This window comes from Perognathus longimembris, chromosome 9, assembly GCF_023159225.1.
Source record: "Perognathus longimembris pacificus isolate PPM17 chromosome 9, ASM2315922v1, whole genome shotgun sequence".
Classification (NCBI taxonomy): Eukaryota; Metazoa; Chordata; class Mammalia; order Rodentia; family Heteromyidae; genus Perognathus; species Perognathus longimembris.
Window position 1 is genome coordinate 202126 of NC_063169.1, and position 109004 is coordinate 311129.

Consider the following 109004-nt stretch of genomic DNA (forward strand, 5'->3'; position numbering starts at 1 on the left):
CCTCAGGCTTCACTTGGTTTGACATTTTCCAGAAATCTCATTGAACTGGCCAGAGCCTAACTCTGAACTCTTGCTAAAATTCCAAATTGATGATGCTTAAGGAATATTTTCTAACCCAAACCACCAGAAAATTTCCAAATAAGCTTCTGATCCCAGGCCATTCATGAGTCTGGGCAGCTTTGGCTCCAAAAAGAACAAATTTCTAACCCTTCTCCCAAAGGAACATCTGTCCAGAACAGATTAATAAAGCAACTTTGTTCCTTGCATTTTCCCAGCCTGTGATGAGGATGAGTGAGTTAACATGCTAACAAGTAGTTGTTCTTGGTACTGTTTGCCCTGCCTCGAGACAGTGGATGAGGTAGGCTGACATGCCATCTCTTTTCAGGATTCCCAATTAGTGCAAACTCAAATGGAGAGAACGAACTCTGTCCCAAGATTAGGGTTGGCCAAGATGATTTGCCAGGTAAGTAGCAATGTATCCTTTTAGAAATGTCTTCCTTCCAAACTGGCTGTGTTCTTTGGTTTGGGAAAGTTGTGGCAAGGAATAAGGCCAGTGCCATTTCTGACCTTTGGTTCTCTGTTCCCTTTCTGTAGGGTTTGACCTGATTTCTCAGTTCCAGGTGGACAAAGCAGCCTCGAGGAGAGCTGTCCAGAGGGTGGTGGGCTCAACAGCCTTACAAGTGGCTTACAAGCTGGGAAATGATGTAGACTTCAGGATCCCAACCAGGTATATAAAAAAATATATACCTTGTCGAATTAGCTTCCTCAAATGTGTTGTAAGATTTGGGCAGCTGGATACTACTAGAGAATTTCCTTATATTTTACATTTCTTGAATCACGGTTCTATTTAATGATGAGGGAATTTACTTACTTATCGATGCCTAGTGCTTGAATACTGCCCTTCATGTTTCCAGTATATACTTCTCATCCCAGGAAAAGAAGTTCATCACTAAGACTATTATACATTGATTCAGGACATGTTCTTAGTTCGTTGCTTTCTGGTTTTTTTTTTTTAAGGATATTTTGTCTGGTTTTGACTGAAAGGACGCTGTGTGGAAAAAGCCAGAGTTGAGGCATCCAGGAGCCACTGTGTGGTTAGGAAGCACACAAGGGCGCTGTTCAATGCCCAAGTGCTGAAATAGAAGCAGATGCCCAGGGATCAGCTCCTGGTAGGCTCCACACAAGAAAACTGGGGTGGTTATAACAGGAACAAAAGCAGTGATAATACTAAAGGTCATAACAAATCTGCTTCATTGGTGTGCTTTTCTGGAACTAAGCTTTAAGCTCTTTAATTCACAACTGAGATCCATGAGTATCTGTGTAAATGCTGAGTTGTACCATTGTTATAAAAATGTTTCAGCAATTTAGTTTTTCAAGATGAATAAGGCTAGGCACCAAGAACTCAAGCCTGTAATCCTAGATACTTGGTAAGCTGAGATCTGAACATCAGGGTTCAAAGTCAAACTGGGCAGGAAAGTCTGTGAGACCCAGCCTGTGAGTTCAAACCCCAGCACTGGCATAAAAAAAAGATGGATAAGAAAATCAGGCTTTCCATTTAAGGGACTCTGTGAAAATTATAGTATCATTTATAGACACAGATCATTTATATATAGAGATCATTTTTTTTGCCAGTCCTGGGACTTGAACTCAGGGCCTGAGCACTGTCCCTGGCTTCTTTTTGCTCAAGGCTAGCACTCTGCCTCTTGAGCCACAGTGCCACTTCTGGCTTTTCTCTATATGTGGTGCTGAGGAATCGAACCCAGGGCTTCATGTATACGAGGCGGGGACTTTACCACTAGACCATATTCCCAGCCCTATATAGATAATTTATAGACATATCTCTTTTTAAATTATATATACTCTTTAGTTTACTGGTAGATATAAAGAACAGATTTATAAGAACAGATTTGAAAAAGACAGTGGGTTGACATTTCTACAAATGAGATTTGTGAGACTTTTAAATGGTTTTAGGTCTATAGAAATGAACACATAATTTATTAATATAAGCACATTACCACATTGGCATTCTATCCTAGTCTAGTTTGAAAGATAATTGATTTGATATCTATGTATATAAAACAACCTGATAGTCACATATATGACTGTACATATTATTTTAATATGTGTGGAGAGGAAGATACACATAGATACCTTTTGTTTCACAATGTATTATAAATGAACTATTCCTTTAGAAGCCCATTCCACCTTCCATTATTTTTAAGTTGACATTTACTAAGTTGAAGATAACTGGAAACATGCTTTCTTTCCAACATCAACTCTGCTGAGAAGGGAAGGTTCGATGAAACTAACTTTAGAATGTCTTTAATTAAGAGTCACTTGAGCATGTCATTGTGACTTCCTGAGTCAAAACAAATAGATTTTTTAAAATAAATGATTTTAATTCTATAGCTTTTCTCCCTATACCCATAGACAAACATGGGTAACATATATCAATGTTGTTTTGGTTAATGAATTTTAATGAAAATGTCAACATTGTTACCTTTATATGTACAACAGAGGAAAACACTCAAAGGCAAATTAATAGCAAATACTGCTTCTGAGTTACTACTAACAATACAGAGGAATCAACAGAAATTACACTGACATAATAGCTAAAATGTTTGCATGTTGTAGCCAATACATGGACTGGCTCTCTGGAAGCCAGTCATCACTTCCCTATTACAGAATATGAAATATGAGAATATGAACATATGAGATTTAAAATCTTAACACATGACACAGGAGACCAGGGAGGGCTGTCCTTTCCCAATAAAGAAGAGTAACACTTGCCACGTTCTCGAACGTGGACGAACGCCAGGACACAGCTCACTTAATGACAAATGATGGACATGAACACCCAGGACAACATGGCAGACCAAGGGGAAGAGCTGGCGGAAGGGGGTGGGATCCCTGAGCTACTTCTCATGCCTCTATACTTCTATATCAATGTTTTAAGCCCATAAAAATAAAAATAATACTTAAGGAAGATATCAAGAAATGTTAACATTTATTTTTATTTACAAAAACCTCATGCCTTGATAATAATTACCTTGGAGGAAAGAGAGAGAGAGAGAGAGAGAGAGAGAGAGAGAGAGAGAGAGAGAAAGTTGGATGCTGGTGACTCACTGTGACCCTAGCTACTCAGAAGGCTGAGATCTGAAGATTGTGGTTTGAAGCCAGCCTGGGCATGAAAGTCTGGAGACTCTTGTTTCCAATTAACCAGCAAGAAGTCAGTAGAGCTGTGGCTCCCATGGTAGACCTCCAGCTTTGAGCATAGAAGCTCTGGGACCACATCCATGTCTTGCAGTCAAACCCCAGGACCAGCACAAATAGAATAATAAGAGAAAATCACCCTTCACTGAGATAGTCATTCCTGTGTCTTCCCAAAAAGGGAGCTATAGACAAAGAGTTTGATCTGAAGGAAGGTTATTTGGAACTCTGAGTCCTAGCTCATAATTGTTCAAAGAAATGATAAATTTTATCATCTACCAAACAAAATTCATTGACACCTAGTTTACCAACCATTTCTTCGTTGTTTAGGAATTTTTTTAAGCTTAGAAGGAAGGTAGAAAGTCATGATTTCAGTCCTTGCAAGATGACATTTCTGAGTTTTAAAGTTCAGTGTTCCTAAATAATAAGTAAATAAATGTAATAAACATACAAAGCTCAGTGCTCAGCCCTCAGTCGTTGGCCTCAAAGATGATTCAGGTAGCTATCCATGACATTCTAGAGATGCCTGAGCCACCAGTGATTTTCTGCTGCATTTTCAACAAGTAAGAGAAGCAGCAATGACACAATATTGGTTGGTGGCTTGGCTTAAAATATAACTGTGCTGGAGTAGACGAGTAAGAACTGGCCATCTTCAATTTGTCAAACACCTGGGGACCAGTATCCAGCTGCTACTAAAGCTCATACTTTCCTGGGAAAGGCAAACATTTCCAGCCTGAAGATTGTGAGTAAAGTCTTCACAGTTGCAAACGGTAACTCAAACGCTTATGTGGGATGAGAATACAATTGTGGGGGAGAATATCAGAGGACATAAAAATAATCCTAATATGCTATACACAATTCAAAACAGTAAAAGGTACCTTGACTAAAAAGTTTCAACCAGTAGACCTAATATGGTCCCAAAGTGATTCCTTCGCTCATCGTGAAAGAAATACTGCCAAGAACTTTGCAAGAATGTTGTTTTTGGCTGGGGGAAAATTGCTGAACAGTAGCTCTTTGGATAGTATAAGTAGTAATACTGTTGGGATTATGTGGCAGTGGAGAAGAGAGGGTCTTAAAAATGTGTATTTTAAGATAGATCATTAAGGAACATTGACTGATTGAATTTCTGGGCAGGTCTTTATGAACAGGAAAGCACAAATACTGCATAGTTTTCCACACTGTAGCCTTTCTCCAGGTCTAGAATCTAAAAAGGGGTGAAAGGGAAAAATGGTAAATATGTATAAATACAGGACAAGACTTACATTGACTTTCAAATTTTACTCAGGCATTTATATCCTCGTGGACTGCCTGAAGAATACTCCTTTTTAACAACATTCCGGATGACTGGGAGCACACTTGGAAAGAACTGGAATATTTGGCAGATACAGGACCCCAAGGGGAGGGAGCAAGTTGGAGTGAAGATCAACGGGCAGACAAAATCAGTTGTGTTCTCATACAAGGGACTGGACGGAAGCCTCCAGACAGCAGCCTTTTCAGGATTGCCTTCCTTATTTGATGCCCAGTGGCACAAGATCATGATTGGGGTGGAAAGGACCAGTGCCACTCTGTTCATGGACTGTGTCAGGATTGAATCCTTGCCCATAAAGCCAAGAGGCCAAATAGATGTGGACGGCTTTGCTGTGCTGGGGAAACTTGCTGACCACCCCCAGGCATCTGTTCCAGTGAGTACAAGTTCATGCCATGGCATACCAAATCCAGTGAGTACAGGTCCACACGATGGCCAACCAAATCCAGTGAGCACAGAGCCACATGATGGCCAACCAAATCCTGTGAGTACAGGTCCATGTAATGGCTGACCGAATCCAGTGAGTACAGGTCCATGCCATTGTAGACCACATCTAGTGAGTTCAAGTCAATGCAAAACTTAGCAAAACAAATAGGAATCAGTAGTCATGTTAAGAGTAGAGTGCTGGTGATAAAGTTGCTCAAGTGTGTTATCTAATGGGCACTATGTTGGCTGTTACTTCAGGAATTAAGTGTTGATGTCCTATAGGAAAGAACTGGGAAATGACAGATCGTGACAGACATAAATTTCTCCATGCTTATGATGCTCAGTGTTTCTCCAGATAATAGAGAACCATCTTAGGCTGAGAAGGATGGATTTTGCTAGAACATTTCATTCTTTATTTAATAATTTATAAAATGTTTTCTTCTTCTATCATTGTTTACAAGTTTTAAACTGATACTAGATGGGGAGTGTCTGGTGTGTGTGTGTGTGTCTTGGGGTTTGAACTCAGGGCCTGGGCACTGTCCCTAAGCCATTTTGCTCAAGGGTAGCTCTCTACCACTTGAGCCACAGTTCCACTTCTGGCTTTATGGTGGTTCAATGGGAATACGAGTCCCATAGACTTTCCTACCTGGGCTAGGTTTGAACTGAGATCCTCAGTCTCAACATTTTGAGTAGCTAGGATTACAGGTGTGAGACATCAACACCCAACAAGGGAGTATCTAACTGTTTTCTGGAATGTTCCTTTCCTGCTTGGCTCATATTGCAACTTCAAAAAGGTTGACCAAATTAAATTGTCATATATTTTTTGTCAATGGTATTCAAAGAGAAGAACTCCAGGTATAAAAACAAGAAATGCGTGGAGATTAGTATTTTAGCTGTGTAATGAAAAGGGACTTTAACCCAAAGCACTCTGACATTCTTCCTTCAAAATAATTAGTATGAAAATTGGAATTCCTATTGTGTGCCCCAAAAGATTTTTGTGTAGTGGATTATTAGTGTACTGGTGGTGTCTGTGAGCCCAGGTATGCTCCCAGACTCTTGAGCTGGTAGCCCTATTGGCCACCCGATCTGTGCTCACAGGTGAACTGCACCTCATTTCCCCATTATTCAGTGCCACAGTGGCATTTTGCATATTTAAACAAGTGTGCCAACTTTTCCAGAGGGGGTAATAGTTTTTGAAGAAAACAGCTTGATGAAGTACTTCACTTTTGCAAAATTAACTTCAGCAAGTGATATTTAAACAAAGGAGGATATAGTTTCCTTTTTTTTTTTTTTTTTGGCCAGTCCTTGGGCTTGGACTCAGGGCCTGAGCACTGTCCCTGGCTTCTTTGTGCTCAAGGCTAGCACTCTGCCACTTGAGCCACAGCGCCACTTCTGGCCGTTTTCTGTATATGTGGTACTGGGGAATTGAACCCAGGGCCTCATATATACGAGGCAAGCACTCTTGCCACTAGGCCACATCCCCAACCCCTATAGTTTCCTGTTTGATCATATAATTAATGCTTCGTAGGACAATTCAGTTCTGAATAATTTTCAGAACCAAATCTCACCCACACACAATGCATGTCTGGATCAGAGATGTCAAGGACTTGGTGAATAACATTGGGGAATTTTTTTTTTTTTACTTTGAGGATAAATACATCTCTCTCTTATTTAAATGGTTATTTTTCCTTTTATCTTATTTTTATGTATTTTTTTGTTTATGTGGTACTAAGGAATCAAACCCAGGGCCTCAGGCATGCAAGGCAAGCACTCTACCAAGCCACATTCCCTGCCCTGTACATCTCTTCTTTTTTTTTTTTGGCCAGTCCTGGGCTTTGGACTCAGGGCCTAAGCACTGTCCCTGGCTTCTTTTTTGCTCAAGGCTAGCACTCTGCCACTTGAGCCACAGTGCTGCTCCTGGCCATTTTCTGTATATGTGGTGCTGGGGAATTGAACCCTGGACCTCATGTATACGAGGCGAGCACTCTTACCACTAGGCCATATTCCCAGCCCCTGTACATCTCTTCTTATCCTGACAAAATTCTATTCTAGTCATTTAGGTAATAGGAAAGAGAACTATAATTTTCTTTGCTATGTATTACTTTTATATACTTGAATACGAATCTGTAAAATGACACCTCTAAATTTTTAGAGGAACACTAGTAACACTAGTAATTTTGCTTCTGGATTTCTTCAATAAGCATAGAAAATAGGGAAAGGAATGAAATCTTATAGAAGTGTTTTAGTCTAGCTCTGAAGTTTTCTAGCAGGCTGTATAAACAAGCATGCACACATTAATTTGTATTTCTTATTTTATATTCACATTATTTTTTATTGTACTAGAGTTTGAACTCTGGGCCTGATGATGCTTGCTAGGCTGGTGCTTTTATGCTGAGCCATGCTTCCAATGCAGTTTTTTTTTGTCAGTGGTAGGGCTTAAACTCATGGGGCCTGGGTGCTATCTCAGAGCTTTTGAGCTCAAGGTAGAGTGGCAGGCTGGCATGCTCTAGGCTTTGTTCAGCCCGAGAAAAACATGACAAAGAAAAACACAACAAAGACTGGGGATGTGACTGGAAAATACTCTGGAGGTCCTGAGTTCAAAACCCACACGCCTACAAACAAATGCAGTATATGTCTTCAAGCTTCTTTTTCTTCCTATTTTTTCTTGTCATGAAGGCTGTTTTACTTAGATTTAGCAATTCTTCCCTTGCTCTGTTTCTTCCCTGTTGTGCAAGCAGTTGTGCCTGCATGCCCACACGCACACGCACACACACACACACATCAAAACTGCTAAAACTGGAAGCAGTTATCAGGACATATTTAAATTTTGTGTCTAACAATAATACAATTTGCAAAATCTAATTGTAACTCTTTTTTTCACTCAGATGCCTCTTTCCTTTAGCCTCTTTTTTTAGGCCACTCTGTAGATGTCTTCTTTCTTTTATTATTCTATTACTTTTTTGTGCCAGTACTGGGACTTGAACTCAGGGCCTCCTGTGTGCGTTTCCTTGGTTTCTGGCTCAAGCCTGCCACTCTACCAGTTGAGCCACACCTCCACTTCTGGCTTTTTGCTAACTGGAGATAGGAGTCTCACTGATCTGTCTGCCCTGGCTGGTTTCAAAGTGTAATCCTCAGATCTCGGTCTCCTGAGTAGCTAGGTTTACAGGTGTGAGCCACTGGCGGCGGGCTGAGCCTCATGTTAATAGAGTCACAGCCATGAACATCTTGGTTCACAGGGAACGGAGCCAATTCACTCTGGTTTTCAGCAGAGCGAGTCCCACTTGGGCATCTCCTTGGGTGTCTTAAATAACCTGCTTGTCTTCTCCAAGAACCTAACTGACTGCTCCCTTCCTCCAGTTTGAGCTGCAGTGGATGCTGATCCACTGCGACCCCCGGAGACCCCAGAGGGAGACGTGCCAGGAGCTGCAGGGCAGCGCCAAGGTGAGGGCCCCTCCCCCTCCCCTCCCTTTCCCTCCCCTGCCGCGACCTCTCTCCCTCCCCCTCCCCTTCCTCTCTCCCTCCCCTCCCCCTCCTCTCCCTCTCCCCTCCTCTCCTCCTCCTCTCTCCCCCTCCTCTCACTTCCTCTCCCCTCCCCCCTCCATTACCCTTCCCCTCCCCCGCTCCCCTCCCCCTCCTCTCTCCCCTCCCCCCTCCATTCCCCTTCCCCTCCCACTTCTCTCCTCTCCCCCGCTCCCCTTCCCCTCTCCCTCCCCCTCCCCTCCTCTCCCTTCCCCCCTCCATTCCCCACCCCCTCCCCTCCCCTGTTCCCCCTCCCCTTCCCCTCCCCCTCCTCTCCCCTTCCCCTCCTCTCACCTACCCATCCTCTCTTCCACTCCCCTCCCCCTCCTCCCCCTCCACTCCCCCTTCCCTTCCCCCTTCCCCACCTTCTCCTCTCCCCTTCCCCTCCTCTTCCCCTCCATTCCCCCTCCCCCCTCCCCTCCCGCTTCCTCTCTCCCTCCCCCTTTCCCACCCCTTCCTCTCTCTCCCTTCCTCTCCCCCTCCATCCCCCTCCTCTCCTCCTCCCCCTCCCCTCCCCCTCCCCTCCCCCTCCCCTCCCCCTCCATTCCCCCCTCCCCCTCCTCTCCCCCTCCATTCCCCTCCCCCTCCATTCCCCCTCCCCCTCCTCTTCCCCTCCCCTCCTCTCCCCCTCCATTCCCCTCCCCCCTCCATTCCCCCTCCCCTCCCCTCCCCAGTCCCTCCGGGTTTTCTGCAGTCCCTGCATCCGGGCAGGGGTGTCCGTCCTGGGCGGGGTGCCCCTCCCTGGCCCCCAGTCTCTGGGAGGCCCGGGCCGGGCGGGCGGGGAAAGGGTTAAGGGGCGCCGCCACTCCGTCCGCCCCGCCGTCCCCGCGGGTCCCCGCGGCTCCTCCAATCCCAGGACCCCTTCTTAGACGACGGCGCCGGTGCGGGCCGGGCCGCTCAGACCCGCGGGGCCGGGGCCGGAGCTGCGGGGACCGCGCGCGGGGGAGCCGGCACCGACGGACGGGGCGGATGGCGCGGCCCGCGGGGGCGCGCGGGGCGCTGGGGCTGCTGCTCTCCGCGCTCTGCCTGGGCGCCGCTCAAGTAAGTGGGGCCCTTTCTGTCCTCCCGTCCGCAGCCCGGCCCGACCACGGACGAGGTGAGCGCGGCCGCCGGAACCCGCCCGGACCCAGCCGCGGGGCGTCCCGCGTCCGCCGGAGCCGGTCTGGGCCCCCGGGGTGCCGGCCGGTCCGCGCCCTCGCGGCCCCTCCCGTCCTGGGCAGGACCCTCGCCCACCGGGGCTCAGCCCGGATGCCCGGGGCCCGGGGCCGGGTCCTGACAGCGCCGGGCCGGGCCCTGAGGTGGCGGCGACCGGCCCTCCCGCCCCCTCCTCCCCTCCGGCCGGCGGTCAGGGGGCCAGCGGGCGGCAGGTGGAATTCGGGCCGCCCGCGCCGCCGCCTCCAGCCTGGGTGGCCCGGCCTGCAGCCCGCGGTGGCTCTCCCGGAGCCCCGCAGCCCTGCCTCCCGTCAGAATCCAGCAACTTTCCGGAAGGCTGGAGGCCTCCTTGGTGGTGCGGGGAGGAGGGGGGAGGAACCGGGAGAGCAGGTGGGCAGAGGTGGGGGTCGGGGGTAGGCAGGAGTGGGGAGCAGTCAGGGGAGCAGGGGGGCAGGGGTGGAGGGATGGGGGCAGGCAGGGGTGGGGGGTAGGCAGGGGTGGGGAGCAGTTAGGGGAGCAGGGGTGGAGGGATGGGGTAGGCAGAGGTGGAGGTTGGCAGGGGTGGGGAGCAGTCGGGGGGCAGGGGTGGAGGGATGGGGATAGGTAGGGGATGGATGTAGGCAGGGGTGGGGAGCAGGGGGGCAGGGGTGGAGGGATGGGGATAGGTAGGGGTGGGGGGTAGGCAGGGGTGGGGAGCAGGAGGGTGGGAGTGAGGGTGGGGCAAGCCTAGCTGAGGAGGTTGGAGTTCCCCAACAAAGACCCCATTGTAACCTGTCCGGTCTTGGGAGTTTAGTAAAACAAAGTTTTCATTGATGAAAGAAGCTTTTTCCCCCCTTCTCTCTCACTTTTAAATTCCCAAGCAGAAAATAAAAAGCCCACCCATTTCCTAAGCCAGAAGTCCGGTGCTGTTTCAGAAACCAGATTCCAGGGTGCCCTCATAGGTTGGCTGTCTGCCCCGGCTGGCTGTCAGGCTGGCGTCTGAAAAAACCACAAAGAGCCCTTGAGAGCTGCCCCTGCAGGTAGACCTGAAATGAGGCCGGGCTCTGGGGCCAGGCTCTGCTGCCGACCTGCCCCTTCCCATTCTATAGGACCAAGGATTTATGTAAGAATCCAGTGTCTCCATTCTTGTCTATGCAATGCCTGCCAAGTCCTGCAAAATCACTGTCCTGCAGTTTCTGATTAAATCAAGGTGTCCAATGTTCCCCATCTCCTTTTCTAAATCCCTTTTGGGGGATACCAGGCATCAGACCCTCTTTTCCTCAACCCCTTCTTCTTTTCAGTGAGGCCTGTGCCCCTCCTCTTGTTTCATGGGCAGCTCTGATATAACCCCACAGTTTTCCTCATTCAAAATGAGGAGGTGCCCGAACCCATGTCAACTTGGAAAGACATTTATTGTGCTGGCTTTCAAAATTCTAGGGTGCTGGGACGGTGACTGCCCCAGTGGGCAGGGGGCCAGACTCAGGGGCTGGCCCCGTGGTCCACTGACCCTGTGTGCTGTTTTTACCAGAGAGGTCCTTTGGGAGAACAAGGCCCGCCTGGCCCCCCAGGGCCCCCTGGAGTCCCAGGCATCGATGGCATTGATGTGAGTGTCTGTGTGTTTTCCCTATGTTCCCTGTTCCTACCCTTCCTTCACTTGTTTGGGTGCGATGGGCTTTTAGAGGGAGTCAGGTGTCCCCTTCCTTCCCTCTCCACTAGGTTAGGAGTGGAAGGGAATGGAAAGTTCATGGTTGGATCCTGCAGCTTGTAGATTTTCAGAGGAGATGACCCTTGTCCCTGCCATCCACTGGCCATGTCTCCCTCTGTGGATTTTCAGAGAAAAGATGGACCCTTACCCTTGTTTCTGCCACCTAACTGGTCAGTTCCCTCCATCTTCTGCCCCTTACCCCATATTGGTCTCTTAGCTGTACAGAGGGCAGATCTGAGATGAGGTAGCAACCCACTCACAAATGCTCTTGTTTTCTCTCGTATGCCTCCAGGGTGACCGAGGCCCAAAGGGTCCCCCAGGCCCTCCGGTGAGTTGAAAGCACAGCAGTGCCCCACTTCCTTTGGTTTAACATGTTTTGCAGACACATGTGCCCAAAGAGTCTCAACTTTGTCTCTTTTTCTCTCCCTGCCTCCCTGACACAGGGTCCTGCTGGAGAGCCTGGGAAGCCAGGAGCACCGGGCTCACCGGGCACGCCAGGCGCGGATGTGAGTAGGAGTGCTGAGGCACCTTGCCTAGCCAGGGGTGTGTGTGTGTGTGTGTGTGTGTGTGTGTGTGTGTGTGTGTGTATTTAATTTATGCAGAATCTTTCTGTGTAGTCCAAGCTGTCTAGGAACATTCTCCCCACATGTCGTCCACAGTGCTTCGATGACAGGTGTGCACTTGCCAAGTCCTCATGTTCAGAGTCCCTCAGGAGCTTGGTGCCTTTGTAGCTTCCTTCACAGACTCTTTGCCTCATACCACATTTTCATCTCAGACATCAAAAGGCTGTCCCTGATTTTACATTACACTTCTTCACTTCAATGGAAAATTTGGATAATAAACAAATGAAAAGTGCTTTTAATTTTATAAAAGTACAACTTAAAACCAATTGCAAATATTTTTTCCTTGTCCATACTTACAGTTCCACAATGCAAAGCAAGCCACATTTCTGTTTTTTTCTTTTCTTTTTCTTTTTTTTTTTTGTCAGTCATGGGGCTTGAACTCTGGGCCTGGGCACTGTTCCTGAGCTCTTCAGCTCAAGCAAGGCTAGAGTTCTACTACTTTAAGCCACAGTGCCATGTTCACAAACCACATTTCAAATATTAAAAATTGTAAAAGAGTAAGATTTCTCAGATCAACGGTCTGACCTTGATTGATTCCCTGGGAGAAAGAGAGGAGGGCATTGACACCGTTTCTGGGTACAGAGGAGGGAAGAAAAAGAAAAGAAAGAGGAAGGAGAGGAAGGAGAGAGAGGTGGGGGAGGAGGAGGAGGAGGAGGAGGAGAAAGAGGAGGAGGAGGAGGAGTGGAAGAAGAAGAAGAAGAAGAAGAAGAAGAAGAAGAAGAAGAAGAAGAAGAAGAAGAAGAAGAAGAAGGCCACCCAGGCATGTCCTAGGATGCCAGTCACGTCATATATCTAAGACAGAAATTATTGGAATTGGTTTAGAGCTTTTTTTTTGGCCAGTCCTGGGGCTTGGACTCAGGGGATGAGCACTGTCCCTGGCTTCTTCTTGCTCAAGGCTAGCACTCTGCCACTTGAGCCACAGCGCCACTTCTGGCCATTTTCTGTATATGTGGTGCTGGGGAATCGAACCTAGGGCCTCATGTATACAAGGCAAGCACTCTTGCCACTAGGCCATATCCCCAGCCCCTAGAGCTTTTGTTTTGGAAGTATTTCCACAAATATTATTTCCTTTAGACTTAAAATAAGCTGCAAGGACTATTGGTCTAGTCTTATTTTCCACATATAAAAGAAACTGAAACATATAAGAATAGTGGGTTACTCAGGAACCCCAAATTATTGGGTTACTCAGGGACCCAAAATTATTGACTGGCTACGGTAGAAAACTAAAACCTATTCTGTAAATTTTTTGTTCAGTCTTTCCAGGCCTGCCTCATGCAGATAAAGTTGGGGTTCTTAATAGATGAACAATTGGAAAAAACAGAAAGTGATGATAATGATTTTTATATTAATAATGTTATTGATGTCAGTGGTTATTAACAATAATTTATAAATGACATTTTATCATTGTCTGTAGCTACTAGTATGTTTTATAGACTACAACTTTTGGGTTGAAGAACCCAAGACTTCTGGAACTTAAAAATTCCTTCCTCTGCTCTTCAGTTGATTTGGCATTTAAATTTTTATTTTTACTGTAATTAAGAATAGACATTTTGGGGCTGGGAATATGGCCTAGTGGCAAGAGTGCTTGCCTCGTATACACAAAGCCCTGGGTTCGATTCCTCAGCACCACATATATAGAAAAAGCCAGAAATGGCGCTGTGGCTCAAGTGGCAGAGTACTAGCCTTGAGCAAAAAGAAGCCAGAGACAGTGCTCAGGCCCTGAGTCCAAGCCCAAGGACTGACAAAAAAAAAAAAAAAGAATAGAAATTTTGAGAATAATGAAATAGAAACTAGACCACAGATTCTTGGGTTTATGTTGGCTATGAGGAAACCAAGAAAGCTGACAAGCTTCCAAAATACTTCCTTAGGGGTGAACTTAAAGACCTTAAACCTACAATTTCTTTGTCTTCTGTTATTTGGTTCATTGCAAAGCTTGTGTTTGGGTAATGCTAATAAACAGCCTTCTGGCAGAGAAGGGTAGTGCTGAGGTTTTGTGTCTGAATGGGGATGACCAGAGCCTCACAGTTAGCACAGCCTGCCAGAGCTACACAGCTACTCAGGAGCAGTCAGAGTCAGATCCCAAAAGGCGGGTGCTAAGGAAAGACAGTGTAACACCTCCAATCTCTCCACACACCTAAAGGGCCAACTATGTTCATGCTATTCAGTGTTGTGTTCTGAGTGTGCTATGTGCTGGGCTGCGTGCTAGAACTGACACAGGCATGGAGTCCATGTCCTTTGTGGAGATGCCTTTCTCTTTCACAGAGTTGATGCCACTCTGCCATCCAACACCATAATTCATCTTCAGCCTCGACTCACCACATCCAATGGAGGATTTAATGTCTGGACACAGCCTTCAGGCGGTCCAGCCATTACTTGGCTCTGCCTTCTTAGAATGCAGAGGAAATTCTACCAGACAGAGTGGCTATTGCCTTTTATTGTTACTGGTCAACCACGTTGAGAAGATGAGCTACTTGCAAGCAGAACATAGACTGGGATGGATGTTGGAGGGTAAATAGCTGAGTTAGAGAGCAGGAGGGTTTTGACATTTGTGCACCACCGGGCAGTGAGGCCTACCTCTGCCCTGTGTGACTTCTTTGTTGAAATGTGGAGATGAATGTCACACCCCCAGAGCTCTGCACCTGCATTCAGGCATGCTCCCAGATTACAGAGCTGGAGGTAGGCCAGAGAAAATTAAAATCAAAGACAGCTTGTTGAAGATTCTTTTGTATGTGTGTTTAATTTTTTTTGTCTTCAGCAAATTTCCAGTAGCTATCATTTTAAAGTACTTTGCTGATTTATTTGATCCACTCTGTGGAGTTGTTAGAGAAATTGATGTAGAGAAATGCAAAACTGATGGACCATAAATAATAGATTTAGGGATTCGGACACCATAATTGTTATACTGCTTTGTTTCCAAGCAGACACAGGACAGCTCGGGATTACTGAACCTCCTGACAAAGGATAGTTACCAGAAATTTACGAATATGTTATAACTTTTAAACAGAAAATAAGTAGCAAGTGGATCCTATGTCAAACATTACTTTTGAGTAAGAACATGGAGAAGTAATATTTTATAAATATTTGCATTATACATGCCACAACCTTCCGGCAGATAATCAACAAAATGGACAAATTCTGCCCAGCAGTCTGCCTAGGTATGCAATGGTAGTTCTAATATCAGATCTTGCTTTGTCAGGGATTAACAGGACCCGATGGATCTCCTGGCTCTGTTGGACCTCGGGGCCAAAAAGTAAGTGAGCCATGGCTGTTAATTGTGAGTTGTGATGAAATGCTGAAGGACCCTTTTATTGTAGTGTTTGCAAGCAAACTAAAATAATTCAAAATAAAGTAAACAAGTCAACTAAGCTACTGAAAGTCAGCTAAAATACTTTCCCAACTAAGTTTGCATCTAAAAATACTAGAATGAAGAGTTTTAATGATTTCAATGTATGTGCAGCCTACCTGTGAATATGTTTATGCTACAAAAGCCAAGTACAATGAGGCTCCCTTTGTTTTTAGGGAGAGCCTGGTATTCCTGGATCTCGAGGATTTCCCGTAAGTAATTGTAACACCACAGAAGTAAAAGCCTTCTCTCTTCTATCTTCTAACATTCTGACACTGTAAACAACAATTAATGCAGAGTTCTACATAAGACATACAAAAGAGCTTTATGACTTATCCAGTGTGGTCAATATTCCTATTATGAGTAGAAAGTCAGAGATATTTGAATGTATAGTATGAAGTGCATATTTATATTTGCAAGTAGTACTTCTCTGTAAATGACATCCTCTCTACTTCATTGCCAGAAAACATCCCTGCATAAAATCAGCAGGCTGAGTACCAATGGGCAGACCATTCTTCACACCATTCTTCACAATGTGATTTATCACAAATGTAGTTTCATGTAGTGAGATGCTGTCACCTGTCTCTCAGGCTAGCCTTTTCCACTACCACCCAGTCCTACAGATTTACATTGTGTTGTCTGTGCATGCTAGTGGTACATTTCCTTTCTAACTTTCCTCTTTATTTCTTTGTTGTTGTTTTTTTTTGGTTTTTTTTTTTGCCAGTCCTGGGGCTTGGACTCAAGGCCTGAGCACTGTCCCTGGCTTCTTTTTTTGCTCAAGGCTAGCACTCTACCACTTGAGCCACAGCATCACTTCTGGCCTTTTCTATATATGTGGTGCTAAGGAATCGAACCTAGGGCTTCATGTGTATGAGGCAAGCATTCTTGCCACTAGGCCATATTCCTAGCCCCTCCTCTTTATTTCTCTTTTGGTGTTGTATTCATCTGTGTTTTCTTCCCAGTGTGTACTATTTACATTGTCATATTTCGGCATCTGTCAACTTTTACACTGGTTGCCTATTTTCAGAAGTGAAATATTCTGACCTTTCATGTTGTTTTATTCAGATATCAACATTGTAGAGAGGTCTCTTAAATATTTAATGAAATATGTCCAACATCCAAGTCTCTAATAATGAAATAGATTATTAATTACTTTATTATACTCAGCCATTACAGTTGGTTTTCAAATTTATCTATGTGTTTCAAAAGATTCAAACATAAGTAATATTTAAAAGAACACTTTGAAAATTCTGGCTTACTATGAAAAGTCACTGCTCAGGTGAATATCTTTTCTTGTTTTGTTTGCCTAAATGACTAGAAAGAATAATGCCACTACCACAGGCCATGTGTGTTTCTTCAGATATGGATATTGTAGTAAAGCAACACTGGAATGAAAGCTAGCAGGAAGATGATACCAAATAGCAGTGAATAAATGCTATTTTAGCCAATGTAGGCAGGAGAAGAATAACAAGAAATCCCGAGGGGAAATTAAAAATGGAACTCCAAAGGAGAGAACTCAGCAAGTGTTCAGTTTTCCACCTAGCAAGCCTATTCTGAGAGTCTATAACAGACCAGGCTCTGTGCAAGTGGTTGGGGCTCAGAAATGAATAGAATGTGGCTTCAGTCCTTGATTAGATGTAGCCTGGTATTGATAAAGTTCTAGGAAGTGTAAAGGAGAGGGAGGAAGGATGACTAACTTTAAAATAGAATTTAACTTGGGGTGGATTGAGGGTAGAGAATGATGAAGGGATGCTATTGATTGAGATGCATTGCACTCAAAAATGGACATGGAACTGAAACCACTTTGTACAACTACTTAAAGGTAATACAAATAATAATAACAATGAGTGTAATAATAATAATATCCAAACAATAATAGGCTGGGTGATGGTGGCTTACACCTGTAATTCTAGCTACTCAGGAGGCTGAAATCTGAGTTTGTGGTTCAAAAATAGCACAGGCAGAAAAGTCTCTGAGGCTCTTATCTCCAATTAATCAGCAAAAAGCTGAAAGTAGAGCTGTGGCTCAAGTGGTAGAATGCCAGCCATGAGTGAAAAAAGTTAAGGGATAGTATCCAGTCCCTGAGTTCAAGCCCCAGTAGTGGCACTAAATAAATAAAAAATAAGTTTAACATAGTCAAATTAGGATCGCATTGTAGGTGACTTCAGGATTGCAGCAGTTCGTTTTTAATATCTACTCGATTTTTAAAACAATATTTCTAGATTCTGTGTCTAGAAATATAGTCCTACCTGTCAAATGGGAAGAGTATGTTTTTTATCCTTTTCTCTGCTTTTCTGTGGTATTATTATTTAGGATTATTTTGGCATATTTAGGAGATTTCTACACACCCTTTATTACAAACTGTAAAACTTTCAAATATAGGATTTTTTTGGCACAGCACTATACATTAATAAAGATTTATAACAGTTTGGTTGTGATGTTCCTCTGAGAAGGACTGTAGACCCTCTGAGGATCAGTGGCTTCTTTGCTTTGGTTTTCTTTAAAAACAAAAACAAATGAACACAAAGCCTTTGGCATAGATTGAGGGCCAGGGACAAGCTGTTCCCTTTTCTTTCTCCAATGTTCTCTTAAGATGAGTGTGGTATGTTTAGTGCTAGGGACTTATGGTTTACTCCGAATAGTGTCTGCGTTGTACCTGTACTTGAGTGTAATCCACTTGTCATGAACATTTTTTCTTACTCTTTCAGGGCCGAGGTATTCCTGGACCTCCGGTATGTATCACTTCATCATTCCAAAAACATCATTTGTTCTGGAAAAGTGGCCTACTTCTCAGATCTGGTCTGACTTTATATTATCACTCCCACTGGTGAAGTGCATAGGGTTTTACCCAAGTGATCTTAGGTGGCTACTAATGACAATCCCCTCTTCTGCTAAATAAAATATTTACAACTGTAGAAGATCTCTGCTCTATTTTGTCATTAGAGTTTGCTCACATGTTACTGCTTTATGGGAAATCTGGCACAGATTCATAATTCTGCCTCTGCTGTTTATCATAGATGTAGCATTCAGGCTGCGAGTCACCTATTGCTTTGGTTGCAGGGTCCTCCCGGGACATCGGGCCTCCCCGGAGAGCTTGGCCGCCCAGGACCTAGTGTGAGTACCCACTGCATTTTGGTAGGTCTTTGCTGATTTGATAGCACATATTACCATCAAGGGCTAATCACCCTTACTCCATGCACCTACCTGAAGATCTGAAGATGACACCAGGTGAATTTTATTCCAGCTCAGCATATTGATGAGGATTGGGGTGAAAATGCTACTGAGTGAATTTAATGTTTTGGGTGTTTGTTTGTTTTTTGCCAGTTTTCAGGTAGACTTTTTTTTCCCAAGTAAGAAGTATACCCCTTCACTAGCGCCACAGCTCAGACTGGGGCCCAGTGACTCTGCATTCGATCTGCCACACAATATAACAAGTAGCCTATTTATTTTCATGTATAGTTATGTTAAGATTATTAAAATTTAACCAGAACCTAAACATGAGAGCTAAGCTTCACAGTGTACTTTTCTGGTAAAAGGGCTTTGTGGAGATATTCTGCAAACATCTAAATTGTTGACGTACTGATGTTATGAGAAGAGAGATAATTGAAAACTCATTTAAGAGTGCCATATTACATACTCTGTTTTTGTTGTTGTTTTGACCACATTGGGATTGAACTCAGGATGTTATGCTTGCTGGGTGCTCTACCTCTTGAACCACGCACCCAAACCAGCACCTTTCTTGCTTTGCTACATGAGCTTTTGATTTGCAAATTCACTTACCAAGTAAATGAATATGAGCTGATTGTACATTTAAAATAATTATAAGATGCTTTTCACTTTATGGCATAACAGCAAGAAGGAAAATATATAAACTGGAGTCATATTGCTAATGAGAGTAAACATTAAATGTTCAGAGTAAGCTCACTTTTTTTTTTTTTTTTTTGGTACTAGTACTGAGGCTTGAATTCAAGGCGTGGATGCTGTACTGTAGCTTTTTTGTTCAAGGCTGGCACTCAGCCATTTGAACCACAGCTCCATTCCTACCTTTTTGTGGGTTTCACAGACTTCCCTGCCCAGACTGGCTTCACATCATGATTCTCAGATCTCAGCCTCCTGAGTAGCTAGGGTTACAGGTGTGAGCCCCTTGCACCTGGCATGGAGTCTATTTTTATCTGAACAGCATATTTGAATTTAGCCTTCTTTGCATTTATTTCCACCACAAGAATCAAGTGACAGACCAAGTGAGGGACTAGATGAGCATCAGCTACAAGACTCAGGCCTTGCAGAGGCCAGCTGCCCCATCTCAGCTTCAGCTTGGCTGGCAATAGCAGTGTGGGATCCTCTAGTTCCTTGCCAATCAACTAGGGAAGAACAAAGGAATTGCAGTTTATTTTCAGAGCAGATTAATCATCATATAGAAAAGAAAAGTGGCTTTACTTTTCCCCCTGCATCTCCCTTAGTTGTTTTTTTTTTAATATTTTGTTGATCTTAGAACTCCTCTGTCATTGGGTTTTGTTGAACTAAATTGGACTTTGATGGCAGGTTTTATGCATGGCTGAGCTCTGTAGGGTTTCGAGTAATACCATTTTTTCATGCCTTGTTGATTTATTGTTTTGTGTTTGATCATTGTAAACCCACTCTACCACAATTTTCTAATGGTTTTAGGGTGACCCTGGGAAGAGAGGACCACCAGGCCCCCCCGGCCCTCCAGGACCCAGCGTAAGTTATTGCATCTTGACTTTCTCTTTGCCTCTGAGTGTGGTGATTGAAGAACTGTAAGAACCCAAAATGGAAGTGCATATTAACTGAGCTGTTGTCCCGCAGTTCTGAAGTAGCTACCAAGTATTTCATGCAATCAGAGCATGGTTCCTTTTAGGGGCAGAAAAGCAAAGGGAACACAATAAATGAAAAAGTGATTTTCATAGAGCAAGTCTCACTCATTGCCTTTGAAGTCTTTTGGCCCATGAGACTTCTTAAATGCTCATATAAAGGAAGAATTTTTGAATGAACTAGGTTTTGAATGAATTAGGGTTTTATACTAACAAATTCAAAATATAGGAATTGGAATATGGAATCTATATTTCTATTTGGACCTGTGTTTTTCTACTCTGCCTCTTGTTTCATCTCCCTGAAGAAGTCATCGACCGCAGTTTGGTAGTCTCTAGCATATGAGCATGTTGTATGCTGCCATTCCTCCCTTGTATTTTTGTGAAACAGATGTATTTATTATGGTATTGCTCAGGGGATTTATATTAATAGGATTGAATTAATTATTTATAGTCTTAACTTTAGTATTCTATTTTCCTTAGGGAACAATTGGGTTTCATGATGGAGATCCACTGGTAAGATATTTTTCTTTGAAGAAAATATAGTTTTAGTTCGATGGCCACATAGCTGTCAGATGAACTGCCATTAAAATGTTCTGTGCTGGGGGCTGGGGATATTGCTTAGTGGCAACAGTGCTTGTCTCATATACATGAAGCCCTGGGTTCAATTCCCCAGCACTACATATACAGAAAACGGCCAGAAGTGGCACTGTGGCTCAAGTGGCAGAGTGCTAGACTTGAGAGAAAAAAAAAATCCAGGGACAGTGCTCAGGCCTGGAGTCCAAGCCCCAGGACTGGCCAACAACAACAACAACAAAATTCTGTGCTTCTGTGTTTTACTTTTCCTCAAATGTCAGAAAAAAATTTGTGGCACAAGGACTTCACTGGACTTCAGATTTACTGTCAGGCTATAGCAGATTTTCATTATAGAAGTGTTCTGTTCTTCCGTAAACTTCATGCCTAAGATGTGATTTTCATTAAAGCACCCAGTTTTGGAGATGATTTATGTGCAGACCACTTGTGCAATGATGATGGCTGCCATAATATGTGTCATTTTTACCATTTGGTAAGGAAAACAGAGGGAGATGGATAAGACTCATGGTATGATGGTTGTAGTAAACTTTTTTGGGGGGGGGATGCTAGTACTGGGGCTTGAACTCAGGGCCTAGGCACTAAAAGCTGATCCTCTACCAACTGAGCCACAGCTTTGCTTCTGGGTTTTTGGTGGTTAATTGGAAATAAGAGTCTCATGGCCTTCCTGCCTGGGCTGGCTTTGAACCTCAGTTTCTCAGACCTCAGCCTCCGGAGTAACTACGATTACAGGAGAGAGACACCAACATACAGCTAACATTTCATATCTTTAATCATTAGATCTAAGATGAATATGGCAAAATGTTAATAGTTATTAAATCTAGATGGTTAACAAGGAGCATATTTGCTGTGTTGTCAACATTTTTTTTCCTGTCAACTAGAATATTTGAGCATAAAAGTAAAATTTTATAAAGGAAAAGGATATTTTCAATTATATTAATATCAATATTACATTGTGGAATCCTTCAGAAAAATCTACCTTGTTGTAAAGTATGACTCTAGATTATCCCCCCTACCCCCTCTCTCTGCGGCAGTGTCCCAATTCCTGCCCACCAGGTCGTTCTGGATATCCAGGCCTACCAGGCATGAGGGTAAGAGAACAATCTCATTATTTTATCTTTTACAGTAATTGTCCATAGGAAATGGAGCCTTTACTTCAAACACCAGCCTTCTTGTACAGAGTCAGGTCTGAGTTTACTTAGTCTTAGTGCAGATTCAATCCAGAAATTCAGGCTGCTCTTCTGGACAGGTGCCCTAAAGACCCAAGTGCTTCATTATAATTGTGTCTTTAGTTCAGGGAAGAAATGCCATTAAAATATACTGGATTAGCTGGCGCTGGTGGCCTAGGTCTGTAGTTCTCAGGTGGCTGAAATTTGAAGATCATGGTTCAGAGCCAGTCCTGGAAGGAAAGTCTGAGACTATTACCTACAATTAACCATCAAAAATCTGGAAGTGAGGCTGTAGTTCAAGTGGTAGAGTGCTAGCCTTGAGTGAAAAAGCTGAGACACAGTGCCCAATCCCAAGTATAATCCCATTACTAGCATGAGCAGATGGGCACACACATAGACAGATTGAGACTCTTGAACACAAAATCAAGGGCCAGAAGTTGGCCTCATATGGATAACAGCCATGTGAGTATAGAGAGGACAGTTTGTACCTCGTCTATTAGAGACTCATTAGGTTTGAAAAGTAGAAAAACTATACAGAGGACTGGGAATATGGCCTAGTGGTAGAGTGCTTGCTTCGTATATATGAAGCCCTGGGTTTGATTCCTCAGCACCACATATATATAGAAAAAGCCAGAAGGGGCTCTGTGGCTCAAGTAGTAGAGTGCTAGCCTTGAGCAAAAAGAAGCCTGGGACAGTGCTCAGACCCTGAGTTCAAGCACCAGGACTAGCAAAAACAAAACAAAACAACAACAACAAAAAAACTATACAGAATAAGCAGAAAAAAGAGACTTTCCTATATTTTTCTCACACTTTGCATTCCTACATCAAAATATTTCATAACGTCAAAAGAATAAATGCCAAATGCTGGAGATAAATGGTTTTCTTTCTGTCGTCTCTGAATCTTAGTTGCAGTTGAATGAAAATAACTGCTTGTAAGATGACACCTCCCCTTATGGTACTGGTGCCTAGGCCAAGCAACTACTTTGACAGGAAAGATTAACCCTAAATTCAGCACTGGGCACAGGAAGAGGTGCAAAGCTGTGCATCTGGGAGTCCCAATTCTAACCCAGATTTTCCTTCACCTTCAGAAAGGAGCCTGGAATGGAGGAGGGTTTGAGAGCAGTTCCCTTGGGGCTGTGGCTCCTGGAAAGCTATGGGCGCAGAAAATTCTGTGTTCTTAACCGAGCTTTGGGGGAGGGGGGTGTGGAGCAAGCCTGGGAAACAGGAAACTGAGGAGGAACAGGCAGACACCCACAGATCATGTTGCTGAACTGATTAATGGAGCAATAGCAGTCTAGAATGAGGGTTTTCAACTAATGCAGGTGTTTATTATATACAACATTCATGTAATACAGGTGATGATCATAGGCCATTTAAGGCAGCAGGGTGACACAGTGTGTATGTGTGTGTTAATACTCAGGGCCTTGCATGCTCTTGCTTCTCTTATTTTGCGCAAGGCTGACACCCTACCAAATTGAGCCATGGCTCTATTTCTGGACTTTTTTTTGTTGTTGTTGCTGCTGGTCATGGGGCTAGAACTCAGGGCCTGTGTGCTACCCCTGAGCTGCTTCCACTCAAGGGTAGCATTCTACCACTTGAGCCACAGTGCCACTTCCAGCCTTTTCTGAGTATTTATTAGAGTTAAGAGTCTCACAGACTTTGAACCACCATCCTCAAATCTTAGCCTCCTAAGTGGCTAGGATTACAGATGTGAGCCACTAGTGCCTGGCTGACTTTTTTTTTTTAAGTTTTTAAAAATTGCTGTTATGAAGGTGTTGTACAAGAGGGGTTATAGTTATTTAAGTCTGGTAAAGAGTAAATTTCTTTTTGGACAATGTCACCCTTTCCATCCCTCTCTGCCAGTTTTTCCCTCTGGTCCCTACCCACAAGTTGTATAGTTCATTTTCTACATAGTGTCTAGTGAACACCAATGCTGCATTTGCTCATCCTTTGTCCTTCCATTTTTGTGACCCCCCCCCAAGACAAAAATGAGCAAGATAAAAAGAAAAGAAAAACAATAAAGAAAAATACTTCTTGTTTCCATTTCCTGGAGTTCATTTTGATAAATATTATAATGTATGACCAGAGACACAGACATTGTGCCTTTGTGTTCCTCTCCTAAGAGCATCTACCTGTGGGCTCACTGTGTGTGAATGGCTACAGTCCTGTATAATTTATCATGTCCTGGTGTATTTTAAGTCTAGCTTCCACATGAGAGAAAACATGAGCCATATGTGTCCTGAGCTTGGGTTACCTCATTAACATGATTTGTTCTAGGACCACTATTTCCCTGCAAATGATATAATGTTATTCTTTTTAATGGCTTTGTAAAATTGTATATAGGTACACCATCTTTTTATCCACTCATCTATTGTAGGGTATCTGGGCTGCACTTTTGGCTTTTTGCTGGTTAATTGTAGATAAGAGTCTTGGATTTGTCTTCCCAGGCTGGCTTTAAACCAAGATCCTCAGATTTCAGCCTCCTGAGTAGGTAGGATGACAGGCTGGTCATTGGCCCAGAATTAGTGGAGTAGAATCATTTTATGAATCTTCAGACTACTTTGGTGCCAAGCCTCATACAATTTTATTTATTGAATTTTTTTGCATGTTTAGGGCTATAAAGGGGCCAAGGGAGAAATTGGAGAACCAGGAAGACAAGGACACAAGGTAAGGAAAAAGTAAATGTTAAATTGTGATTAGGAAGTTCTAGTCACTGAAATTATAACTATAAGAATTATTATAGGAAGTAATGAAGTATGATCTTTAATATTTTATTCTTCTCTGTCAAATAATGCTTGTTGTGTTGTCTTTTTCCTTGTGGTGATGGACTACTTCGTCGTCGTCCTCCTCCTCCTCCTCCTCCTCCTCCTCCTCCTCCTCCTCCTCCTCCTCCTCCTCCTCCTCCTCCTCCTCCTCCTCCCCCTCCTCCTCCTCCTCCCCCTCTTCCCCCTCCTCCCCCCTTAGCTTCCTTTTGCTCAAGGCTAGCACTCTACCACTTGAGCCACGGCTCCACTTCTGTTTTTTTCCTTTGGAAAGAAGAGGTGGATAGGCAATTTATGAATGTCATCAATCATTAGTATCCTTTAAACTTATTACCTAAAATTAATCTGTTGAATAATACCACATAATCAAGATAAATTGCCTAATTTTCTGTACACTATTACAGTTTGGACTTTATTTTAAAATTCTTTTGTTACCTAGTCTGTGAATAATTGAGACATTTTATTTATCTGGAAGGTAGCACTGGGTTTCTGATGTTAAGTTGGAAAAACATTTTGTGCTTTGGACATTTCTCCACATACCTGTTCCTCCATTCAATCTTAAAATGTGTAATTTTGAAGATACAACAAATATTTAACAAGTCCTGATGTGTTTGCCATTCTAAGCATTGGGAACACGGGTATGAAGAATGTGTGTCTGACCACAGGGGCTGGACACATTAAATATGACACATTTCTTTCTTTATATTTCACAATTTTTTTAATTTTTATTACCAAACTGATGTACAGAGAGGTTACAATTTCATATGTTAGGGATTGGATACATTTCTTGTACTGTTTGTTACCTCGTCCCTCATTCCCCCCTCCTCCCTCCCCTTTTCCCTTCTCCCCCCCCCCCCCATGAGTTGTTCAGTTCATTTACACCAAACAGTTTTGCATGTATTGCTTTTGTCTGAGCTAACCACACTAGACAAGTGTGGAATGACCCTGGGTTACATGTACTTGTGAAGAGCTTGGCGCAGAGCAAGCGAACAGTGGTTTTCTTTCACTTCTTGGCCTCTGCATCCCTTTCGCCCTTTTTTGCCACCAAGCCTGCTTCACTCTCCCCTGAACCCTAGTTTTCACTGCCAGTGCAGGAATGTCATCAGGACACGTCCAAATCTGGGATTGTCTTCAGTAGGAAACTTACTTTCGGGAGTTGGGATGGCCAGATTTTTTTTTCATTTAATTTAACAATTGGACATTTCTTCCAATTATTTCACATTTTGTGTCGTTTCAAACTTTAGGTGGTACCTTTGGGATGGGAGTTACGTAGTCAGGATGGAGCGGGTCACTGAGAAATGAGCCCTGGAGAGCTCACAGGAGAATAAGCTTGGGCGGTAGCAGATGATGTAGCAGAGCCTGGAGGCTGGAAGTTTGCACTAGGAGTCTAATTTTGCCCTGAATTTATTTTAGAAATGGACTGAGGAAGATTTTAGACTTGCTTATGAAGGGAGAAATGAACATGAAACTTGGATAATTAAAATAGAGTGTTGGCAACATTATAGTCCAGTATTTATTCATTCAAACATCTGTTGGTAAAAATGATAATGAATTGCTTGTTCCAAATCTGTCATTTTAAATTTGTGATCATTGAGTAGGTTTGTGCTTTTCACAAAGGTGAATGGTGGGATTCGAGTGGCTTTTATTTATTAGCATTCTTCTTGGGATTATCTGAGATTCAACAATTAATATGGATTACCCACAGAAATGAAGTAAGAGAGTGTAGTAGGATAATTCAGGAATGGCAAGTGAATGTAAGTGATATGTAGAGAAACTGGCCTCTCTCTCTATTCCTCGGTTTTGTCTTTTAGGGTGAAGAAGGTGACCAAGGAGAACTGGGAGAAGTTGGAGCTCAAGGCCCTCCAGTAAAGTGCTTTTAAAAATGTTATCTACAATATACAAATGTGTGAAAAATGACCCAGAATATTTTCAAGACAGCATTTGAAATAATAGTCTGAACATGGTATTTTCTATTTTCTCACCAACATGTCTTTGGGAGATAATTTTTTCAAAATAAGAAAAAGTCCCCATTATACACTGGAGCATTTTTTAAAAAAGCAATAAACCTCCATATAACTGATACATTTAATTAGTAGCTTCTAGAGCCAGGCAAATGGAAAGCAATACTGAGCACAGAGGGTGGTGTATTTTTTGTTTGTCAAAGTGCTATTCATGAAATAATGGAAACAATGTACACCCTACCTGGAGTAGGTAGACTAGCACCAGGTTACTGTGGCTTAGTCCAGGGCATAAGCATTATAGCTAGCACAGTGGCAGTTGCTCCTAATCATGTCGTGTGTGTGTGTGTGTGTGTGTGTGTGTGTGTGTGTGTGTGTGTGTGTGTACTGAGGCTTGAACTCAGGGTACCTCTCTCTTGCCCACCTTTTCGCTCAAGGCTGGTGCTCTACCACTTTGAACCATGCTTCTACATCCAGCTTTTTTGCTGGTTAATTAGAGATAAGTCTCATGAATCTCTTCCCAGGCTGTCTCCATACCATGGTCCTCAGATCTCAGCCTTTGAGTAGTTAGGAATACAGGCGTTAGCCTCTGATCTGACAGAGCCATGTCTTTTCATGAAGAATGAGTTTCTTGTGCTGCAGCATGGTGCTGCTTATACTGCGCATCCACACAGGACTAACTTTTTACAGGGTTCAGAGAGACGGGCAGATTGGCACTTATCAGGAGTTTAAGGGAAATGAGCCAGAGATGTCTCTGCATGTAGCAGACATAAGAAGCTGGAGGAGGCCAGGAGGTTTCTGCCAGGCCTGAAGGCTTTGCTAAGAGTTGGATGCTTATTTCACACATTGGTGGGGGGCAGGGTAAAGCAAAAGATGCATGATTTTTTATGGTGTGGAAGTGTGAACTGAAGGTGTGAAGTTTGCTCAGTTTGCCTGCTTGGCTGGTTTTCTCCCACTTAAGCCTTGCCTCCAGCCCAGCATTTTGCTGGTTATTCTGTGAATGGAGTCTCACAGACTTTTCAACCCTGGTTGGCTTCAAACCAGAGTCCTCCAGGTCTCAGCCTTCTGAGTTGCTAGGATCGCATGCATGAACCACCAGTGTTCCAGCTCTGAACATTTCTTTTTATAGGTTTTGACGCTGGTAATTGTGCCAACTCAGTTGGCATAAGGTTTGGGTAAGCCTACTGAATTTTACAAAAGGAAAATTTGCCACTAGAATTCTTGGATTGTTTTTCTTTATTAGCCAGAAAATTTTGTCTTAAGAATGGCACTATTTCTTAGTGTAATCATTTTCTTTTACATTTCAGGGAGCTCAGGGTTTGAGAGGCATCACTGGCATTGTTGGAGACAAAGGAGAAAAAGTAAGATGGTGATGATAATGTTGTGATGTCGGGCTTTCTATCTCCTGTGTAACCCCTATCGCCCTCATGCACGAGCTGCCTGACCTGCAGGTAGTAAGGCTGGAGTGAGGGTTACATGCAAACCTTGAACGGTGTGTGACCGCGAAGACGCCCTTCCTCCCCTTTGACTCACTAAGAACAAAGGCGCGAGACACATAGGCTACTTGGGGGAAAGCTTCTTGGATTTCCATTTAATAAAGGGAAGGGCAAATACATTTATAGCAGTAATGACCGTAGGAAGGGGAGGGACTAACTGCATACTGACGATAGGCTGACAAGCCGCCCATCATAGTGATGTCACAGAACTTCTTCTATGGGTGGAGATCACGGCCCACAGAACCGCCCTCTTGGGCTCGGCTTGGCGCCATTATGAGACATGTGCTCCAAGACAGGAGGTGGGGCTGGATTGCTACCTCTTCCGGGGGAGGTTCCAGACCCAGGGAGAAGGTAGGAGTGGCTAACAGCCAAGCAGCCCCAGGGCGGGAGAAGGGGCCTGCCTCTTAAAAGTATAGCCAGACCCCAACATTGTGATAGCAGGTTTACTAAGTATTTTAAGATTAAGATTATGCCACTTAAAATAATCTCTCTCCCTCCCTTCTCTCCTTTTGTTTGTTCACTCATTCATTCATTCTTTTTTGTTTTCTGAGGTGGCTGGGTTGGGGGGCAGTATGCAGCTATCAAAGCCATTTCCACAATGCAAAGTTAGCTCCTCTAATTCAAGATGAATGATAAATACAAGTTGTCAGGTCTTACAAGTCCCTTCTCCTCCAATGACCGTGCAAGGCCTCTGCTCGGCTCTAGCTTTCAGGATCAATCAGTTCCAAGGATCTGTGGTCCTGTGCTCCTCTCCTGATTTGCCTTTGGCTCTGTGTTTGACCTGCCATCAAAATCTTTCTAAGTTTCAATTCTTACAACAGACAGAGTTCTCCTGGACCCCTGTGGGACAGCGCTCTGCTGCTCTCACTGCCTTCCTTTTATTTCTCAGCTAGGCTGAGAAATATCATATGAGATTTTATTAACTTTGTTGATGTTTATTCACTTTAAAAGGGGGTTACATTTTGTCAGAGAACATATTGAGAAAATATTCAACACACTGTTTTTGTTTTGAAATCACATTTGATTGTTATAATGGAAATAAAGAGATGATAAAATAGTCAATCAGAGACTGTTTCCATGTCACCAGCTGATTAAAGCTCAGGAGAGTCCCCGCCATCACTCTGTGGGGCAACTACTGCACATGCATACACGTAGCCTAGGCCAGTGCAGGGGGTGGAGGGGCTCCCCGTGCTTTTCTGGATGACTTGGTTAACTTCTCACACTAGATCCTGGGTAGACCCAGAGTCCTGGAATTCCTTCCCACAGCATGGTCGGAGCACCCCATGGGTGTAGGGCGAGCCCTCACCACTGGCGAGTCCCACAGCCGCCTGCAGACCCCAGAGGAGGGAAAGCCAAGCCCCAAGAAGCACTAGTGAATCGGCACCAGCGTTCTTAGATTGTGTAGTTGAGATGCAGTGTGAACATAAAATATTCAGAATGGTGTCAGAGAGTTTATGTGGGAGACATGAGCAGATATAAACTAGTTTTCATGTCTGATTAGATATGCCCAGGGGCTCACTGATGAATATAATCTCTATTCTTCTTCTTCTCTGGCAATCTCATTTCTTGAAGAAAATGGCTCTGTTTTTTAACATACATGACTGATCTCATTTAACATACATGACTGATCTCATTATACAAATATGACTAATGTCAGTTCTACTTCTTTGTTTTGTTCTTTGCAGGGTGCTCGGGGCTTGGATGGGGAGCCTGGACCACAGGGACTTCCTGGGGCACCGGTAAGTGAGGGTCTTTATTCACATTTTTACAGCAATAGGTTATTTTAATACGTATATTTGTGTGAGTGCACAAATAACACATATGTGTGAATAATTAAAAATGGAAGCACAACCCAAAGTTCTTATATTTATTCAAAAATTATAATCTTCCTTTGGTCACAGAGATACATTCTTTCAATGTGATTGTGTGTGTGTGTGTGCGCGCACACACGCGTGCCAGTCCCGGGGCTTGATCTTGGGGCCCAGGCACTGTCCCTGAGCTTCTTTTGCTGGTGCTCTGCCTCTTGAGCCATAGCTCCACTTCCAGCTTTTCAGTGGTTAATTAGAAATAAGAGACTCATGGCTCTTCCTCCCAGGCTGGAACTACAATCCTTTGATCTCAGCCACCTAAGTAGCTAGGATTACAGGAGTGAGCTACTGGCACCTAGTTCCAATTTGATATTTTTATAGAGTAAGAATTATTTAAATATTTATCCTAAGTATTTAAGTACTTCACTTTAATGTTTCTATTTCCTAGATAGTCCTTTTGCTCAGATGTCAGGCATGACACACAGTCATTGGCTATTCTAATGTTCTACTACCATGGTTATTTCATACTTTGATGATCATATGTACATATGCCAATATACTAGACTGCCACAAGCCTTTTTTTGTTGTTGTTTTTGCCAGTCCTGGGGCTTTGGACTTAAGGCCTGAGCACTGCCCCTGGCTTCTTTTTGCTCAAGGAAGCACTCTACTTCTTGAGCCACAGAGACACTTCCAGCTTTTTCTGTTTATGTGGTGCTGTCCTCAGCACACCCAGGGCTTCATGTACACTAGGTAAGCACTCTACCGCTAAGCCACATTCCCAGCCTTGCTGCAAGCCTTTTTCAGAAGTAAATAGACAAAACACTGATTCATCAGAAATCACACAGAAAAAGTAGAAAAGATAAAAACAGAATTTCTCACTATCAAGGTCCTGTGGCCCATGTGACAGAGGGAATATAACTCTGATAAATCACAAAATCAAGTGCTTAGATCTGGACAGCCATGGCTCACACTTATATTCCTAGTTACTCAGGAGCTCGAGACCTGAAGATGGTCATTCAGAGCCAGCTGCAGAGACAAGCCCTTAAAACTCTTAGCTCCAATTAACCTGCAAAAAACATGGCTCAAGTGTTAGAGTGCTAGCTACGAGTAGAAAATATAAAGTGATAGTGTGAAGCCCAGAGGTCAAGCTCACTACACACACACACACACACACACACATGCTCACACACACACACACACACACACATACACACACACAATGGAGGGCTAGAGCATATGAATCAGGTTGTCCATGCAAGAGGACTTTAGAAGAAGGTTGGTTAGAGAGCCCTTCTGGGTTGGAAGGCAGATGGGGACAAATTGGACACATGGGCTTCATAAAGTGTCATACACATGCCACCCCTCCCCAGAGCCAGGGACTTCCTGGAGCTGAGACTGAAGAGACTAGGGAGAACTATGTTGTGGAGGAGAATGTGTAATGTCAACTGAGCACTTTGAATTGATACAGCCAAGGATTGGGGTAGTCAAGCCATTCAGAAAAGTTGCGACCAAGTAGGCTCATCCTTTCTGCAAGGTCTACTTTGCCGGTGGGGGCATCCCTTCTGCGAGGCTGCTCTTAAATCAGATGTAACAGGAGCTGAGTAACTTGGATAGAAATCATTATTACTGGGGATTAAATAACTGATGATGAATTGGAAACTTGCTCACAGTAGCAGTCTGAGGGATTAGCTTGTATGCAGATGCAGTATACTGGATGCTGGCTGGACATATGGAACTTAATTCATCCATATACCACAGAAGGGTCATGCATTTCCAATGAAAACACAATACATAAAAACCTCCACAATCTTGATGACAATACCAACCTTCTTTTGTCTGCTGGTCCTGGGACTTGAACTCAGGGCCTGGGTGCTGTCCCTGAGTTTTTTCACTGAGGGCTGACCTAGAGCCAGCTGGAGCTTCTGGAGGCACAGCTCCACTTCCAGCTTTTTGGTGGTGAATTGGAGGTAAGAGTCTCATGGTCTTTTCTGTCTGGGCCAACCACCATCCTCAGCTGTCAGCCTTCTGAGTAGCTAGGATGACAGGTGTGAGCCACTGGCACTGGGCTGGCAATGTCAAGTTTTAAGGCTTTAACTATTATAAAAAGAGTTCTGTGATCAATTGAAGCCAATGACAGAGCAATGGTTGAATAATAGGAGAGGTGTTTTCTAATTTTGAAAAGTCACCAGTCAATAACTTTGGCTTATATTAACAAAATCGTGTTTTCAAACAGGGTGACCAAGGGCAGCAGGGACCTCCAGGCGAAGCCGGACCCAAGGGAGACAGGGTGAGCAGTTGTGCTAAAGCATAGTCCTGGTAGGATCGTCTCAAGACCTGTCCTGCACATCCTAGTCTTGTTTGTTCTCTCCTCTGCCTGCAGGGAGGACAAGGCCCCAGAGGACTGCCTGGACTCCCAGGGCCCAAAGGAGATGCGGTAGGTTCTGACCATGGTGACCGGCATGGCTTTGTAATTATTACTGGCTCGGAATCAACCTTCAGCAAAGACAGTAGGGAAGAATAATGCTTGTATTTCTAAGACCCTGTGCTCCTTTGTGTGACTTTAGGGCTTGCCGGGTGTGGATGGCCGAGATGGGATTCCTGGAATGCCAGGAACAAAGGTGGGTGACCCAGTGACTTCGGGTGACTGTGTAACTTTGGTTGATTGTGTTACCTCAGGTGGCTGTGTGACTTCAGGGGGCCATGTGACTGGTTGGCTGTGTCACTTGGGGGTGACTTTGGTTGGCTGTGTCTCTTCAGGTGGCTGTGAGACTTTGGGGATAAAGGGAGCCATCTCTGTCCTGGCCAGCAGAAGGCAGCATTTCCATTCCAGGCGGTTTATTTGTTTAGCCTTTTAGTTTTTAATTCAAGTGTCAAACACAGATTTTTCATTTGGTTGCTTTTAGGAACTCAGTAAAATGGCGCTATTGATGAAAGTAGGCTGAAGGACATTGTGTGTTTAATTAAATTTATGTCCTGTGTCCTGGCGCGCGCGCACACACACACACACACACACACCTTAAATTCAGTAACATTTTACAAGTGCACATAAGGTCAGCTGTTGGAAAAGTCTGTCTACTTAAAAGTGCTGTACTCCTGAAAGAAAGACAGAAGTTGATGTGGTTAACTGATGTGGTAAAGGATGTTTCTCAGATGCATGCATGAGCTGAGGATGTGATGCTGTTTCCCAGGGTGAGCCGGGAAAGCCAGGGCCTCCGGGGGACGCAGGCATGCAAGGGCTGCCGGTGAGTGCTGGGCTGTTCATCTGCTTACCACAGGCTTCACACTGAATTCAGAGGAGAGACGTGTGACTATAGGTGGTAATTTTTTAGGACAATGTGGTACTTTACTTTTAGTTTATAATCTTGTATTTTTTGTTCAAAAAGTGTGAATTTCTCTAATACTCTAAACAAAGGCATAAATTTTGTGTTTGGGGTCTCCTCATATGTTTGGTCTTGCATGTGAGATTATAGATTCTCTGAAGTATGAAACTTCTCTGAAGGACTGATGTTTTTAGCATGTATGTGGCTAAAATCTCATATGGGCTTCACTGCGTGTATTCTTGACTCTTTGAAGGCAAACATTTCAAATGAGCAAATTTGGTAATAACAAGGATTGGCTGCTGCTATGACATGCACTTTTGGGGGGTTGTGGCATTGGGGCTTGAACACGGGGCCTCACACTCTTGCTCCACTTTTTTGTTCATGGTTGCTGCTCTACCAGTTGAGCTATGCTTCCCATTCTGGCTTTTTGCTGGTTAATAGAAGGTAAGATTCTCAAGGACTCATCTGCATGTGCTGGCTTCAAACCAAGATTTCAGATCTCAGCCTTCAGGAGTTGGGATTACAAGTGTGAGCCACTGATGGCTCGCTGGCACCTGGACTTCTTATGCCATCAGAGGCAGTGTGGAGTGCTGGTACCAGATCCTGAGTCTGGTATCCTTCTGCCATTGTCTGCTTCCACTCCAAAGCCCCTCAAGTTCATCACTCCTTTTGTCCTCTATTCCTGAGCCATAGAATATCTGTATAACATTCTTCTGCCTGCAAGAGCTGCTGCCGCCCTGAGCACAGCAGTAGACTGTAGCATGGAAACTCATCTTTCATGGGTGACTTTGGCTTATACATAGGGTTTACTTTAGGGTGTTCACCCATACCAAGACAGATAACAGACAACAATGCTCTGTGCACTGTGGGCAGTTGACTCATGAGGGGTTTAGGAAGAGGTGCCTCCTCCCTGACACCAAGCATTTGCGCTGCCACGGCTCTCTGAGCTCTCGCAGCCAGTGGGGCGAGCACCTTAGGGAGGTCACTAAGACCAGATTCTGTGTGCACTTTTTCAGGGTGTACCTGGAATTCCTGGTGCAAAGGGTGTTGCTGGTGAAAAGGTAAATTTAACTAATATTTATTCCTTTAAGAACACATTTTATGAAATTTAGTATCTCCATCCTATCTTTTATTTTATATTTAACCCCCCCCCCGAAAAATACCAAAGTAAAGGTTTTACAATTTCAAATGCTAATCTTTTCCTACTTGAAAATGAAACTTCCTACATGAGAATGTTAACCTTTGCCAGAATAAAGTGAGGGAGACATTATGCCATATTACCTTATAATATTATTCAGATGATTTAGCTTTATCTGAAGAGATGGTACATATTTTGTCCATATCCACCAGTACTTGGTATTTTACATAGCATTGCAAAGCAAGAAAATAAAAACATTAGGTGAAAAAATAAAAGAGAGAAAAAGCAACTTTGCTTTTGAATAGGGTAGGTAGAATGTAGTTGTGCAAAGCTGGCACTAGTGGTGCATGTGGATTGGCACTCAGGCACACACCCTGAGCCTGCTGGTCCCCACGGAGGCCTGTGAGGAGGCGGCAGCTTCTCCTGGAGCATGCCTTTCCTTTATTTTTTATTTTTTATTAACTGTATTTTTTTGTGTTTTCTTTTTTGGTACTGGGGATCGAACCCAGGACGTTGCACTTGCTAGGCAAGCGCTTTGCCACTGAGCTACATCCCAGCCCTCCTTTATTTTTTTGTTGGTTATGGGGCTTGAACTCTGGGCAGGGCACTGTCCCCGAGCTCTTCATCTCAAGGCTAGCACTCTACCACTTGAGTCACAGCTCCACTTTCAGTTTTCTGGTGGTTAATTGGATATAAGAGTCTCATGGACTTTCCTGCCTGGGCTGGCTTTGAACCCTGTTCATCAGATCTCAGCCTCTTGAGTAACCCAGTAGCACACCCCTTTGTTTCCTCATGCCGACTTGGTTTTTTTCTTAACAGTATCAATAAGAGTAAAAGGCTCAGAGGGAGTCAGAAGTGTAAGTGGTAAAAGAGAGATCAACATAACCAATACTATGAAGGAAGAAAAACCTCAAGTTAAAAGAGTGTGTGTGTGTGTGTGTGTGTGTGTGTGTGTGTGTGTGTGTGTGTGCGCGCACTTTCCTGGGCTTGAACTTAGGACCTGGGTGCTGTCTCTGAGCTTTTGTTTTGCTCAAGGTTAAGCCACAGCTCTACTTTTGTTTTTTTTGTGGTTAACTTGGTGGATAATTGGACTTTCCTGCCCAGGATGACTTTGAACCACAATCCTAAGATCTCAGCCTGCTGAGTAGCTAGGATTACAGGCATGAGCCACCAGTGCCCAACTAGGGACTCCTTTAAATGAAGATATTTTTAATTGATTTATTTATTGTCAAAGTGAGGTACAGAGGGGTTACAGTTTCATACATAAGGCAGTGAGTACATTTATTATCCAACTTGTTACCTCCTCCCTCATTTGTCTCCCACCTTCCCCTCTCTCCACCCCTCCCGCCATGAGTTGTACAGTTGGATTACAGCATATAATTTTGTAAATATTGCTCTTGCGTTGGTTCTTTTTTATGCTTTGTCTCTCCTAAATGAAGATATTTTACCCTTTTACCCTTAATATACTTCTTGGACAATACCTATAGGATGTGGAAGCAATCATTAAGAAAGAATTCTACAAAAAATAAAAAAGGAAGACAAAAAATAATAAAAAGAAAGAAAACACACACTTGCACACACAAAAAAGACAGGGGTTTTATGTTCTCCCAGTTTACCCATGGGGTAGATGATTCAGGTTCCATGGTTCAGGCCTGGCTGGGTGTTTAAGTCTGCCCAGGGTCTATAGTGCTCTGAGTTTTTGTTCACCTGTAGGGAAGCCCAGGAGCTCCAGGGAAACCTGGCCTGTTGGGGAATTCTGGAAAACCGGTAAGCCACCCTCTGCCCTTCCCATCAGGGGATGTTACCCAGGGACGCTGACTGACATTTCCTTTACTCTTGTTCTTGGACCAGGGCCAACAGGGGCCTGCAGGAGAGGAGGGGCCCAGAGGACCCCGGGGGCTTCCTGTGAGTATTTTGTACCCCAAACACCTGCTTACCACCCGTTGATTCCTGTAGTCCTTCCTGAAGCGCCTGCTTAGTGCCATTCATTGTGGACTCTTGAAGGCCTGCTGGTGTTTGTGCAGATCAACACCAAGCAGGACTGCGGTTTAGATATATGGAATTCCTCTTTACAGAGAAAGGAGACAGAAATGAGGTGTTTAAAAAAGGAATAATGACTTTCTGCTCTTATTTCAGGTTGAAAAAAATCTTTTCATCTGATTAAAAGGATTTTTGTGGGCTGGGGATATAGCCTAGTGGCAAGAGTGCCTGCCTCGGATACACGAGGCCCTAGGTTCGATTCCCCAGCACCACATATACAGAAAACGGCCAGAAGCGGCGCTGTGGCTCAAGTGGCAGAGTGCTAGCCTTGAGCGGGAAGAAGTCAGGGACAGTGCTCAGGCCCTGAGTCCAAGGCCCAGGACTGGCAAAAAAAAAAAAAAAAAAAAGGATTTTTGTGCCAGTACTGGGGCTTGACTCAGGGCCTTGCATTCTTACTTGGCTTTTTTTGCCCAAGGCTGGAACTCTACCACCAGAGTCACAACCTCTACTTTTTACTGGTTAATTAGAGATAAGAGTCTCATGGACTTTTTCCTGCTCAGTCTGACTTTGAACCCCTATCCTCAGATCTCAGCCCCCTGAGTAGCTCAGATTTGAGCCAGCATCACCTTGTTTGACTTCTTAAACAGGGATGATTGGACAGCTGGATACGGTTTGCCAGTGATGTGTGTAGAAATACAGAGCATCCAAACAAAAAAGCCCCAAAGGGCCTTGTACTGTGTATGTCCTTACTTTTTCCACTTTCTTTCTTTCTTTCTTTTCTTCCTTTCTTCCTTTCTTCCTTCCTTCTTTTCTTTCTTTCTTTCTTTCTTTCTTCTTTCTTTCTTTCTTTCTTTCTTTCTTTCTTTCTTTCTTTCCTTCTTCCTTCCTTCCTTCCTTCCTTCCTTCCTTCCTTCCTTCCTTCCTTCCTTCCTTCCTTCCTTCCTTCCTTCCTTCCTTCTTGCTCTCTCCTTCCTTCTTTCCTTCCTCTTTCCTTTTTCTTTTCAACTAGTCCTAGGACTTGAGCTCTGGGCCTAGGCACTGTTCCTGAGTTTCTTTTGCCTCAAGTCTCATGCTCTACCACTTGATCCACAGTGCCACTTCTGGCTTTTTTGAGTAGGTTTTGTTTGTTTTTGTTTTTGTCTGTTGTGGGGCTTGAACTCTGGGCCTGGGTGCTGTCCCTGAGCTCTTCAGCTCAAGGCTAGCACTCTACCACTTGAGCCATAGCACCACTTCTGGTTTTCTGGTGGTTAATTGGAGATAAGTGACTCACAGACTTTCCTGCTCAGGCTGGCTTTGAACCACGATCATTAGATCTCAGCCTCCTGAGTAGCTATTTTTTTGCATAGTTTATTAGAGATACACATCTCATGGAATTTCCTGCCTGGGTTGGCTACGAATTGCAATCCTCAGATCTTAGCCTCTTGAGTATGCAGGATTACAGGCATGAGATGCCTAGCTGACCTTACATTTTTGATAGCAGATTTTTGTCTTTACTCTGGTTCCTTTTCATTCTGTTGTTATTGGTCAGGATAGGATTTACAGATATGTAAAGAATAATCTTTATGTCCCAGCTGAACATGGGTTTAGCGTCCCAGCTGAACATGGGTTTAGCATCACAGCTGCTGCAGCTGTTGGAACATCCAAGTTGATTGGTCATTTAACAAGTTTGTTGTGGTCACTGCCATTGATATATATGTAGATATATGCATATATATATATAATATATTACATGTGACTATTAGCTAATTATCTCAGTGTTCAGCTTAGCTGAACATGTTTGACATAAAACAAGCTTTTATCAGACTGCCTAAGACTCTATGCAGTTCTTAAAACCAAAGCTGATGAATGCATGTGTCTTTCTCAAGAGACTTTTTAAAAATCAGTTTAGGATTTCAAAAACTTGCTGACTCAGATTTCAATTTAAAAAAGTAAAATTGAGCCATAAAATAAAATAAATGTTGTGCTTGGTGTATCTTCATAATGAATTACATGTCTCACACCAACTTAATCCTTTAAGACCTATTTAGAGCAAGAATAAGCAAAGCAAAATTTAATTTCTTTTTTAAAAATAATAATTACTTATTTATTGTCAAAGTGATGTACAGAGGGTTTACAGTTTTATACATTAGGCCATGGGTACATTTCTTGTACTATTTGTTACCTCCTCCCTCATTCCCCCTTCCCCCTCCCCCTCTTCATCTCCCCCCACGAGTTGTTCAGTTGGTTTACACCAAATGGTTTTTTGCGAGTATTGCTTTGGAGTCGTTTGTCTTTTTATCCTTTGTTTCTCGATTTTGATATTCCCTTTCACTTCCCTAGTTCTAATACCAGTATATACAGTATCCAGGGCACTCAGATGAGATACAGTGATAGCGAGGGGACAACCACAGGAAGGGGATACGTCTAATTTCATCAGTTTTTACAGCAAAGTTGCTGAAGTTCACAGGCAAACATCTCTGTGTGCTTCTTTCTTGCTCTTTTGGGATTAGAGGTCATTTGCCAGGCATTGCTTTAAGATGTTGTCTAGGGCTGAGCATTGACTCTATGCTCTCAATCTTGTCCAGAGTCCCAAGCCTGTCTTGGCACTGCAGAGTCCAGAGCAGAGCTGCATTCTGTATAGACGATGCTGGAAAGGTCCAGAAGAGGACTTCCTTCCATGTCAGATGACTCTGCCCACAGTTGAAGGGAGAATATTTTGATGGTCTTTTTATGTAAATAAATAAAAATATAGGTTGAATGTTATTTATTTACAGACTACATAATTATTTGATTCAAGCCAAATATCGAATTGACAGTTGTGTGTGTGGTTTCACAGGGCAGCAGAGGAGAAATGGGACCGATGGGGGCTCCAGGCCTACCTGGCAAACTGGTAAGTAAGAGTCCAGTCCGCTTTCTGAAAAACATCTTTAAGAGTTTTTTTAAGAGTAATTTCTTAAGAAGAAGTATGAGCCAGGCACTAGTGCTTGATGCCTATAATCCCAGCTATTTAGGAGGCTGAGATATGAAGACCAAGATTTGAAGCCAGCCTCAGCAGAGAAGTCTCCAATTACCACCAAAAAGCTAGAAAAGAATTTGCGGCTCATGTGGCAGAGTGCCAGCCTTGAGTGAAAAAGCTCAGGGACAGCACCCTTGCCCACAGTTCAAGTCTCAATACCAGCCCTAAATAAATAAACAAATAACAAGCATGAGAGAAAAGTAATTAACAAAAGGCTGTTTAATCAGTGACCTTTTATTTTGGCTGCTATATCAGTGTGTGAAAATGTGAATGTGGAGTTTCACAATTGTGCCTAGTGTGCCCTGAGGGTGTATGAACTGCATGACATGTGGAGCACGTGTGGTTAGCTGTGGGACACTGATGCACATGTCTGGCTGTGTTCTCTCTGCATTGGGGAGACCTTGACTCTGGGAACTCTGTGTGTTTTCCAGGGGCCCCTGGGCCGCCCAGGCCTCCCTGGCTTGCCTGGACCCTCTGGCCTGCCTGGAATGAAAGGTGACCGGGTAAGACACCAGCACCATAGGCATTTATGAGGGGGGGGGGGGTTGTTGCCTACCCAGACCAAGCTTGCTTTGAGCCCAGCGAAGATGTTTTCTAGGGTGTGTCAGAGAAGTACCCCCAGAATGGTGTGCGCAAGCTCCAAGAGTAGATCAAGAAGCAGGTGGCTCATGCCTGTGATCCTAGTTACTCTGGAGGCTCAGACTGAGGATCTCAGTTTGAAGTCAGCCCAGACAGACAAATTCAAGACACTCTTATCTCTAATTAACCATCAAAAAGCCAGAAGTGGAGCTGTATCCCAGTGGTAGAGACCAGCCTTGAGAAGAAAAAGCTAAGGGACAACTCCCAGGCCCTGAGTTCAAGCCCCAAGTACTGGTACATAAAAAAAAGAAGTAACATATCTATTGACTTACCAGAAAAAAAGTCCAAGTTAGAATTTCAGCTGCGGTCTATTGAGTTCTAAATTGTGCCTGTATCCAGAGGATCCCCAAGTCTCCAGAGCCTCTGAGGATCCTGTGGTGTCCCCCAGTTCTCATGGAATCATGGGGAGGGGGCTTCCTGCCAGCCCAGTCATGGGGGCTGAATAAACAGGAAGCACTTCAAAATACTGAAAAGGTGCGTTTCCTGCTCTGTCTGCACAGGGTGTAGTCGGTGAGCCTGGTCCAAAGGGAGAACAGGTGAGCACAAAGCATGACAGGAGCCTTCTTCCTTCCTCCCCCCTCCCTCCTTTCTTTAACCCTTCCCTTTTTCTTCCCCTCCCTCCCTCCTTTCTTTAACCCTTCCCTTTTTCTTCCCCTCCCTCCCTTTCTCTCCCTCCCTCTCTTTCTTCTTTATTATCTTTACATAGCTGTACAAAGGGGTTGCTGTTCAAAAACTCGGTGAGTGCAGTGCATCTGGATCAGTGTCCCCTCTTCCATTGTTTCTTCCCCATCTCTCCCAGCCTCCTCCCTCCCCCCTCAGGTGACCAGGCTCCAGTTTCTCATACCTGCACCAAATACCACCAGTGCATTCTCCTACCCTCCTCTCCTTCCCCTCCCCTCCTCCGGGCACCCCCTCCCCCCAATCCCCACCCCTGACAACCTGCACTCCCTTCCTGGTGTTCATTTTGTAATTGAAGCAAATGAAACTCCCACTTGCCTCCTACTTTAATGATACAACGTACTGCCCTTCCTTAATTTTTGACTCCTTTTCTGGCTGTCAGAGTCCTCTTTCAGGCTTGCCAAATTGCACAACTGCTGTCTATGCTCACTACTTTAAATAACAGTATTAAACTCCATTTGTGAACAGCTGAATGCCAGCTTCACCTCATGGCCCCTTTCTGGCCTCCACCCTTAGTTTGGCCTGGCCTCCTACATTGAGATGTCACGGAGGGCATTTATTTCTGTACACACTTGGGACTAATGGGGGCACTTCGGGCGCTAATCACTGTTGACTAGGTAAAGTTGACCCAAGGGATGAAGATGGAAAAGCGTGACACTTTCCTGTAATTTTTAGGGAACCTCTGGTGAGGAGGGTGATGCAGGACAAAGAGGTGACCTGGTAAGTTTTTTTTTTCCCTTTCTTTCTTAAAACATGGTAAAGCTTTATCAATTTTGAGTTAGAAACACGCACACACACCCATAAACCTGTATAAACATATAAATGTGTGTGCGTATCATACACTTATATTTACTTCATCACCTTCTTTAAAGTTAATCCTCTAAGACTCCCAAGATTACAGGCAAGATGTAGGAAACCAGAGAGGAGCTCCCATCAATATAGACCTGTCTCGAGAGGCCCCCAGCCACAGCCGTGTCTTGAGGGGCCCCCATTCACAGACCTGGCCCGAGGGGCCCCTATCCCTAGACCTAGCTCAAGGAACCTCCATCCTTAGACCTGGCTCGAGGGGCCCCCATCCACAGACCTTGCCTGAGAGGCACCCATCAACAGACCTGGCTTGAGGGCCCCCCATCACAGACCTGGCCCGAGGGGTCTCCACCCCTCGACATGGCTCGAGGAACCTTCATCCCTAGACCTGGCTCGAGGAGCCTCTATCCCCAGACCTGGCTGGAGGGGCCCCATCCCCAGATCTGTCCCAAGGGGCTCTCATCCCTAGACGTGTCCCAAGGGGCTCCCATCCCTAGACCTGGCTTGAGGGGCACCATCCACAGACCTGGTTAGAGGAGCCCCCATCCCTAGACCTGGCTTGATACTTGAGTGACATCCCTCAGAGATGGCGAGCCACCTCTGGCCTCCACCAGGACATCCACAGTGGCTCTCAGACACCGCATGACATGCAGAGCAGAGACCAGAGCATGGCACCAGTCAGTTCTGGGGTTTTGGTTTGGTTCAAACCCTCCCAAGAAGTCACCTCCATCTGCACAGGACCACAATCAGAGCTCCAGTAATGGAGAGAGAGACAGGAGTTCTCCTCATCTGAGCAGCACATGTGAGAGTTTAGATACAAGGAAGCAGGACCTCACAGCAGGGTTTAGATACAACCTAGCATGACCTCAGGTGAGAGTTTAGATACAAAGTAGCATGGCCTCATTCTGAAACTTATGTCTTGCTCTTGTGGGATTGGGATGAGCGATTGTTCATGAAATAGCTTTGGGAAATTTTAGTGCAGGACAAAATTCTGTTTATGTGTTAGTCAGATGTTCGAGATTTAGAATAAATGTAGATAGAACAGATGAACTGAACAGGTGGATGCTAATAGTGAAGTAAATTTATGAGGATTATTCTGTATTTTTCTTAAAGTTATTCATTATTTAAGCTACTGTTTTGTGATAGAGATCTCATATGCCTGCACTTGAGCTAAATTGGTCTAGAATTAAAGATGGGACCATTAAATTTTTTTTTTTCAAAGCTTTAAAGCATGCACATTTTGTTTAGACTTTTTGGTAATGAATTTAAAATAATTAATGTTAAAATTAAGTTTTAATAATAGGTGTAGCTGTCTATTAGTTACAGGATGAAATGTTTCACCTAAACATTTCAAGTCCTGATGACTGATGTTTCAGGTCCAGATGGAACTTTGGGCAGTTATGATCCAGCCCTGTGTGTGTTGCCAGAGACTGGGGCTGAGCCAGCTCATTCTGGGACACAGACTCAAGTAGCAGAACTGGAACTAGAATCCAGATGTTGAGCCTAATATATTTCTGCAGTGCCAGAGTTTATGGTTTTCTGTGTTCCAATAGTATAATACCTCTTTTAATGTTTTGGGAAACTACTGAATGTGAGTATATTGCTCTACTATAATCTTGTTTTACTAATTTAGGGAGACATGGGATTACCTGGCTCAAAGGGATCAGTAAGTATAATCAGCAATTTTTTTTCAAATTTTTATTATCAAACTTATGTACAGAGAGGTTACAGTTTCATACGTTAGGTATTGGATACATTTCTTGTACTGTTTGTTACCTTGTCCCTCATACCCCCCTCCCTCCTCCCCCTTTCCCTTTCCCCCCATGGGGTGTTCAGTTTAATCAGCAATTTTTAAATAAAAATTTTAAATTGTAATTTAAAAAGTAAGGAATATCCAGATGCCAGTGGCTCATGCCTGTAGTCCTTGCTACACAGGAGGTTGAGATCTAAGGATTGCAGTTGAAGACAGCCTAGGCAGAAAAGTCCCACGAGACTCTTATCTCCAAGAAACGAAAATGCTGGCAGTGCTGCTGTGGCTCAAGTGTTAGAGCACTAGACTTGAGAGGCTCAGGGACAGTGCCCAGGCCCAGCCTGAGTTCAAGCCCCAGGACTGGAAAAAAACCCAAAAAGTAAGAAAAAATTAAATAAAAAAGTAAGGATATTAGCCAATGCAGTGGCTCCAGCTTGCAACCCTACCTACTTGAGGGATTGGAGTGTGAGGCCAGCCCAGTCAAACAATAAGTTGAGAGACTCCATCCGTCTCCGTGGCTGTGCACGATGGAACCTGCCAGTCATCTCACTACTGATGGCATGGGGGAGATTGGTGTCATGTGCACACCTGTCATCTCCAGTGACGTGGAGAGGAGAAGGGCCTCACAACCGGCCCAGGTCTCAAGTGAGCCCTTGCTGTGAACACGTGGAAAAGGCCCTGGCCATGTGAGCTGTGGCTCTAGAGATAGAGCACGTGCTGAGCATGCACGAAGCCCTGAATTCAGTCCTGGGTGCTGCCAGTCATGATGATAGATAGCACCCACCACCATCATCATCAATGAAACTGCACAGTGGGAAAGGCTCTGTGTTAAGAAGTCACTCCATAAAATTTAACTCTTGGAGGGTTTAGCTTCAAGGAAATAAATGCCTAAATTTACCCTTTAAGTAATGAGTTAACCCAGTACAAAACAATCCACAGCAATACAAATGGATCTACCTCCTCTTGTTCCCAGGGTTTCACTACGTAGCCTGGTTTAGCCTGGAACTTACCATGTATCCCAGGCTGGCCACGAACTTGGCTCTTCCTGCCTTGGTCTCCCTAGTGTTAGGATCACAGGCATGCGCCATCAAGGGGTTTGTTGCACTGTGTAAATGACTCTATGAATACCACATTCTAGGCTCTATTCTGCTCACTGAATGGGTCATTTTTAAAGAACTGACGGGTTTTGCTTTGGTCATACAATTAAATTTTATTGGCAGTTAGAGTATTGTAAAATATTCTAGTAAGTTTCTTAATGTCATGTGTCCCAGTCAAGGAAGCTGGTGACATAAGCATAAGAACATGTGAGAGTTAGAACAGAACATGGTCGGCATGCTTTATTTCATCATCTTATAGAAACTAAGCTATGCCCTTACAGGTTAGATCAAATCCTATTCATAGGCAACCTGAAGTGAGGCGCCTGTGTGAAAGAAATGCACAGCAACATTGTGAGGAACTAAGAAACTACAAGGCTACAAGGGGGCAGTGCTACTGCCACTGGCTCCCGGCGAAGCCCACCCTCCCCCCACCTCTTATTCCGGGCATGCTCTCCATTTCTCAGCTGCCAGCATGGTGGCCAGTATCTCCTGAGTTATTAGCAAACCCTTCTTCACTCAAAACACTTCAAGAGTAACAAGGAGCACAAAACAATCAGACTCAGCAAGGCATACAGAGCCCTTTTCTGTGTGTATGTCAGTACTGAGGCTTGAACTCTGGTTTGGACGCTGGCCTTTGGCTTTTTCACTCAAGACAAGCATTCCACCACTTGAACCACAGCTCCACTTCTGGCTTTTTGGTGGTTAATTGGAGATAAGAGCTTTGTGGACTTTGCTGTGTGATCTGAGTTTGAACCAAGATCCTTATATCTCAGCCTCCTGAGTAGCTGGGATTCCAGGTGTGAGCCACTGGTGGGCAGCTCGGCAAAGTATTTTAAATGCAACATTTTAGATGTGGTATTTTAAATGCATTCATTTAGTTTATGTTAATGTCTGGTATCTTCAAATCAACCAAAACAATAGAAAGCTAAATAACTTACACCTTTTGAAATAGGTTTGTTTTTATTTGTTGCACTAGTGATGCATTTTTTTGTGGACACAGAATTCTAAGAAGCCTTATGAAAACCTGAGCAGTGGCACCCAGGCTTAGCTCAGTGGTGAAGCCTGTGTCTGGCCTGTGCAAGACTCTGGTTCTGCACCAGCACCAAATGCAACAAAAAGGAAACCAAAACAATCCCAGGCACTGGGCAAATCTTAGAGAGTAGCTTTAGGTATGAAGAAGCGATCTAAAACAGCATAATCCAAAAGAAGATTTTGAAATGACAGTAATCATACACATTTTTACAACTTTACTATAACCAGAATTCTCAGGGAAGCTGGCGAGTTGTTCGGGTATACACATGCTCCCCCTGGGTAGCCTCTGACCAGCCAGGGTGGGCCTGGGAAAGCCAGGAGTTTGTGCTGGTGCTGAGCAGAGACTTACAGCACCTGGCCTGCTTGTGCCTGCACTCTTTGTCCCAGGTTGGTAGCCCTGGGGAGCCCGGCCTGAGGGGGCCAGAAGGAAGTCGGGGGCTTCCGGGAGTGGAAGGACCAAGAGGACCACCTGGACCCCGGGGTGTGCAGGGAGAGCAGGGTGCCACTGGCCTGCCAGGCATCCAGGGCCCACCGGTGAGTGAATGGTCCTGCAGTGGGCACTCCTGTACAGTCCTGCAGTGGGCACACCTCGATGGGCAGTCCTGCGGTGGACAGTCCTGTGGTGGGCAGTCCTGCGGTGGACAGTCCTGTGGTGGGCAGTCCTGCGGTGGACAGTCCTGTGGTGGGCAGTCCTGCGGTGAGAAGTCCTGCGGTGGGCAGTCCTGTGGTGGACAGTCCTGCGGTGAGCAGTCCTGCGGTGAGAAGTCCTGCGGTGGGCAGTCCTGTGGTGGGCAGTCCTGCGGTGGGCAGTCCTGTGGTGGACAGTCCTGCGGTGAGCAGTCCTGCGGTGGGCAGGTGGGCAGTCCTGTAGTTGGCAGTCCTGCAGTGGGCAGTCCTGCGGTGGGCAGGTGGGCAGTCCTGTGGTGGGCAGTCCTGCAGTGGGCAGGTGGGCAGTCCTGCGGTGGGCAGTCCTGCGGTGGACAGGTGGGCAGTCGTGTAGTTGGCAGTCCTGCAGTGGGCAGTCCTGCAGTGGGCAGTCCTGCAGTGGGCAGTCCTGCGGTGGACAGGTGGGCAGTCCTGCGGTGGACAGGTGGGCAGTCGTGTAGTTGGCAGTCGTGTAGTTGGCAGTCCTGCAGTGGGCAGTCCTGCAGTGGGCAGTCCTGCAGTGGGCAGTCCTGCGGTGGACAGGTGGGCAGTCCTGCGGTGGGCAGTCCTGCAGTGGGCAGTCCTGCGGTGGACAGGTGGGCAGTCCTGCGGTGGACAGGTGGGCAGTCGTGTAGTTGGCAGTCGTGTAGTTGGCAGTCCTGCAGTGGGCAGTCCTGCAGTGGGCAGTCCTGCAGTGGGCAGTCCTGCGGTGGACAGGTGGGCAGTCCTGCGGTGGGCAGTCCTGCAGTGGGCAGTCCTGCGGTTCCGGGGGAGATGCCCCACAGCAGGCACACCCTCTGCAGCAGTGGGCTGTGTTGAAATCTTGCCCCCTGGTTCCTTTGTGGCGTCTGCTTCAAGTTACAATGTCTGCACTTCCCGGGGTGAACTGCTTTTTCATTCCTGTGCAGGGGAGAGCTCCAACAGACCAGCACATCAAGCAGGTCTGCATGCGGGTTATGCAGGGTGAGTAAACCACGTCCATGGGACCCCACCAACACTGACTCTTGCTGCTTAAGACTTAACCCTTGCAGTATTCAAGGCAAGTAAAAGGGTCTCTTTGTCTGCTTTCAAAGTGAGGGGATTTGAGTAATAGTGGTGTGTGCACGTGTGCTCATGTGGGCATGTGTGCAGGTGTGTGCACACTAGTATGAGGATTTGAGCTCCAGGCCAGGTACTATCCAAAAGCATTTCCACTCAACCCTGGTGCTTTCCACTTAGCCACACTCCCACTTCCAACTTTTAGCTGGTTACTTGGAGATAAGAGTCTCATAGACTTTCCTGCCAGGCAGTATTTGAACTCTGATCCTCACATCCCAGCCTCCTGAGAAGCTAGGATGACGGGCATAAGCCTTTGACACCTAGCTGGTTTTGAGTAATATTAATGATAATGTTTTACCCAACTATTATCATTCACAGTAGTTTATAGCTTTTCTGAGTTAGCCTTTCTTTATCTTGTTGTTTTTTTTTTGTCAAAGTGTGAGGGCTGCACACACACACACACACACACACACACACACACACACACACACACACCCCACTCGATTTGAATTACTGCTGCGTTGCTGACTCTCCTGGGTCATTTCCTGTCTTTCAGAGCATTTTGCAGAGATGGCTGCCAGTCTGAAGCGCCCTGACATGGGTGTCTCAGGACTCCCTGGGAGGCCGGGTCCCCCAGGGCCCCCCGGCCCTCCTGGAGAGAATGGCTTCCCAGGTCAGATGGGGATCCGGGGCCTCCCAGGAGTCAAAGGTCCCCCTGGGGCTCTGGGTCTGAGAGGACCTAAAGGTAAGCAATTTGCCCAGGTGGGAACCAGGGCTACACCCTGAATTTTTTTTTTTTAATATCGAATATCGTGGTGCTCCAATTAGGAACAAAATCGTGGTGTGAGTGGTCAGGGCAGGCAGGCTGCCTGTGTGGATCCGTGAAGGGGCAAAGGGGCCACAGGTACAACGGGCTGGCCGCACCTCTGCTGGAACCATTTATTTAATTACTTTTGTTGGCATGTACAGAACTGCATGTGAAAAAATGAACTTTAATTGGGGCTTCTTGTAAGACTGGCACAATTTCAAAGCTTCAGGGGTGGGACAAATTGGAGAGAGAGGAGGGGGAGGTCCCATCCCTCTCTTTTGTCTGGCCATTGTCTCCTATTTCAGAAACACTGCCTGGGGGTACTCTGAGTCCCTCACTCCCTCCACAGCCTGTTTCTAAGAAGCCTGCTGCCAAAGGTGGGGTCTCTTGTACCTGGCCTGTGGATAGTCGCTAGGCCTTCCCGAGTCCCGAAGCCAAGTACTGCCCTAGAGAAAATACTGGTTCCGTTTCTTACTCTCCATAACACTGTAGGGGCAATTCTGCTTTAAAACAAAATGTGCCAGTTCTTGGATTCAGTGCTTGGATACTGTCCCTGAGCTTGTGTGCTCAAGGTTGGTACTGTACCATGTGAGCCATAGCTCCGCTTCCAGCTTTTTGATGGTTAATTGGATATGAGTGCCATGGACTTCTCTGTTGGGGCTGTCTTTGAACTGTGATCCTCAGTCTCAGCCTCCTGGGTAACTGCGGTTACCACCATGAGCCACTGGTGCCCAGCTACTCTTTGTATTTTGAGTAATAAATAAAGGCAAACTTCAACTTAAAGTTACAGAATAATTTTCCCAGTTCCTTCTGCTTCTTAAGTATTTGATCCATTTGTCATTCCTTGATCATGGTGGAGGCACAGTGGAACGGCTCTAACTTCTCTTCCAGTTCACTTCCACTGTTTCCCACCCATTTGTTCAGGAATTGCCCAGATCCCCACCCTTATCAGAACACAGTTCTACCTGGATCTGCTCTCTTTCTGCTCTACTGGTCTTTGGGCTCATGGACAACAATTGTTCTCATAGCTAGCAGGCTGCAGGATTTGCTCCCTCTATTGCTGCTCTTTGGAAGGGGGCACATATGTAGCTATTCTGACTTAAGTGTTTTTCTAAGCAAACTTTACAATCACCTCTGCTTGGGGACTTTTTGGGTGTGGGACATGGAGTCTTGATGGACATTTAAATTAGGAAAGATTGACAATCTTTAATAAAGATGTCATTCCATATAAAAGCATTTATAATCTTTTTTGTATCAATTAGAAAAGTTCACTTTCTTGTTGCACTTGTGTATTTCCAATCAAGCTTATTTCTAGCTATTTAATATTTTAATTTCTATTGCTTGTGGTATCTTTTTTACATTATGTCTTATAACTGCAGTTTGGAACCCTGGTACTTTACTCAAATTTTTGTTGTTTCTAGTAGCATTGAATTTGATTTTATAATTTTAAAATATACATTCATATCATCTGAAAATAAGACTGGCTGCATGGGCATGTGCACCCGTGTGTGTGTGCACACACACGTGCACATGCGCAGGCATCGGGCTTGAACTCAAAGCCTTGCTTGGCTTTTCTGCTCAAGGCTGGCACTCTACCATGTGAACCACACATTCACTCTGACTTTTTGCTGGTTAACTGGAGATAAGAGTCATAAAGATTTGTCTGCAAATCTTTGGCTTCAAACCTTGATCCTCAAATCTCAGCCTCCTGAGAAGCTGGAATTACAGCTTGAGCCAGCGTGCCTGGCTCTCAGGGTGGTTTTACCTCCTCAAAGTATGGATGTGGTAAAGCAGTCCCAGGGAACAGTAACCATCCTCACTACTCTGAATGTCCTGCCTACTTGCTGTGCTTCCTGTAAAGCTTTAGGCTAGCTTTTGGGTTGAGATTAATCTGTTTTGTCATAAGGAGTAAGTAGCCTTCCATTCTTATTTTATTGGGTACCAATAATGCATTATATCCATTTTGTGAAATGCTGTGTCTATGGCTGCAGTCCTTTGATATGTTTTCCTCTTTAGCTGTGTTAATATGATGAACTGAATTTTTACCTTGCTGCATTTTACTGCAATCTAGTTTGCTGCCACCTCCTGCTCGAAGTTTAAAATGCAGAACTATGATTTAAAGAGATATACAAAAATAACATTTCTTTTATGAAATACAGGTGACTTGGGAGAAAAAGGGGAGCGTGGCGCTCCTGGACGAGGTCCCAAAGGACTACCGGGAGCTACTGGTCTCCCAGGTGAGTGTTTGGGTGGTGTGAAGGGGGGTGGGAGTTACTGGTCTCCCAGGGGTGTGGTGTGGAAGGGGTAGGAGTTTATGGTCTCCCAGGTGAGTGTTTGGGTGGTGTGGAGGGGGTGGGAGTTATTGGTCTCCCAGGTGGGTGGAGTGGAAGGGGTAGGAGTTACTGGTCTCCCAGGTGGGTGGGTGGGTGGCACAGGGATGGGGACAAAAAGGGCAGCTCACTTGAACATATCAGTGATTATAATTGCTCACATAGATCTTTTGTTTTGAATAACCAACCCCAATGAAGAGTTAAGTGGTCTGTAAGTCATAGGTGTACCTGTTGTGTGAAAATAGGTATTAAATTTTGAATTAATTTCTTAAATGGATGCTTTAAGAAGCATAGTGTCAGCTTACTCCTGCAATCCTAGCTGCTCAGTCATCAGAAGTCATAGTTTGAAGTCAGCCTGAGTAGAAAAGTCTCTCATCTCCAATTAACCACCCACCAGTAGTGGAGCTGTGGCTCCTGTGGTGGAGCTTTTGAACCAGGATCTGAGCCTCCCGAGTAGCCACAATTGCAGTAACACTCAAGTAAGTGTCCAGACAGGCCTGACCTCCATCGGTGCTACACGGCTGCCCCCTGGCGTTCATCTAGAGAATGACATGGCTATTCATATTTTTAGAATCTGAAATGTTTTCAATGGGTCCTTGAAATGTAAAAACAAAACTGTGTAATCATTAGGCAGTTAGTGTAGCTAATGTATATACATATATGTCATATATTGATATATATAATAGGACAAGGCCTCTACAAAAGACATGTAACGAGACCACTAAAATGGGGAAAAATGAAAACCTCTGAGAAAACAAAGAAAAGTAATTAAGACTAAAGAACATATAATTGAGCGTGTAGGTTTGTTTTCAGCTGTTGTGATGCAAGACAGAGATCCATCATAATTTATAATCTCAGCATAAAGAACTTCTCAGTGGAAAACAGACCTTTGCAGTAATAGGCTAAAACACAAAGCAGGCGCTGGTGGCTCACGCTGTATTCCCAGCTTCCCAGGCAGCTGAGACCTGAGGATAAGATCTGAGGGTGGAGGTTCAAAGACAAGCAGGCATAAAGGTCTGAGACTCTTATCTCCAATTAAGTAGCACAAAGCTGCCAACCAGGAAATGGCGGTGCTGTGTGGAGTGCAGAGGTACTGAGCTCTACTTTTGGTAGATTAAGTGCATGTTCTCATTTAACTGAATTTTCAGCATATCCATTGTAAGCTGAGAAGTAGTTTGCTCCACTGACTGGATACAAAGACTCTTTCATCATGTACTGAACAAAGGAATATTTGTAAAATATTCTTTATTCATCGAGCTGTGTTTAATACCTACAGTTCGTGGCTAGTCACATCTGGGTACTCAGTAGACACAGCTGTTCTTCAGTAAAAGGTTTCATGTTGCACAGCACAGTTTACTAGTGGAAATGTGGGGTGCAAACATCCAGCTCTCCTTCAGTTGTACATTTCTCTGAAACCCAGTCCAGTCAGGAGATTCTCCCCCTGCTTTCATCATCATCCACCATTTCTGAAAGCATGGAGTAAACCCCTGACCCCATGGCGGTGGCTGTGCTGGCTTGGAGCTATGAGCTTTCCCTGCTCACATAGGCAACCTTTTGTGTTTCAGGTGACCCAGGCACTGCTAGCTATGGGAGAAATGGCCGGGATGGTGAGCCAGGGCCCCCAGGCGTGGCAGGGATTCCTGGGGTGCCCGGGCCTCCAGGACCACCTGGGCCTGCAGGATTCTGTGAGCCAGCTTCCTGCACCCTGCAGGCTGGCCAACGAGCATTTAGCAAAGGGCCTGATCAGTGAGAGGCTGGGTGCTGCCCATGTAAACCACAGCTGGTGGAGAAAGATGGCTGGAAACTGGGCAAAGACCACCACAGAGACAGGACCCTGACTTGGCAATCAGATTTGGAACAATGGTGCTATTCAGTAAACCCCATCCCTTCCCCTTGGAGAGAAAACAAGTGTTGTCACTGAAAATAATACATGTGAGTGAATGTATATCCTTCTTCTCAAGGCCTGGAACTTGAGTGTGCTCTTCACATGTGATGCATCCAGGCCACTGCCAATAAACAGAAACAACTGGTTTACCTCAATTGCTGTAGTTGTGTTAATCTATACTCCAGAGCTTGTCCTCAGATTACTGACCAAGGTACACAGAGTATTACTAAGCTGGTCATGAGGAAAGCCCACTACAATCAGTAGACTTGGTGCTTTATGTCCCACCCATGTGCTTGGTGGGCATACTCTGGAATTGCTTTTCCTTATATCCTCTACTGTTTTCCATTTTCAGAAGGAATTTTGGTTGATTTGTATGTATTGTGCACTAAATCCACCAACACTTTGAGTTCTTCTATATTAAAGATGGAAGTATAACACCCTGGACCTGAGATTATTTAGTTTAACAACTTGAAGTAACATCACTGGTTGTATCAAAGAAGCAATAAATATAATTTCTTAATCTCTTGCATGTTTTTTATAATCATGTTCAGCCTCATGTATTTAGATATATTAAATGTTTTAATGATTTGTTTTTGTATAGGTATATGTTTGTAATATTAGTGATTTGTTCTAAGAAATTCTGTAGAGGGGATTACTTGTGATGGATTTTGTGTGTATGCGTGTGCATGTGACAGGTTGTGTGTGTACATGAGCATGTGTAGGGCTGTTCATTCTGGTGTTTTTTTTGCCAGTCCTGGGCCTTGGACTCAGGGCCTGAGCACCGTCCCTGGCTTCTTCCCACTCAAGGCTAGCACTCTGCCACCTGAGCCACAGTGCCCCCTCTGGCCGTTTTCCATATATGTGGTGCTGGGGAATCAAACTGAGAGCTTCATGTGTAGGAGGCAAGCGCTCTTGCCACTAGGCCATATTCCCAGCCCTGTTCATTCTGTTTTAATGGCCCCCACATCTCCGCAGCCTGTGGGAGGAAGGGAGCTGAGGAGATCTCAAGGTCCCGACCTGGAGGTCTCAGTAAGCATCCACAGTGCAGGCAGCTCAGAGACCCTGCTGACCTGAGGGTGCGTGTCTGTCCTCAGTGGTAGATGTGTGGCCTTGGTGGATTTACATGGCTGCATTAGCTTGGAATCTCTAAGGCGAGTCCCAGGGCAGCAAATTCAATCTGCTCGTGTTTTACTGGGAACCTTTTTCATCTGTGGTCCCGGAGATAAAGGTCTGCATTGTTCCTTTGTTGCATCTGTATGTTTGGCGTCAGGACAAGGCTATCTTTGTGAAGAGAGTTTTCCACTGCCCCCTTCTTCTCTGTTCCCGCACAGTTAAAATGAAGGGTGGCCAGGCAGGGCCAGGCAGTGTTTCTTCCTGGATTGCGAGTGCTCAGGGCAGGGGTGATGGGAGGTTCTCCCCTTTGGCAGGCACTGCCCAATAAGGATGAAATGGAGGAGTCTGTGCCTGGGTCTGAGTTAAATTTCTCTCAGCTGAAGTGCTGGCAGAAGGGAGGGCAGAACAACTGCCAGTGGCCTTCATAGGCTGTGAGCCATGGGAGGACATGGCTATAGCTAGGGTCACAGTGACACGCAGTGACTGCTGGAAAGACCTCCGTGCTCTGTGGTAGGTGGGCACAGAGGAACACAGAGCTGGCTCCAAGCATGGAGACAGGATCACAGACCCTGGCTCTGTGATGGGGGGACAGGTGACCACAGACCCTGGCTCTGTGATGGGGGACAGGTGACCACAGACCCTGGCTCTGTGATGGGGGGACAGGTGACCACAGACCCTGGCTCTGTGATGGGGGGACAGGTGACCACAGGCCTGGGCTCTGGATAGGGACAGGGGACCACAGGCCTGGGCTCTGGATAGGGACAGGGGACCACAGGCCTGGGCTCTGGATAGGGGCAGGGGACCACAGGCCTGGGCTCTGGATAGGGGCAGGGGATCACAGGCCTGGGCTCTGGATAGGGGCAGGGGACCACTGGCCTGGGCTCTGGATAGGGGCAGGGGACCACAGGCCTGGGCTCTGGATAGGGGCAGGGGATCACAGGCTTGGGCTCTGGATAGGGGCAGGGGACCACAGGCCTGGGCTCTGGATAGGGGCAGGGGATCACAGGCCTGGGCTCTGGATAGGGGCAGGGGACCACTGGCCTGGGCTCTGGATAGGGGCAGGGGACCACAGGCTTGGGCTCTGGATAGGGGCAGGAGACCACAGGCCTGGGCTCTGTGATGGGGGCAGGAGACCACAGGCTTGGACTCTGTGGATAGGGGCAGGGGACCACAGGCCTGGGCTCTTGATGGGGGCAGGGGACCACAGGCTTGGGCTCTGGATAGGGGCAGGGGACCACAGGCTTGGGCTCTGGATAGGGGCAGGGAACCACAGGCCTGGGCTCTGTGATGGGGACAGGTGACCACAGGCCTGGGCTCTGTAATGGGGGCAGGGGACCACAGGCCTGGGCTCTGGATAGGGGCAGGAGACCACAGGCCTGGGCTCTGTAATGGGGGCAGGGGACCACAGGCCTGGGCTCTGTAATGGGGGCAGGAGACCACAGGCCTGGGCTCTGGATAGAGGCAGGGGACCACAGGCTTGGGCTCTGGATAGGGGCAGGGAACCACAGGCCTGGGCTCTGTGATGGGGACAGGTGACCACAGGCCTGGGCTCTGTAATGGGGGCAGGGGACCACAGGCCTGGGCTCTGGATAGGGGCAGGAGACCACAGGCCTGGGCTCTGTAATGGGGGCAGGGGACCACAGGCCTGGGCTCTGTAATGGGGACAGGGGACCACAGGCCTGGGCTCTGTGGATAGGGGCAGGGGACCACAGGCCTGGGCTCTGTGGATGGTGGAGGGACAGGGGACCACAGACAACTTTCTCTGCTGTGTTGTTGTTGGGGGTTTTTAGCCTCCCGGGCTCTCCTGTCCTGCAGGAGAGACGGGAAAACACGCCCCACCCAGACGAGCCAAGAAGAGGAAAAGAGGGCTGACAGACTGCCACCCAGTCCCCCTCTCCACGAAGGACACACAGACAGCCTGGGAGCCAGTCAGCGCTGGCTGTTTAATGGCGGCAATGAACTATTCTTTTACATGGGTGGGAGGACAGCGGAAGGGGAGGGGTACATGCACCTATGTAGAGGCTGTGATTTGATGCCTGAGCTGTCCATCAGGGTGGAGCTCCCAGGGACCTCCCTAAGGGGCGGCCCACATCTAGGAGGACTGGGTCTGGGTTTACCACCAGCGGCCATCTTGGCTCACACAGGGTCTGGGGCTGGGAAAAGAGGCGGGGCCGCTAGAACAGCCTCTTAATGATGCCAGGCATCCGGCGGGGGGGCCCCACATGTTGTCTGTGCACACATCAACCCCTTCCGTTTAAAATAGAATTCAAATTTCTCAAGTCAAGGGAGAAAGTCCTAATACTTTGTGCTATCAATTTTTTCTTGTGTTCATTTTCTATATGCTTTAAAACTCTAGTCTGGTTGTTGGTTAAACCAATCATTCTGTAGTTTTCATCTGAATTTCATTCATACTTCTCTAATGTGTGTTCGTTACTTTGAATTGTGCTCAAGGAAAAAGGCTGCCAGTGCCCACTGGGCTCCGTCAGTACTGCTTTACATGGGCCAGAAGCTTGCACACTCCCCTGTGTGAAGAGAGCTTCAACAGGCTTTATAAAGGTCACATACTTTCTCATGAACTGTGATAATATCAATCAGAAAGTGATAAGAAGTAATATTTTCTAATTCAATATATAACCTAAAAAGTAAGAAAAGTGAGGGAAAGGGTGGGTTTGGAGGAGCAGGTGATAATGTTGAAACAGGCAACATTGATCAAGATGCACCGTATTCACAAACTGCTATGTTAAATAGCAACTCATTTGTACAACTAAAGATAATAAAAGTATTTGAAAATAAATGAAAATGATTTTTTCACTAAGGTGCTTTTATTCGCAATGGGAGTGATATAGTCAAATAGAACAACAACAAAAAGTAGCCAGGTAAATATGTCAATGTTAGAAGATACTCATAAGAAAATTGTTTTAAAAATTCAAAGAACAGTTTACTCATCTGTTTTATATCAAGACTGTATAACAAACTCCACAGATTTAAGAAGGAACAAACAGCCAACCCATGGAACAACCCTCTGTAAAGTTCAGTTAAGGAAAACAGTATTCAGAAACACTGCTACTAAGCAATAGCAAAGAAAAAAAAAACACCTAGCAAATCCTCGCCATGAGATACAGCTCATAAACATTGCTTTGGATGTCTAGCGAAACAGAAATCTCCAAATTGTCTGAGACATATTAAAATTTTAGGTAAAGCATCAGCTAGGGTGCCAGCCAAGAGAGGTATGTGTAAATGATTTATCTGGTGAGAAATGATCCGTTTGGCATATTAACCAATTTGAGCATAGAAATCCGTGGGCACTTTGGGGTAATCATCTTCTGTCTAGCAGAAGAGTGTGATTAAGCACTCATAGAAATTTAGGCGACTGACTTGGAACAAAATACTGCTATTCTTATTCATTTATTTATTTTGGTAGCAATAGTTGGGCTTGAACACAAGGCCTAGCACTCTCCCTTTGACTTCTTTGCTCCAGGCTGGCACTCTACCACTTGAGCCACACCTTTACTTCCAGTTAAACCTTCTTAAGTCTCATTGGATCTGATCTGATGTGAGCTTAACATAAACCCCTGCTTTACACAATCACCTGTAACCAGATTATCTGATTTTTTTGGTCTACGATAATGTTTCTGGGGGTTATTGTTTCTGAGATACAAACTCTTAGTTTCAAAGTAAACCAATATAAGTAGAAAATCATTCTAAGTATCAAGGAATTAACCTTAAAACAGTTAAATGTGCCGGTAGCTCTGGCAAAATAGTATTAAGACAAAAAGTAATGTAATTGTGTTGCTGTTTATAAATGGACAGTAGATATAAATGTCTTTAAATTTCTCAAAAGGAATATTTCTGTTTCAGAAATAGAAGTCATTTTAAATAAGGTAAGATAACTACTTTTGATCATGGACTTCAATGTTGTTTTAATGAATTAATGTTGACCATAGCAGAATAGACATGAATACACGTGGCTGGTAAATCTGACTTGGAAACTGGTTAACAGCAGGACTTAGAATTTCACGTGCTCCAGTGCTTTTGTGGGAACCGCAGACGTGCACAGCACTTGACAGAGCCAGTCACTGGGACTGTGATGCTTACTGATAATTTTAGGCTAATAAATCCAGTTCACGTTTTTTGTTTTACATGCCTCCATATTTTGCTCTTGACTTCAAGTTGCCCATTACTGGGGACAGAACAAATAAAGGAAATTTGATCTGAGGAATTTGATTTTTGAGATTTAAATTTTGATTCACATTTATTCTGATTTATTTGGCTTCTAAGTTGAAAATGTGAATGTGAAAAGACAGTAGCATTCTTTAGAGAGCACCTGGTTAATTTGTAAAAAGAATAGTTAAAAATCATATATCATTGCTGAGTCTCAAGAAATGTGTAAACACAACAGCATGTTTGTTTGTTGTTGGTGTTTGTGGTACTGAGGCTTGAAATTAGGGCATCATGCTTGTCAGGCCAGTGCTCTACCACCCGAGCCACATCTACAGTCTTGCTATCTCCTCATAATTTTGAGATAGGTCCTTTGAACTTTTCTGCCAGGGCTGGCCTTCAACAGCAATCTTGCTCTCAGCCTGATTAAGTGGGATTGCAGGAGTGAGTCACCAGTACCTGGCTGACTGTATGTTTTTGCTTTAATTTTCACTAAGAAAGCATGCTCCATATTAAAGCCTTTTGTCTTATGGGAATAGTATAAAGCTCATCTCATTCAAAACCTTGACAGCAAGTCTCTCATGATTTTACTGAGGGCGTCACACTGGGAGACAGGAATCTTAAGGGCTTGTGCACTCTGATTCTGGTTTCCGCTTACAATTCTCATCTGAAATTGTTGTATGAGGGTTTTCAATTGCTCCCAGGGCGATGCAGTGTGAATTTAATTGTAACAAGTCAAGCAATGATTCATTAAATATCATTGTCATCATGGTGTTAACTTGAACACAGTGGGATGAGAGGGTTCCCGCTGCCTATGGGGCTTGGGCTTGGGGAGGATGGTTTGGTGGCTTCACTGGGGCCGAGATCTAATAGCATGGAATGCAAGTCTGATCTTTGGAAGTGGCAGCATAGATACATGGTTCATAACTGCCCTGTAGAATTCCCTGAACTAGGGACAATTCTTTTATTGCTGAGATAAGCCACAAGCTCATTATGCATAACGGAAGATACAGGAATAAAGGCTTCTTAGAATTATGATTCTTAGAATTATATTCCCATTTAACATGAATATAGTGAATTAAACCTTAAACAGTCAGTTGAGGTAAGATATAGAGCAAACAAAATGGAGAATACATTGCAACTGTGATTTTAAAAATAAATAGTCATAAAATACACCATGATACAATTTCAATTTAAATACATGAATAAAGATATTTCTTCCTCAATACACATCAAATAGCACAGCAAAACAGAGTATCATCTTTACAATCATAGGCTTATTATATTCAAGCACACACACATTTCTGTTGATTTTATGCTAACTCTGTTATATGTTATTAGTATTTTGACAAGTTTGAAGCAAGTAGCTACAATTTTGGGTGGCACCATCCATCATTTGCTATTTGATTTGAACCTGGAATTTTCTATCATCTGCGTTTTATTAGACTGTGCTTTAGACTTAAAAGCCTGTCATGTCCCTTGGGTAATTTTTCCCTTGCTGAGTCTCCAGTCTAAATGAAAATATTTTCTGCATACCCCAGCACTACCTTTCTCATTTGATACCTTCTTTTTTTTTTTTTTTGCCAGTCTTGGGCCTTGAACTCAGGGCCTGAGCACTGTCCCTGGCTTCTTTTTTTGCTCAAGGCTAGCACTCTGCCACTTGAGCCACAGAGCCATTTCTGGCCGTTTGCTATAAATGTGTTGCTGGGGAATCGAACCCAGGGCTTCATGTATATGAAGCAAGCACTCTTGCCACTAGGCCATATTCCCAGCCCCCCAGCACTACCTTTCATTTCACCAAACTGATCAATTTTCCTGGCATGATTTTGAGTGAAATGTCTGGATGTTACCTCCAGCTACATCAGAAAACAAGACTGAAGCTAACCATCTGAGCTGTGTCCTCAAATTCCCAGTAGATAATCAAATTATTAGTGTAGCAAATGCTACTTTTATCAGCTATTTAGTAAGTGAGACAATTTTGTGGAATTACATTGAATCAGGTAGGAAATACATGAATTATTTTCTCTTAGAAGTCTGAGAAACTTTTTTTTCCTGTATCATATTTTTAAATTAAACCAAAAAATTTAAATATAAGTTGTATAAAGGGGTTTCGAGTCACCACGTCATTTGTGACAGATGCTGCCCCTCTGCCACCCAAGTCTGGGTAGCTTGGGAGAGTCCGGGTGCAGGAGGGAATCTGACTCGGTGTGGTGTCAGGTCCTCCCATGTCAAGTCACAGCCCAGAGAAACCCCGACAGGGATAGCATGTGTGTATCACATACAGATCAAGGTGGAAAAGAACTGAAGACCAAGCATGGGGAACAAATCTATAAAACTTTCCTAAGGCAATATTATCATGGTACTTAGGAGTCCTCCATCTCAGAATATTACTACCAACATTCTGGGAAGATAGTTTGGAATGACAGTATTCCTATTATTTATAAATAGTACATTCTAGAAAATATAGACGTTATAGAAATTAAAAATTTGACTTGAATAATATGGAGTTTAGACACTGTGTGATTTGGTAAATTGTCTACTTCTGGTAAGCGAGATGCCTTTTGTTTTTCTCCCAGAAAAGCATCTGTCCTGTCTAAAAGGCAGGGTGGTTACTTAGTGCCTCTGCATTCTTCACTAAAATAGGGCAGTTTACAATCAAAAGCACAAATGGCTCATCTGCATGTTGACCAGGGGTGTGTGTGTGTGTGTGTGTGCACTGAAGAAATAAGATTGAAGCAGGGAACAAAACAAAGGCCCTTGTGCCTGCTTCACAAAGATATTTAAAATTAGGAAAAACAAAAATTAACAAAACAAAAAATTACAAAAACGATTTACAAAAGTAAATTAAAAAGTGCAAAGACCAAGGTGTGATGTAGTTGTCCACATCCTGTGGACACAAGGAGGTAAGTCACAACTCCCACACGAGTGGGACTAAAGGCTTACTTACCGCCTAGGACGGAGTCATCAAATTACTTCCTATGCTGAACACCAAAGTGAAAGTGTTTACAGACAATATGTCTTAGAATAATTAGGTTCTGTAGGTAACCACAGTTTAAAAATTCCAACAGCGTAAAATACACCAACAAGCAAAGGAGGTAGTCATTATTAAACTGCTCTGAGCAACATGCGAAGTTGAAGAAGTGCAGCGTGGTGGTTGTACATGGTGAGAAGTCATTTTCAGTGTCACAGCCGCGGGGGGGGGGGGGGGGGCGCGGCGTGGTTTCAGATGTGACCTGCAAAGCGCAGTCGTGACCCGTCCCAAGGCCTGGTGGAGCGGGGAGGGGGTTCCACGTGCGCCCATAGCTCCTTTCCCTCCAGCTTCCAAGGGCCACAATGTTACTTGAAGTCACATGGAGGAGACTGCAATCTGAAAGTGTGAACTGACCTGGGGATAAAACTGAAGACTGGAATTCCAACATTCGCGTACGTGGGAAAAACAGTGTCAGCATTGACTGTAAGTAGAACCCCGAGTGCTTCCCACGGGGACGCCGATGGGGCCGGGGTGCCGTCTTCCCCTCCCTGCCACGGCCATCTCTGTTCCCACGGAGAGTGGGAACGGGTCCCGAGTGGCCGGGTCACCCGCGTGGCCCGCGGCCGGGCCTGGGCCGGAGGGGCGGGCACGTGGGTCCGCCCCGCGTGGGCCGCTGGGCCCCGGCGCTGTGCCAGCCTGGGCGCCGAGCAGAGGTGGGAGAGCCGCGTCTGCGTCTGCGGGCTGGGGGGGGAGGGGGGAGAAGGTAGGGCGGGGCCGGCGGGGAGGCAGGGCGGGGCCGGCCGGGAGGCAGGGCGGGGCCGGCGGGGAGGCAGGGCGGGGCCGGCCGGGAGGCAGGGCGGGGCCGGCGGGGAGGCAGGGCGGGGCCGGCGGGGAGGCAGGGCGGGGCCGGCGGGGAGGCAGGGCGGGGCCGGCGGGAGGCAGGGCGGGGCCGGCGGGGAGGCAGGGCGGGGCCGGCCGGAGGCAGGGCGGGGCCTGCAGGGGGCCGGAGTTGACCTGCGCCGGCCTCGCGCTCCACCCCTGCCCGCCTCCAAGCACTGGAATAAACCCAACTCCTGGAGCAGCAACAAACCAAAGAAGAAAAGACTCCAGGCTATTGAGTCAGAAACAATGCCGACATAGTCGGTAGAATGAAAACAACAGTATTATAAGATAAGAAAATGAACCGCAACTTTATATGTATATGAAAGTCTCAACTAAAAAGTAAAAAATAACCAAATTGATAGCCATCGGCAAAAATGTCCCTGGAACATTAAAATGTCAAAATAAATGTTCTTGAATTAGCCAAGAAGTAAAAAGATCAACAACTTATTAATATGAAAAAATAATCTTTGAAAACATGTAAAAATTTAGCCTTATGACAAATTCAGGTAAATTTAGTATGCATCAGAGAAGTTGCAACTACTCAGAAAATTGAACACATTAAAAGCTCAAGATATACACAAAGCACCAAAATTTAAACCTATGTACACTTTTTATGGGTGAATTGTTTTACTAAAGAGATACATGTGCAAAATACACATGCAGCTTCCAATTGAGTAATGTAAAAACAGCACCATTGTTGGTATTGCACAGGAAAGAATGGGGGAAATAAATTTAATGTTAAAAAACACAATAAATAAAATAACCTTCGGAAAATAAATAAAACTTGGATTTGAAATATGCAGCAAAATTCCCTAGGAACCACAGGTTGTGTGTCTATGCACGCCACGTGCACAGTGCCTGACCGGCGGTCCGCCCATCTCTAACGAAGACCAGCTCAGTCACGGCCGCACTTAGACACCACACCGCGCCTCGGCCTGTGGTCTGCCTGGGGTGTGGAGCTGTGCCTTCTGCCCGCCGGGGCCTCTGAGCCAGGCCCCTCCTGGGGGCTGCCAGGCTCCGCCCCTTCCCACACAGGCTCCGCCTCCTCAGCATGCCTTTGCCTGCACCCCACGCCCCACACTCCTTCCCAAGGGCAAGTAGGCATCTTTTCCAATCCTGTCCTTCCCTTTGAGGACGAGGATTTAAGTCTGAGGATGAGGTCAGAAGGAGAAAGCTGCATAGGAAGGTCATTTGCAAAGGAAGCAGGTTCACTTGGCTTTGAGAACCAAAGGCAGCTCCACGCCTCTGAGGAAAACAGCTTGCTGCAGATGGAGAGAGAAGCTGAGTCAGGGAGCACAGAAAGGTGGACGCTCCTGTGGAACTCTTCATTGCTTCCTCCTTTTTCTCCATGCAGTATGCATTCGTTCCAGTAGTGATTGCTTCAAATTGAGCTCATTACAAAGAACTCACAAAATCATTTCAGTTGTCAGCTTTTGAGAGTTTCAGGGCTCCTTGATTAAAAAAATAGTCTGTATTTTTATTTCAAAATCTAAGCGCCTGTCCATCGTTATGTTCTGTATTGGTGGGATGGATGTAGGAAAATGGAAGTTGTTTTTTTTCTTGTAAAGAGTGAGAAGTTCAACAGGAATGATGCATTATCTCAAAGTTGACAAAATGTTTACTAATGACAGTGACTTTAAACTCAAAGAAAACTCAAGGTGAGTCTGAAGCCTTAAAATTCAGAAACCACAGGCCAACTACAGGCAACTGTCTACACATTGTGCACCATCATCAGACAGCCAAGTGATACTGTGCAAGAATCGGTGACAAGGTTTGCTTGCAAATCTCATATCAAACCTGAATAAAAAATCATAGTAAGCCAGGCGCCCGTGGCTCACACCTGTAATCCTAGATATGTCAGATATCTGAGGATGGAGGTTTGAAGACAGCTCAGGTTGGAAAGACCATGAAACTCTTATTTAAATTAATCACCAAAAAGCCAGAAGTAGAGCTGTGGCTCAAGTGGTAGAGTGCCAGCCTTAAGTGAAAAAGCTAAGGAAGAGCCCTCAGGCCGTGAGTTCAAAACCCAGTTACTGGCCCTCAAGCACTCAAACCACACAATAGAAATAATAAAGCAAAACATATGGAATGAATTTGGGGAAATCTAATAATATTGATTTGAAATTGCTATAGGAGTAAGACTCAAATTGTGGCTTTTGAGGTTGGGTTACACACGTTAAAAAAAGAAGAAGAAAAGAAAAGCAGCTTGCAAATGATGAGAGTTTCACGGCTTTGCCACCGCTCAGAAGGCCAGGTTGTCCTGCAGGAACGGAGTCTTGCTTAGGTGTGACCATGTCCCGCCTGTCCCTGCTGGGTCAGCAGAGCAGGGTAGAGGCAGTCTTCTGGGTTACATCGCCCACTGGGGCCTGGTGGGCCCTGGGGGCCTGGGACACCTGGTGAACCTGGCTGACTCAGAGCTAATGGAACAAAAGATCCCGTCAGAAGGCCAGGCAGCAGTGGCCCCATCCTCCATCCTCCCACCAACTCCAGCCTGCATTCTTGTCTGAGAGGTTGCTGGTACTAAGCACACATCACCATTACCTGAGGACCCCGGAAGACCGGGGCTCCCTGGCAGCCCAATGCCAGGTTCACCTCGTTCGCCCTTCTGTCCTCGGTAGCCTAAGAGAGAAACAGACACAAAAGGAAAAATCGACCTGTAGCAACATAGAAGAATCATTTTCCAAGTCTAGGACATTTAAGTGATTTTCACAGCACGATTCATGTATTAGTTATCTATAGTCATATTTAAATATCGGATAAGGCACAGTAAGGCAATCGAGATCTTTAAAAATACACATAATTATAAAACATCCCACTGGTCAAACTTTTGCTTGTGTGATCTTTCTGTACTGAACTGACATGTAAATGACTCGAATCAGTCATATCTTCCTATATGTAGCTGTGACCATGTGAATGGCCCTCTTCAGGGGTTCTCATAGGTGTCCAGGTTCAAAGTGAGTAAAAGAAGTCTACTTTCAGGCTCATACCTATAATCCCAGCTACTCTGAAAGCTGAGATTTGAGGATAATAGTTCAAAGCCAGGAAAGTCTGTCAGATTCTTTTCTCCAATTAGCTACTCCAAATCTGGAAGCAGAATTGTGGCTTGAGTGGTAGAACACTAGCCTTGAGCAAAAAAGCTCAGAGGTAGCACCCACGCCTTGAGTTCAAGCCTGTGCCTGTGCATGTGTGTGCGCACGCACACATGTTGGTGTCATTGGGGCTTATTCTCAGTCTGGTGTCTTTGGATGGGATCTCAAGGTCTCTCCAGCTCCCATGTACTTCATATGTCCTAGCTGCAGAATGGACCTGACTAGTGAATGGCAATCACCACCCTCTGGCCACAGCGCACACAGTGACGGTTACCCCGGACTCTATTCCAACTGTCTAGCTCCTTATCGTCTTAACAAGGTGACATACATGTTTAATAAAACTAGAGTGGCTGGGCTGATGACTCATACTTGCAATTCCAGCTATTTTGGAGGTAGAGATGAGAAGGCTCATGATTTAAAGACAGATCAGATAGGATGATGGGATCCTGTCTCAACCATTAAAATCTGGGTGTAGTCACTGCACCTGTCATCCCAGCTAAGCGGGAAGGGTAAACAGGGGACCACAGCCGAAAATGTGAGACCCTTTCTCAAAAATAACAAAAATAGGAAGGACTGGGATGTGGCTAAAGTGGTAGGACAACAGCTGCTTAGCAAGTGAGTGTACGTGCCAGAGCCACTAAGAAAGAGAAAAGACAGAACGAGAGAAAGTTCATTTTCAGGCTGAGCAGTGAGACTAGCTATAATCCAGTGTAACTGTCTTCCAGAATAACCAGGCAAAGTATGACTAGTTAATTTCAGTTTGTTTGAGGGTCAACATGAGGCCTCACCTGGAGGCAGGGTTCCCGTGGCCAGTCCTGTGTGTGAGCAAGGTCCTGTGGCCAATTCTGTGTCATATCTCAGGAGCTGTGTAGGGCAAACTATTTCTGTGGCACCAGTGGCCAGCCAAGGCTGGGACCCCTGCCGGGGTCTGAGTATCCGTCCACCTGTGTGGACACCCAGGGGCTGCGAGGCTCAGAGAACGGGGCAGGGGGCTGGTTCTCAGCAGATGCTGCCTGACAGAGTGCCCCACAGTTCCTAGGCTAGCGGGGGGCCTGTGGCCACAGCCTTTCTGCTCCTCCTCCGATGAGAGAGGGCTCCCTGGAAGATTTCTGGAATCTTCTAAGCCAGGCCTATTGGCCACTTCATTGTTGATAGTAAGCCAAATTCTTTTGAGTTCTCTCTGTCAGAAGAACTTAGTCCAGCTCACTTTAAGAACATGTCATTTGACAAGTTGAGTTGTCATCAGTGCAACACATTATCTTGCAAGCATAACTTGGGCTTTAGAATTTTAGAAATCATATGAAGAATTATTTTTAAAAATCATCTTTGAGTAGTTATACAAAGGGGGTTTCAATTCACGATGTCAGCTTGTGAGTACAATGAATCTTGATCAATGACTCTCCCTCCTTCCATCACTCTCCCCCATTAAAGAATTCTTTAAAGGTCAAAAGTGCCAGGAACTGGTGGCTTACACCTCTAATCCTAGCTACACAGGTGGCTAAGATCTGAAGATCACAGTTCAAAGCCAGCCTGTGCAACAAAGTCCACAAGACTCTTATCTCCGACCAATCACTAAAAATCCAAAGGTGGAGCTGTGGCTCAAGTGGTAGAGCACTAGCTGTGGACAAAAGAATCTAAGGGTTCAAGTCCCAGGTCCAGTACACACATGCACACACACATTCAGAAATATCCCCCCCCCAATACTTTAGACCTTAATGATTATATTTGTACTAAGATTATCTATGATTCTTCTCTCAGTTTCTTTGAGATTCTAAGATGATGAGTCTTGTAGTCTAACATAGCATAAAGGGAAGCATAAACATCTCAGGGTTGCCAGGAACACACATTACTGTATTATATTAAAGGCATGAACATAGCATGTACTGGTCCATTTTAATATGAAGTAGTAACTGTGAAACACTGCTACAAAATCAGACATGGACAAATATGCTCTAGTAAGTCACTTTGTGTATATTAGACATACAGAGACATAGATGTATTCCTTTAACTGTAGTTAGCATGTATTGAAGGTCAGAAATCAGCCCAACCCGTCTTCCACCTGCAGACTGACCTTGGGGCCCGGGGTCTCCTGGGGGCCCGGGCAGTCCATCCTTCCCTGGAGGCCCCGGCCTCCCATGGGCCTGTGCAGCCAACATGGCTGCTGGCAGCTTGAGCTGGGACAGGATCACAGCCATCCTCTCTGCGTGTATGAAAGAAAACATAATTTATGTCAGGAAATGGAAATATGTTATATCAATGATTCTTCAGAATAATGGTCAAGTACTTTAAAAAATTCAGGCCAATATAAGTACATACAATTTACCAAGTGGGTGGAGTGCTGTTTGTGATGAGACACACAAAGCAGGTTGTATAGACAGAAGGATGTTGCTCAGAGGGTTGGACGTGTTTCTAAGCTGTAGCAGCCTAGACTCTAATGACTGTTTGTGACTTGTGGAGAGAATTTAGGTTCTTATTGTAAAATGTGTTTTTTGTTTTTGTGCAGGTACTGGGGCTTGACCTCAGGGCCTCATGCTCTCACTTGGCTTTTGTGCTCAAGCCTGGTGCTTTATCATTTGAACCACAGCTTCACTTTCAGCTTTTTGGTGGTTAATTGAAGAGTCTCACAGATAATTCTGCCTGGGCTGACTTTGAACTGTGATCCTCAGATCTCAGCCTCCTGAGTAGCTAAGATTAATGGTGTGAACTACCAGCACCTAATCTACAAAATTGTTTAATAATAACCTTGGGGCATTTTCCATTGATGTGATTGGGTAGCTATTTGAAATATGTCCACAAATTCTCCAACATTTGGGGCCAAATTCCCCTATTTTTCAGTAATGGCTTGACCTTCCATTTCTTATGAATAGAGAATACAATATTTTTAAAATTATTTAAATGATCAAGATATGTATTATTAGCTGGGTGCCAGGGGCTCACACTTGTAATCCTAGCTACTCAGGAGGCTGAGATCTGAGGGTTGAGGTTTGAAGCCAGCCTGGGCAGTAGAGACTGTGAGATTCTTTTCTCCAATTAATCAGCCAAAAGTCAGAAGTAGCGCTGTGGCTCAAGTGTTAGAGCTCAAGCTGTGAGTGAAAAGGCTGAATGAGAATAGAAACCCTATTTTAAACCCAAGTACCAACATTAACTAAAACAAAACAATGCAAGCCCTTAGACAGGTTTAAAAAATAACCATTTTTTTTCCACATAGAATTTGAACACCAGATGGGTTATACAAATACTAAGATGTCCCCATTTCTGTTATAAAACTAGCAGAGCAGACGCGTAGCCTTCACAGGTCTGAGCCCCAGCAGACCGGGTGGGAAGTGGGGGTGGGGGGTGGGGGGCATGGACACTCTTACATCACGTGACTACACGACTCTGTGAAGGAGTGTCAAAGTGACCCCCCTCCCTGTCTGCCTGGGGTAGTGGGCGCAATACCCTCGTTCTAGCAGGTTCACAGAGGGAGCCAGCGCTGTCACATCGCCGTCATGATAACTGTGATGTATTTCCTTATAGTATATTAAAGTGGGTACTTGATAAAAACATGAAATACAATATCACAACTTGAAACTTGCATATTTGCATAGCTCTTAACAGAAGCTACTTCTGTGAAATTTCTTTTCATTTGAAACATCTTGAATACTTAAGTGTCTAAACACAAAGATTCATATGACTAGTTTTTCCCTTTCAATGGAAGAATTTACTACTTTTGGTGTTATTTAAAAACATTTTTAGCAAGTCAAATTACTTTAAAGCTGAAAATGGCTTTAAGATACTCTAAGAAATAGTCATTTCACGTAAGGCTAATTACCTCCCTCTGAGCTCTACCTGTGATCCTCCAGAACGGAAAATGTCTGAGCATCGAGATGAGTTCAGAAGCACTGTAGTATTAACTGTGTTTCTGGTTTCAGGGATCTTTAATCAATTAATCTCTTTTTAGCTATGCTTTCTAATGAGGCAGCAAATTAAATTCCACATAGAAGTGTGTATACGCCACATACACACGTTCTTAACTATCAAAGCAACTGTCACAGCCGTCATTCTACCCAGTGAGGCCAAGGCGAGGCTGCCCTGCAGGGAGACTCGCCAGTGCCACGCACACGCCGGGGCTCACGGGAGGGCACCGTCATTACAGTGCACACGCCGGGGCTCACGGGAGGGCACCGTCATTACAGTGCACACGCCGGGGCTCACGGGAGGGCACCGTCATTACAGTGCACACGCCGGGGCTCACGGGAGGGCACCGTCATTACAGTGCACACGCCGGGGCTCACGGGAGGGCACCGTCATTACAGTGCACACGCCGGGGCTCACGGGAGGGCACCGTCATTACAGTGCACACGCCGGGACTCACGGGAGGGCACCGTCATTACAGTGCACACGCCGGGGCTCACGGGAGGGCACCGTCATTACAGTGCACACGCCGGGGCTCACGTGAGGGCACCGTCATTACAGTGCACACGCCGGGGCTCACGGGAGGGCACCGTCATTACAGTGCACACGCCGGGACTCACGGGAGGGCACCGTCATTACAGTGCACACGCCGGGACTCACGGGAGGGCACCGCCATTACAGTGCACACGCCGGGACTCACGGGAGGGCACTGTAACTACAGTGTGCATGCCAGGGCTCACACGAGGGCACCGTCATTACAGTGCACACGCCAGTGCTCACGTGATCACAAATGTCATGATTAAGAGAAGAGTATATTCAGATTTCATCTGGCCCAGGTCTACCTTCTGTATCACACACATAATTTGTAACTATTTTTGAAGGAAAATTAGTCCTATTTTTTCTAGTACCTACTTAAATGCTTAATTACTCACTATCTCAGTATAAAACACTTACTTGCTTTTGTTACTCCATTATAAAAACTATAATTGTATGCCTGATTTCCCAAGGAAAATACTCATAACTTGATCAATATATTGGTACCTCTTTGTTTAAGGTGAAGTAACTTTAATTCATCAGCTTGCTAGTCTGGTTTTTAAGTAACTTTTTGGTTCCATTGTTTCAGGGCTTTTTAAAAAAATTGTCTCTTAAAAACCATGAATATCAAAATTAAATAGTTTCATCTCAGAGGGCAAAAAATATCACAAGAGTGATTTCCTGCACTGTCTGGTTTTCCAGTTTTGGTTAAACTGCTAATTTAGTAGCATCATGCAGATTTTTATTTGTTTTCTGGTTTATCACAACTACTGTATTTGTGGCACATCCTTGTAGGAATGTTGCTTTGAAATGCATTAGCAGTAGAGATTGGGAATTGAGCTTGTGTAGCTGATTACATCCTTGAATTCCTAAAAAACAGTGAGTTGTTTTTTTTCCTGTGGTACAGTTCTTGGGGCTTAGATTGATGCCTACTTTGGCTTTTTCACTCAAGGCTGATGTCCTACCACTGCCACACCTCCACTTCTGCCTTTTGGGGGGTTTATTGGAGATGTGTCTCACGGACTTTCCTATGGGTGGGCTTTAAACCGAAATTCTCAGAGCTCAGCCTCCTGAGAAGTTAGGATTATAGGTGTGAGCCACCAGGGCCTACATGCATTTTGACTTACTAATTCCACTTTTCGATCAATAACTAGAATGATGATGTACATGTACACAAAACACAGATGACACATAGATAGAAGAGCCAACTGACGGCTGCCAGGGGTCCCTTGGTCATTTATTTACTTGTTTTCTAGGGCTGGGGACTCAACCCAAGGCCTTGCCAGTCTACTCAGACATGCAACCCATATCACATGAAACTCAATATGACCAGACATAAAACCATATTGGGTGTCAAAAATAAGCACAGTCTGGTGTGGGAAGCAATTGAGTTTAAGGGATTTCTTAAGAAACATCCAGGATTAACTGAAAATTCAAATGAATAAATAATAAAATCTAAATGTTCAGAAAAACAAAACGCAATACTACTTTAGGTTTATTTATCTAGAGCAAGATTAGGAAAACTTTCTATGCAAAGGACTAGATATTAAAACTTATTTTTTATTTTTTGTTTCTTTTTTTGGTACTGGGGATCAAACCCAGGACATTGCACTTGCAAGGCAAGCACTCTGCCACTGAGCTACCTTCTGGCCCCCCAATACTTTTTTTTTTTAAAGAAAGATATATAATGCAAAATATATATAGTGCAAAAAACATCTAGAGAAAAAAATGTAAAGAAATGAACATGGCGATGTGCTGATTATCTGTTATTTACAGACTGACTGAAATTACATGTTATGAGTTACTCCTCTTTTCATTAAAAAATCTGAAGATTTAAAGTCTCTCAATAAAAATATAGAAACCAGTCAGGTGCCGGTGGCTTATTTCCATAATCCTAGCTACTCAGGAGGCTGAAATCTGAGGATCCAGGTTTGAAGCCAGCCCAGGCAGGAAAGTCTGTGAGATTCTTATCTTCAGTTAATCACCAAAAAGGTGGAAGTAGACCTGTGGCTCTAGTGGTAGAGTGCTGTAGCCTAGAGCAAAAAAGGTCAAGGGCAGTGCCCAGGCCCTGAGTGTAAGCTCCAGTGCTGGACAAATCTGTCTGTGTATATAGATGTATGTATATGGATGTATTTCTCCACTGTGGTTGGTGGGCATGGCTGATAGGCCACGATTTGCAGACCCAGGACCAGATAGATCAAAGTCCATCTTAGTCATGAAATCACGGGTAAAGAAAGAAACTTATAAATCAAGCACTCCACAGATGGGAGAAAACTAGGAGTCTAACGGATCTCTGAAAGAATGTGAAAGACATGATGCAATGGTTGACAGACCAGGCACTATGAGGGGAAGTTTCAGGGAGGAGACCAGGGGACCCATCCTGTGCTGAGGGTGCTTTCTTGCAAGGTTGTTCCTAGGTCATCTTTCAAGCATGTGACTGAGGGGGCCACCATACAGAGGAGAGAAGGACCCAGAAATGTTATAAAGCAAATCTAACCTTCAAAAATCCTTAGGACCTCTTGATGGATATACTTTTTTATTTCTTCAAATGAAACAGCATCAGCCTAAGGAAGGAAAGAAGAATAGTGTTATAAGAAAGCATAGCACAAAGGAATAAAGACCAGAAATATCAGGATTTACAAACTTAACTTCTGTAGAAACACTTTTAGCCAGCAAATGCTTTTGTCCATGGGCTCTAGGGGAAGTGGGTATCTTTTGGTAAGGATATTGGGAGTAAGTTGAAGGGCATAACTTCATTTTTTTAAGGGCATAACTCCTTTAAAAGCTGCAGCCTGAAGCCTTCATCAGCCATATGAACATTTTTCCTGTTAACCGAGCAGGACACCTTCATGCAGTTAGGAAGGACATCTCTGCTACTTTACTTAGAAGGTTCCAGAACTCAACCGGCACTATCCAAATGTTAGCATCATGATCACAAATCGACTTCTAATAAAAGTTCCTGTCTTGGTAGATTCTCAACCATTCTTCATGGTGAATTTCACCCTCCTGTTTCCATACTGAGTATGTTTGCATGATGATAATCTCATGGCCTTTCCTAACATGATGATGCGGTCACTTCACTTGGAATGCAAAAAGCTAAAGAAGAAGATCCAGTGGCCTCCTACAGTGGTTCCTGCTGGACAGTATAGTTCCAAGGATACCGTACCAAAGTTCCTTTTTGCCCCACTCATATGAAACATGAGCTTGAATTCCTGACTCTAATACTAACTGTTGGCCCAGAACCAAAAGTTCAACTGTACAGCTTTATCCAAGTAGTTCAGGGAAACTATTTAAAAATAAACTACAAAAATGGTGGGAGGTCCAGTTTTGCTGTTTATGTATCAGATCAGATCAGAGTATGTATTAGATCCTATCTTCTCACAGATATTTTCAGATTAAACTCCTCCGAGCAATGGCCACAACTAAAAATCCAGAGAGTTGTGAATCAATAACACCCTGGGCTGCTTGACCAAACATGCTTCCTTCACCTAAATGATTTTTCCTTCTAGTCACTCTTCAGGATGAATGAATTCTAACATGTTAAACACACACACACACACAGTTTTGTGTAGTAAAGACACAGTGTGCACAGCACTGTGAAAGCAAGTTTTGGAGTCAGCTGGACGTAGGTACACCCACTTAGTGAGTCTCTGACATTGGACAAGCCAACGCTTTCTACCTTCATAAAAGCATAGAGGAACAAGATCAAACACAAGTGCTCAACGGAGTGTGGCACATGACTTTAACTGCCAGTATAGGTATGCTTTATTTATACAAGCAGCATTATCATTCTTGATAAAATGTTTGCAATGTCCAATGTACTATAAGCCAATGGACTGTAAAACAATGAGCAACAGAAATGGGTGGTCCCACGGCTGGTGTAATGAATCACTGGAGAGCCAGTGCAAGCCAGGCACACTTACCAGAGTTCCAGGGGAGCCAGGGGGGCCTTGGTGGCCTGGGGGTCCCATCGAGCCCTTGTCTCCTGGTGGCCCCACAGGGCCTGGGGACCCCTTTGTGCCGACAAGGCCTGGCTTTCCCCGTTCACCTTGGGGCCCTCTGTCTCCCGGGATCCCTTGGTCACCCTGTTTGGGGGAGAAGAAACAGTGGTCTTTCTGGGACAGGTCTGCATTCATATTAGTATTTTTTTTTACAGTGGGACATTGGACAGTGATTTAAACTATGTAGATCAATGTTGAGAAATACATGAATTAACCCAAATAAAATGCTTAGAAAATGCTGGGCACTGTGGAGTCATTTCCTGTGTGAGTGTTATTAACAGTGAACACAGTGTCCCTTCTACCTTGGGGACCAGGTGTCTGCTGTCCCAGCCAGCACAACCCCAGTGCAAAGGCCAGCATCTCCACTGGATAACAGAGGGGCCCACTGAGCTCCCTCCTGTGGAGCATGCCCACATCCTCACACAGAGAAGCTCCGGGAACACGCTCCTAACGCTGTGTTCCTCCTCACCCTGTGCTACCCCAGTTTGGGCCTTGATGGACCCTCAGGTTTTGTTCTTAGACTAACGTTCACATGGGCATGTGCTGGTGTGCACACGCTGGTGTGCACCGGTCCACAACCAGTCCTAAACAGACAATCTCAGAGAGGAAGGAGAGGCTGTGCTAAATCCAAATCAAATGACTGAGACAATTAGTGATAGCATAAATACAAAAATTATAATCTCATAATAATATGAGATCTGCTCATGATGACCAGTTATACTATATAATTATCAGTAGTATAATATCAATCATGTAAATAAACTATAACTGATGCTTATAAATTATTACTAAAATTATAAATCAATATCTTATAGTTCACTTGTATTATTATTTAAAGTTGTATGATACTATTATGTACTAATAGTATACACTAATAGAATACTAGTATATTAGTAAACTATTACATTGGAATATTGATATATTAGTATATAGTATGATTGAATATAGTACATTATTAGTATAATAGTATATTCTATACTGCTAGCACAATATTATTATTTATAATAGTATAAACTGACTATAGTATCTGTGAGTTAAGGTATCAGAGGAAGTTAGGACTAAGTCTACACTATCTGAATCTGACAGCAAAATTTCTTTAATGTTGTTGGTGGTGGTATTTGGTGATACTGGTGTGTGTGTGTGTGTGTGTGTGTGTGTGTCTGTGTGCTGGTTCTGGGGCTTGAACTCAGGACCTAGGCACTTTTCTTAGCTTTTATGATCAAGGCTACTGCTTTATCAGTTGAGCCACAGCTTCACTCTGGTTTCTGGTGGTTAATAGGAGATAAGAATCTCAGGTACTCTCTTGCCTGGGCTGGCTTTGAACCCTGATCCTCAGTCCTCCCCCCCTCCCCAGGATTACATGTGTGGGTCGCCAGCACCCGGCTTCCTGTCATCTCTACACTTCGCTATGTCCAAGTGGTGTGGCACAGTAGGGGACAGGTGGTCAGGGCTAGGTCTTCTCTGTAGAGTATTTGACCGGCTGCACAGCCCAGGAGGGTGGCCTCAGCGAGCACACGCCCTGTGCATTTCAGCCCAGTATTTGTCATTGTGGTTGCTCTTGTGTCATGACTTTAAAACAATGAAAATTAGGGAACCACTGGGGATCTTGGTGATCCTGGGATGAGGAAAGAAAAAGGAGCCATGTAGAAATGAAATGGACGGCACCAACACCAGTCACTGGAGGATGTGTTGGCAGTGTCTCTGTGCATGAGGGTAGGGCCCAGCGGTGGGGCGCTTCTGTGATGCAGACGTGAAGGGCAGCTATAGCAGTGAAATACATACCCGCTCTCCTTTGGGGCCTCTGTCGCCGGGCTTTCCTGCAATGCCCTGGAAAACACATGGACACGGAAAGTCATGTTTTGCCAAGTTTTTAGCCAGTCTTATCTCACTGTTGGCAGATGATCTGGAAATACTTATCCAGCAGAGATTTTACACTTCATGCTTGAAATGAGGTTTTCCATACCTGAGCACCTGGTAATCCATCTTTTCCATTCATTCCCTATAACGACAAAAGTGATTTGTATTTCTAATTTTGCATTGACAGACATGAGCACAAAAGGAAGCCATTTCAAGGATAGTTCCTTAATTGTCTTTTTATCAGATTCTGGCAAGTCAATACAATAAAACAGCTCTGAGTCTGACTGTCACCTGCTAGTTTCCTGCTTTGGCAAATGCAGCAAATCTCAGTAGCACCAGTGACTTATACCTATATTCCCAGCTAAAAAGTAGGCTGAGAGCTAAGGCTCAGAGTTCAAAGCCAGCTCAGGCAAAAAAAAAGGGGGTGGTCCTATCTCCAATGAACCAACAAAACGCTGGAGGTAGAGGTGTGTTTCAAGTGATAGAGAACAAGCTTTGAACAGAAAAGCCAAACAAGAATGTGACCCTGAATTGAAGCCCCAGTACCAGCACAAAAGAGAGAAAGACAGACAGACACAGACACAGACACAGACACACACAGACACACAGACACACACACACAGACACACACACACACACACACATAGAGATAGCAATAAAGAAACATACAGAGGGGCTGGGAATATGGCCTAGTGGCAAGAGTACCTGCCTCGTATACATGAGGCCCTGGGTTCAATTCCCCAGCACCACATATACAGAAAATGGCCAGAAGTGGCGCTGTGGCTCAAGTGGCAGAGTGCTAGCCTTGAGCAAAAAGAAGCCAGGGACAGTGCTCAGGCCCTGAGTCCAAGGCCCAGGACTGGCAAAAAAAAAAAAAAAAAAAAAGAAACATACAGAGACAGAGACAGAAGTAGTTTGTATGTTGTCCTATTGCTTCAAATTCTTGCAGAAACTCCCCCTTCCTTATGTTTAGCTGGAAATCTCAGCGTTCTTTCATAGGGAAAATAGAAGAATGCCCTCACCTTCTCTTTTCCAGCTCCTTCCCAACTTTTGTACTGCCACCCCTCACTCCTCATTATGAAGTTGAGACAAATTTTCACTCTTTAGTAGACAAATTTCCACTCTTCTCAGTCTACTAAATTTCTACTTGCGTGCTCTCTCTCTCTTTCTCTCTCTCTCTCTCCCTCCCTCCCTCCTTCCCCCTCCCTTCCTCCCTCCCTCCCTCCCTCCCTCCTGTGTGTGTGTATGCACCATTTCTGGACTTAAATGCAAGACCTGGGTGCTATCCCTGAGCTTTTTCACTCAAGGTTGGCACTCTACATTTCAACCACAGCTCTACTTCTACCTTGGTGGTGGTTAATTGGAGATAAGTGTGTCATGGACTTTTCAGCCTGGGCTGGCTTCAAATCAAGACCCTCAGATCTCAGCCTCTTGTGTAGCCAGGATTACAGGTGTGAGGACAGTGCCTAGCCCCACTTAGGTTTCTCCCAATTCCCTGACCTTTTAGAAAATCTATTTTTATATTTATTGTTACTGTAGACTTGGTGTACAGGGGGGTTAGGTGCACTGTTAGCAGGCCTTCCAGCTCAGGTCCTCAGCCCCTCCCACTTTACTTCCAGGAGCAGTCAGCTGCTCTAGCCCCCAGCTGCGTCAACAGAATGCCCTCCACCCACACCTAAACTCTGCCTGTTTACACACTAGCCCCCAGGATGCCCCTGGGAAACAGACAGTCACATTCTCCCTCTCCCATGGAGGAGGTGGCCTTGTCTGTCTCAGCTGGCAATAAAACTACTTTTCCTGTATGTGACTGTGTCTGCATGGTCTTTTGGGATGGGTGCTTTCATATATGAATCAGGTAGTGAATACAATTCTTTTTGTCCTGGGCCTTGGACTCAGGGCCTGAGCACTGTCCCTGGCTTCTTCCCACTCAAGGCTAGCACTCGGCCACCTGAGCCACAGCACCCCTTCTGGCCGTTTTCCATATATGTATGGTGCTGGGGAATCGAACCGAGAGCTTCATGTGTAGGAGGCAAGCGCTCTTGCCACTAGGCCATATTCCCAGCCCCAATACAATTCTTTTTGAACCATGTCTCCCTTCCTTCCCTGGCACTGGTGGCTCACACCTATAATCCTAGTACTCAGGAGGCTGAGATCTGAGGATTGAGGTTTGAATCCAGCCCAGGCAGGAAAGTCTGTGAGACTCTTAATAAATCAGCAAAAAGCCAGAAGTGGTGCTGTGGCTCAAGTAGCAGAGCACTGGCTTTTAGTGACAAAGATAAGGAATGGTGCCCAGGCCCTGACGTCAACCCCTAGTACCAGAAAAAATATTAATGAGACCCTATCTTAACCAGACAAGCCTGGTATAATGGGCCCTGTCCAACTGGGAGGGACAGCTAGGAAGACTGTGGTTTTAGGCCTTGAAAACATTCAAGATCATAACTGGAAAAGAGCTAAAGCCTAGAAAGGCCATGGGAAAGGCTCAGTAGTAGAGACTTTCCTACTAGCCATGGGCACCTCGCTCAACTCCAGTGTTGTCCTACCCTGAAAAAAGAGGCTGAGCTTGCCGAGCTCAGGGTTCCCTCCTTCCAGCCAGGCTAAGCCCTTGAGAATAGTGGCAAGCAGGTGCACGCCTCAAAGCAAATGCACACCTCACAGATGCACACAGCAGAGCAGATGCATGACATAGAGCAGATGCACATCACAGAGCAGATGCACGCCACAGAGTAGATTCACACCAGAGAGGAGATGCACACCGCAGAGCAGATGCATGCCACACAGATGCACGCCACACAGATGCACACTGCAAAGCAAGTGCACACTGCAGAGCAGATGCGTGCCGCAGAGCAGATGCACACTGTGGGGCAGATGCACGCCGCAGAGCAGATGCACGCCATGCCACAGAGCAGATACACGCCACAGAGCAAATGCACACCGCAGAGCAGGGCATGACAGCACATAGCCCTCATGTCAGGACACCCAGTCAGGAATGGCCACTCAAGTGACAGTGACCTACGAAGTGGGAAGGGATTGGAGAGAAGAGCTTCTGCTTCCCTCGTAGCTTCCCAGGGCTGTTGTCTTTGGGTCTTTGGGTTTTGTGTAATGTTTTAGGATGTGCTGGGCCACCTTTTTTTTTTTTTAACTCTGCTGAGAACACTGAGACTGAAGGAATGGACTGACTTTCCACACTGAATTCCATAGCCTTGTCCATTGTGAGTGAGACACAACACAGGGCTCCAACCACTCCAGAACCATCCCCCCCCCCCGCCCGTCCATTTGTCCGAAGCGCTCTTACTTCTTCCTAAGCCTGGCAATTTCCAGCAATGGAGGGGAGGCAATGGGGAGGTGGTGCTAGAGCCATGCAGCAGGCCATTGTACTCACCGGCTTTCCTGCCGGCCCCTCTGGTCCAGGGAAACCCACGTCTCCCACAGGTCCTCTCTGGCCCTGCAAGGTGTCCCCAGAAAACATCAATGGCCAGCAGTGCTCTGATATGGCATGCATCACAACAGAGACCTCAGCCACTCACCGGCTCGCCGGGGGCTCCTGGAGGACCGGGATGGCCAGGCTTTCCCTGGTGAGGCAAAGTAGAGAGACACACAGGTCAGGACACAGCTTCTTGCACCTCCACACCTCACTTTTTGCTCGGTAATTGGAGATAAATGTCTCCCAGACTCCTTACACAGACTGGGTTGCTCGGGCATCAGCCTCCTGAGTAACTAGGGCTGCAGGCCCGGCCATCTCCTTATTTAACATATGATTCCATCATGACAGAAACTTTGAAATGTAACCAGGTCAAGGGGAACAAGTGTTTGGAGCTGGAGCACACACTAATATGTGGTCCTGGGTACTGGGATCTCCTTTTACCACACGAACATAACCTGGGGCAAGAAAAAACTCCCAAGGAAACAATGTTTTTAAATGTGAAAACAAAGAACAGCATTCTTGTTGGGCACTGGTGGCTAACACCTGTAGTCCTAGCTACTCAGGAAGCTAAAACCCTTGATGATGGAGGTTTGAATCCCAACTGAAAAGAAAAATCCTTGGGACTTGTCTCCAATTGCCAGCAAAAAGCAGGAAGTAGAAGCCTTGAGTAAAAAAGCCAAGCTACAGTGTGAGGACCTGAGTTCCAGTCCTAGTACTGGCCTGCCTGTTTGCACATATGCACACATGCATGCACACACATGCACACATACACACATGCATACACACAAGCACACAGCTGGTATACACCCCACATTCACACACATACACACACATGCACATACACACGAAGGCACACACACATATCACCTACACACACGCGTGCACACACACACACACACAGATAGCACTCTTAACATGGGAGAAGTCTGTAGTTTTTAAACCAGAGGCTCCAGGAACCTAACGCCAGTGGAGCTGTGGTGATTGATGATCAAAGGTGTAGTGTGCAGAGATGTTTAGCTGTAATGTTAGTATACTTGTATGAACTCACCGATACCCCAGCTGTTCCTGGGGGTCCTGCTGGGCCTCGGTCTCCCTGTGGGGATTAAAAGTTTAAAATGTCACTTTTAATGGCATCTCTAAAGTACTTATTTGTAAAGTTAGTGGCCAAATACAGTTCATGTTTGGTAAAACTTCTGTATGAGTTTGATAAATACTAATAATACAAGCTGAGATGAAGCTAGAGTGTAGGTAGGAAATCAACAAAAGAAGCCTATTTTCATTTTCTCCATTAAAACCAAAATAATAGTGGGAATGAAAAAATATCTTGACAATTCTGTGACCTATATTTAATAAGATCTGATACATCCATACAGCTATAATTAGTCACTATTTTTGTTCTATAACATGATTCAAACAAATCATCACTTGACAGATTAAGCACATGGGAGCCAACTGAAATGCTGTATTTGTGTCATCGGATGCAGAACAAGAATAAAAATTTAGAATTCAGATTTTCTCATTTCCCCTCTCTGACCTGTTAATTGTGGAAAAACAGATTCCTTTTCAAACAGTGGAGCTTTGTGGATACAGCCAACACTGCTGCGTTTTCTAATGATTAAATATGGGGCAATGAAATGCAATCTCCTTGGACAGACCCATACCAATAAGAAATTGCAGGGGGTACAGAAGAAGGTTTGGTTGAATTTGAAAGTGTCATTGCCATCCAAATAATTTATAAAGTTAATAAAACGGTTACACAATTGAAGTTTGAGCAAAAGATATAAAAAATCTCTTGGGAAACTAAATTAAATAATAAAAGAAAAAAATTAAATAACAAACACTAGTACTATTAACACATAAACATGTAATGAAGCCACAATAATTAAAATGATAGAAAACTGATGAAAGTTAAGCAGAATGCTACCTTCATAGAACACATATCTCAGAAATAAGCCAGCATTCACAATAAGATTTTAGTAAAGAAAAACTAGTATCATTCAAAGGACAGATTAGTAATTGGATAACTAACTCCTTTGAAAGTGTCTAATTTCTTTCTTTGCATCATGTCTCATATAAATTCCACATGAGTTATATAAGATAAGAATAAAATGATATGAAATATTTTTAAAAAGCCAGGCACTGGTGACTTATGGTGGCTTATGCCTGTAATCCTAGCTGCTCAGGAGGCTGAGATCTGAGGATCACAGTTTAATGAGACTTTTAACTCCAATGAACCACCAAAAAAGCTGGAAGTGGAGCTGTGGCTTAAGTGGTAGGGTGCCAGTCTTGAACAAAAAGTCTAAGAGACAGTAGTGCTAAGACCTTGACTTCAAGCACCAGTATCAGCAATAAATAAATAAATAAAACCTATAAAAGGTTAGGCTCTGCTAATGGAAATAGGTTAGTCCAAACAAAAATAAACATGTTGTATATAAAAGAATAAGAAAGAGAAATAAAGTTTAAGAATTGATTATATTAAAGTTGTATTTCTAGGTCATGAGTTCAACCCCCAGTACCCCATCCATATATTCATCTCTTTTCCTACCCTCTTTTCCTAGCAGCTACTGAAGATGCTACCTAGCCCACTTTCCTCTTGGCTGTTTAAAGACTTTATTGTAGCACTTCAATTTCCCCCCTCCCTCCCTCCCTCCCTGCTTCCCTCCCTCCCTCCTTCCCCTCCCTGTCTGTTTCTGCTTGCCTCTCACTCCCCACCCCTAGCCCACCCCAATCATGAATGGGCTTACCTTTGCCCCTGGAAATCCTTCTAGTCCTGGCAGCCCCATGGCACCAGGCTCTCCCTGTGAAATAAAAGCAGAGACGGGCAGTAGCTGTGATCAAGGATTTTAGGCATTGGTTTAGAAGCAAATGATTTTTTTTTTTTTTTGCCAGTCCTGGGCCTCATGTATAGGAGGCAAGCTCACTTGCCACTAGGCCATATCCCCAGCCCAAGCAAATGATTTTTTTCCTAACCCATTCTAATACTGTCTAGCTATTTGTTGATTTATAATTTAACAAGTAAATGGGTTGCTCTGTTCCCTCCCTCTCTTCTTTCCTTCCCCCCTTCTCCCTTCCTTTCTTCTTCTGGCACTATTGGAGTTTGAACTCAAGGCCTCATGCTTACTTGACTGGTGCAGTCCTTCCCACATGAGCCAGGCCTCCACACTTGTTTTATTCTAGTGATTTTGGAGACAGAGTCTCACTGGCTTTCTGCCCAGGTTGGCTTCAAACCTCAATTTTCCAGATCTCAGACTCCGAAGTAGGTAAGATTATAGGCCTGAGTCACCAGGCCTGGTAGCATGTGTTATTTCAAGTCACTTATTACTACATTTGGTATGTGGTAGTTTGAAGGTAGTTTAAGAATACAAACTGTTCTTATATGTGCATGGTAGCTTACTCCTATAATCCCTGCTACTCAGGATAGAGAGATCAAGATGGTTAGAGGCCAGTCAGGGCAAGAAGGTCAGTCAACTCCAAGTCAATCAATAAGCAGCTGGACATGGCAGTGCACACCTATCACCCCTGCTTTGTAGGAAGCATAAATAGAAGAATCGCAGCCCAGGCTGTCCTGGCATACACACGAGACTCTACCGAAGTGACCAAAGTGGAAAGGGGTGTGCCTGTGCCATTGTACAGGCACTGACAGGGCCTGAGCAGTCACAAGGCCCTAAGCTCAAACTTTCACATCAAAGCAAAAGGACCATTCTCCAGAGTACACTTCCTGGTTAGGAACTTAACTAGCAAGCATGGCTCTAGTCACCCCCAAGGTTAATAGGAACTGGAATGAAGGGGTGGACAGTAACGAAGTTGGCCAATCTGTGAGGTGCCTCTGTGTGGCAGACTACCAGGGAATAGCCTTAAATGCCTAAAAGTGAGTGAAGGATTGGAGGTGTGGTTCAAGAGGTAGAGTGCTAGCCTGGCAAGCATGAGACCCTGAGTTCAAAATCCAGGAGAGAGGTGATCCACCTACAGAGGTGGATCTCCACTAACTCCAAGTCAATGTGTGACCCAAAGGGGACAGACAAGTGTTTCTTCATTCACCAGTGCTTCACAGGTACCAGGCTGTCAGAGCCAGAGGCTTTCCAGGAATACATCTGAAAAACCTTGGTCAAAGAACGACTAGTTTTGAATATGTAGACATCGCAGAGGGAACCTGGGGCGTTACTTGATTCTTTCTTGTTAATGAACTGCTATTAACTGCAAATATTTGTCTTAGGACACTAAAAGATTTAAACATAATCACAAAGAAAAGTGGAATTTTAAATCGCATTCCATTTTTGCACATATAATTTCAATCTGCTTTCAAAAATCTGATCAAGGCTCTAACTTCCATTTTCATTTACATCTTTATTACAGACTTCTGAATATGGAACATCTGACTGGGTAGTCTTGAGGCCTCAGAAATCTTTTATAAGTGCTCACTAATATGCATCCTGTCAATCACAGCTTTAATCGTGAAACTATCCAGATTCTCTGCTACTCCAGGCCTGTAATGAGGGCTCCGAGTCGCTGACAAATAAAATAAGGCTTTGCTTTTCAGTTTTCATACTCAACAGTCCTCAGAAGAGGCAACCCTTTGAACAAGCAACAGACACTTCAACAAAATGAATGAAAACAAGTTGGGGAGCCTAGACGGAGGGGGCAATGATGCAGAAGGGAACGGTGGGTGAACACAGTCCCACACTCAATGCACAGAGAGACAAAGAAGCCTGGACAGGACAGGACTGGTGGGGAGGTGAGACAGGGGAGAAGGGGTGGCACTGACCATAAAAGTGTAACCTCTTTGCAAAACCATTTAAAGATTAAAATGATAAAAAGGAGGTTTTTCTATTTAATTGAAAGAGGTTATTAATCATTTATATTAGTATCATGTATATGACCATATAATTATATATTATGTAGTCACTTATATTTTGAATGTCAAAGGAATGTCATATATTAAGTTCACTAAAGGGTAATGTTTCCCTACACAAGTTTACTGAGATTAGAAATAGTGGGATTATTGGGTATGTGAGCCGGTGGCTCACACCCAGAATCCTAGCTACTCAGGAGGCTGAGATCTGAGGGTGGCAATTTGAAACCAGTTTAGGCATGAATGTCTATGAGTCACTTATTGTCAATTGACACTGTGGCTCAAATGGTACAGCACCAGCCTTCTAAACTTGAGATCTGAAGGATTGTGGTTTGAAGCCAACCTCGAGCAGAAAAGTCCTTGAGAGTCCGATTTATCTGCCCCCAAAAAGGAAATGGAGGTGGGTGCAAGTGGTACCAGCCTTGAGAGAAAAAAAAAGCCAAGGCAGTGGGACTCTGCTTTGCTCTCCTAACTCAGTGCTGCTCCATGGCCCACTGACCACCCTTCCTGCCCCCCCGCCACCATCCCACCCAGAATCTGACCAGAACCCCCACCCTTAAGCTGTTCTCAGCAAGGTTTCACTCTGGCCCTGTCTGAAGGTACCGGAGCCTTCTGGCAGAACTGCAAAGACTTCACAAACCCCAAACAGGGTCTTTGGTTACAGCCACAGGATGTGACAAATCCAAACCTCACACCCTGGGGCCCCTCGCCCCTGCATCAACCCAGTGTTTTCCAGTGCTCCTTGGGGCCCCTCTTCAGCGGTGATTAGCCCCTGATCTGCTCTGTTGGGGTCTCTGCTTTCTTCTTCCTTTCATCTGCTCCATCTTTCCTCACACAAGGGGTAACACCCATGCCTTGAGCTCAAGACCCAGTACTGGCACAGTGAAACTAACAAAATACTTCTTGAAAACAGATTTTGATATGGAATTTACAGATGAGCCTTTTCTAGCTCATTTATTTGCTGGTTTAATATTTATCCACATAGTTTACAACTTGTAGGGCTTGCCACTTCTAGTGGCAGTAGAAAGTGGTTTTGAAGCTTACTTCAGTTCCAGGTACATATGAGTCATACGTTTATACTGTACAGCTAAAAGGATGTACAAAGAGAACAGGAAGGAGGGAACACAGGCTTGAGAAGATGTGGCAAGAAGACATGCCAAGGATGGAAGAGGATCTGACTGGATTTGGCAGCGCTTTTACAGTGAGCTCTGTGGAAGGGGTGCTGAGCACAATGGGCCGCCGGAGGTCACGGAGGATGCTGCCCCCTCTGCCTCGCTCCCAGACCTGCCCCTCCTCACCAGCCACATAGGGAAGCCCACAGTCCCCAGAATCATTGCCCAAGACATTCAAAGGAAAGGCAGTCTCTTCCTTCTCATTTGTTGGTAAGATGTCAGACAAATTAAGGAATTTCTGTCTCAGAAGGATTTCTGTTCCAAGATCTGCATGAAGTTGAATCAATCATCAAAAGAAAGCCATTAGAAGGAAGTGTGCCATTTATTGGGGTTTTATATGCATCAACCTCCATTACACGGTGGATTCACAAAGACACTGATGGAAAGAGACAAAGGTCAAGGACAGTGACATTGCAACGAATGCATCTTAGCAATAAATAACACACACAGTCAACCTCAATGCATATTCTACAAAATTAAGAAGCATGAGGGAAGAGATGGGTTGGGAGGGATGGGTGAGAAAGTTGAAAGGGATGACACTGATCAAAATGCATTGTATTGATGAGCTGCTTTGTTAAGTGGCAACTCCTTTGCACAACTACTTAAAGGTAATAAAACAAAAGAGAGGAAAGAAGGGAGGAAGGGAGGAAGGAAGGGAGGGAGGGAGGAAGAAAGGAAGGAAGGAAGGAAAGAAGGAAGGAAGGAAAGAAGGAAGGAAGGAAGGACAATGGAACATAGCTGCTTGTTGGTGGTTGCTGGCTTGCTGTCTGTCACAGTAGTAAAGATGGCAGGGCTTCTTTGCCTGCTGCTCATCTTTCAAAGATGTAAAGATCCATTTTGTAAATGATACAAAACATGGAAACATACATACCACTGGGCCAAGATCCCCCTTTGGACCCTGTAAGAAATATATGTGAAATCATTTTTAAATAATTACGAATAATAGTTCAAGAATATGAGGCATTTCTGTCCAATTTGCCTTAGTGGTTAGGGTAAGAATATTTACCAAGGTTTGCTTTTGCTAGTTTGGATTTGAAAGTGAAGGTTAAGAAACCACTTGACAAGACTGCCTGACTCTGATTTACAAGGAAAGACACTATGCTAAATTGTGTCCATTATTTTTGCTGCATCATTTCATTACAATTGGTTTTACTCCTTTCCTACTTTTGTAACATTTGGTCAATTGGTTAATTGTGTTTTTCAGTGACCACAAGAGGTGTGCTAGGAGAGAAAAGGCTAGACTCACCGGGGGGCCAGGAGGTCCTGGAAAACTGGGAACATTCACACCTCCCTTTAAAAAGAGGAGGAGTGTAAGAATGTGTGGCAGTCCTAGCTGGTAAATGCTCTCACGTCATTTGAGTCAGTACCTGGATTTTATACAAGCTGCCCATGCCGTTGCTGTCGCTCAGGTACACACCCTGGGAGAAAGGAGAGGTGGAATTACTGTGGCATTTCCATCTTCCATCACCAAACAGTGTTGTTCCTTTTCTAGTTTTTCACAGTACCATCATCATTTATTTTTTTAAAACATTATTTTATCAAATAGTTGAGCAACAAGATTCAATTCAACTTCTCAGTGTGTGATTGCAATGCATTTTGACCAGTGTTACTTCTTTCATCATTCTCCCATCTCTCCCAACCCCTCCATCCTCCTATTTTATTCTGCTTTTGAAAGTGGATTGAATGCACTTTTATTAGCTGCCATAAAGCTCATGTAGGGAATGGGTTAGTTGTGCCTGGAGCACAGATGTGCTTCCAGCTGAGGCTTCAACAGTGGTTGGCCTTGCAGAGGAGACTCGAAGGCAGTCACTGGGAAAGCACTATTGGCTCATTAAAATTCAGCTTTCAAATTGTCAATGTGTGATAAGTGTTCACAGCCTGATGACTGCTACCAGGACTGGCCAGTGCGCAGGTGTAGCTGTGCTGGGGATGGAAGTCACGTTTCTCCCAGTCTCTCCACACCAAACAGGAAATCAGGTAAATGGGAAAATGGCTTCATTCACAACCCTGTGTGGCTGTTTCTACAAAAACAGATGTAGAACTTCCTCTAATAAGAGACCCATGAATAGAAAATCCCTGAGTGGTCATCACTTAAACAACTCATTCTGCAGTTTAGAGAGTCATACATTTCATACGGAAATGGTTTTCTCTGTGTGCTGGTACTGGGGTTTGAACTCAAGGCCTTGTGCTCTTGCCTGGCTTTTTTACTTAAGGCTGACACTCTGCCACTTGAGCCACACCCCCACTTCCAGGTTTTTGCTGGTCAGCTGGAGATGAAAGTCTCAAAGATTTTTTCTGTCTGGACTGCCTTCAAACTGCGATCCTCAGAACTCACCCTCCAGTAAGGATGACAGGCGTGAGCCTGAGGCACGCAGTATGGTATATGAAAATGTCAGTTTCAAAACGTTTCTAAGGGATGAGGGTTCTTGGAAAGCCATCCTTTTAATAACTTTCCCACTCCAGTTGCAAAATTGGAGGAGCTGTCATTTCATTGCTCCTGGTTGACAATACACACCTGTGTGCAGGGACTACAATTTGCACATCTTCAAAACATTAGTCATAGAAGAAAATCCTCCATGTATCCTGCTACTTCCCCTCTGACAAGTACTAAACACGTGCCACATCTTAGAAGAAGGATACTTCTGAGATTTGCAGAGGGCATTTCCCAGAGAATATACTTAATATGTATGTTGAATAATATTTTTGATAATGAGAAAAGTGTACATTTCTTAAGCCATTATGAAAAACCTCTAGCCCTTTTATGAGCCCCTGATTTTTTAAAAACTGAACTTTCAGAAGAAAGGAAGAATTTGAACTCCAAGTGTGTTCTATCTTGATTATTATTATTTTTTATTATTATTATTTTTTTGGACAAAGGAAGAAGATTTACCAGAACGAATTTGGTAAAGTGAGAGCTCACCTCTTCACTTGTGTGTAAAACATGCAAGTGCACACAGGCTCCTAATACAACCTGCTGTTTCCAGAAAACACCCCCCTTGTCTAATGGTTTGGCTTCGAACTTCCCCAGGAGTGCAGAGGAGCCAAGTTTGGCCTGGGCCTCAGCTGGGCTGCGATTGCAGCATGACACCACAGGGGTGCAGCCACGCTCAGAGTGGCTCCATCCTCCCTCTGGTGTCCAGAGAATGTAAATCTGAGCGTGCAGGCTGGGGCTGAGCTAAAGAGGCAGGCCTTTCTAAAGAGGTCTCTGCACATCCTGTCATTGTATTATACACAAGCATAGATGTCAGGAGACTTAGCTCTGAGAGGTTGGATGGTTGTGAGTAAACACACAGTTGTTAGTTTTAACCCTGAGATAACTCACTGGTGGTCCAGGAGGTCCGGGGTTCCCAGGGGGGCCCTTGCTTCCCTGCAAAGAAAACAAAGGCCAAATCATCTCCATTCCGGGACAGTAAGTCCGGCTCTGCCTGCTGAGGGCCATCTCTGAAACCAGTGTGACCTGTCTGCCTTTCCTTTGGGCTTGCAGACTTGAACAGCATGGCTCTCTCCATAGCCTGGCAGTGGCTGCTAGGTGCATGGCTGTGCTCACCCCTCACCCAGGCAGACGTGCACCCAGTGAGCTCGAGGGGATGAGGCTCACTTTAAACAGAGCTAGATGAGCCTCTGGCCTCTCGGGAGAGACTGGGGCCCCTCGGTGGGTGCATGCCACAGGGGCAGTGCCAGTGGCTTCGGTTGTGCTGGCTGGTTTGCTCTCACCAGAAGCCCAACCTCTGCTACCTTCATTCTTTGGGAGCCAGCGGCAACATCCACGTCATTTGACCAGAGTAGAAAATCACAACCTGCCTGTGTCCTTGGGAGAAGACATTGCTGTGCTCCCTAATTAGTATCAGACTGTATGACCAAGTCAGATGTGTCCTGCAAACCGCAGGGCGGGGGTGAGCATGCTGAGTGGAGGATCCCACAGCAAATGGGCCTTAGCCTTCTGCTAGGAGGAAAGAAAAGCTGCAAACGGGATTCTGTAAAGTGAAGTTGAAACTTGAAAAATGTAGTTTCTTTTCTTTTTACAGAGTATAGAATGTCCATCAGCATGAATGGGGTTATTGTGGTCTCTTTAGTCTTTTAGCCAGTTGTGTATATAACTACATTGCTTTTTAATAGCCTAACAAAATCTTTTAAGTCTATTTCAGTCACAATGCAAGAAGGTTAATGCAAAACAACCACCTCCAGTGTCTGTAAAATACAACAGTGTACTTCCAAAATGTGATTAAGGGTTTCACGTCAATACCTGCCCACTTTCTATTAACAAAAGAAAACATGAAGCCAGGCTCCAGCGTCTGAGGTTGTGACCCTAGCTACTGAGACAGCTGAGCTCTGAGGATCATGATTCAAAGCCAGCTCCAGCAGGAAAGTCCATGAGGCTTATCTCCAATTAACCACTAAGAAGCCAAAAGTAGGTCTGTGGCTCAAGTGGTAAGCACCAGCCTTGAGCAAAAAAAAATTAACCACAGGGCGTAGGCCCTGAGTTCAAGCCCCAGTACTGACACAAAAAGGAAAAAAAAAAAGGCAGGATAAAAGGGCATGTGTATCAGAAGGGAGAAACTGAAGTTTTCCCAGGGCCAGCTGCCAGGCACGGGGCCTGTGCTTTGATGGAGGCCGGTCCTCGGGCACACCAGGGCTGCTGACGGTGGGGGGGGTTATGTGCTGTCTCTTGAGTCAGCAGACAGTCTGTGTCCACTGAAAAGACGCCTTTGATTCTGTACAGAAACCAAACCAAACCAAACCAGTTTCCTTCCCGTTTGTGCCTCAGGCGTGTCTCCCTGAGGACTGCCCACCAGTTTCAAAGGCCAGGCCCTGTCTGCTTCCAGGGACAGCAGGGACAAAGCCTGGCTCTCTGCCTGCGGCCGAGGCCCAGGCCAGGCTGGCGCCTCCGTCCTCCCCTCCCCATCGCGGGCACCTCGTGGGCTGGCGCGCTGGCTGCAGACGCCAGAGCAGCTTAGGCCGCGCGGGATGGAGCCTGAGAAGCGACCCTCCGCCTGGGGCCTCCCCGGGCCCACCCCGAGGGGGAGGCCGCGGGCTGCGGGGTCCCGAGGCCCACGCGGGCCTCCACGGGGCAGCTTCCCGAGGCGACCCCGCCCCTCGCCGGCGGGAGGGGAGACCCCCCCTCCAGCTCGCCTTCCCGCTGGGATCCGCTGGGACGCCCCGTCCAGACAGTGCTCCGCACCTGGTCACCTTTGGCTCCGGGGGCGCCGGGGTGGCCACTTCTCCCGGGGGAACCCTGCAAGAGGAGGAGTACGTGGGCGTTGGTTGGTGTCTTTTTTTTTTTTTGGCCAGTCCTGGGGCTTGGACTCAGGGCCTGAGCACTGTCCCTGGCTTCTCTTTGCTCAAGGCTAGCACTCGGCCACCTGAGCCACAGCGCCACGTCTGGCCTTTTCTATATATGTGGTGCTGGGGACTCGAACCCAGGGCTTCATGTATACAAGGCAAGCTCTCTACCACTAGGCCACGTTCCCAGGAAAGCATTGAAGGTTTGGTTCTAGAAAGCTGGGCAAGCTTCTCCCTCCGGGCCACTCTGCAGCTGGTCCTGCCCTTCAGCCCACAGAAGGGTGAAATGTGCACCAAAGGTGGCTTTTCCCCTCGGCCAGCTATATTTAAGGATCTTAATTGGAATCTATTGATACATTTAAGAATCTAGCCTTGCAGTTAGATCATAATGTACATAATGTTTTGTCTTTCTAAATGAGCTATGGCTTTTGATAGGATTTGCAATACACCAAGATACTACAGAGTTCACAGTGTGTATACTGAGTTATATGATCTGCACTTTAGCCTTGGGAAATGAAATTTAATTTGAATTCTTCTTTGAGAATAGAGTTAGCCATGATTTTCTGGTTTCTTTTCACAACTCCTTTTTTTTTTTTTTTTCTTTTTTTGCCAGTCCTAGGGCTTTTTTTTTTTTTTTTTTGCCAGTCCTGGGCCTTGGACTCAGGGCCTGAGCACTGACCCTGGCTTCTTTTTGCTCAAGGCTAGCACTCTGCCACTTGAGCCGCAGCGCCACTTCTGGCCGTTTTCTGTATATGTGGTGCTGGGGAATTGAACCCAGGGCTTCTTGTATACGAGGCAAGCACTCTTGCCACTAGGCCATATCCCCAGCCCCCACAACTCCTTTTCATAACATTTAAAGCCAGATTTGCTGTATATCCTGAGTGAAAACATAAATGATAAACGTGTGATTTTATGCCAGCACTAATGGCTCATTCCTGTAATCACAGATACTCTGGAGGCTGGGATGAGGATTGAGGTTTGAAGCCAGCACATGCAGAAAGCCTGTGAGATTCCAGTTAGCACCAAAAAACTGGAAGTGGAGTTGTGGCTCAGGTGGTAGATCATCAGCCTTGGGAGAAAAAGCCATGCAAGTAGTGCAAGACACGGAGTTCAAGCCCTGCCAGTGGCACAAAAAAATGTAATTTTATCATTCAGAAGTTTAAGAAACATCTTTGTATGCTGGAGACTTTCAGGAAGGGGAGCTGGGAATATGGCCTAGTGGTAGAGTGCTTTCCTAGCATGCATGAAGCCCTGGGTTCTATTCCTCAGCACCACATATATAGAAAAGGCCAGAAATGGTGCTGTGGCTCAAGTGGTAGAGTGCTAGCCTTGAGCAAAAAGAAGCCAGGGAGAGTGCTCAGGCCCCGAGTCCAGGTCCCAGGATTGGCCAAAAAAAAAAAACAAACAAGCAAAAAAAAAAAAAAGATTTTCAGGAAGGAAGTGATGAGAGGTTGAGGCATGAATTAGATGGCTAGATTTAGCCAATAAAAACATTATTTGCAACAAACTTAAACTAAAAAATGTATTTGCTCATCTGAAATTGAACTTGAGAATCATCTAGGATGAACTCTGAGTCAATGGCTAAGTTTGGTATGTGAAAAAGGAAAAAAAATCTGTCTAGGAAGACAGAATGACAGGGCTGGAGGTGTAGTGTAGGCTCATGCACTTCACCATCGGAGGGCAAGTGTGAGGCTCTGAGTTCAAGCTCTGGTCCTGGTGCAAAAGGAAAAAAAAAGCCAGGTGCCTGTGGTTCATGCCTATAATGCCTACTCTGGAGCCTGAGATTTGAAGACCATGGTTCAAAGCCAGCCAGTGAAGACATGTTCTGATGCACTTATTTTAAACTAATCAGCAAAAAGCTGAAAGTGGAAATATGGCTCAAGTATTAGAGCACCAGCCTTGAGTGAAAACTCCCAGTGAGAGAGTGAGGCCCTGAGTTCAAACCCCAGAGCCAGCACAAAATAAACACAAGAGGATAAAAAAAAGGATAACCAAAGACACAATGGCCATGATGTGTTTGGGGAGCAGCAAGAGCTTTGACTGAAATAGTTTTAAAGTTTATACATAAACAAAAATAAATTCAGTCATCTTTTCTCCATTTTTTTCTTCTACAAAATACATTCTCAGCTTGTATTGCCATCAGGACATCTCTTCTGCAGGTTAATCAAGAAATACCAAATATTTTGTGTTCTAGCTTCTCTGTCTCATTGCTCTTCTCTCCGCAGCATGTTTTGTTAGGGCCTGTGGTGACTTCTTGAGACGCAGAGGTGGGAGGAGGGGGAGGAGGGAGGGGTGGGGTGGAGGTGAGGGTAGGGGTGCAGGTGCAGACGCAGGTGCAGGTGAAGGGTGAGACTGTCTGTAGGCAGCAGCCACTGAGCACTCTGCATCGAAGCCTCGAGGACCTCCGAGGCGAGTTGGTGGGTCTTAGTCTTCCCACAGGTGGGGCTGAGGGAACCATGTCAGACAGCACTTACCGGTGGTCCAGCTGGGCCTGGCAAGCCAGGGGCGCCTGGGCTTCCCTGGAGACCCTAAGAGAGACAGACACCACCATAAAAATTCCTTGCAGGGCACAGGCATTTTAGCTAGTCAGGTGTTTTTATTATTGATGAAAAGTTATGTGCAGTGAAGTAAGTCAGAGTGACAAAGGACGCTTGCTTACCCTCCTATGTGGAAGATCTAAATTGTACACATATATGAAGACACACAGAGTCACATGCATACACCCACACTTAAACTGACTAAAGGATGGTCTCCACGGGGGAGGGCTCCCATGGTGGGACTCCTTAGAACGACTTACACAGTGAATGCCAGGAAGCTGGCACCGTGTTGTCAGGGGTGGTGGTCAAGGGGAGGGGCTCAGACAAATGGAGAGAGGAAGGGGAGCAAGTGCAGTCAAGACACTCGGTGCACACACGTGAACATGGAACCAGGTCACTGGAGGGGAGGGGGTGGGAGAGATGGGAGAACAACGAAGGGGTGACGCTGATCAAGACGCATTGTACTCAAACTCACATGTTGAATTAAAAATCCCTTTGTACAACTACTTAAAGATAATAAGTAAAAAATGAATAGGAAATATTTTCATACTGAGAATTAAATATATATATATATACATAAGCTAATCAAGAAACATGACGCTTGTCACTGTAAATGTCCACTTTCAATAAGGTGGCCAGCTCTGCGTCCATCCAGTCACTGACAAATATCACCCAGGCTGTGCCATGACTCACTCAGCCTTCGGGTCTTAGGGAAGTGGCCTGTCCCTGAGAACGTACACAGTGTAAACACCAACACACAAAAATGGAATTCAGGTCAGCAGAATGCCAAAAGAGAAATACAGGTTCATACTATGGCTTCATTCAACTCATGGAAAAACAGAATTCTGCTTTATGATATATTGTAGTTTACCAGGTCAGTTCATTACAAGGAGAAATTTGCTGCAATGGTGAATTTAAACTCTTTTTATGGCTTAAGCATAAAATATAAATGGATTTCCTCTCCTTCTCCTTTTTGGGTTTGTAGAATAATGCTAATTATACCAGGTAAAATTTAAAATGCTGATACATTTATCTATATCCATATTCAGGAAGAAACTGCAAAGTTTACTGGCAATTTAACTTTGTTCCTCTACCAAATGTATCAAGAACAGAATACTACTGTTAAATAAATTATATAAACCTATGACATAAAACATTTTACAACTTTTTCCTTTGATGTTCGCTGGGGTTTGAACTCAAGGCCTTGTGCTTGCCAGGCAGGCCTCCTCCATGAGCTGCGCCCCTAGCCTCTCCTTCTGTATGTTTCACGTGTTTGTCCTGACTGCTCAGGACCATTGTCCTCTGACGTCCTCTGAGGTGTGGCCTCTCTGGAGCTGGGATGATGGCAGTTTTGCAGCTATTGAAACCACGGTTTAGAAAACTACCAAATAATTTAGAAAAATAAAAGCCACCGACATTACACAGCACAAGACTAAGCAATTATAAATGCATTTCCTGGAATATGAGCATGGTAGTGATTTTTATTGCCTTGTCATGACAAGTAGATGAAGGTTTTGTTGAGAAACTTTGGTGTCTAATAGGTTTCAGAATTTTGAATTTTCACATTTCTTTTTGGTGGTTAGCTGTGTGTGTGTGTGTGCATGCGTGTGCATGTGTGTGCAAGTAATGGGGCTTGAATTCAGGACCTTGCACTTTGGCTTAGCATTTTTGCTCAGGGATGGCACTCAACCAATTGAAACCGACTTTTTAAAAGAAGTAATGCACATTTTGAGTATTATGAAATATTCCCATATTCCAAGAAATGATACTGTCTGTGGCATTTGCTAATAAACATAAATATTTCTGTAGCAAAAACTTGATTTTTTGATCCAGTACAAGAACAGAGCAGATCCATGGAAGTTCAGGTCAGAAACTTGTGTTCAATAAACGTGGACAGTTTTCTGGGTTCCCAGAGGCTCTCTGGACTTGCAACCCTGGGGGAAATTTTCTGTTAATATAAAAAGCAGCCCGCCCTGGGCAGTGGGTAAAGGGAAAATTCCTATCTTGTTTGGTATTTTTGTGTATTTCCAAATTTTTATAGTAACTTTAGATCATTTCTTTAACCAGAATAAAGTGAATACCCTGTCAGCTGTTCCACACAAACCTGCAATGCCTCAAGTTACAGAGTGAAGGGGGTAAGAATGCGTGAAAACGGACAATTCCTCTCCTGGCTCAGGAACAGAGCCCTGCCCTGGCCTACCAAAGCCTCTGGGTTCAATGCCCAGCATGACCCCAAACACTCCATGTTCTAGATCGAATAGCTCTGCTCTCTCAAGATTTCTTTCTTTTCTTATTGAACAAAGATCCTTTTTATATTGCCCAAGTATTTTTATCATGGAATTCCTGTGCCCCTTGCTGTTATGCAATATGAATTTCTATACATATTATACAGATTTGTTGAGTGGTTGGAGTGACATTACTGCAATAATGGTTTCTAAGAGTCCTAGAGGATTGTGAGCAGGGTCAAGGGTAAATCTCAGCCTGTCCATCCAATAAAATGAGATTATGTTATCTCAGGTTTATTTGTACAGTACTGTGGAGAAATACCAGAATCTCTGTGAACATGTTCAGATCCTGTTCCTCAAGTAATAAATATTGTGCTAAAGCACATGTGTGCTGTGTTAAAGAATAAAAACATTGCTGGATACCAGTGGCTCATGCCGGCACTCTTAGCTACTCAGTAGTCTGATATCCAGAGGACTGTGGTTCAAAGCCAGTCTGGGCAGAAAAGTCTATGAGACCTCCTATCTAAACTAATCAGCAAAAAGCTGGGCTGGAGGTATAGCTCAAGTGGCAAAGCACCAGCTGAGAAAGCACACTGAGTAAATGTGTAAAGCTCTGAGTTCAAACCCTGGTTCTTGCAAAAAAGAAGTGTAGACTTATTTTTCCTTAAGATTATGTAAATCTCATTGGTATACTGTGTGTGTGTCAGAGAGACTTTCTATTTTGCCATCATTAATTTTATGCTTATAACTTTGCAAATGGAAAGGAAAAATTTTCTATTGGGAATGCTAATTTTCAATAACTGGATATTATTCATGTTATACTATACCTTTCTTTATTGTGATATACCTACACTTAAAAAGTTATTTCCATATGTACATGTTTAACGTGCAAATGCATATGCATTCTTTTTTTATTTTTACTACTTTTAGGCTATACTGTGAGTCGGTCTGGATGTGCTGAGTGAGTCGCTAGGTAGTCTAATTTATAAATGTGGGACTCATTAACCTATGATGACCACATTAAACTTTAAAATAAGCCTTAGTGCATACATTAAAAAAATTCTCAGCAGTCTTTCTCTGAACAAGAGAAGTTCTATAACAAGTGTAAAATTACTACAGAAGCAAAAAGGGCAAGAAGGTAACTCTAGAAGATTTTCTGGGGTGGGGGCAGGCTTGGGGCCTGGGTGCTGTCCCTGAGCTCTTTTGCTCAAGGCTGTCACTCTACACTTTGAACTATATCTCCACTTCTGGCTAACTGGAAATAGGAGTCTCAAAGGGACTTTTCTGCCTAGCTTTGAACCATGACACTCTCAGCCACCTGAGAAGCTAGGATTACAGGTGTGAGCCACTGGTGCCTGGCCTTAAATTGGAGATATTAAATAAAGAAGGAGTCTTCAAAGAGGCAGCCACCCTTGCATCTATTCATGAAGAACAGACATTTGGGCTTTTGTGAGATTAAAGCTAAAGCATGTGTTAAACAGCACAGTTTTCTGCCAACTGGAAATGCATATGTTCTTGATAATACATATATGAATGCCTCTGTTAGGTTTTATTCACTGAAATCAACAATTTCATGCAATATCAGAGCCCAAGTAAAACGCATGATTGTTTATTAGTGTTGAACTGTCTGAGAGACAAAAGATCTTTCTCTCTTGCCTTATTCTTAGGCTTGGGGTCAACTAGGGCTTTTCTTTGGTGAATTTACTCTTCTTCCTCCCCCTCTCTTGGTCATGATAAAGCTAGAATTGTTACCTGCCACATGGAAATAGAAAAACATACTTGGATACATTAGCTTTCTGCTTTAATTCTTCTTGTTTCCAAATCTTTCCAAATGTTAACACATGTTAACATTGAAACTCAGTCAATGTGTCACTCCTGGCACATCCACAGTCCTCTTGTTATGTCAAAACAAGGACAAAGCCAGGCACCGGTGGCTCGCCACTATAATCCTAGTTACTAGGGAGGCTTAGATCTGAGAACCCTGGTTTGAAGCCAGCCGGGGCAGAAAAGTCTTTCTGAGACCCTTATCTCCAATTAACCACTCAAAAAACCCCAGAAGTGGCAGAATGCTGGCCTTGAGCACAAAGAAGCTCAGGGACAGCACATCATAGGTCCTGAGTTCAAGCTCCATAACTGAAAAAATAAACAAGTAAGGATAAAGAACCTTTGAATCTTTTGGAATTCCCCATATAATGAGTTTTCTGTGAAATTTTGTGTGTTCCGCATCCCAGTATCCACATGGGCGGGGCACTCGTGGCTCCTGCCAGTCATCCAGCTAGTCAGGAGGCTGAGATCTGTGAACCATGGTTTAAAGCCAGACCAGGCAGAAAAATCTGTGAGATTCTGATCTCCATATGACCACCAAAAAGCCAGAAGTAGAGCTGTGCATTAAAGTAGTAGAGCATAAGACTTGAGCCAGAAAAGCTCATGGACAGTGCCCAGGCCCTAAATTCAAGTCTCAGGACCAGCGCGTGCATGCGCACACACACACACACACACACACACACACGTGCACACATGCACACACATATATAGCACATGTATACACACAAGATGACACCACATATTTCACTAAACAAAATTATCAAACTGACCCTTGTTAAGTTGCTTTCTGGACTGAACAAGTTTTTTTTTTTTTTTTTTTTTTTGGCCAGTCCTGGGCCTTGGACTCAGGGCCTAAGCACTGTCCCTGGCTTCTTCCCGCTCAAGGCTAGCACTCTGCCACTTGAGCCACAGCGCCACTTCTGGCCATTTTCTGTATATGTGGTGCTGGGGAATCGAACCTAGGGCCTCATGTATCCGAGGCAGGCACTCTTGCCACTAGGCTATATCCCCAGCCCCCTGAACAAGTTTTGGTCTTTGTTACAACTTAAAAAAAATCAAGAGAAAGGAAATTCAGTTGGAGCTGGTTGTTAGATCTTAACTATTTTCCAGAAGCATAAGGGAATTACCCGTCAAGGACAAGTATATTCTTTGTTATACAGTATGGCCAAGCAAGCACACCAAAGCCATAGAGAGTATAGACAATGTATTTCTGTTCAGCCAGAGAGCAAATCATCCAGTGGAATCAATAAAAAGTAACTTCTAACAAATTTAATGTGGTCACTATCCAAACACTTGAATTTCAGTCATTTCTGGACCTGTCTGTTGCTTTCTCAGTTGCTTCTGAAGATCTCTTGGGTTCAGGCAGTTAAAAGCTGTTGAACATCACTGTTCTGGGGCTAGTGAGAACCTCAGCAGAAAGCAGTAGCTCATTAACTCTTATTTTCAAAGAAAAATCCCTTAGTAAGCTTTATTTAGAGATAAAAACAAGTATTCTCATTCCTTCATTTTAGACGTTTTTAACCAGTCCTGGGGCTTGTACTCAGGTCCTGAGCACTGTCCCTGGTTTCTTTTTGCTCAAGGCTACCACACTACCATTTGAGCTACAGCACCACTTCTGGCTTTTTCTATAGATGTGGTGCTGAGGAATTGGACCCAGAGCTTCATGTGTGGCGGCAAGCACTCTTGCCACTAGGCCACATTCCCAGACCTGATTCCTTCATTTTTAACTTGTAAAGAAAAACAAGCCCTATTTCTAATACACGTATAGACAGTATCCAGGGTACTAAGATCAGATACAGTGATAGCGGGGTGAAACCATAGGAAGGGAATACAAGAGAGAAAAATGTATGGTTTCAAATGGCATGTTGAAAATAATTACAACAATGATATAACACTTGTTTCCATAACATGGAATTCATGTCACTTGCATCATCTTATGTGTTCATAAGACATTGGGCTCTTGTGGTCTTCTGCTATGACTAGCCTAAACATGTACTAATTATTCCCTATGAGGGAAACCATAGAATCCTTGTTTCTTTGGGTCTGGCTCACTTCACTTAGTATAATCTTAGCAACCTGGATACTGCATATACGTGTATTAGAACTAGGAAAGGAATACCAAAATGGAGAGATAAAGGATAAAAAGACAAACAATTCCAAAAACAATACTTACAAAACCATTTGGTGTAAACCAACTCTACAAATCATGGGGTGGAGGGAGAGGGAAAGGGGCAGGGGGGAGGCGGGGGGAAAATGAGGGAGGAGGTAACAAGTTGAACAAGAAATGTACTCACTGCCTTACATATGAAACTGTAACCCCTCTGTAATTCACTTTGACAATAAAGGGGGAAAAAAGGAAAACAAAACAACCAAGCCAGACCTCAAAGTTTTCTAGAATGTAATCAATATCAATTAAAAACAATACGACATGATGACAATTTGTAAAGTGAAATGTAAACTTAACTAGAAAAATAAATCTATTTTATACTGTCATAATTTTATGCACTAACACCAAGGTTAGTATATGCCAGATGGCTGACTTTCATTAAAAACTATTTTTTGTTACCTTTCAGTAGTTGTACGAAGGAGTTGCCATTAAACAAAGCAGTTTATGAATAAAATGAGTCTTGATCCATGTCACTCTTTCCACATTCTCACCCACCCCTCCCGACCCCACTCTCCTTCACCTTGTAGGGTGCACACTGGACTCTCCACTGCATTCTTCCCCTCTCCTCCTCTTCATTTGTCCTACTCCTCGCCCTCTTGACCCACTCCTTTCAAGTACCTGCTTCTATAAACAGATAAACTAGCAATTTATCATTCTATTTTTTTCCTAAGAGTTCCCATGAATTACACAGAGGGCATCCTGCAACTTAGAGGCAAGTGATTATTCCATTATCTCAGAAGCACAGGTGGCATAAGGCCTGTGCCCCCAGGTTGGGCTGGTCCTCTGAGTCTGTCTATTTAGGGCCTCCTCAGCTCTCCTGAGTGGACACACAGCCCGTGGCCACGCCGAGGAGTCTTGGTGCTGGTCTCAGGGAAGCCTGTTGAGCGATGGATCTGCCCTTATTTCTACGGGGCTTAGGCAGGCCTTCAGTGCTAGCTGCCCTGGGATTTCCTCTTCCTGTGCTCCCTCGCTTCAATTATGACGATGCTAGAATTGTCTGCTATGTGAACCTGAAAAGCCATCCTGGATACACCAACTCTCTGCTTTAGTTTACTTGTCAGCAGGTTTGAACCACTGGTGACAAACATGGATGTATAATTATTTTCACCTAGCCTTTGTTTCTACTGATCTGGGTGTTGTTCAGGTGGGGCAGCTGCTCGGCTCACAACTCTTACCTCGTCACCTTTCTCCCCAGGCGCTCCGGGGTAGCCCCGCTCTCCTTTGCTCCCCTGAAAAGACAGGCAGTTCAGCTAGTGGCTCCAATCACTTCAGTTTTCATTTTTTGGGAATGACATAAAAAATCTTTTCTCAGAACCCTGTGCTGGGGTAATAAAGACAGAGTCCAGGAGCAAACCGATCACAACCATTGCAAATCTTTTATCTTACATTCCATATATGTTGTGCCAGTCTGGGGGCTTGACTAAGGGCCTGGGCGCTGTCCTTGAGCTTTTGCTTTCAAGGCTGGCACTCTACCACTTGAGCCCCATCTCTACTTCTGCCTCTTTGGTGGTTAATGGGAGATAAGAGTCTCATGGACTTTCCTGCTTGGGCTGGCTTTGAACCACAATACTCAGATCTCAGCCTCCTGAGTAGCTAGGATTACAGGCATGAGTCACTGGCACTCAGCTTAAAAGACCCTGTTTATTTATTTATTTATTATTATTTTTTGCTAGTCCTGGGCCTTGGACTCAGGGCCTGAGCACTGTCCCTGGCTTCTTTTTTGCTCAAAGCTAGCACTCTGCCACTTGAGCCACAGCACCACTCCTGGCCGTTTTCTATATATGTGATGCTGAGGAATCGAACCCAGGGCTTCATGTATACGAGGCGAGCTCTTTACCACTAGGCCATATCCTCAGCCTAAAAGACTCTATTTTAGAGACTGTAAAACAGTGTATTTTTCCTTTTCTCCCACACATCAAGTCCACAGAGGATTCCACACACACTGAGAGTCCACAGAGGATTCCACACACACTGAGAGTCCACAAAGGATTCCACACACACTGAGAGTCCACAGAGGATTCCACACACACTGAGAGTCCACAGAGGATTCCACACACACTGAGAGTCCACAGAGGATTCCACACACACTGAGAGTCCACAGAGGATTACACACACACACTGAGAGTCCACAGAGGATTCCACACACACTGAGAGTCCACAGAGGATTCCACACACACTGAGAGTCCACAGAGGATTCCACACACACTGAGAGTCCACAGAGGATTCCACACACACTGAAAGTCCACAGAGGATTCCACACACACTGAGAGTCCACAGAGGATTCCACACACACTGAGAGTCCACAAAGGATTCCACACACACTGAGAGTCCACAGAGGATTCCACACACACTGAGAGTCCACAGAGGATTCCACACACACTGAGAGTCCACAGAGGATTCCACACACACTGAAAGTCCACAGAGGATTCCACACACACTGAGAGTCCACAGAGGATTATATACACACTGAAGGTCCACAGTGGATTACACACACACTGAGAGTCCACAGAGGATTCCACACACACTGAGAGTCCACAGAGGATTATATACACACTGAAAGTCCACAGTGGATTCCACACACACTGAGAGTCCACAGAGGATTCCACACACACTGAGAGTCCACAGAGGATTCCACACACACTGAGAGTCCACAGAGGATTCCACACACACTGAGAGTCCACAGAGGATTCCACACACACTGAGAGTCCACAGAGGATTCCACACACACTGAAAGTCCACAGAGGATTCCACACACACTGAGAGTCCACAGAGGATTATATACACACTGAAGGTCCACAGTGGATTACACACACACTGAGAGTCCACAGAGGATTCCACACACACTGAGAGTCCACAGAGGATTATATACACACTGAAAGTCCACAGTGGATTCCACACACACTGAGAGTCCACAGAGGATTCCACACACACTGAGAGTCCACAGAGGATTCCACACACACTGAGAGTCCACAGAGGATTCCACACACACTGAGAGTCCACAGAGGATTCCACACACACTGAGAGTCCACAGAGGATTCCACACACACTGAGAGTCCACAGAGGATTCCACACACACTGAAAGTCCACAGTGGATTCCACACACACTGAAAGTCCACAGTGGATTATATACACACTGAAAGTCCACAGAGGATTCCACACACACTGAGAGACCACAGAGGGTTACACACACACTGCAAGTCCACAGTGGATTACACACACACACACACACACACTGAGAGACCACAGAGGATTACACACACACTGCAAGTCCACAGTGGATTACACACACACACACACACACACACACACACACTGAGAGACCACAGAGGATTACACACACACTGGGAATCCAGAACAGCTTTCTTACCTGAGGTCCCTCCCTGCCTGGGATCCCAGGAGGCCCACGTGGCCCCACATCGCCCTGGAAGAGAGAGGAGGGCAGAACTGAGAGAAGGTGGTCTGCAGGGTGGGGCCCACACACTCAGCCCACCCCATACCTTCCCAGCCTCAGACTCATACCGCCCAGGCTCCCCGGCAGGGACAGTGGCTTGGCAGTGGCCACAGAAGTTCTAATGAGAATAAAAGTCAGTTACAAGAGAGTCACAGACAAATTAGGAATGAGGTTTGGGGATCTGTGTGTGTGGGTGTGTGTGGGTGTGTGCATGTGCACACACATCAGTACTAGGGATTGAATTTAGGGCTTCATGATCTCACTTGTCGTTTTTCACTCAACTCTAGTGCTGTACCACTACTGCCACACTTCCACGTCTGACATTTTGCTGGTAAAGTGAAGAAAAGGAGTTTCATAAGCTTCTTTTTTTGGCCTGGGTGGCTTTGAACTGTAATCTTCAGATCTCAGCCTCTTGAGTAGATGGGAGTATAGGGTGAACCCCCAGTGTGGCCTGCATATGAGGGCTGAGCAATTTCAAGGTTCTGTGCTCAGAAATGCATTCACCTGACAAGAAAGTATTACTTTTTTGAGGAATTTTATTTTTACAAAGCTCATCAATAATATTTGCTTATGAATTTATGAGGTTTTATTTCAAATATATATCAGATGATATTTAAAAGGAAGATTCAAACTAGATAAGCAAAAAGCTCGTGTCTCAAAAATATAAACTAAATTTCTATCACTTAGTAACATGTTTAAATCAGGAGCTGGTAGCTGGATGCCTGTGGCTCATGCCTGTAATCCAACTTTTCAGGAAGCTGAGATAAGAGGATTGTGGTTCAAAGCCAGCCCATGGCAGCAAAGTCCAGGAGATGTTCCAACTAAGCACCAAAAACCTGGAGGTAGAACCATGGCTCAAGTGGTAGAGCACCAGGTGGCCTTAAGCAAAAATCTAAGCAAGAGTATCAGGCCCTGAGATCAAGCCCTACTACTGGCACCAAAACAAACAAACAAAAGCCAGGTGCCTGTGGCTCAGGCCTGTAATCCTAGCTACTTGGGAGGCTGAAATTTGAGGATTGTGGTTTGAAGCCAGCCAGGGCAAGAAAGTCTGTGAGACTTTTATCTTCAATTAACCACCAAAAAGCCTGCAGTGGAACTGCGGCTCAAGGGGTAGAACACCAACTTTGAGCAACATAGTTCATGAACAGCACTCAAGTCTGGAGTTCAAGCCCCAGGATCATACCCCCCACCACAAAGGTGGGGAGCTAGTATTGAAGGCTGGAATAAACAATGATGAAAGAGCCATACCCCCAATAAGATAAGGCATGAAAGGACACAGAAAGAAAAAAAAAACTGGCAGGAAAAGATTTTTCCTGGGCTGGGAATGTGGCTTAGTGGGAGAGTGCTTGCCTAGCATGCCTGAAGCCCTAGGTTGGATTTCTCGGCACCACCATTTACAGAAAAGGGCTGAGAGTGGTGCTGTGGCTCAAGTAGTAGAGTGCTAGCCTTGAGCAAAAAGAAGCCAGGGACAGTGGAGAGGAGGAGAGTAGGAGGAGGAGGAGGAGGAGGAGGAGGAGGAGGAGGAGGAGGAGGAGGAGGAGGAGGAGGAGGAGGAGGAGGAGGAGGAGGAGGAGGAGAGGGGAGGAGGAGGAGGAGGAGGAGGAGGAGGAGGAGGAGGAGGAGGAGGAGGAGGAGGAGGAGGAGGAGGAGGAGGAGGAGGAGGAGGAGGAGGAGGAGGAGGAGGAGGAGGAGGAGGAGGAGGAGGAGAGGAGGAGGAGGAGGAGGAGGAGGAGGAGGAGGAGGAGGAGGAGGAGGAGGAGGGGAGGAGGAGGAGGAGGAGGAGGAGGAGGAGGAGGAGGAGGAGGAGGAGGAGGAGGAGGAGGAGGAGGAGGAGGAGGAGGAGGAGGAGGAGGAGGAGGAGGAGGAGGAGGAGGAGGAGGAGGAGGGAGGAGGAGGAGGAGGAGGAGGAGGAGGAGGAGGAGGAGGAGGTAGGAGGAGGAGGAGGAGGAGGAGGAGGAGGAGGAGGGAGGAGGAGGAGGAGGAGGAGAGGAGGAGGAGGAGGAGGAGGAGGAGGAGGAGGAGGAGGAGGAGGAGGAGGAGGAGGAGGAGGAGGAGGAGGAGGAGGAGGAGGAGGAGGAGGAGGAGGAGAGGAGGAGGAGGAGGAGGAGGAGGAGGAGGAGGGAGGAGGAGGAGGAGGAGGAGGAGGAGGAGGAGGAGGAGGAGGAGGAGGAGGAGAGGAGGAGGAGGAGGAGGAGGAGGAGGAGGAGGAGGAGGAGGAGGAGGAGGAGGAGGAGGAGGAGGAGGAGGAGGAGGAGGAGGAGGAGGAGGAGGAGAGGAGGAGGAGGAGGAGGAGAGGAGGAGGAGGAGGAGGAGGAGGAGGAGAGGAGAGGAGGAGGAGGAGGAGGAGGAGGAGGAGGAGGAGGAGGAGGAGGAGGAGGGAGGAGGAGGAGGAGGAGGAGGAGGAGGAGGAGGAGGAGGAGGAGGAGGAGGAGGAGGAGGAGGAGGAGGAGGAGGAGGAGGAGGAGGAGGAGGAGGAGGAGGAGGAGGAGGAGGAGGGAGGAGGAGGAGGAGGAGACTGTGGTATTCTACAGAGTTCTGAATGCTTTGGCAGTGGACCCTTCTCCATAACCTTTAGAAGAACTGAGACTTAAGTGCCTGAGCTCTTCAATAAACGTAAATCTTATCACCTCACCAAGGAAACAGCAGGAGGGGAAAGTCCGGATAAAACCTTGCTTTAGTTAAGTAAGTGTGCCATAAGAACATGACCACAAAGGCATGCAATCAGGGCTACTAAGTGAGGGGAATCGTTGCACAATCATCAGAAGGCTGGGGACTGGAGGCTCCTATTCCATCTTTTTCATTAAAGGAAACATTTTTAAACATGAAAAGGGCAATGGATTGGCCCTTGAGGAGAAGCTGGCTAGGAAACCTGAGGCCATTTGCAATCGAATATTTTTAACTCCAGAGCAGTCCTGAAAAGGCGGCCCTAGGGGCACACACGTTGCACGATGTGGAGAAGATGCTGGAGCAAATGGTCTGGAACTGTTAGCACGAAGCCATGTCTAAAGTGGGGATTCCTAGGCCAGGGCCCGGGCGCGCGCCTGCCGCCCCAGCTCCCGGGAGGCCGAGGCCCGGGGTCGCGGCCCGCAGCCAGCCCCGCGGGGAGGCCCACGAGCCGGTCGCCTCCGATGCGCAGCCGGAGGCCGGAGTGCAGCCCGCGGCTTGGGAGCAGAGCCCGGGCTGGAGCGACAGAGCGCGGGCAGGCCGGGCCCCGAGTTCGAGCCCCGTGTCGGCATCACACCAATAAACACGACCCTAGACGTGACTCCTTCCCCGCTCCCACTCCCTCGCCCCGCTGCGGAGGGCCAGGGCGCGGAGCACAGACAGAGGCGCAGGGCCGGCGGAAGCGTCCCGACACCGTCCCCTCCCCGCCCCACCCCGAGAGGGAGGCGAGAGGGAGGAGGCGGGAGGCGGGCACCAGGAGCGGCACCACCCACGGAATCCGCGGCCTTTGCCTGTGTGAACCCGTGGGCGGTCACTTCGCAGTGCAACTGGTGTTCAAGCTAAGCAACGAACTCCATTTCTGGTGGAAATTTCCTCCCTCATTTTCCCTACATTAAACCCGCATTTCTTCCGCAGCGGCGGAATACCTTGAGCCAGGCTCCGACGTCTCCCAGGAGAGGCAGCGCCACCTGTGGGGGGAGGAGAGCGAGCCCATGAATGTGCGCATGCGCACCGATAACACAAGCACGCGCATGGACGCGCGCGCACCGCGGACAGCACAGAGCATGCGTGGCCACGGACGACGTGCGCGCGCCGCACGTGGACAGCACAGAACGCCACGCCATGGACGACGCGCGCGGGCAGCACAGAGCACGCGCCACGGGCGACGTGCGCGCGCGGACAGCACAGAGCACGCGCCACGCACGACGTGCGCGTGCGTCACCAGACATCACGCCAGGCCAGGGGCTTCGAGCCCCCGACTGCCAGCACCGGCTTCGCAAGGCTCGGGTTCTGGAAATGACCCACGGCACTGCCGGGACTCAGAACTCTCTGACAGACTCACTTTCTTGCACATGAACGTGTAACGCTAGACGTTGTTTCCACTCCGCATCATCATGTGACAGCTTCATGGCATGGCAGCCTGTATGCTTTCGGTAATGTAGAAAGCTGGTTTATACACTGGCTTTCAGAAGCGCATGAAGATCAGCGCACCAGACTCCGGTGGCTCAGCCTGTAGCCTTAGACGCTCGGGAGGCTGAGATCTGAGGACTGAGGTGCAAAGCCAGCCTGGGCAGGAAAGCCATGCAACTGTTCCTCCAATTAGGCTGCCAAAAGCCAGGAGTGGATGTGGCTCAAATGGAAGAGTGCCAGCCTTGGGCGAAAACAGCTCAGGGACGGTGCCAGGCCCTGGGCACCATGTGCACCCAAGCCCGGGACCGGCACACACAAAGAAGGAGTGCTGCCCTCGGCCAAGCGCATTGCCGGGCTGCGGAGGAATGTGAAGACTGTGGGATGAAGGAACTTCCCTCGAGCTGCTACTGATGGGAGTTCAAAGAAATGCCAATTGGCTTTCATGCTGGAGAAGACCAGCACAGCCAGTGTGGCTTGCGTGCCAGCCTCGGGGTCTGAAGGAGCGCTCTCTGAGACTTCTCTGTGCCCACAGACCGCCTCCTACGCGGGGCCCCCGCCCCGGGGCAGGGAGCCAGGGCTCCACCGTGGCTCTGTGCCGCGTCCCACAAAGCCTCGCCGTGGGGTGGGAGACAGGAAGGAGGGGGCGCTCAGACGCAGAGGCCAGATGTAGATTTTAGTACACAGAACTCTTGGTGCAGTGTCATGGCCACATGGCCTCTCACATGATATGGCAGAGTCTGAGGCTATTTGAAGGGATTGCACTGTTGCTCAAAGCAAGGTTGAACATAATAAAACTCTGGAACACACGTTCAGTGTCCGAGCCCAATTTCATAATTTAGTCATCTCAGAAATTTAAAGTCACAGAACCAACAAACATGTACCTTATGCCCAGGAAACTACCCACAAACTTTCATTTAGAAAAATGAGATTCCCTTATTAGCATTAGGAAGAACAAAAATTGGGGCATATATTTTATCTTTGTTTTCCATGGATCTAAGAAATTAGATTTTAAGGCTTAGCCCTGGGCAAAATTGGACAGCTGAATTCTCCCCTTAGGAAATAAGTATCACACACACACACACACACACACACACACACGCTGACCCATCTTGAGCATTCTTTCCCTCTCTCCAAAATAATGAGATAAACAAGATCACCCCGAAGTCACAGAATGTTCTGATTAGTTTGGACAGCAGAGTCTGCTGGGTAGGCTGTTTGGCTCCTGGTGCATTAAAGATACACAGATCAGGCCCGGGTAGTCTGCATACCGGGTCTCCTGGCGGGCCGGGCGGGCCTGGGTTCCCATCTCTCCCGGGAGCTCCCTGCAAGCAAAAGTAAGGTGGTTAGATCTGTGTAGCCGCCAGGCTGCAATGCGCGGGAGTGGGGACTAGTAAAGAAGGGCCTTACGTGATCCCCAGGGGTCCCTGGGGCTCCTGGCAGCCCAGGAAGACCACGTGGGCCCTGGAAAGGGAAGAAAAGAAGAGTCTCTAAAGAGGACTGCCTTTCAGTTATTTTCTCTAAATAAGAAAGTCAGCTTTGCTGTGCTGACAACATACTGGAGCAGCCTACCTGAACACCTGGCTCTCCAGCGGGTCCCCGGGAGCCCTGTGTAAAAGGAGCGACAGTTAGGAGAAATCTATCAGGACTGTGCACTCCTCACCTGTCATTTATTTCTCCACACAGTTTCCACTCTGGAGACTGTCCCCTGGCTGCGCTGCCACTGCCGGCGTAGGTAAACACTCCACCACACACCTGTGGTAGCAGATGCCATTGACATACTCAGATTCCTGGGGCATCTCTCTCCTTTGTGACAGTGGCTGAATTCTATCTGATCACATACTGCCTGTGGGGACTCTGACCCAGGGCCTCCTTTCCTGTCTTCTTTCTCCCAGAAGAACTCTCTGGAACCAGTGTTTAGCCACAGGACATGAATTAAAATGTTATGGTATTACTTTCTATTTTCATATACTAGAATTTTCACAAACTTAAATGAAGCTGAGATTATGAGAGACCATAATAACATTGACGCTGTCTTTATTTCATATCCACAGACCAGGGAGTTAGGAATTCACAGCCTACACCAAGTAAAGAAGGCAAGGCTTTTTGCTCCCCTCCTACTTACACTATGACCCTAATCGATTGTTTTCTTTGAATTCATTACCTCCTTAATACTTTTTTTGTTTAACAATTTCCCATCTCCAGTGGTTGCTTCTGTTTTTGCTGTTATGCTTGATGTGTCCTCCTCAAGTTCTAGAGTCAACTGAATCCCAAATCCCTGTGTGAGTGTTGTGTGGGGAGCAGTCCTGCCAGGGCCTCCTCAGGGCTGCGTCTCTGGCTTTGTGAAGAGGAGGAGGAGCCAAGCGCCAGAGGCTCTCCCGCCATCCCACCTGCTCAGGAGGCTGAGTGCTGAGGAACATGGTTCAAACCTAGCCTGGGCAGAAGAGTCTGTGAGACTCTTCTCTCCAATGAACCAGCAAAAAGTCAGAAACAGAGCTGTGGCTCAAGGGGTAGAGCACCAGCCTTGAGTGACAAGGCCAAATGAGTTCAATCAAGCCTTAGTACTGGCACAAAAAATAAAATAAAACAAAAAGGGCTTGAGTGGATCACACTTACCAATCTGCCAGGAACTCCCACCCCTGGGGGGCCCATGTCCCCCGGGGAGCCGTGGGCCCCCGGAAGCCCTCGCTCGCCCTGTGGGAAGAGGAGACCCGTTAGTGCAGCCCAGGTTACCAGTTGATAAACTGGGTTCTCAGTTCTCCTGAGGCAGCTCTGAGGGCTTCGTACCTTTGGCCCGCGTGGTCCAGGCACTCCGGGGCGTCCATCTGACCCCTAAAAGAAAGGGGACAAAAGAGACAGATATCGTCTCAGGATGCTAAAAACAGCTTAGAAGTCCAAATCCAAAAGTAGGTTTCATTATTCTTCACTTTACTAGAGTAAGCTTCCTTCTGCAAAAATAATTAAGGGCTAGGAGATAAATCTCAATAGGTTAGAGCTGTCTATATAATTACTGTAAAATGAGCTTGAGGCCATCGGCTCACACCTGTAGTCCTAGATACTTGGGAGGTTGGAATTGGGAGGCTCAAGGTTCACACCTGTATCTCCAGCAATGCAGGAAAGCAGGGTAGAAGGGCCAGGCTCACTGTGCACGGGGGTGGGAAGCAAGATCCTATCCTAAACCAGCTACCACAAAGCAGGGTGGCAGGCACAACCCGCAGCTGAGGACTGGACTAGCAAGGCTGAAGCCCCGAGTTCAAACACCAATACCACAAAAAAAATAAAGTCAATGAAATAGAAGCCATTTTGTGGGGACAACGACACCTGGCATGACACACGTGAGGACGAGATAATCAGCAGCAGCCCCCGTGCAGCCCCGGGAGGCAACGACATCTTGTTTCAAGACAGTGAAAGGAGGTCTGTGGTTTTTCACAGTGGCTCACAGCCGTCATACAACCTTTTCAGGAGGCTGAGATCCAGAAGATCATGGTTCCAA

At 45.5% G+C, this 109004-nt stretch overlaps 3 protein-coding genes and 1 long non-coding RNA gene across 4 annotated transcripts; 1 reads left to right on the forward strand and 3 right to left on the reverse strand.

The window, feature by feature from the left end:
* The first annotated feature begins 9430 nt into the window (after nucleotides 1-9430).
* On the forward strand, nucleotides 9431-52417 carry Col9a1 (collagen type IX alpha 1 chain). Its single transcript, XM_048354577.1, has 32 exons — nucleotides 9431-9502; nucleotides 11121-11195; nucleotides 11590-11625; nucleotides 11741-11803; nucleotides 15117-15170; nucleotides 15440-15475; nucleotides 17972-17995; nucleotides 18324-18377; nucleotides 19929-19982; nucleotides 20573-20605; nucleotides 21715-21771; nucleotides 24463-24516; nucleotides 26423-26476; nucleotides 27877-27930; nucleotides 29751-29804; nucleotides 32107-32160; nucleotides 32254-32307; nucleotides 32438-32491; nucleotides 33062-33115; nucleotides 34210-34254; nucleotides 36045-36098; nucleotides 36183-36236; nucleotides 39127-39180; nucleotides 39738-39809; nucleotides 40446-40481; nucleotides 41299-41343; nucleotides 43064-43096; nucleotides 45697-45843; nucleotides 46863-46917; nucleotides 47549-47737; nucleotides 49960-50037; nucleotides 51696-52417. The coding sequence occupies exons 1-32, from the start codon at nucleotides 9431-9433 to the stop codon at nucleotides 51878-51880; spliced, it is 2037 nt and encodes a 678-aa protein (XP_048210534.1). The 3' UTR covers nucleotides 51881-52417.
* Nucleotides 52418-58789: 6372 nt separating this feature from the next.
* Nucleotides 58790-60062, reverse strand: LOC125357630. The gene is made up of 2 exons (XR_007212179.1): nucleotides 59073-60062; nucleotides 58790-58833 (listed from the first exon to the last, which is right to left on the reverse strand). It is a non-coding gene; the product is annotated as an uncharacterized LOC125357630 (long non-coding RNA).
* A 3137-nt stretch (nucleotides 60063-63199) lies between these two features.
* LOC125357792 (collagen alpha-1(XIX) chain-like) lies at nucleotides 63200-71198 on the reverse strand. The gene is made up of 4 exons (XM_048354714.1): nucleotides 71154-71198; nucleotides 66300-66428; nucleotides 63681-63758; nucleotides 63200-63556 (listed from the first exon to the last, which is right to left on the reverse strand). Exons 2-4 carry the CDS (start codon nucleotides 66421-66423, stop codon nucleotides 63420-63422), a joined length of 339 nt encoding a protein of 112 aa, XP_048210671.1. The 5' UTR covers nucleotides 66424-66428; nucleotides 71154-71198; the 3' UTR covers nucleotides 63200-63419.
* Nucleotides 71199-72477: 1279 nt separating this feature from the next.
* On the reverse strand, nucleotides 72478-108336 carry LOC125357770 (collagen alpha-1(XIX) chain-like). Its single transcript, XM_048354690.1, has 22 exons — nucleotides 108299-108336; nucleotides 108128-108205; nucleotides 107084-107119; nucleotides 106922-106975; nucleotides 106783-106836; nucleotides 105031-105072; nucleotides 101357-101410; nucleotides 99165-99218; nucleotides 91711-91764; nucleotides 89144-89189; nucleotides 87279-87323; nucleotides 85324-85374; nucleotides 85203-85247; nucleotides 84828-84854; nucleotides 80680-80733; nucleotides 78984-79028; nucleotides 78039-78083; nucleotides 77894-77956; nucleotides 74621-74656; nucleotides 74440-74484; nucleotides 72580-72741; nucleotides 72478-72492 (listed from the first exon to the last, which is right to left on the reverse strand). The coding sequence occupies exons 1-22, from the start codon at nucleotides 108334-108336 to the stop codon at nucleotides 72478-72480; spliced, it is 1143 nt and encodes a 380-aa protein (XP_048210647.1).
* Nucleotides 108337-109004: the final 668 nt, after the last annotated feature.

Coding starts and splice junctions, on each gene's coding strand:
- Col9a1 (XM_048354577.1), top strand. CDS start 9,431: ATGGCGCGGCCCGCGGGGGCGCGCGGGGCGCTGGGGCTGCTGCTCTCC. Junction 34,255..36,044: donor AGGGTGTTGCTGGTGAAAAG/GTAAATTTAACT, acceptor GTTCACCTGTAG/GGAAGCCCAGGAGCTCCAGG. Junction 45,844..46,862: donor CAGGCATCCAGGGCCCACCG/GTGAGTGAATGG, acceptor ATTCCTGTGCAG/GGGAGAGCTCCAACAGACCA.
- LOC125357792 (XM_048354714.1), bottom strand. CDS start 66,423: ATGGCTGTGATCCTGTCCCAGCTCAAGCTGCCAGCAGCCATGTTGGCT. Junction 63,759..66,299: donor AGGAGACCCCGGGCCCCAAG/GTCAGTCTGCAG, acceptor TTTCTCTCTTAG/GCTACCGAGGACAGAAGGGC. Junction 63,557..63,680: donor CGGTCTTCCGGGGTCCTCAG/GTAATGGTGATG, acceptor TTGTTCCATTAG/CTCTGAGTCAGCCAGGTTCA.
- LOC125357770 (XM_048354690.1), bottom strand. CDS start 108,336: ATGGACGCCCCGGAGTGCCTGGACCACGCGGGCCAAAG. Junction 79,029..80,679: donor AAGGATTTCCAGGGGCAAAG/GTAAGCCCATTC, acceptor TAATCCCCACAG/GGAGACCGAGGCCCAGCAGG. Junction 78,084..78,983: donor CAGGAACAGCTGGGGTATCG/GTGAGTTCATAC, acceptor TTGCCTCACCAG/GGAAAGCCTGGCCATCCCGG.